At 41.6% G+C, this 144,179-nt stretch overlaps 1 protein-coding gene across 5 annotated transcripts; it reads left to right on the top strand.

Annotated features, from left to right (window-relative positions):
• Positions 1 to 7,360: 7,360 nt before the first annotated feature.
• Positions 7,361 to 108,696, top strand: DTNA (dystrobrevin alpha). Of its 5 annotated transcripts, none has more exons than XM_075706328.1 (23): positions 7,361 to 7,445; positions 13,044 to 13,124; positions 40,611 to 40,824; positions 48,683 to 48,768; positions 50,321 to 50,475; positions 54,924 to 55,029; positions 55,606 to 55,772; positions 58,252 to 58,376; positions 61,517 to 61,525; positions 63,646 to 63,726; positions 65,471 to 65,560; positions 71,168 to 71,245; positions 71,867 to 71,959; positions 78,915 to 79,002; positions 82,083 to 82,183; positions 83,545 to 83,658; positions 86,958 to 87,054; positions 88,556 to 88,576; positions 92,635 to 92,794; positions 95,979 to 96,068; positions 96,601 to 96,769; positions 97,508 to 97,640; positions 108,541 to 108,696. In XM_075706328.1, the coding sequence occupies exons 1-23, from the start codon at positions 7,361 to 7,363 to the stop codon at positions 108,694 to 108,696; spliced, it is 2,499 nt and encodes an 832-aa protein (XP_075562443.1). The 5 variants fall into 5 exon arrangements, with proteins under 5 accessions (XP_075562443.1, XP_075562444.1, XP_075562446.1 ...); XM_075706329.1 differs by having other exon boundaries at positions 82,086 to 82,183; positions 88,556 to 88,573; XM_075706332.1 differs by lacking the exon at positions 61,517 to 61,525 and having other exon boundaries at positions 7,379 to 7,445; positions 82,086 to 82,183; positions 88,556 to 88,573.
• The last annotated feature ends 35,483 nt before the right edge of the window (positions 108,697 to 144,179 follow it).

A 144,179-nucleotide genomic window follows, 5' to 3' on the forward strand; every position in this document is an offset into this window, starting at 1 on the left:
TTTACAAAAACTGACAACTTGTATTATTAAAATTGGCAGAAGCCAGGAAATGCTTCCCAACACAATTGTATCACTGACAGCTGACTCAAATGAATTTGGGTTTAATTATGGCAGCACAAGAAGAACTGAAAGGTCCCTTTGACTAAGTAGGAGTTTAATTATATGTGAAATCCTGCAACCTCCTTTGTGTCTCTACAATGGCAAATAAGACGACCTGAGAGAAGACCAGAGTACCAAAGTATCAGTATCAATTACATGCTTCCTGTGATAAAGTCCTTATAACTTTCTATCCCTTGAGTTTCATTACAGTTTTCCCTATGAATTATTCTTTGCCTAACAAGCCAGAAGAAGTAGAATTGCAGATTTGAGTGTTTAAAGGTGATCAATACTTTATTGATCATGTTTTTTAGAAAAATAGTAAAAAAAAACCCATATGTTGAAGGAAAAACTATAGTTTGGGTGAAATCCAGGTCCCTGATGAGGGCATGGTAAAAATCCATTAACAGATTAACACATCAGAGAAGCAGATTTGGCATTGTATATCGTCAACTTTTGTGTCTGAGTTTTGGGGTTTTCTTCTTTTTCTGGAATGTGTTTTGAGTGTAGCAAAAAAGAAATGACTGTTAACGGAGGTTATTTCTAACTACCCCTCAGCTGAACTAAGGCTCTGAAACATTGTGCATGTGTATAAAGGAAATCAATATCTGCTTTATTTGTTTTGAAATATTTAATAAAACTTAGACAAAATATAATTTTAAAATAGCATTTGAATAGAACTTTGAGAAGCTGTATTTAAATCTGTACCAGATACCTAAAATCAATCCTCCCCATTTATCAGAACTGTTTATCAGAAATGATGGCAGTGAAGCACTGGAGAAAAGTTTTTTGGAGCTGACCAAAATGAGTTTATTGGATCATTTTATACTCTCAAAGGGTGAAAACATATTTGAAGCACCGAATGTTAGTTTTCTTTCCATGTTTCATCCAACAGAGTAGTTTCTTGTAGTGCCAGGAAGGCTGCCTCTCAAAGAGCATGGTTGGAAAAATGTATCTAGGCAACTCTTGTAAGACAGTTTTGTAAAGTTTCACATATATCTAAGTCTCAAGTATTGGTTTTCTTAAATGTCTTTCATGTCTGGAGTAGTAAGATTCTCTGTTATACGAGAGAAGTCCTCCTTTGTGTTGCAGAGAAAAGCTGAAAATTATACTCTACAAGCACCCATAAAAAGCAGAAAAACAATGGTTTTGGGATATATTTGGCCTAGTTAATAACAGTTTGAATTCCTGAACTTGATAATGCTTAACGCACATGGAGAATGACTGGTGGTTCCTTTGTTCCCTGAAGCCAAACAGTCACGGCATCCCCTGTTAAAGTGCTGATTCTGTGCAGTATTAAATATGAAATTAGTCTGTTTTCACTCTCATGTTTTCTATCTTCAAATTGCCCTTTCTTTAGTGCTGAACCTCTTCACAATTTGTTTTTTAGACCTCACAGATAAGATTTGCAGAACATTCAGATTCCCTTGAAGACTGTGTGTTATGAAAATGAGTTGTAGTGGGTGCCTTATTAGGCATTTTTGACAGTTTTCTACTAAGGATACGAAGCTCCCAAAAGGGGAACAGATGAAAAATCTGTTGGAAAATTCTGTCTGAAAAACAAGGGATGCATTTTGCTAAAGGAATAAATCAAGAGAGAATTTCAAATGTTTTGTAATATTAAAATTGCAAAATGTGGCAAAAATAAGAAGAGGCAGACTTGCTGAGGCTCATGTTGGAGATGAGCTTAGCAACAGCTTTTATTTTCCTCCTTCACTGTAAATGCTCATCTAGATAAAATACAAACAAGCACTGTAAGTGCAATGCAATTATACCTAGCCTCAGGAAAGAGCACTGAACAATTTTATTATAGTGCCAAAGATTAGTCCTGGAATGTAAAGCTGAGAGAGACCTATTAGGGACCTGCTTCATTAAAAGATGTGGAACAAGACATTCATAAGGCACCAATAAATCCATTAAGGGGAAGAGGGCTCTGAAATGGCCTTTCATGATTCTCGTTATTAACTTCAAGGATTGCTGAGGTTGGTGACTTTGCAAATACAGTTTTAGCTAGCACTCACTGTCCCTTTTAACTCCCTATTCTCCAGTCCAAATTCACTTTGAAATAAGCAGCCATAACTCTGCTCTAGTTAGCTGAGCACCATCCACCTACCAGGGCTGAATTTGGAGAAAATGGGAAAAGAGGAAAAATCTATGGAAAACCTTCTCTCTCATATTGCTATGAATCCTGCATGAACAGCACTCCAAACCTAGCTGCTGACTACAGCTTTTAAGTTCCTCATAAAGTCACTGTAAGCTAGACCCTAGAAGGCTCTTTCATTTCATAAATCAAAATTTCTGATGCTGGTAAATCCTGAGAATGAATAGTGGTTTGTTCTGTATGGAGGGCATTTTGATAAAACTGTCCCAAGCAATGGCAGACAAGAAGCCTGTACAGCTGAAAAATGTTACTGTTGTCTGCTCAAAGCTGGGTTTAAATATTGACCAGCTGCATAGAAAATAGCATCTGATTTGCCAACAGCATGAAAAATAGCCACTGAGAAACCAGCAGATTTCTCTGCATCCTAATGCTTCCAATTCCCAGAGATACCCAAGCGAATATCTAACATCTGACATTTCATGGAAGAAAAAAATTAGCTGTTTATATCTGGAGTTGAAGATTTCCTCGCTAGGGAAATACAGAATGCTCAGAAAAAAGGATGCTTGAGCCTGGTTGATATTTTCTACCGGATGATGGTGCTCTTTCCAAAAGTGATCTCAAGATACTCACTGTTGGTTTTACCAGTCTTCTGGAGCAAAACTTCCAGCTAGAAGTTGCATCCCAGGACGTTCCCAAGCGCTTCAGAGCCACAGCAATCAGGACTGGACAAGGCTCGGGCAGAGACAAGTGTTTCTCTTTTTCCTCTGAGCCTGCTGCGATGGAAAAACGCAGCTTTTATCCATCCTCACAGACCATCAGGAATGTCCCCGGTCAGGATTCAGAGCCTCTTTTGTCAAACACATGGCTGCGTGACAGCCATCACATGGGACTTGATAAATTTTTCATGCCACTATTAATCAATTTCCCCAGGCGATTTTCCTCACTGGCGTGTTTCCCACCTCCCCAGGGCACTTCCTCCGTCACGGACAAACGGGATGGGGATTTGTAGAAGTATTAATGGGGTGGCTTTTCTCAGAGCCATCAAACTGGGCACGCATGTGTGTCAGGTCGGGAATTTTTGACAGTCTCCCGGGAAGTGTATGGAACTCTCCAGAGGGGAGCTCCTTCTCCAGGTATACAGGCAATTACTTCTTTGATGGTTTTTTGGAGCTAATGATTTAATTGCAGCAGGCATTGCCTTTACCATGCATAGACATAGCTCAAGAAGTGGACATATACTAATTACAAGAAGGGTGGTGTAAAATGGGGGTTAATAAAATTTACCCTATAAATACTAAAACAAGAAAAACACTTATGTGTGAGAGAGATTATTACAGTACCCATAAATCAAAGCAGCACAACAGCAAAGGAAAGAAAAACGAGGCATTTAGTTCTCACCTTATGTATATTCCATCCCAGATTTTATAAACAAATAAAGCGTATTAAAAAATAGACCAACGATACTTCTGATACATGATAAGCATGAAGATGAAATTGTAATCAAAAGAGTTCAAATCAAACTAAATTATTTCTTTATTTATTAGTTTCCTTCAAGAGCTACTAACATCATAAAAGTTTTCAGCTTGAAACACTGGTAGAAATGAAACAATCACGGTTCTTTTTCAGAGGCTGGAAAGCTTATGCCTGGAATGATTTCTGTTCTGGAATGTCTGTAATATATTGAAGCCTTAATACCTTGCTAATTGGTACCTTACTAATTAGCCTGTGACAAGAATTTTAATTAGATGCACAGTAGGTGTTCTCCCTACCTGCAGTGGAGGAGCTGTTTCCTGGGGAGAAAAGTGAAGGGAAAAGGATAGTGGAAGGGATCAATAGAAGACAAATATAATCTAATCCCTACTATGGGAAGAGTGTACATTAATTAATATTTTTCAAAATTATGTCTCTGATAATTTATTCTGGTTTTTAAAGTGCATTAAAGTTCACTTTGTGCTTTGCTCTTTTCCCCTGTAGAACAAATTGTACTTTTTTTTCTGTGACTTGACATGTGTTATAAGCAAAATGAGAAATATTGGAACATGACTGTAGTCAATTATGCTCACGGCCAGCCCCAGGGACTGAGCTGAACACATCCCAGGCTCAAAGCATGAGTCTCTCTAATCTGAGTTAAAGAGCTGAGCTGTGTACCTGGGAGCTGGATCAAGGTGAACAAGGCTGAAAAAGGAGATGCCAACCACCCATGACCAGTGGCATTAGTTGAGCCTAGGCTGTAGCACATTCTAGAGTTAAAAATGCCTGCGAAAGGCTTGGAAGACATAGTTGAGTGAATTCCTATCAATGGTGACTGAAAAATAACAGTATTTCTGAGCATCATCTGTCATTTTTCTTCTATCAGGAAAAGATGCGAAGGAGGGATAGAAGATGCCTATCTGAAAATACTGCGACCGCTAGTGTTCTTCATTACCTTAATGGCATATATCCCGTTGCAGAGGATTTTAGGATTGTCATTTGGGATGAACGCTGTTTTAAAATGTGCAAAATGCCTAGTGCAGTGAGAGTCTTAAAAATATAAATACAAAGTTTCTTCCCTCTTCAAGGAAGCCTGAGTTGTGTGTGTATAAATATAAAGTTAGCTGTCAGGCCTAGTAATCCCCATAAGCCCCAGCAGTGAAAACGGTGATTCAGTTTCAGTAGATAATGGGACATTCTGAAAAATGATGATCAGGTCCAGGGAACATTTTATATAAGCAGATACAAACATCAATAAAAGTAAGGGGAGGATGAATTGCACAAAAGGGAAAACCAGTTAATGATTTTTACCCCACTGAAAGGACACTTTAGCAATGGGCTCTCTGAAGGAAGTGGAGAACTTGCTGTACAATTTGCATTATTTGAAAAATACCTTTTTGAACTTAGTTTTGACTGGGAAAATGCTTCTGCATGGTGAATAAGGTCACAGGTGAGCCACGTTCCAGTGGATGCACTGTAGATACTTAAAAGCAATAGCTAAGGAATATTTTTATCCAAGAGGCAATATGAGGGAAGGGAGAATAAAGTTGCACCCCTTTTGTTTTCAATAAAGTTTGCAGCAGTCACAGTGAGACCAGTGATTGTTTCATGAATGTTAGAGAATGAAATGGAATGAAAACAGCAAATTAATGAATGGAGAAAAATCTGTAAGATTTAAGTGTAAATTATATCAGGAAACTGAAAGAAGATGATGTAATCCTTGTGCCAAAATCAAAATAACCCAATCTCAGTCAATTAATACGAACAGTATATAGTCTGAAAACCAGTTGCACATTGTTTGTAGAGTGATTCTGAATACAGGAGAAGTCAGAGAAAATTATGATGGCCTGTGACCTACTCTGCAAATAATAAAAGTTAATCTAAAATTGTATTTGCTCTGAAGTATTCACTCAGCTGCCCTGCCTGGGAAAAGATGCTATCTTTTCAAAGGGTTTTATTAACCCACCTGTCCTACAAGGTCTGGTCATTTAGTGTGGCAAATTTGCCTCCTACTACGAGTTCGATTAGATACAGAAAGGAGTGGGGAACTCAAGCTGGGATTAGTGGGGTTACACCTTTTCTCATCTTTTATGGGCAGAGATTTAGGGCTGATCCAGGTACCAAAGATGTTACCGCTTGCTATCTGATTAGGATGCTGGTTGGCTGTGGTATATCTTGAGGTATATCTCGTTTTGCAGGTAGGTGTGAGTCTTCCCTGACGCCTCTCAGCGAGCAAGACACCGACTACCTCCAGAGCAGAGGCTGTGGGGCCACTTCTGTAAAGCACTGTACTTGAAAGCTGTTATCTCTGCAGAAGGGCAGGATATACTAGCTCAGGCTTAACACCATGCTGCAGACATCTGTATCGCTCCCAGCCATGTTAGAGTATAAGGATGAACTTGAATATCCCTGCAAATAGGCTGCAGCCGTACCCTTTGTCCCCTTCCTAGTGGGACTGCTGCTCACATCACAAAATGTCCACCATAGACGGCACTTCAGCAGAGCCTTTATCAGTACTCTGAGAATTGAATAGGCTATTTGGAAAATGCCTATTTGTAAATGTACCACCACTTCATTTCAGCAGTGCATTTTGGAAGGAAAGTAAAAACCACACAACAAAACACCTCCTATGTGATTGCCTTTCTTTCTCTGAGAAATAAAAGGAAACTTGTTTTCTATATGGAGTCCTTTGGTGGTGGTAGACTTCAGCATCCAGTACTTATATCCTTCCTGTTCTATACATACATGGGTTTGCTGTGGGATACGGTGGAATATTTTGGATTGCAGGCCTCTACAGACCATCTCCTTTATATCCCAGGTGGTCCAATGTTATTTTACACAGTCTAGTTGAGATAAGGATGTAGATTAAAATGCAGGTCAGAAGCCCTAACCAGACTTGGCAGGGAGGAGAGGATATTGGTTTGCTAGAGTAATTACCCATAGGAAGTGGTGATGCTGACACTGGTTTCATTTTTTGAGTGCTGCTAAAGATGTTTATCTGTACTCTGAAGGCTTTAGTCTTTTATGGTTTGAATGCTGGCTGTGAAGGAAGCTGTCTCTTTTCTCTATGCTCTGTCCAGCAGTAGCGCTGTTCGAAACATTCTGAAGATTTTTATATCTGAAAACTGAAGGAAAATATATTCTTACTTCAGAGCCTTTTACTGGAACTCATTTAATCAGAGACGTACTGTCTTGAATTTGAATGAATATTTGGAGTGTATTTGCTGGAGTAAATAGAGGGTATTAGGTTGTGGAGTAGAGATTTCGTTGTTGTTATTTTTTTGTCTCCTCCACCCAGAATTGGCTAGAAAGGCATTTTCTAAACTATAAAATAATATCCAAATCTTTTATGATTTCATCTCTCTTACATAATTTAAACTGAAGATTCCTTATTTAAGAAAATCTAAAATGAATTTCAGAGCTTGTGTTATGTAAGTCAGTTAGTTACATCAAGCAGAAAAACTGAACATTGCCTTTGGGAGAGAGAGAGGGGGAAAACAAATGCTTGAAAGCAGAGTCTAGGGAATGGAGGACAATTTGGGGACCAGCTTCTCCGCAAATTGTGCCACAGAGAGGCTGGGAAAAGGCATTGGGTACACGTGGAGCACCCGTCAACCTCAAAGGTTCTCCGCGATCGATTATGGGTGCTTATGTACGTATGTTCAGTCTGGGAACAATACTCAATATTTTCACATGATTTTGTCTTCCAGAATGATTGAAGATTGTGGGAAAAGAGGAAATACCATGGCAGAAAGAAGGCAGCTGTTTGCAGAAATGCGTAAGTACTTCCTAGAAATGTTTCACTGTGATAGACCAAGCCAGTTGCAATGCAGTGTTGGTAAAATTTATGCAAGCTTTCCACCTCAAGTAACTGATATCTCCATTTCACAAATGGTTTAATGTCATGAGACCAAAATTACAGGAAAATGGGCTGATTTGACCAAATAGCAGGAGAGAGGGATTTTCTACATCAGATTTTGTGATTGTATTATTTTAATCAGTAGCTTCTTGAGACAAAAACACTGCAATACACAGGTAGCAATAAAGAGGGATAAAAGTCTCCAAAAGACTACATATTTAGTGGGGGTGTCTGTAGTAAGTTGACCCCAGCCAGCTGCTAAGCACCCACACAACCACTTGCTTAGTCCCCAACCAGCCCCCAGCGGGATGGGAGAGAATATAGGGAGAGCAAAAGCAAGAAAACTCGAGGCTTGAGATAAAGACAGTTGATTAAGTGACAGGAAAGAGGAAAAAAAAAACCAATAAAAAACAACAACAAGTGATGCAACGGTGGTTGCTCCCCACCTCCCAGAAGCAGACTGATGCCCGGCCAGTCTCTAAGCAATGTCTAACTTGGAAGACAAAACTCCCCACCCCCTTCTTTCCCTACCCCAGTTTTATTGTTGAGCATGACGTTATATGGTATTGACTATTCTTTTGGCCAGGTGGCGTCATCTGTCCTGTCTGTGTCCCCTCCCAACCTCTTGCCCACCCCCAGCCAATTCTGGGAGGAGACAGAGTAGGAAACAAAAAGGCCTGGATGCTGTGCAAGCACTGTTCAGCAATACTGTCGTGCTTTAGCCCCAGCCAGCAACTAAGCACCACGCAGCTGCTCGCTCACTCCCCCTGCCCCGATGGGATGGGGGAGAGAATCGGAGGAGTAAGAGTGAGAAACACTCCTAGGTTGACATAAGAACAGTTTAATAACTGAAATAAAAGTAAAATAGTAATGATAATAATAACAATATAATAATGATAATAATAATGATAATAATATACAAAGCAAGTGATGCACAATGCAATTGCTCACCACCCGCTGACCGATACCCAGACAGTTCCCGAGCAGCGATCGCTGCTCCCCGGCCAACCCCCCCCAGTTTATATACTGAGCATGACGTCATATGGCATGGAATAGCCCTTTGGTCAGTTTGGGTCAACTATTCTGGCTGTGCCCCCTCCCAGTTTCTTGTGCCCCTGGCAGAGCATGGGAAGCTGAAAAGTCCTTGACTAGCGTAAGCAGTACTCAGCAACAACTAAACCATCAGTGTGTTATCAACATTCTTCTCCTACTAAATCCAAAACACAGCACTATGCATGCTACTAGGAAGAAAATTCACTCTATCCCAGCTGAAACCAGGACAAATAGCTAAAACATTGGTGTGTTATCAACACTTTTTTAGCCACAAATCTAAAACACAGCACAATGCAGGCTGTTATAAAGAAACTTAACTCCATCCCAGCCAGACACAGTACAGGGACCCATATACTACATACCCCACTTCAGCATATTTTTTATAGTTTCTATTGAAGCTTTGTGTTCCCTGCAGAGTAGTGTGTCAGAGATGTACTATAGTAAAATGTGCCTGCGGTTCTCTGGACAGTCATCTCTTATTTCTCTTACAAACAATCCAGCATTTCTGAAGGAAATTCTATTACGTATGAAGTTTGAGACTGTCACCCTGTTACTAGATTCACGTAAATTCTGTCTGTAATTACTAAGCTTCCTATTATTTGTCCCCTGCAATATAGTAAAAACATGACAGACCATCTTCCCCCGTCTTCTGAGACTAAGATGAGCATTACTGGGACTTGAGCAGCTGTGCACACTGAAAAGCCAGGTCTGTGCTGGTGAATCAAATGTGCTTGGGACTGTTCTCCAGGGGTGAGCCCAGGAGTGACTGAATGCCCTACATCTGCTCTCCTGAGCTCTCCAAATTAAGGACTTCTCATTCAGATGGCCTACTGAGAACGGTCTTGACCCATTCCACTGTGTCCACTAGGTCTGTTGTCCCCTGTAATTAATTCAATATCACACAAGGCTTGCTGTTGTAACTCAGGTGGAGGTTTCTCTTGTCCCTTGTGTATAACATCTTGGGCCAGAAGAAAAAAAAAAAAAGAAAGAAAAAAAAAAAAGATGATGCACTTGTCCATTATCAGAACATACTGTACTTTTAATTAGAATTATAGAGAGGACTTGAGCTTTTATCAGCTAAAGTCAATAGCACAAATTCCATTAACTTCAGTTTGTTTGAAATATTCCTAAAATGGAAGATAATTGCTTAAGTCTTTGCTGTGATGATTTATGGTTTGTTACCACAGTTTTGAAGGCTGTTTTGCTGTTGGGTTGCTTTGGAGGAGTTAAGGAGGTGTTGGGAAAATTTACAATCAGTAGTTGGAGGCGGAGGAGGGACCATTTTCCCATACTGTACACAAATAGTTGTTGTCTACTATTTTTTCTTTCACATTCTAGTATTTTGACATATTTACTTGAGTCTGGTTTATCTCACGTGTGCTTCCCTTTTCTGTTTGCCTGCCTCCCTTCCTCCTACTACTACACATGCACACAGAGAACTGGGTTCCAACTAGGTAAAAAGAGGGGAAAATATTAAGTCTTTGTGAAAAACTAAATATTTTTTAGGCAAAAAAATGTCCATATTCATAAAAAACTGAATTTTGCATTTTGAGAGTCCCTTGGATTCCTCTGTGTGTAGAGGGTGTGCTTCACTGAAACAGAAGTTCAGCCTGGCGTTGCATTCAGGTGGCCTCAGCTGTGTGCAAGCCCGCATGATCCATGTTTAACAAAAACCATGTGCTCCACACGCCCTACATACTGTGGGCCATATGAAGCTTCTTAACATTATAACAAACGTACGCTTCTGGTAAAAAGTTAAACTCCACAACCTGCTGATGTTAGAGGAAGAAAATTCTAGAGGACTTTGCCAGTCATATCTGCAAGTCTGTGATTAAAACCCGACAATACTTTTAGAAAGTGTGTCATGTTCCAAACTACACAAGACAGCAAAAAAAATTTCCAAATTTTCCTGCCTTTTTAAGTAGGAAATTTGTTCTGAACAAGGAATAGATGGATTTGACTCTCAGTTTAGATTTGGGCCACTATGTGATCTTCCCTGTATTTGAGAAGTTTAGTGTCACTTTTTTGTTTCCTTTCCTTCAGAAGAGGCATCTTTCTAGTTGCAAATTACAAACTTCTGTGAATTAATATCATAATAAATATCATCTTCTGTAGAGTCCTGTGGTTAAAGCTTAAATTGTGTCTTATATCTCAAAAGGCACCATTGGACGTCAAATCACTCGGCTACCCTTAGTCTTACCTGACATGCTCAGGTATATCCAGACTGATGTAGAGAGTTCAAAATGTGCATCACTGTTGTGCTGCCAGCACATATTATCCAGCAAGAAAACAGCAGCCAAAGCTTGCGATGTATCCCTTTATTATTTTTGCAAACTGCAAACAGTGTTACATGAGATGAGCATAGTCAAAGCAAACAGAGTGAAACACTGCCAGCGGGCAAAAGGAAGGAGAGACCACTGGCAATCCTGTAGGCAAGTTACAAATCCACAGTCTCATTTGCCATGCTCAGTCCTGCACATCTTTCCACTTGTTTTTCAGGACTCTCCATGTAACTGAAGTCACTTTTCTACAGAAGTTATTTGACAACTAGATCTCTGACTGCGGCAGAATGTGAATCATGATAAAATTAAATTTCTGTTCCAGGTGTTTATCAGCAAAAACACCTCCTCCCAAAATAATATCAAAATAATACTATCCACTGTGTGTGTAAATAGTAAAGAAAAAAAGCAACATTATTGCCTACAAATTTGTTTATTTAGGATTAATACTGCGACCTAGGAAGCTCAATGAGCCAGAGCCTCATTTTGCTTTGAATCTTTACATCTTGTGAAAGGGCTGAAGTTTTATAGAGCACTGGAAGCTTTTATTAGTAGCTTTCACTAAAGTTAAGAGGGAAGAAGTTAAATTCATTTTACTCATTGGTCCTATTAAAAAAGGAAGGACCTAGTGTTCCAAGCATTGTCCTCCCCTTTATCAGTAAAGTTTTCGAAAAGCTGTCAGTGAGTTACTAATGGAGAAGAGAAAAACCTCTGTAATTTAATAGTAAAGCATATGATGAAAAAAAACCCTAAAAAACCTTTCCAGACCTGATGTTAAGTAGTTAAGGGTAGCTTCTCCCAGGAACAGATGGTGTTAAGAAAGCCAACTGGTGAAAGGGAATAGCTGGGAGCCCTGGGAAGATAACGTGGGAGAACCCGGTCAGGAAAAGAGCAGAGTCTGGGGAGAGGGGAGAGTATAATTCTCATTTTCATCTCGCAAGTCAGAGCACATTTGAAAAATTTGGGTCCAAAGGATGGCAGATTGTTTAAGAAAGTGTGGGTGAACAGTGCTGACATGGCCATATGTACCACAGTGCAGCTGAGCGGCCAATCTAATAATGTCAAGATGAATCTTAAAGAAAGCATTTGGGAGGCATGTGTAAAAGCAGAATAGGGCCGTATTCCACTCCACTTCTCTTACAGCCTGATTGTACCTTGTTTGGATGTGTTTCATGCAGACAGTTCCTTAAGAAACTCTGGTTTTTGTAACTTGGTACCTTGCTCAGCTGAATAGAACAGGTTTTACTCCTGTTACAGGGCCAGCCACAGTGAAAAAGCAAATACGCAAAAATTTAATTGAATGTGTTTCCATGAAATGTGTGATAAAATTAATAAGCAGTCCTGTATTTCATAGGCCATATTGGAGCTATGAGGCAACACTTCTTTATGTAAGATACCAGCCAAGAAGGAGAAAGATTTAAATCACAGTCTCCTCATCTACTTTGTGAGGGTTTTGGGGAGTGTTATGAGTGGTGCACAGCAGCAGAAGGCCTAAAGACACTGTGCCAGGTTCTGCCCCCATCCTGGCCCCTCTCTGCTGCGCTTGTGTGGGAAGTAGCTACCAGTCAGTTTATACTCATCTCCTGGACAGCTGCTTTGGAAATGTTGCCAGATCTTTAAGTTGGAGCAGCCAAGGCCAAGCCATGTGTGAAGCAGAGAGCTGACCCTTTGGGGTCTCTGTTGCAGAGAGCGTGCCTCTGCAAAATGGAGAAGGGCCTCACAGCCCTTGCATTATTTTTGCCCTCTTCTGCAGACTGCTATCAGCCTTTTCATTACGGCATGATACTGTCTCTAATTTGGTTTGCTGGCAATACCTTGTTCTGATCTGGCATGTCAGCCAGAGATATTTGTTATGAGCTCTGTTGTTAAATATTAAAATGAGATGGAGGTTTTCCCTGCTGTTGGAGCCTGGCCAGTGTGTCTTTTAGCCTGCAGCTTGACCAGATTGTTCTTCAAAGTGACAGACAGAGTGGGCTGACTACTCCTTGCTTTCCTTTATAAAAGTCTTTTAACACTGCAGCTCCTGCCATTCCCCTTTTCTCCTCTCCCCTCTCTCCCTGCAAAGGAGAGAGCCTTCAAAATTATTAAACAGAGTCAGCTCATGTGTCTTCTTTGGCTTCCATGCTAGCAAAGATACGTACAGGTTATATTCTGTACAAATGTCTCTGTTATTCTCTTCTACTAGGGGCTCAAGATCTGGATCGCATTCGTTTGTCCACCTACCGAACAGCATGCAAGCTTAGATTTGTTCAGAAGAAATGCAATTGTAAGTATGTCAGTGCTTCTTTCATATCCCATTGTCACTAGCTTTCCACTGCACTCCCCAGTCTATCCTTCAGGTCAGTCACAAATGGGGACTGTTTGATTCGGCATTGCAAAGGACACTAATCAGCGTGCCTGGGCAGATTTTAAATACTAACATGTTTATAGAAGCAATTTGTCTCAAACATGCCAGTGATTCAGTCATAGAAGGGTGGGTCGTGATGCAGGCCACAGCTTTATTTAATAAGTACGTTAACCACATTCTCCAGTTTTCTTGTAAAATAACATTTGGGGGTTCCAGCAAGATCCTGCAAATTAAATGCTTTTATAACAACTCCACAGAGAAGAAATGGTGGTTTCAGTCCTTGTCTGTTTGGGGTGCAGCAAAGTAAGTGCAATGTCAGTCAGCCCCCTTTGTTCCAGAAGGCCAGCTAGAGGCATCTCTTCTAAGAGGGTGAACCTGCTTGTAATCTCTGTATGGCTGTCGTCTTCCATCTAGGCTTCATTCTTGAGATGTTTCCCACTTGATTAGTGACTTTTTCAACGTTTCTTTTGAGATTCAGTCTTTCTTCCTTTAGAGCTGCAGTTTCTGTTAGCACAGTCATGAGAAAAGCTATGAACTTCAAAAGGGAGATACATATAAAATCTGTAATGGATCGTATCCTTTCTTCTCCATCCAAAATACTTAGGTTTGGTTTACGTGTTTTACCAGACCTTTCCACACTAAGTTAAAAAAATCCTAACCAGGGGGACTCTTGCCAGCAGTAGCAGTAGGGGGAGGACTAATGTAGAGAAAACAAGTTTATTAGTTTTAATATCTAAACTAGAATGACAGCATGGCTACGCTTGTGCTACACAGTGGTAAGTACGTTAAGAAATGCTCACTGCAGATAGAGATTAACCGCCCCAGAGAGAGTTACTAGTTTTGGGGCTACAGGTATCTGCGTTACAGAAATGTTTAGCTTTTGCTGTCCAAACATACTGGAGAGGCCAAGTTGTGGTGGAAAAGACTTTGGAGAGTATTTATTGGGTTATTATCTATGGAGCTAGTCTTTCAATCACTCCTGCAGCACATTTCTCATGTTTTTAATATGTGAAGTATGAATTGAAGGATTAGTATCACATTATAAGCAGGCTGCCAGGCACAAAACCCAGGAGGGGTTTAGTACCTGCCCATCAGCTGGCTTCTCCCATTCAGAAGGAAATGTGTTGAAAGACACTATTATGTTGCGTTCAGTTGTTTATCTTAATTTTTTAAATTTTATGTTTAAGAGGCTAAAATGTTCACTTTTTTCATGGTAACTGATTACAGTAGTCTGGAGGTGACAAAAGTATCCAATTAAGTTGATAGTGATAGCAAAGTTGTAACACTAATTGCTTTGATAACTGTATACAAAGCAAATGAAAAAACTTAAGGGCGCAATAGCCTCATTGTTGGGAGTGGCTGGCTGGCTAAAAATATTGGTTGTTAATCTTAATTGTGTTCCTCTTATTTGTCAACTGTGATCTGCTTTTGTGGGACTGTTGCTTCTATTCATAGAGAACCAGTACACGTGCCCTTCAGTTTGCCAGCTTGTGCCAGGTCACTCATGGACAGTGCTTGCCTTCTGGTTGCCGTTGATTACCTAGGAGAAGTGGTTTGCTGATCTTATATCAAGAGCTATACTATATCAACCTCTTCTGAAGAAAAGAAAAGGCGCGGGGCTTAAACAAAAACATCATCCTAAGAATTAGGTTCTGTGCAACTGAAGGAATAATGCTTGTTGCTCTGGAATGGGTTGAATTGCTGGTCTCTTTTCACTGTCAAATACAGTTTTCTTCTGGTAGACTGCTGCTCTCCCAGATGGCTTTCTCTTATTAGTGGAAAAAGAAGTCATTCATTCACCTGATGTGATTTCAAGCAATAGCTGTCCAAGGCAGAGCTTCTAAACATAGAGCCACTGAACTGAGCACTGCCCCAAAATGGTTAATATCAGACCTCTGGCTCATGTCAGCTACTCTTTTTTTTCCACTACAGAAATTGCTATTATGCACCACCCAATAGTAAGTTCAGGAGAAAAAAAAAAAAAGGACATGAGAAAAAAACCTTTGCTGCATCTGAGCTGTTTCATTCAGGGGAGAATATAAAAAGAAAAAGCTCAAAGGCAGTTCTGCTCCACTCCCAGTGCATAGCACCTCCTGTCACTCAAGCCATCCCTGTCTTCTTTCAGCTGTGCTCTCCTGCCCTGCCCTGGCACACCAGCCCAGACTTACTAGGAAAAAATTGCTTGGAAAGAGTGTATTTAAGGGGTTCTTTTAAAAAGCTAATTTAATAAATTGCAGGGAGCTGCTCTTGGCTACTGGCTGAAGGTGTGTGAGGATGGAGGCAGAGAGCTGCTTTGAGTGCTAGAAGTGGCTGTTCCAAGAAAAGCAGAGCAGAGGTTTTATTAACACCATCTTTTTTCCCCAAAGGTGCCCATTGGCATAGACAGTCATGGGGTATCATTTTAACAGGCAGCTACGTTTATCACAAACAATGCACAGTTTGTTTCCGCTGTCTTTAATGCAGATACAGGCACAAGTTCATCTCCCTTTGTGAATTCTTCTCTTGATACAGAAGGGTGTTTTGCTGAAACCTTCAGCAGCCAGCTGGGTTTTACTGGTGAAGTAGGCAGTGTGCAATGGGCAAAGGTGCCTTCATATTGTAAGAGCCGTTCTGTCTTGCAGTGTTTCTCCTTAACCTAGTTAAACTATCTGGCCAAAGATTATAGGGGAGGTGACAGTTTACCACCATTTACCAGAATACTGCTACATATGTTGCACTTTGAGTACTAACACTGTCAGACAAATTAATTGCTCCATGGAATTATTTCATTTTCAGAAGAGGAAGACTACTTTAAAGATATTTAGCAAACGGTCTTCAAAATTGCAAATATATGTCTTTCTGATAGTTCTATAAAATTGTAGGAAAACTACCATGCATGTGAAAAGTATTTCTTTTATAAAAATCTCTCTGAGCATTTAAACCAACAGGCAGTTTAAATAAAATCAGCAAAGCGAGAAAAAACAATATCAGTCATTGCAATTATTTGTCAAACAGGATAGAACAGAATTTGGTCCAGCCTCATTCTTCACAAAAGCAAGAAATTATTCTTAAGAACTCAGAAAATGATAAGTAGATAAATTTGAGAAAGCTGTAACGTTATCTTTCAAACAAAAATTCCTTCAAATTTAAGCATTCCCCTTTGCCTATGTTAATGTAACAAATAAATAGCAATAATATTTGCAAATGATTGTTGGCACACCTCTGAATCTGCTAAGTGCCCCAACATGAGATGCAATACGTGACAAAAATCCCAAAAGCAAGAGACCCACAAAATTTTACATGCAGGAATCCTAAAGGCTAGGAAGCTTTGTTAGTGCACCATGAATATAAACTCATTTGATGCTTCTCTATTCTGCTGACGATTTCTAAAATTGGAAGTAGTGAAAAGAGAAACTCTGTAGGTAATGTAGGTACCTTTGAGGATGTGGTGGGTTTAGAAAGAGATGATTGCAGGCTACTTGCTTATTACTTTGCAGAACTCCTGTAGACCTGTTACAGACCTGTTACAATAGCAATAGTCTTCTCTTAGTCATAAATACTAACAGAAGACGTAGATACCTTTTCTGTAAAAAAAGAAAAAAATCAAAGATATACTAAAGAAGTCGTGAGAAGATCTTGAGATTTGGGCATGAATAATTCCAAATGAATGCCAAGAGTCTTGGACAGAGAGACTTGGACAGAGAAAACACTGCTAGTCGTTACATCATCTTCAGATCTCAGAATGTAAAGCAGGAGTGTGTGAGCTGACTGTGGCTGCTCTACTGGATCATGGTGTTGGATATAGTCTCAGAAATAGCAGCACCCTAATAATTTGAGGTTAAATTTCATTATTTGGGTTAATAAAAGTAGATAGGAAGCAGGTGCAGAAACCTGATCAAACATGCTACATGTTTATTCTGGTCTGTACTGTACAAAATGGACAAAATGCAAGTAGCTGTCGTCTTCATCATCTGAATTTTCTAAATGTGCTTTAAAGGTGGCCCTGAATAGTTCACACTGCAAGAATCAAGGAGGGAGATGGAAAAACTAAAGGTGAGCACCGTGAGGTCTGCAACAGTCGCAGAACTTGAAAACCCTACGAACCAATGTTGCTCTGACAAAGTCAAACATTAGGGTATTGTCCTTTGCTTCACCTCCAGTGCATCAGAGTGGGCTTTGGAGCACCTGATATACATTCTCACTATACAGACGCCCACTCAGCTCCCTTTACTGCCAGGAAAACGCCATCTTGGCAAGGTTGATTTACAGCTGTTTATCCATAGCATTCAGACACAGAAGTGTAATAGGCTTTCCTAAAACAAGGCGCGAAGGACCAATGACAGCAGTTGCACATATCTCTCAACGTTCACCAGTATTCAGGAACCACCAAAAAGCACAATTTATAGTTAGCCCCAGTGATCACTGTGCAGTTGGTTTATTTTAATATTTGATTTTCAGTGAATTTATTAAAACCCAATTGCTTATACAGAAAAACAAGATGAAATATCGTGTTCACATGCAAATTCCCCCTGGGCTATGGTGGCAGCAGGAGCAGAACATAACAACATATCATAATCAAAACCATTATACAGTTAAACATCACTCACTAATACAGAATTGTACAGCTGGAAAACTACTGCTGTCCTTGATGAACTTTCCTGAATGTGTTGTGAGATTATTCTATGACTCTGGCTGCAAAAAGCAGATTGTGCTGATTTCCCTAGATCAGGATAAATCATTGGCAGTTGAAAGCTTGAATCTAAATCCATTCTGGTGATAGGAATATGGGGCTTAATTAATACAGACAGAAAGGGAACTTGCTTCTCTGGCAGTTGAATCCCAGCACCTTAGGGTTTCAGTGTCTTTGTTTCTCCCTTCAGTATTCTTCTGTATGAGTGATTTGTTTGGGGATTTTTTTTGCATTGTTTTGTCTTATCCAAGTTGTAGTACAGCTGTTTCCACATAGGGAGTGCAGCTGCCATGACTGTGATGGAGACTGTCCTGGTTTCGGCTGGGATAGAGTTCATTTTCTTCCTAGTAGCAGGCATAGTGCTGTGTTTTGGATTTAGTATGAGAAGAATGTTGATAACATTACTGATGTTTTTAGTTGTTGCTAAGTACTGCTTATGCTAGTCAAGGACTTTTCAGCTTCCCATGCTCTGCCAGGTGCACAAGAAACTGGGAGGGGGCACAGCCAGAATAGTTGATCCAAACTGCCCAAAGGGCTATTCCATACCATATGACGTCATGCTCAGTATATAAACTGGGGGTGGGGGAGGTTGGCCGGGGAGCCGTGATCGCTGCTCGAGAACTGTCTGGGTATCGGTCGGCGGGTGGTGAGCAATTGCATTGTGCATCACTTGCTTTGTATATCATTATTATTATTATCGTTATTATACCATTATATATCATTATTATACTGTTACTATTAGCATTACTATTTTACTTTATTTCAATTATTAAACTGTTCTTATCTCAGCCCAGGAGTGTTTCTCACTCTTAACTCCTCCGATTCTCTCCCCCATCCCAGCGGGGTAGGGGGAGTGAGCGAGCAGCTGCGTGGTGCTGAGTTGCTGGCTGGGGCTAAACCACAACAGAGACCTTGTGAATGTCCAAGGCAGTCTCCTCCACATCCACCCTGCTCTTCCTCCTACCTTCTCTGGGCTTAAGTAGTCACAGCTGAGGCATGTAGGCACGTCAGCTTAATTTCCATACATGCTTTTGGGTGCCTCTCTGATCTGATCTGCCTTTTTACATTTGTTTTAAGTTAGAATAATTTCTCACCCTCTTGAAATATAATAATTTCCCACTGAAAATGAATGACAGTTATTGTAAACACACTATTTTTAGATGCTTTTCTTAAAGCTTTTTTTCCGTCTGTACGTTTATACCTCCTGTAATGCTACAGCAAGCTGCTGAAACTGGTTTTGCCCTAGAAACTGACAGTTTGGGTATCAAATGATGAGATCAGCCTGTGTGAGCTACTGGCTCCCATCAGGATGGGGAACATTTTTTTAAAATTATTTGATTAAACCTAAATAAAATTACTGAGGTTTGGGTTCGGTTTGGGTTTGTTTTTTTTTTTTTTTCTGTACTGGGCTGACACTTAAAATGCCATTTTATCCTATCCCAGTCAACATGCCATTCGCCACAAAATGAAAAGTCACGGTATCTGGTACTTGTAGTAAAAGGAAAGGATACGGAAGTCTGGATTCCACACTGGAAATGGTGCTGTGACCTTTGTGTTATCCAGTGGCTGTGGAAGTCAACAAGAGATCCAGGTTCAACTTTCTCTTCTGCATGACAAAATGTACGCGGATCTTACATATCCAAAAACGTTCCCTAAACACAAAGCTAGAGGATATTCTGAAGTGTTCCGCTCTGTCCTGTTCATGCTTAACTACCAAGTCTTCATATGTTAAATGATTTAGGAACTGACAACTTCTTCTCTTTACTTAAATGAGACCTCTTGCCACTGTAGTTGGTGGCAATTACGTAATCTTGCCATTCTGTCTTTGACTTGGCGAGTATTTGTTTTCTCTAAAATGAAATGGAGTACACAAGAAATGCTCCATGGTGGTATCCTCGTTGTGCAAGAATCTCATGAAGATCCCTGCCGTGGCAGGAGGCATTCGTTCTCAATATCCTGCCTTTTACTTCTCAAGGACTGTATAGCTATTTTGTGCTTGCCCTCTCATCCCTTTTTCCTCAGGATGACCATCAGAAACAGAGCCACCAAATTATCATGATTACAGAATTGTTTAGATTAAATAACTTAATCCTTCGTCACTGTAGGTTTCTGTGGTTAGTGCTCTGTTCTCATTGTTGGTTTTTATCATGTTTTGCATTCCATCTTGGAAGCAATAAAACACCAGATAGATTCAGGCTGGGTCACAGAGCAATCAAACTGAACGACAAGCAATGTTGCCTTCTTGAGAAGTGCCAAAGGTCTGCTTGGCTGCAATTTGAAACATTATTTCCTGGGAAAACAATCTGCCTCTGGAATTTGTGATCACGGCATTCTTATGTCCCTCTAAACCCTCAGTGATTGGTCTTCTAATGAGATTTGCTTAAAAATCCTATAATTTGGGGGAAAAACCCCACATTTTTAGTTCTTAGTTTTATTCTTCTCTGTTGACCATCTTGGATATTCTATGATATTAATATCATTATTATTGTTGTTGTTGTTGTTATTTAAATATAAGGGCTGAAAATATTAGTTGTGTTCTTTGTTTTCTATTTTAACAGAAGCTGAGAGTTATAGTCATTCACATGACTCCAAGTGACATAGCTTTAAAAAAAGAAAAAGAAAAAGCACCCTATATTACAAGAGTCATGATACCATTGTGTAAGTTACTAATTTGGGTATCCTGCAGTACTTGAATAATGGAAGGAAAGATGAGTTAATGATTTTAAAAACTTTTTTGTTCCTTTGTCTTTACCAGCGACTTAGAGACTAAACGCTCCTGGAACTGCTAGTACCGTTCCATATGGGTTTCTAGGCAACTATGGGGAAAGGACGCATATATTATACATTCTGCATTATGCATCAATTATTTAATCAAAAGTTCAAAAGGGCTTGATTTAGCATATTCCCTGCAGACAAATCCTTCATAAGGATTTTAGTCTGTAGTGTTCACTCACAGTACAATATCCTGAAAATGAGTTCAGATTTTCTTTTCCTTTTAACTGTAAGAGTTTATTAATATGACAGATCATAATAGCTGTTAGAGAGCTGACATATAACCTGTATATTTGGCATGTTCACTGGGGGACTACTATTCAGCCTTTTTTTCAATGTTAGCACGAAGTGGACTGTTATTACGTGAACGGGTTGTGGTATCTCAGATGTCCCTGAGCATTTGCTCTTAAAGGCTACCACTGCAAGTCTGCCTTGTACAAGATTGATACAAGAACTATCAGTGGACATTTGGAATTCATTTTAATGTCAAAAAGAGTGAACCAAACAAGGATTTGTATCTTAAGCTCTCACGTTTTCATTTGCTAAGAAATTGATTTTTCAAACGTACCCATGATTCCAAGTGACTCCTGTTAAAAACTGAGTTGCAGAAGTTTGTCAGCTGATATTATTTTGCCCTTTACCGAGGAAAATGACTGAACTGGCTTCCTTTGAGTCAGAAGTTGACAGGCACACAGACGAGGCCACGTCCCAAGTATACCTACATGCTGCCCTCTGCTACACAGGTGGCTCAGCCCTGCCTTGATGCAGACAGCTTTTGTAATTGGATCATAGCTGAAAATCTCTTCTTACTGACTTCCTGAACTCTGCTATAACTGCCATTCACTGTGCTATTTCTGATGGCTTTTCTGATGCAGGTTTAAGGTTGGACAGGCTGTTCAGTTCCCCCTGATGTCTCTGAACATCTGCTGCTGGTAACAGGCGTCAGTCACCTTTGGTCTGGCAGGCTTTCGATTAGTTACCCAAAACCAGAAAGTTTGTGCATCTTATTTCACATCAGTCCTCGTAATGAACACTTCAAACAAAATGAAACAAATTATTATTAGCTTAGTACTCTTCTAGACAGTCTAAAAATTGCAAAATATATGCAGACATACAGTCTCATGCAAACAAACGGATACCTTGGTGATAACAGGGTCACCGTATCTTCTGAGGGATGCTGCTTCTTCACGTGAGAGCTTTTTCGTCTTTCACCCTCTTGGTTTTTCCCCTCAAACAGTAACTGTGTTTTTAAGTCTCCTTCATCATTTCCCTGTCCCTTCTTCAGCTTCGTGTCATTATCTGTGGCATTTACTGTATCTCTGACTTCTCTGCAGCCCTTACTCTCTTGGCTGCTCTCTCCTTTCCTGTTATCCTCTTGGCTCCAAGCACCTTTCTTCAGGCAAACCTTCTCTTACACTTGAGCCTTTGTTCCCTTTCCATGGGCTGTTCTGGTCTGTCCCGTTTGGGTATTTTGCTGGGCCTGTCCTGATGTCATGTGAGCACCACCATAATGTGTCAGAGTGCATTAGGCAGTGTGACTTAATGCCTGTCACATGTTGGTCATTCTCTTAGTTTTTCACTGTATAACAACGTATTTATGTGAAAAAGGGGAGAAAAAAAGGAAGAAGTCTTCCTTGGAGCAGATATCAGTGAGTTTGGTGATCATGGTCCTTTGTTCCTAGGGAGCTTCAGTCATAGAATCATAGAATCATAGAATCATAGAATCATCTAGGTTGGAAAAGACCTTTAAGATCATCCAGTCCAACCATTAACCTACACTACCAAGCCCACTCTAGACTAATCAAGGGTAGACCAGACTAAACCATATCCCGAAGTGCCACATCTACCCGTTTTTTAAACGCCTCCAGGGATGGTGACTCCACCACCTCTCTGGGCAGCCTGTTCCAATGCCTGACCACCCTTTCCGTAAAGAAATTTTTCCTAATTTCCAGTCTAAACCTCCCCTGGCGCAGCTTAAGCCCATTTCCTCTTGTCCTATCGCTAGCTACTTGGGAGAAGAGACCAACACCCACCTCACTACAACCTCCTTTCAGGTAGTTGTAGAGAGCGATAAGGTCTCCCCTCAGCCTCCTCTTCTCCAGGCTAAACAACCCCAGTTCCCTCAGCCGCTCCTCATAAGACTTGTTCTCCAGACCCTTCACCAGCTTCGTTGCCCGCCTCTGGACACGCTCCAGCACCTCAATGTCTTTCTTGTAGTGAGGGGCCCAAAACTGGACACAGTATTCCAGGTGCGGCCTCACCAGCGCCGAGTACAGGGGGACAATCACCTCCCTGCTCCTGCTGGCCACAGCATTCCTGATACAAGCCAGGATGCTGTTGGCCTTCTTGGCCACCTGGGCACACTGCTGGCTCATGTTCAGCCGGCTATCTACTAACACCCCCAGGTCCTTTTCGGCCAGGCAGCTTTCCAGCCACTCCTCCCCAAGCCTGTAGCGTTGCATGGGGTTGTTGTGACCCAAGTGCAGGACCCGGCACTTGGCCTTGTTGAACCTCATACAGTTGGCCACGGCCCATCGATCCAGTCTGTCCAGGTCCCTCTGCAGGGCCATCCTACCCTCCAGCAGATCGACACTCCCACCCAATTTGGTGTCGTCTGCAAACTTACTGAGGGTGCACTCGATCCCCTCATCCAGATCATTGATAAAGATATTGAACAAGACTGGCCCTAAAACAGAGCCCTGGGGAACACCGCTCGTGACCGGCCGCCAACTGGACTTAACACCATTTATCACTACTCTCTGGGCTCGGCCACCCAACCAGTTCTTTACCCAGCGAAGAGTATGCCTGTCTAAGCCGTGAGCTGCCAGCTTCCCGAGGAGGATATTATGCGAGACGGTGTCAAAAGCTTTGCTAAAATCCAGGTAGATGACATCCACAGCCTTTCCATCATCTACCAGGCGGGTCACCAGGTCATAGAAGGAGATCAGGTTGGTCAAGCAGGACCTGCCTTTTGTGAACCCATGCTGGCTGGGTCTGATCCCCTGGTTGACCTGTACTTGCCTGTGGAGTTCGCTCAAGATGAACCTCTCCATAATCTTCCCCGGCACCGAGGTCAGGCTGACAGGCCTGTAGTTCCCCGGGTCCTCCTTCCGGCCCTTCTTGTAGATGGGCGTCACATTGGCAAGCCTCCAGTCATCAGGGACCTCCCCTGTTAACCAGGACTGTTGATAGATGATGGAAAGTGGCTTGGCAAGCTCCTCCGCCAGCTCCCTCAGTACTCTCGGGTGGATCCCATCCGGCCCCATAGACTTGTGAGCGTCCAGGTGGCATAGCAGGTCATTAACTGCTTCCTCCTGGACTATGAGGGCTCCATTCTGGTCCCTATCCCTATCCTCTTGCTCAAGGGCCTGAGTACCCTGGGGATGACCGGTCTGGCTGTTGAACACAGAGGCAAAGAAGGCGTTAAGTACCTCAGCCTTTTCCTTGTCCTCGGTGACAATGTTCCCCCCCACATCCAGCAAAGAATGGAGATCCTCCTTGGCTCTCCTTTTATTGCTGATGTACTTATAAAAGCATTTTTTATTGTCTTTTACAGCACTGGCCAGATTGAGTTCTAGCTGGGCTTTTGCCTTTCTAATTTCCTCCCTGCAGGACCTAACAAGATCCCTGTACTCCTCCTGAGCTGCCCGCCCCTTCTGCCAAAGGCGGTAGACTCTCCTTTTTTCCCTGAGTCCCCGCAAAAGCTCCCTATTCAGCCAGGCCGGTCGATTTCCCCGCCGGTTGGTCTTACGACACACGGGGACAGCCCGCTCCTGCACCCTTAAGACTTCCTTCTTGAAGAGGGCCCAGCCTTCCTGGACCCCTTTGCCCTTCAGGACCGCCTCCCAAGGGACTTTCCCAACCAGGGTCCTGAAGAGGGCAAAGTCTGCCCTCCGGAAGTCCATGGTAATAGTTTTGGTGCCCCTCCGCTTAGCATCACCCAAAATTGAGAACTTTATCATGTCGTGGTCGCTAAGCCTGAGACGGCCTCCGACCTCGACATTTCCCACAAGCCCTTCTCTGTTGGTAAACAGCAGGTCAAGCGGGGCACCTCCCCTGGTAGGCTCGCTTACCAGCTGCATTAGAAAGAATGTCCATCATCTTGAACCAGCCTTGCCTCCATTCTGGACTCAAAGCAATAAGTCTTGAGGAGTCATACATGAGCTCAGTCCATATGTGCTTTCTGTAGAGAGTAAAAGGACTGTTTTGATGTCCTTGCAAAAATTTTTTTCTTAAGAAGATAAGGTGTGACGTTTTGCCCTATCTGTGTCCTGTAGCATTGCATTCAAAGTGTCCTTCTCCATTGCGTCTGCTGAGTTGGGATTTTTGCTGAGGATCTTTTGCCTTTTCCTGGTTTTGATGCTGTCACTCAGCTCTGGAGAATGAGTAGGCACTATGCAGCTTTCCTCCACCTTAACCGCACAGACTGCACCATCTTCCTGCCTAAACAGTGATCTCTGCTGCAGCCTCTCATAGATGGTCTGAACTGTCTTCAGCCTTTCTGTGTTCCCTTTCAGTATCTGTCTCAGTAAGTTTTACAAATAAAACTGCTGTGGAGTCAGCAAGGGTGCTGGCTGTCTGTGTTCTCAGCAATTATGGGCTCCTTCAGGGTGAAGACAGCAAATAGTCCACAGAAGGACAGTCAGAGTGTGGGGCCTGACATAATTTTTGGTATAATTCTCTCTTTCTGTAATTCCCAAAGAGTGGTTTTTTCCATGTTCATTTGTTTTCAGAGTTACATCAAAAGTCAGTCTATGTACCTCTAACAATATAGATCAACTTCATAACACCCAGAATATTCAAAGAGAAGCTTTAGCTTAACTGTTACCTCATATTTTTATCCCCCAGCTGCACCTAGGATTATTTTCCCTAAGTCTTGGTTGAAGGTTTCATACAGCATATATCTGGTACACTAGGACAAATTGTGAGAACATGAGATGTTGGCCATAAAAATAATTTCCTGCTTTTATAAGCGTGAAGAGACCGCACAATATAGTGTCCTCAGTGCGCGTTGTTATTAATACAGTTCTGAGACTCTACACAATGAACATTCAGCTTCCTGGCGTTAATGTTTGTGATATACAATGGCTTTACAGAGGCAGTTTTCCTTGTGCTGAATAAAGGCATTTCTAGGCTGAATTCAGACTGAATTATATCTATGACGTTGTTGGCCACAATGGATTTCTAGCAACGTATTTGCAAGCAGCCTTTGGCCCTTTACTGTGCAAAGCATGGGCTAATTCGAGGAGAAGTTCTGTGTATGCTCAGCCTTTTCTTCGGTCCATGTGGATGGATAGATGGATGTGTCCTTTCCTGACAGAAAGTAAATTGAAAGTAACTCTGTTGAACTCACTGACATTGCTATGGCACGAAAAGAAGGAATGAATCAGTTTCTCAGTGTATATTGTTTGAGGAGGTTGAACTCAATTTCTGATAAATGAAGCTAACACTAGTATCATACTGAATCTCTTGTAAAGTTGGTGATCTTCCCCAAGTTTAATTTTACACATTTCATTCATCTATGTTTTGCCTGAAATTCTTATTTTGTCTTGGATTTGCAGGATATCTTTAAGGATTGCATGTGTAAAATAAAGGATGACAAATAAGTGGCCATGTACATCAAGACTCTTACTCCATCTAGGGGCCCTGTCAACATCATTAAAGAGCTTCTGTCACACAGAGGAGGAAGGATAGATGTGTGGGACTGCACCTAAATCCCATTTATGTGTCATTTCACATTCTGCAGTCTTGTTTCCTTTCTCATTGTTGCTGATTGTCAAGCTATGTTTGTGTCAACTGGAGCTTTTCTCCTTTTCTTGGCCTGTTCCTCATACCTGTTTCCTTAAGAGGTGTGAAGTTTTAGTGCATGATACTGCAAATTTCTGCAATGGGAGCCACTGCAGTTGCCTCCTGCTGCTGGTGTTCTGGTTACTGAGCAAATCAGCCGGGGAACTGGAGTCCAGTGCGGCTCTTGCAGAAGACGTTGCTTTAAATATGAGTAATGGCAGGAGGGCAGATGTGGAAAGATTGTGTGAACACAAAGCCAGAGTTTAGTCAAATATTCTCTACAGTTTGTCTGAATGAGATATTGTCTGCTCAAATGAATTTGATACCAAGAAAATGGATCTTCTGGATACCAGGATCCATCTCTCCCTATCTCAAACCTGATTATAGCTCAGATCCCAAAAGATTTGGGGGCAAATAAATTCTGTTGGTTTTCAATGTAATAGGTCTTTAAATACCTGTGAAAGCTTGAACCTATGGCAGTAATTATCACTTCCATTACCAATCTCAGCAAAAGGTTAAATAAGATTAGAGTCTGAACTGTCCTTATGACTTCAGGCATAAGATGCTTTTTTCACCCATCTGGTGTGTCACATGAATGTCCTACTTCATAGCAATGTTCTCACTCTCAACAGCTGAGGTTGATAGTGGGATTTTGTCCCAGAAACCCTCTGGATTGACCCAAACTCTTCAGAAGAGAGAAGCATATTCCATCACTCTTTAGTGTGTCTCTTCTGTTCTGGTGGTGAAAAATGCAATTCTGGTGTCAAGCAGCTTACCCAGGCATTAAGTTCAGCTTAAGTATTTCTTTAACTATTTTTAAAAGATTAAAACATTATGGGCCAAATTCAGTCCATATTACATAAGAAATAATTTAAGTTAATAGAATAAGGATCAGCTTAAGAATATGCATATGTGTAAAACATTACATCTTTTATATCCAAGGAAATAAACAATTCATGTTTCATTAGTATTCTCTACCTTGTGTTACAGTCTTGCCAACCCTAATTGATTAGAAAAAAAAAAAATACAGAAGACAAAATAACCGTGGGTCAAACTCTGAAAAGCAGGAGATGGGCCAAGGAGGGCTTTTGTCTTCAAGCAGTTCTAAATGTATAATATGTGCTTATTCTTTTTCATTGACCTTTGTGATATGACTGAAACTTAAAGGTTGAGAATGTAATCTCAACTTGTTTTCTATAGCCATGAGGGAAGAAATTGTTATAAAGAACTGTTAAATCATGTATTCTTTTGTCGTCATGAGCTATTTTTTAACAAATACAACAGTTAATATGAGATTGGGGATAGTACCATATATGCTTGAGCTGGTAACACATACTACTTCAAAATTAATGAAAAATAGAAATAACCCAATTTGTTAATATTTGCGTTCACTTTACACTTGCTTTTTGCTGGTAACAGTGCCAAAGCAAGCTGTAGTCCTCTTGTGGCATGGGGAGGTTTTTAGGGGGGATAGAGGGAGCTGGCAGAGGTTGTATCATATGAAAAAAACTGAACTTATGTAAGAGAGAAAGATGTAGTATTAGTCAGGCTTGGCATTTGAAGAAACATACTTCTGGAGGAGATTTTATCACTGTAATACGGACTTTCAACATGAAGACATTCTGCCCTTTCCACCTCACAGCTTTGTTATCGTTTGCCTATCACATGGGATGGCCTGTATAGGACATCCACACCTACAGATCTCCAAGCACATAGTCTTTATTCAACCAAATACACAGACGAGGCCGGTTTTTGGAGAGAGCGGTGGGGATGCACAGCCTTTGATTTGTATTAGCTTGCTTGACATTGTGCCAGTAGAGAGTTAAAATGTTATAGCAAATGTGTGCTGCATTTACTAAAATATACCTAGTAGTGCCATCCTGTGGTCAGGACTGCGGCTACCAGAAGGCTTGCGCACCGTGTCCCGCCTCTTCTCTAAAACCTGGTTTGTCTTGGGTTGTTGCACACAATCTGAGTTGTGCCAGGGTCTTAAAATTACGTTTTTCTTCTCGTATGTTCAGTCATTTGTGAACTTCTAGTTTAATCTCCTAAATAGGAGGGCTGGGACACGGCTTTTTCTTTTCACTGGAAACATTTTTTGAAAGTCTCCATAATTCAGTTTCTGTCACCAGATCTATAACAGAGAAAACTTTGAAAATCAACTCCAGATACAGTATCACGCAGCCTTGGAGATATTTTTTGCCGCCTTTTGGGAGTGCAGAAGCTTTTTCCTAATATATGCTTTGCTGTAATATAGTACAGAATAGTTATATTTCATTAAAAATTTGAAATGCTATAATCTTACTAATTGAAATATGAACTCAGATGTAAGGCAAATTGATATTATTTTAAGAGAAATGAGAAAGCTGTTGTGTGTCATACATATTTACCAACCAAGTTTTGTTACCCCATGTCCCCATGAATTCTTCGGCTAATTTAAAGCTGACACTTGCAAAACCCATTTGAAGGAACTATTTAGTCAGATTGAGGCCTGATCGCACAATGCCTCAGATAAAGCCTTTCTCATTAAAATAGTATTATGGTGGGACAGCAAGAATAAGAGAGATGCATAATCTAGGAGTACCATTGTTTGTTTGGAGCAGGGATTTCTGGCTATGGAATACAAGTAGCAATAGGTCTGCTATTTACACATTGATCTTTAATTCATAAATATGCCTAAATCTTAAAACAGGAAAATTATGTATAATCAATGGATTTAAGCTATGCTACTTACTAGCAACAGTGCAGAGTTTTAATTGAGTGGTTTTTCATGGTTGTCATCAAAATATTAAGAAGCTTAGAGTTAGATTTTTTTTATTATTTTATCTTATACGTCATACTTCATTCAGCATTTTGAATAAATTATTTCAAAGTCTGTTTAAAAAAAGGAAACACTTTCCCAGCATCTGGGTGACAAGTAGATGACAACAGTTTCCCAGCCCAGCACTGCAGGGTGCATCACCCACTGTTCCCTTTTGCAGAATCGACTGTCATTAGTGCTGCTCCTTGGGGAGACTGATGGCCTCTTCTGCCACCCACAGAGCGCCCTTCAGGCTTCAGTTAAATATAGGTGAGACAAAACAGGCAGGAATTGACAGCAGGGGGAGAAGGAACTTTTACTGTAAACTGAATTAATGTGAAAGGGAAGAATTTTACTGGAGATTTTTACATACACTTACACCTTGGTGGGTTTGTCAGGTACCATGTTAAAAGTAAAAAGGTCACATTTCAGTGTATTGTTATCCTAATGGTTATTCCTCATTAGTAGCACTTGGCCAAGATGACAGACACTTCCAACAGGCCACGTTTGTTTAATGTGCTGTAGTGGTCAGAATCTCAGAAGATTTTGGAATAACTAATTTTTCCTTCTGGGCAGAACAGTAGGTGAGGATACAAGGATGCAAGCCCGGGTATGTGGACAGGACAACCTTTAAAACTTTTCCCCCAAAAGTTCGGTGCCTCAGTTCTACACAGCACGTCCTGCAGATTTCCAGGCACCCAGCAGCCAGGTTTGGCAGCCACTCAGAAATGTCTTCTGTGCAGCTCCTGATGGGTAGGACATTGCTTGTGCAGACTGATTCCACACACTGTTTTGCACAAAGTCCAGCATGTCCGGTGTGGTGTGTACATGGACAGGTGATCTACATTAATTCAGTGAGTCCAAACGCAGCTGACTTACTCCACATGCACGGTTGTTCGGAAGAGAGATGTTTGCATTGGCTGGTCTGAATGTTTAGTTCCTTATCCAGGCACTCCTCCTCACTCTGGGTGTCTATCATTGGGGCGGGCAGGTAGAAGTGGATAGCCTTACTCCAGCTTCTTGCTGGGCCAGTGTGTACAACATGCCTGCGCACTCTCACAGGCACAGGCAAAGAGATAACGAGGAAGAGGAATGCATGCAGCTGACAGCGGACTAAATGAAACCTTGACCTCCCTGTGAGACCCCTTCGCATTTGAAGGAAAGCTTGAGGGAGTGTTTGAGTATGGAGAGTGCCATGAAGGCCCTCTGTGCACCTCACGCAAAACCTCTTGAGGATATGGAGGACTCTTTCCCAAGCACTCAAGGAGCCTCAGAGCAAGCTCTGTGGTTTTTTGTTTGTTGCATGTGTTAGAAAAGGGACTTGGAGCGCAGCTTACTCGAGCAATGGCTTTAGAGGAAAATCAGTGGGGCAACACTGATTCCTCTCCAGTGAAAGTTATTATATGTTTTTGCAGTATAAGTTAATGACTAGACAAGGACATCACAGAATCACTGAGGTTGGCAGGGACCTCTGGAGAGAGCAGGGTCAGCTAGAACAGGTTGCTCAGGGCTATGTTCAGTTCACTTTTGAATATCTTCAAGGATGGAGACTCCACAGCCTCTCTCGGCAATCTGCCAAGTGTTTGACAACCCTCACAGGGAAATTTATTTTCTTATGTTTAAATGCTTTCCCATATTTTAATTTGTGCCCATTGCCTTCTGTGCTTTCACTATCCATTCCCTGAGAAGAGTCTGGCTCAATCTTCTTTATTCCCTTGCATCAGATGTCTATACACACTTACAAAGTCCCCCTGAGCTTTCTCTCCTCCAGGCTGAACAGTCCCAGTTCTCTCAGCCTCTGACAGTTGCTCCAGTCCCTTCACCATCTTCATGGCCCGTTGCTGGGCATTTCCAGATGTGTCACCAGTGCTGAGTAGAGGAGAAGGATCACCTCCCTCCACCTGCTGGCAACGCACTGCCCCATGCAGCCCAGGAGGATCTTGGCTGCCTTTGCTGAAAAGGCGTATTGCCTTTTTGGCACCCAGCCTCTACTGGTACATGGGGTTATTCCTTTCCACGTTCAGGACTTTACATTTGCATTTGTTGCACTTCATGAAGTTCTTGTTTGCATATTTGTCCAGCCTGTTGAGGTTCCTCTGAATGGCAGCCCAGCCATTGGTATATCAGTCACTCTTACCAGTTTTGTATCAGCAGCAAACTTGCTGAAGGTGCACTCTGTGCCATCATCCAGGTCATTAAAGAAGGTGTTTGTTGTGGTTTAACCCCAGCTGGCAACTAAGCACCACACAACCACTCGTTCACTCCCCTCCAGTGGGATGGGGGAGAGAATCAGAAGGGTAAAAGTGAGAAAACTCCTGGGTTGGGATAAAGAGAGTAAAAGCCATGCACACAGGCAAAGCAAAATAAGGAATTCATTCACTACTGCCCATCAGCAGGCAGGTGTTCAGCCATCTCCAGGGAAGCAGGGCTCCAGCACGCATAACTGTTACTTGGGAAGACAAACACCATAACTCCAAACTTTCCCCCCCTTCCTTCTTCTTCCCCCAGCTTTATATGCTGAGCATGACGTCATATGGTATGGAATATCCCTTTGGTCAGTTGGGGTCAGCTGTCCCGGCTGTGTCCCCTCCCAGCTTCTCGTGCACCCCCAGCCTGCTCGCTGGTGGGGTGGGGTGAGGAGCAGAAAAGGCCTTGACCCTGTGTAAGCACTGCTCAGCAGTAACTAAAGCATCCCTGTGTTATCAGCACTGTTTCCAGCACAAATCCAAAACACAGCCCCATACTAGCTACCGTGAAGAAAATGAACTCTAGCCCAGCCAAAACCAGCACAGTGTTAAACAGTTTTGTCCCCAGTATCAAGCCTGGGGGTATACCACTAGTGACTGGCCTGCAACTCGATTTGGTGCCACTGATCACAGATTTTCAGCTAATCTGTTCAGCCATTCTTCAGTCCACCTCATTGTCCACTTATGCAGCCCGCACTTACTAGTTTGCCAGTGAGGATATTATGGGACACAGTGTTGAAAGCCTTGCTAAAGTCAGAATAAAGAACATCCACTACTCTCCCTCATCCCATGAGCTAGTTATTTCCTTGTGGAAGGCAAAGAGGTTAGTCAGGCGTGATTTTTCTGTCATAAATCCATGTTGACTGCTTCCAATCACCTTCTTGTCCTTAATATGCTTGGAAATAGCTTTCAGGAGGATTTGCTCCATCCCCTTTCCAGGGACTGAGGTGAGGTTTTAGTTCACTGGGTACTTCTTCTTGCTTTTCTTGGAAATAGGAGCAACAGTGGCTTTCTCACAGCCCTTGGGAACCTTCCCCAGTTGCCACAACCTTTCAAAGACAATCGAGTGGCCTTGCGTTGACATCAGCCAGCTCCCTCAGCACTTGCGGGTGCATTCCCCATCAGGTCCTATGGACTTGATTATGCCGGTCTGTTTAAACATCCCCTAACTGGATTCTCCTCCACCAAGGTCGTCTACCTTGCTCCAGACTGTCCCACTTGTTGCAGGGGCCTTCGTCCTGAAGATGAAGCTTACCAGTAAGCCTTGCCAAATTCAATTCCAGCTGGGCAGTCTTTGACAAGACTTTGATTTTTGTGAAGAAAGAAGAAAATGTTGTCTGTGGTTACTCTTGGTTGTCAACATATCATCCTCTTACAATTTGTCAGAGTATTGCATGGGTCTGATGCACACATCTCTAAAAATTAAAGCATTTAGGGATCAGAATAACATGGCAGTAAATATTCTGAATATTCTGTTAATTTCTTCTTTAAGCTTGCAGCATTTACTCACCAATCGCTGCATCTACAAAACCTAGCCATCAAGTGAAATAGTAAGAAGATGCAATTAAATACGTTTTGACATCAACACATTCAAATACGTGCTGACAAGCCAGAAGTCCACCACTCCCACTTTTGGAAAACAGTGGTGACCGTCCCAAGAGCTGTTGATGGCCTGCAGAGCATTCAGAAGTGGTCCAACACACACCAGGCTTATTGGATCAGCTGCCTCGCGGGTGCCTGGCTATGCTAGAAATCACTGGGCTGTGTGAACGGTGTCTGGCAGCAGAGGTAGGCAAGGGAGGTAGATGAGGAGCCTGAGAGACACGGGAGCAGGAACGTACAGGACATTTCCAGGTACAGTCTGAGCGGAGGTTCAGATACTTGGGCAATGAGTAGCCTGGGTGTGCCAGGCCATGTAGAGTTGCAGATGTCACCGCGTGTACCCAGCAAGAGAGCTGGGTACCTCATTTTAGCCCTGAGCAGAAGCAACATCCTGTTGCATTTTCATGTAATTTGGCACCAGAGAGCGTAAAAGACTGCAAGTCATTGTAGCTGGCACATCGATCTGTGTAGTGGTGGGACGTGCAGATAAAGGTTTTGGTGATTGTGCTACAGCTGACTGATTTGAGGGGCAGCTTGGCCACAAACAGATGTAGTTTAGAGGGAAAAGGTGCCTCGCTCAGTCCTCTGCTACCCTCCTGGCAGCAGGAGAGAGGGAGCCAAACAGAGTGAGTGACTTCCCAGGGCTTCATAGCAATGACAATGACAAATGGCTCCACTACCCTGATTTGTGGTGGGTTCATAGATTCTAATAAAAAAAAAAAAAAGAAGAATCATCTAATGTATTTTATAATATTTTTAGGATTGTTAGACAAGGAAGCATAAATCTTTCCCTTTTAGTGAAATGCACATGAAATACCTGACATACGTTCAAGGGCCGTTGATTTCAAATGACAGTACTAGTATGTTTAAACTCAAGCATGTCTGTAAGACCTTTGCTGGACTAAAATCTTAATGAAGTGTATTCTAAAATTTTGGAAATTAGTTAAATTAATACTTCTTTTAAAGTTTTTCCTGTATTCACCAACAAGTGAAAATCTATGAAGGAGGAATTCTGTCCTGACTATCAATTGGGCATGTTTAACCTAGATTTAGTTAGACCTACTGTATGTTAAGTAAATTTGCATTGATTATTAAAGCCCTAATTTATTCGCTTTCCTTGTTTGATTAAATGTTACCTCCTCTTCCATGTTCATTTAGTAATAAATGGAAACATAACATTGTAGAGTTCATGGTTCAGATGGAATACAAAAAATGCAGTAGAACAGATGAGGATTTTTGCATAAGTAGATCCGTTTAATGCTAAGAAAGCCTAAGCACAAAGCCTGTTTTTAATTTATTTTTTTTACTACTTAGAAGATAAACTTCCACTACAGTTTTCTTTTTTATGCTTGCTTAGGGCAACATCATTTCTTGACAACTGATGTTTGAAGTAATCTGCCTCCTTTGAGATTAGTGATATATCCAACATTATCTATATCTCACAGCCTTTCTATATTTCTAAATACACTGCATGATAGAAAGAAGACTTCATTTTTCACTGCATAAATAAATTTTAATTTCTTTGCTTTGAGTTGAAAAAAAAATGAGTGTAGTCCATCTCTTCTCTCACATTATGGCTATTGAAATACCTTTATCTACCAAACAGAAAATTACTAGTTGCAAGTAAATTAAAGTTACTAGTTACAATAAATTAAAATACATTGGTTTTCTGCTAATGAAGACACTAAAAAACGCTTGAAGAAAAGAAGGAGGATCAAGATCAATAAAATTGACATATGCATTTATAGCAGGCAGTGTAATTTTGTCCTAAATTCTGCTTTCTCCAAATGTATCCAGAGTACACCTCTGACACAAATTAACCTGTTGACAGAGTTGTAGGTGATGGAATTCTGCACTGTAACTACTAATTGCTTTTTCATCATCATAGTAAAAGGCAATAGGAAAAGATGTTCTGAACACAGGTAAAGGCAGAAGGGCAGGATGTAAAACTTCAAGGGTGTCTGAAAACTTTTTAGTTTGAGGAAAATATAAAACTCCTTTCAAACTGAGCCAGCCATCTTTCATTCATCCTTACATCCTGCAGAGGGAGGCTGATCAATTCAGTTAGAATGCACTGGCAACAGGCACTCTCCAATGTTGTTTCAACAGGTGAAGGAGTCCACTGAAGGAAATAAAATTTGTTATTTGGAGTATATTTTCATGCATTAATCTTAATTCTCTGCAGTTCAGCCAGAGTCTCCTCAAAATATGCATTTGTTGGTAATGATTGCTGTGGAATGAATGGCAGCCATCTGTAATGCTGCTCATTTGCGTCATCCCACTTCTGTCTGGATACTGAACTTTATTTACATTGATTAATCACTACCTGTTAGGGAACATGCTCAGATATGAAACCCTCTATGACAGTGTTTAAATATTACTTAATCTCATAAAAGTTAAATTAGCAGATAGTGTTTGCCATAGAAGATCTAATAATGCAGATGTTTAGCTTACCTATGACTTTAGAAATAACAGAAAATCCAAGGGGAAGTGTATAGTTTAGCAATTGCTCGTGGAAATCATTACATTTTTTTCAGACATCAGGCAAGTGAGGGAGATCTACACCTGGATAGCTGTGCTGTTTACACAGTGCGAGGCCTTTGAGGCGTCTGTGAAGATTGGCTGGGCTGCATGATTTTGGATTGCCTTATACCACATAGGTGCTAGATACAAGCAGCCTTACCCACATTTCCCTCTGAAAAGGGAATTATACTTCAACATGAGAAAGATGCCCTTTCTGAAATGGATCTTTAAAGCTATAGAAATCTGCCAGTTGTTTCTTCAGTGTCAGCAGACGATCACTAGGCATTAGGAGTAGAAGCTGCTTTGTAAGCCAACAAAAGCAGCAACAGCAATGAGAAGTTAAAAATGAACTTGTAGAGTTTGACTTTGTTGAGGGATTTTAAGGCAGATTTTAGGAGAGAGAAAGCTCTCCTGTATCTGTAAGCTGTTAGTTACACTGCAAACTCTTCTTGTTAGCATCATAGTAGTAAGTAGAAATCAGATTTGGGTTTTATTGTGCTAGGTGTTGTGCAAAGAAAGTAAAGAGGCATGCCTTCTTTGGTGAGATTATAACAATCTCAGGGATGGATAAATAAATAAATGGGCATAGCAGGTATGACAGAAAATGGGTAGCAGAGAGGATGAAAATTAAAATGAGAGGAATGTAAGCTTATGCAAAGTTTGCAAGGTTGACGTTCTGTTATTGCATTGAAAAGACTACAGATACTGTATTAGTTGTTGGTAGAAATTTCTAATAGTACAAATGAAGAGTGGAGCTTGCAGAGGCCTGTGTTTTTCTCTGCCTTTTCCCAGTGTTGATAGGTTGACTTGGCAGCATGATAGAATATGTAAGAGTGTGCTTGCTATGTGAGTAAACTTAAAAAAAATAGGATTCGAAGCAATCAGTAGGGCACTACACCCAGTTGTAATCTGCGCCAGGTTAAGCGATGCAGTGTAAGAGGCTGTGACTATGACAGCATCTGGCAGCTGTTGATACAGATTAAAGTATTTATTATTTATATTTTATATAAAGCGAATTATTCTAGGCCATGTAGTAGTCAGAACAGAAAAGATACCTTTTCTTAATGTTTCAAGAGCTAGGTGTGGGATTCATCTCAGTTAACTTCACCAGCTCTGAGGTTACATGTCGCATGTAAACTTGTCGCTTTAGGCTTTGCCTGTAGTCAGTGAAGAAATGTGGGCACCTTCAAAGCACTGTTCATCATACCTGTCTCCGGACAGCTGCTTTAAGGTGCCTTTTTCTTCCACTGGCGTTAGAGGGAGCCTTGATCACCAGCTGACAGTGGGCACCTGATTTTTGACATTTAAATTTAGATGGGTGAATTCTTGTCCATAACAACTGACTTGAGTAAAGGCCAGAGACTTCAGTCCTCTGTACAACAGTCTAACAAACTCTCCTTGTGATTTTGAGGCAGATATTTCAACAGACATTTTCAAAATTAGCAGATCTTGTTAACAAGTCTGGCTCTTGACCATCTTTCATTTCCTCCTCCAGGAAGTATTACTTTCCAGCCTCTGTAGAGAGATTTGAAATCCGTGAATAAAATGCAAAATAAAATGGTGCAGTAGGATTGTTGCTTATTTAGCTTCAAGTGGAACCAAAGTGTTTCTGGGGGAAAAAAAAAAAGCCCAAGTAAAATTATTTATAGTACAGATGCACAGCAGTTCCTTGAGACTAATATTTTATGGTGGGTGGGGAACTGTAACTGCTGTGTAATTTCCAGTAAGTCATTTTCTTAGTCTTGTGCCCTACCTTTCTGGCATACCAATGAATATCAGGATAGCTTATGAGGCTTTCAGGTTAGAGTTAACACTAAAACCAATATTCTTCTCTCTGATGTGTTAGTGTACTGATATTATTAGTCCCACATCTGCTAGCCTCTGGATATTTCCCTTCCCAGGACCATCATCAAAACTAACTCTGGATATGACTATGTTATGAAAAATATAATCTCAGTGGGAAAAGAAAAAAAAAGCAAACATGAAAATCTGACAGCCACATAGTATGAGTACTGGATCATGTGAAGAATAAAGACACCAATCCCCATTTCAGCCTCATTCCTTGTGCCAGCTGTTTTCCTCCATGCTCTCTTATTCAAGAGTTTTCCACTACTAGGCTGTAGAAATGAAAGTTAAATTGCTGTGTGAAATTCTCACTGTTAGGGAGTCTGGATGTCTGGTTCATCCTCCCTGGATGTCCTTTTATCAGTGCTAGGGAAACCATCGCAGTTCCCCGCAACTGAAGAAGTAAACTAGATACATGTATGGTCAAAACAACAGTCTTATTGCTGTGTTCGTTCCTCTGCACTGATCAGGTGCAGGGCTGCTTAAGAGGTACCCACAAGCAGCTCTGATGACATGAATTGTTACCCTTTATATTCCCCTTTTCCACCCCCATGCTTTTTCCTCTACCAAGCTTGTGCACTCCCAAATAAACAGCCTGTCCCTGTTTATTCTTCTCCCACTAGCTTCAATGCTGCTAATTTTACATCCTTATTTAGTATTTATCATATTGTTGCCCTAGTAGTTTCTGCCTTGGTCAGCAGTGCTGTTAAGCTAGTACCCCTGTTTGTGCTGTGCCTAGGGTTGCTATCTTGTTCGTGTAGCCTCAAGTCAAGGTTAGCTATCTGCATATGCGTTACTCCCTCTTTGCTCTTTGTTATGCCTGGTAACTTCTCGCGTTGTTACCTTGTTAGTGTAGCTACAGCTCAGATTCAACAGTTTGCACACGTAGCCTCGCAGCCAGAAGCCAGCCTGGTGAATCTGCTGTTGCAAGCACCTTCTCCTTCACCTACTTGGTCTGAATTACCAGAGACAGCCCTCATGGCCGGCAACGGCTAGACCTTGAGGGAAACGCCACGCTTAACCTTCTGCGTCCTGCCTGCCCTCCCCCTTGATAAGGTCATAAAATGCGTGCACGTGGTCCAGCCTGTTGTGGCATCTTCTGGCATATTGCTCTGTGTTTCTTCCTTGGCTGCCTTACGGTGGTGACCCAGAGTGGGAAATGCTCATTAACCCTTCTGTCCTGGATCAGATGATGGCCTGCTTTCTGGTGACTTCTGTTCTCTGCCTAGTCTGGCCTTTGAGCCATGTGGAGAAGCTGCCCAGGAAGGGTCGGTTATTATGGGCAGGCCATCTTCCTGGAGATCGTTCATCTCCCATTTACCCAGATTACATCTGTAGCAACTTGACAGTGAAAGCTGGTTGAATGGGAATAGCAATGGCTGCATTAAAAGGATCTGAGACCTATGCCACATTTTTTACAAGGAAGGTGCTCTTTTCCCAGCTAGAAGACAAAAAGGAAGAGTTCAAGCTGGTTGAATGGGAATAGCAATGGCTGCATTAAAAGGATCTGAGACCTATGCCACATTTTTTACAAGGAAGGTGCTCTTTTCCCAGCTAGAAGACAAAAAGGAAGAGTTCAGGGAGCTTGTATGCTCCACCCACTTGGCTTAATTCAGAACGACACTCTGAAGACAACCTGCCAGCTTACAAGGTCACTTATAGAAGTTACCTTTTAATACAAAGGCCAAATAAATATTTAGGTGTCATGGTGGAACTGCATTGTTGGTTTTATCCCAGTTATTTGCTAGGGAACAGCAAGCAGAAGTGGAAAAGTGCCTCATCTAGTGCCTGAAGTAGTTGCTGCTGCTGTGGCCGGTCACCTGTATGGTGTATCTTCCTCCTTGGGCTTACACATGCAGTAGCAGGGCATAAGAGATTATTTTTTCCCTGAGGTAGAAGAAGAGAAACCCAATCATAGGGAAAAATTCTAGACTAGGTAAAATGACAGTATATCTGGTTTCATTTATCTATCTGTTATCAGCTTACATCTCCCTGCCATCAGACGACCATGTCACATTGCAGTCTGAGACAGCACCGGCAAACCAAGCAAGTAAAAATATAATGGTGAGGGCTAGAATTAAATTTCTCTATCCACAAAAAAAAAAGCATCTCTTTCCACATCATAAGACATATCACCATGCTAAGTAATAAGAACTATACAGTAGTTTCTCTGGTAAAAAAAAGAGAATTTGCACCCTGAACCTCATGATTTGTTTCTTATTGACAGTTTAGTAGGACAGCAGGTGATACGTAAGATAAAAAAGGGATGATTCTTTGAGTTCGGGTTTGAACTAAATCCAAATTTTGAATGAGTGTAGGGGTTTTTTTTATTTTTGGCATGGTCCACTGCTTCTGGAAGTGCCAATCTGCGGCAAGCCGATCATACTGCCACAATAACAGTGCTACGCAAACAAGATTTCTGTTTGGGTACAATATGAAGGGTGAGCAGAGATTGTCCTTTAAGCTGTCCTTGTAGGTAAAAACAGTCCCCGTGAAATTCAGCTTAGACCAGGACTTGATCAAAGAGAGAGATTTAACAAATCGTTTGGCAAATATATTTAGAAGATACGATATATGACTTTGGGATCACTTCATTACGTGTTCTTTGTTTAAATGTAGCTTGTCTACCCTGACTCAACTGCAATTCAGTTTCTGAAAAATATTTTGCTTTCCATACAAATTGCTGAAAAGAATTTTCAAAATGTCAGTACGTGTTAAGCACTTAGTATTCGTAGAATCTTCTGAAAAGCCCATCTGCTATGCAAATTAATATCTAAGAGTAATTTCTGAATGGGTATTCATAGAGGCATGGTTCAGAAAAACAATTAGCGTATGTTTACCTTCCAGTGGTTTCCGTAAAATATAGATTTTTGCTTGAATATTTTATACAATGAGTATTTATTTCCTGAGCTGAAGTTGTACGCATTACAACTAATAATATCGATATATTGTTTGCTTATTAATGGATTTGAATTTTATTTGCTCGTTCCTCCACCAAGTTCACTTCTTGCTGATGGAAAATACATTCATTCATTTTATTATTCATGAAGCGTGTCCTGCGTGATTGTGTTATTCCCCACCCTGGGGGTTCAGGTGACGTTTTTTCTCAGTTGCTTTCAGGAACGCGTGTCCCCGCTGACTCTTTCTGTCCTGTCCCCTAGTGCACCTGGTGGACATCTGGAACGTGATAGAAGCCTTGCGGGAAAACGCGCTGAACAACCTGGATCCCAACATCGAACTGAACGTGGCTCGCCTGGAAGCTGTGATTTCAACTATCTTCTACCAGCTCAACAAACGGATGCCGACGACACACCAGATCAACGTGGAGCAATCCATCAGCTTACTGCTCAACTTCTTGCTAGCAGCCTTTGATCCGTAAGTCTGCCTTTCTTAGCCGCGTGTGCTTCCCTCCTCTCCAGACTGGTGAAAGGATTTTGCTTGCTCCGGAAATATCTTTGGAAAACAATTGAACAAGCTAAGTTGTGGCCCAAATCATGAGCATATGAATAGTGCTAACTAGGGAGAGAAACTAAATTAAGGACCTCTGCTTTCCTTTCTGTCGAGCCAAATTCAGCACAACTGTGTTTTCATCCAGTTACTCAGACTTGTTCCAGTTTATATCAAAGAAGAATTATCTACAGAAACAAATTTACATCCACTTCTAATTTGCCTTGTTATTTATTGACACACCAGTGGCTGACACCACTGCAATGCCTCTGCAGCAGTGCCATGGGTTAATAGCTCATTATTTTGAAAGAGCTCATTTTCCTGCAAGTTCTTGCAGCTGTAAGCAATTTTTTTTTTCTGGCTCATGACAGTGCAGCATGATTTTGAGACCATGACAGAAATAGGATAAAGACCTGGAGGTGATGAAATTCATGTTGTTTATTACTGCATGGGACCCGTATGACAAAAAGGACATGTTTGAGATAGAGTGAGCCACTTACCTTAGCGAGTATACTGTGTATACATATTACAGTTTCTGAATACGTAGTCATCAACCTGTACTGCAACATTTGCAATCCTCAAAAATAAATTTTTGGAGAACAGTAGTCAAGTCTGACAGATGCAGATGACCTATTGCCTCTTTATGGCTTATATTTTGAAAATTCACCAGCTGAAAACACTGTCCATGACACATTAAAATAAGGATGCTGCCCCTCTACCCCTCCCTCTTTCCCATCCTCTCGCTTGAGGGCCCCAGTGCTGGGTGTCATCGAGCACCTTTTGGAGTCAGACCAGCCAGCGGCTCAGTCACCATGGCGACGGGGAGAAAAAGTAGATGTTCCACATGAAAAGGATGCACCCAACCTCCCCTCCAGCCGCTCCAAGGGGAAGAAAAATAAGCCAATCCGTTGTGAAACCATAGCCTTCAGGAATATTTTTCTCCCCTCAAGGGCAATAAAAGAAGGAACAGGCATTTTAATTTCTACCATTGTGGCTGTGACAAGAACACTAAAGGACAATGAAAATGGCCAGATGCATGCATTGCTGCATGCTGCAAGCAAACTGCTTCCCAGCTGGTAAACACATGGAAAGACCCAGGACTGTGGAAGCAAGACCTGCGATAACGTGCTTGTTTTGTAGCTCACTGTAAAGGGGCGAAGATCTCAGCTAGACATCAAGGCTACTTGCTGGAAAATGGAGGAGAGGAATTTACTCCCCTGTAGGGAAACAGAGAATGTGCTTAAAGGGGTGAGGGTTTGCTTTCCCTGAAAACATCCCATGTGCTGTGGGTTGTGACCTTTTTTCTGGGCTCCCATCAGGCCCTCCCAGGGGTGAGGAGGCTGTGACCCTCACTCCGTTCGCCAAGCAGCAACTCAGTCTGTCGTGCTGCCCCCGAGCAGGGTGCATAGGATGCACTTCCCAGAAGGGCAGAGACACCCAAAGGACCCCCAGGAAGAGGCTTCCAGCAATGGAGTCTGAGATAGGGACTGGCTGCCTATCACCCCATTTTAAATGCACCAAACATCTGGGATGAGGTTCAGGTGCAATCTGAGATACCCAAGTTCAGGCTTCACGGAGATGAGTGTCTACTGTAATGGGAGTTTGGACACCTATCGCAGATGTAGACATACAAGTTAAGCATCTGATTCTCAAAATGTGCCCTACCCTTTATTATGGTTCAGGGTACTGAAGTTTTGGGTTGGGTGTTGGTTTAGCAACCACTGGTGGTCCAGATTTCCCTGTTTCTGGGAAACAGAGGGTGGGCGGTGGCTCTACATGCTACAGGGACGATGTGAGAGCTGCTGGGATCTAACCAGAGCTGATGTCTCTGCTTCCCATGTTGCTCCCTTCCCTCCCCTCCCCTGCAGTGCAGCAGAAAAGTCCTTCTCTGCTAAAGGCTACAAGCTGGTAGAGGGAGGAGCAAGGTCTTTTCTTGTGGTCCATGCTGAGGGAAGCAATGCATTGCGTATAGGGGGAACAGGGGTGGAACTGTGAGGTGGGATGAAGTCTTTTTCTCATTCTCCTCCCATTTATAGAAACTGGACAGTTAAACTAAATTGCCTGTAGTCTTCTCTGATGAAAAAAGGGGTTTTACTAGGTGCATGAATCATAGTGAAATCACGAGTGTCACCCCTAAAATAATCCTGTTATCTTTGATCTGGGTTCCCTCCTCTATTTCTTAGCCTTGTGTTTTAAGGACACAGTTGGCATGCAGAAATGCTATCCAAATTTCTAGGTGGCTACTGAGGAATTATTATTCATGTTTATTAATGAATGTTAATATGATCACATTTGATTCTATGAATGCAGACAACAACAAAAAAAAAACCCCAAACCCTAAAAAACCCAGAACAGCTTTCTGAAACCAAAGCAGTAGACCAAGACCAAATAGGTCTTCAGTATAAATGAGAAGGCTGTTTTAAGTGATAATGGATGTTTTTGGTGTTTGTGGCTACACAGAGCGATGGCTGCTCCTGCTGTACTGTCGGCAGGTCCAGAAAAGGTTGTGTGGTTTCTCATGTCCCATTTGAAACGCAAGGAAAGAGAGTGGAGAAATGGAGTCTGTGACTTAACATATATGAAAGGACCACAAGGGACAAGTTAATGTGTGATTTAAAATCTAATAAGCCTACCACTGTCTCATTTATTTAGTTCTAGTTAATATATACTGCCCCACAGGTACTGTGCTGTCTGAAGATCCTCCAAGCTTTAAACAAAGCTTCTTCCTTCATTTATACCCTGCTGAAAACCTGGCAGGTTTCTCTGCCCTCTGGCAGGGAATATTTCCCTAGGCCTGCAGTACAGATGTCTTCTCAGAAGCTAGAACCTGGCTAGCAAAACTTAAGGGGAGCCATGGTGCAATGCCGTGGCATGTGGACCAGCTTGCCCACTGCCTGTGCTGAACTTTCATCCCAGTTTTTTTATGATTTTTTCACAGCCTTGGGGACTCATTAGGCCTACAGGTAATTATATTTCCCTGCCGCTCAACCCTGAAGGGAGGAAAAAGTGAGGAAAAAATATAGTGTATAAGATTTCATGTGACGCTGAGTGTGGTGCTCCTTCATGCTAAGCCAAAACTAAAGTGCAACCTCATAAAAGTGCAAGTCAACAAAATCAAAATTCACAAATAAAAATGCTGCTCCAATTAATTTGCCGTTATTGTGTGAAAGTCAGCATCATGTGGTAGAGGATCCCAACAGACCAAAACCAGTGAGCATAATGAAGCGGTCAGACTTTAAAAAATCTGGACAAAAATATGCCTGATTTGCGTTTTTAACTGCACATTAAAATTGGCCAATAGCTTTTGCTTCAACATCTAAGGTGATTAACTGGCTTTATAAAATAATAGCATGCTTCCTTCACTGGCACACAAGTACTATATAAAAAGATGACAAGTTCAAACTTCTCTGAAAAATTCATCCCAGGACGGTGTCAAAGCCTAGGCGGCTAGGTGGAATGTCAGCCTCATTCAGTCGAGCCATTCCCAAAAAGACTCTTTTTAAACAGAGTGTAAAATATCCTGTGCTAGATCATCTTCAGCACTGACTTAGTATTACAATACAGCTATTCCTGCTGCGAAGTTTAACTGACAAGAAAAGAGCTGATTTTTCTCTGTGCCTTGACATACCTGTCCTACGAATGGAGCTGTGAGCTCTGGGCTATGAAACAAACCCAGTCTGGCTGGAGGGGCTTGGCTTCTACAAAGAAAAGAGGAAATATTCGTGCCCTTGTGTAATCAAATGCACATTTGAATCATATTGAGTTCAATAAATCAAGATGTTCAGTATTTGTTTTGGAAGTATAACTTCTTGCTCATCCATCTATTCAGAGCTGTAAAGTGTTTCATTCCCTCTCTTCTCCACCCTTGCTAATCATTGAAAGCTGTACAGGCCAGCTAGCTTTTAGGAAGTCCAGTAAAAAAATGCATTTCAGAGATTTGGTCATTATGCATTTTGCTCTCCTAAATGAAAGAATTTTGCTTGATTCCAACAACATTTCCTCTCTGAGACCTGTTTGTGAACATAGGAATGTGTAATTACAGCCCCTGACATTTCAGAATTGGCCGCCCTGATTAAGGTGGGCAGGAGGCCCACAGGTAACCAAAGAAATTTCATTACTTTTGGAAAAGATAACTTAAAGCATTGGGGGAGCACCACTTCATGCCTAGTTAATGAGAAAAATTGTATTTTCTCAATGTCCATTTCACAGGACATATTTGCTATTTCTAAAGATGTGATGTCATTTCTTTATAGCTCTCCCCACCATATAGCTGTCTCAGGATGAGTATTGCCAGAGATCCTGACAAATGTCAGTGTTATCCATTTGGTACCTCTCCCCTTGCTGACCCAAAAGGCAAATTCAGGCCCTGGAACTAGACTTAGCCTTGTATAGTGTGCAGATTTTACCAGGCGGCCTGTGGGGCTTCCTTGCTCTGGGGATAGGCTGTCTCTCTCTGCAGCCATGCATTTGAAGAGGAAACCTTCTGCTATGCTCTGGTGTCTAAAAGCATGTGTTATTTTTTGCCCTTTTTTTCTCAGGCGGCAGGAGATAACCTTAAGCCCTGGCCATCATCCCCTTTCCTAAGCACTCCATCCTGTGTTGTTGCTAAGTGCATATCAGCTTGAAGGTTTGCCTTTGCCATCATTTATGGTGCTTTTCTGTAGGGATCTGAAAAGTAACCTTAGTAAGAGAGGTGCTATATAAAATGAAAATATTTTCTGTCCTCTCCTATTTCCACTAGTAAAGTTTATATCGCTTTGCATTAACCAGCCTAAAGCTTCTTTCAGGGTGCACCGACTTCAATAGAGATCTTCATGCGGCTGTGAACCACTGCTTCAGCATTTGCTTCTACGCAGCAAACACTGCGAGGCCCCAGTGCTGCCAGTCAAGGGCATCTGTAGTACTTAGACATAGCTTAGGGCACTTCTGGATCCCAATGATATTGGCAAGTCTTAGACCCCATTATCCTGTCCGTTCATCAGTCATATACATTTACATAAGCATGTGTGTATATGTATGCGCGCACACACATATATATTTGGAGGGCAAATTGAATTTATACTGGCTCTAGTGATGCTTTTATGAATACAAATGACTGATACAAAATACAGTGTCAAAACTAATCAACTCAAACTGAGAGATTGAAGAGATAAATGAAATCTTTTCTTTCTCTTGTTTCTCTGTTCCATAACCGTTTGAGTATGGGAAAAGCCGATGGCTCTGGGGTAGAAAGCTGAAGGCAAGTTGATATGTGTCTGCTGTTCAAGAGTATAATCCTGTTAGTAAATGTAGCTAAACCTACTGGGAAAAATAATCTAAATCTGAAGCACTTCCACATGGGCTTTATTTTTTCCTCTAATTCTTCCATTGCTTTGTAATAATGCTGTTGCTTCCACTTAGCATTTATTTTTCTTAAGTATAACAACTCTTTTAAAGGCAGATGAAAACCTCGTGATGAAACAGTGCAGAAAAAAAATTCCCAAAGGTCTAAAGGGTAACATGCACAAAAAGAATATAAAATGGACAAATTCTCAGCCATAGCTCCAGCAATGCTAGGTCCTGGTTTACACAAATTAGAATCCAGCCAACAAAGGATGGAAATACAGAAGACTGGAAATTCCTATACTGTGATTTTAATCTTATGAAGCTATTCAATGAGAATGCAATGCCATGAAAAAGAAAATGTGCATAAAAGCCAGCATTAAAGAACATAGTAAAGATTTATTTCTTAAATACTGAAGTAGTGATTTTTTTTGTCTACAGCTCTTGTTGATTTTCTGACAAAAAGCAGAATTTTAAATGCATGTAAAGAATATTTAGAATTAATATTTAGAATCATGGGTTACATTGGGCTAGAACTAAATCCAATTCACCGAACTGTATAAGTTATTAGCTAGCCAAGCTTAGGGAATTGGCTCATTTTGTAAAGTCTGAGTAGCTTAATAATGAACACAGCAGTGAAGCATGTAGCATGCTTTAATGTACTGATATGAGTATGCCATTCATGTCTATTATATATGTATATGTTACTGTATAAGTCTGGCTTGGGGTGAGCAGAGAGCGCGACACAGTCACAGGCTCTGTGTCTCTCCAGAATCAGTTTATCTTTTAGTTCTGATCAGACACAATTTTCTTCATTAAAATTGAGTGACAGTCAGCAGAGTAATTTTGTAAATACTGATGGAGAGCTCAATGTCTTTATATTGCTATTGCCAGTGCTGTTAGACTATCTTATGTGAGAGATAATTCTATATATTTTAACAGGAAGTCCCTTATAAGCATAATGTTCCCTGACAGAGTAAAGACTGAAGGTCACAGAATCTCTATTCCCAAAAAATGACAGAAAACTTTATTATCTGGTCCCATCATTAGCCCTATCAGTAGAATTTAGAAAGAGACATGGGTGCCATTTTGCTAAGCTCACAAATATTGGCTGACTGTCTCTTTTCTGAAGCATGTGGACAATGTGTTCTCACTAATGTCATTAAACAGATATATGGAAAGATATATAGTAATGCTAAGGACTTTGGATGACAGATAAAAGTTGGTCCAGTGCAGCTGTGGACTCTGACTGCCTTATAGTAAGACTCAGAGAATTTCAAGAAAAAACACACATTTCAATATTTGGATGCCTCAAAAGTGAACATTAAAAAGGAGATGAACTTAAGAGGTTGTGTTCATTCTTATCTTTGGAAAGGGACTGAACATTACAGCATCTTTGTTCTGCCATTCCCATTAACACTCTCAACGTAGTTTTGCCTAAACTGGGGGGATAGGTCTTTTAGGAGTTAAGAGTGCCTTGCAGTGGGTGAAGTCATGTATTACTCATGCAGCTCCAAAAAACCAAGGTTTCTGTAATGGCAAGTAATCATTGGGGACCATCATGACTGGAGGAAGAATGAGGATAGCAAGAGGAGCAATAAAATTAAGCCATTGCATGCTTCAAGGCAGTTGAAGGAAGAGTTGGCAATGTTCTATAGGTGAACACAGCATCCTGAGAGTGCAGTATATGGTCTGATCCTTCCAGGGATAAAAAAAGAAGTCTTTTATTTTTACCTGAAAGTGACTGGATTTACAGAACAAAAAAATCTCTTTTTGCCCCTATGGCATACACCTTTGTGCATTTGAGATTTAATAGCGTTACTCATTTTAAGTTGAAAAGAGGGAGCGAGACATAGCCTCAACTTGAACAAACCAGGGACGAGACTGTTCTGCATATGACAACAAATGTCCTTTGCTCATTCTGGGTGCAGGTTTGTTCCCCATTTTTCAGTAAAGTCCTTCTTAAAGGTTCCTGGGAGTCAGGTGTATCATTTAAAAGGCAATTGTCAGGACTTACTAACAGGTGCAAAATGCAGCTTGTGCAATCGTGCGGTCCTTTTCTGCTTTTTCACTTTTGTTCCCACTGTTGATTTTTGCACTTATTTGCAATCTTCTAGGGACAGAAGATACACCATGCACTTAGGATAGGGAGGCCATGAGTGTGATAGGTGTCCTGCAGTGCTACTGTAGCACAAATAGCAGTAATAATCATCATCTTAATGTATAATGAGATAAACAGTTTAATACTGAGATTTACATACTTAATAAATCTGTTCTGAGATCTTTACAGAACGATGTACTGATGTGTGTTCCCACAAAGCAAACTTTGATTTTAAAATTCAATTATTTCTTCATATGTGAATCCACATATAGTATGCATTACCGTATGTCTTGTCAGTGATATACATTTTAAATGGAAGGAAGTCCATATTATAAAATATGTCTACTTTCTACTTTTGAACAGGGAAGGGCATGGTAAAATTTCCGTTTTTGCTGTCAAAATGGCCTTGGCAACTCTTTGTGGAGGAAAGATCATGGACAAATTAAGATGTAAGTCTTTTGGGTGACATTTTTAACCTGTTAATCATTGTTGTACTTGTTGTACTTGTTGTACTTGAGATAACAGTACAGGTAGGAAAAGAGGGAATTAGGACAAGTTATAGTTTCATGGCTGGGTTTGGGATTTGCACTGTATACACCTCCAAGTAATTCCCACTAAATGTTTGACTGAACTTCACACCAGACTTCGTATTTTTGAAGCCAAATTGCATATATTGACATTCTCATTGGTGGCTTTTTTTTTCCCTTTGGGATGATTGAATTCAGAGGTAGGTGCCTCAAATCTTCAACGTCATGAAGCATCCTTTAACAATTTCTTCAAACTTTTTTTTAATAACATCTCTCTCATTTCACACTTAGAAGTACAATATATTTATGCACTATTTGTATTTCTTCCCATAGGGCACATACTAATTCCATCTATTTTGGAAAATAGATTCTCATTTCACAGGATTTATTCCCAGTTCCCCAGTAGCCAAGGCATAGTTTACTTGCAGCTGCAATGAAAGATTTGCTATTTAGTGCTCAGATCCAAAACACCATTTTCCAGACTTTTTGACCAAAGGATTAATGTCAATCTTCAGTTTCCTCTGAGCCTTCTACCACAGCCAAAGAAAATTGAGTTTACAAACTGTTGTTGTTTAGATGAGGCAAGTAGAAGTCCCAGGTGCTAATTTAGTCTTCCAGATTTGGTGCCATTTTTTAATATATTATTTTCATGTAGAAACTCAAATGTAGACTGAACTTAAATTATAACTTATAAATTGAACACTGTTTGTTCCTTAGGCAGTTTTAAGAATAAGGAGCAGGGTCCATCCAGTGGAAGGCTAGAGTATGATGCTGATTTTTCACATCAGCAGTGCCAGGGACCTGTTCTCAGAAAATCCCATCCAGGTTCCTGGAAATGAAGCACCTGACATGACAGCCTGAAAAAAGATAAATGTTTCTTAGTCTGTGATCCCCTGCTAAGCTTAGGATACTTCTAAACAAGGGGAAAAGTAAGGGCTGAGAAACATGCATCTCTGGAGAAATAAAACTTTGCAATATTTTTATACATGAACGAAAAAGCAAAAAAGGAGAAGAGTCAAAAGTAATGCATTTGAAAGACCTTCAGTGCTTTGTGTGTCGAAAACAATAATAACCGACTTACTGAACTCATTGTCAAGATTTAGATTTGATATGGTAAGCTGGCAGTTGGCAAAAAGCTGATGTTGCGTATCTTGTCAAATTAGATCACTCTTATCTGATTAAATTACTGCCTCATGCCATGCATCAGACTTCGCTTAAAAAAATGACCACACACAATGAAAAAGAAGCAGGAATATTTTAATGTCAAAATCAGCTACTTTTTTATATGTAAATCTTTCTCTTTGTTTTCTATTGATTGGGATTATAATTAAAGATGCAGTAATAGTGGATGTTTCCATAAGCAGAACATGTTGCTTAGTACTCCTTCGTTCAAGTCAGATACTACTGAATTAGGAGCAAATCTGTAGCTCACACTGAAGTTGCTGTGTCCTTGTCTTGTCTTTTCCCCCCTCAGATATTTTCTCAATGATTTCCGACTCCACCGGAGTGATGGTTTATGGCAGATACGACATGTTTCTGCGGGAGGTTCTCAAGCTGCCCACGGCTGTTTTCGAAGGGCCTTCATTTGGTTATACTGAGCAATCAGCAAAATCCTGTTTCTCGCAACAGGTAAATGAAGAGTGAGCATCCTAGGCACAGGATCTCAATCACCGCTCTGAGCAGGCCAAGACTTTCTTTCTTTCTTACACATATGTGCATATTCACACAAGAAACGCGTGGCTGGGTGGAGGGGAGGTCCACTTTGCTAATTTCTGGCATGCAGGTTAGGTGCCTTCAATAGGAAGCTAGTCTCTATAGGTTCCCCGTATAACCACAGAGGAGAGAGAGGCTTAGTCAAAAAGTGATTCAGAGCAGGATCTTAACTCACATGTTCCTGAATTAGGGAGCCTGAGGAGGCTAACTTCCTAATTTAAGCACCTATGTTAGATACTTACTTTTAGGTGATATAAATACCCCAAGACATGCAATCCTCCACTCCAGTTAGCTGTTGCTGCTATAAGCATATATGAGACTTTAAGTTCCCCATACAAAGCTCAACTCCCACCAAAAAATCAAACTACATGTTTTCCAAGTGATGGCATACAGACACGGGAAGTTTATGAGTGAGTAGAAAATTGCCTTAAACTTTTATTGAAAATGGGAGTCAGTACGCATTAGAAAATCCCTAGTCTCTTACAGGTAACATCAATGAGGTAGGGTCAGGAAAACAATTAATTTATCCTGAAGAAAATACAAGATTTTTCCACAACTCACCCGACTTTGTAGGTACACTGAGTACAGTATGTTGGCTGCAGCTAGTACCTAGCACTTAAAAGATCCCATAGTGGGAGGTGGTTGTCCACTTCTCCAATGGAGAAAGAGAGAATTCTTCTGGCTCTTGCCATACATCATACTGTATAATTCCATGAATATAAAGTAAGGGAAGATCCTGAAACTAAGAAAATGTTAGAAATAAAGTGGTATTTTCCTTCTCTTTATCCTTCCATTCGCTAACTGAAAACTGTTGAACAAATAAGTTGAATGGAGCATGAATAGTGTCATTTTCATGCAAAATAGAGTCTCATTTTTTGTTTTCCCTCAGTTTCATCACTAATCAATAGGCACTCCAGTCAACTGAAAGGCATTATTGAAATTCATTTATTGAATCATCTCCCAAATCATTTTAAATGGTAATGTTTGCATATGTGAAACTAGTCTTGTTTCACAGAGGGAGACTTAAGACAGTGCTCATCTTATGTTGAAGAATTTACATAGTGAAGTGACTTTTGGTAGTTTCGTGTTAAAATATTGAAGGAGTGCTCCTGCATGGCAACAGGGCATTCAAGCTTTGCCTGTTGGACATGGTATTATTAAAGATGAAAAAAGCAATTTCTTTTCTGGAAAAAATGTCATTCAGGCCTCATTTTCTATCTAAGCAGATAGAAATAGCACTTTCATTGATATTGCATCCAAATGAGTGGACCAGATGTACTAAGGTACCTTAAGAAACAAAGACCCCAAACAGGCATTAGATGGTTTAGTTCACAATCTCCACTTAAAGCTAAAAAGGGTTAGGTCTCTGACTGATGTAGGTACGCAGCAGATTTACAAAGCTGCTGTTTTGCATCTGTAGGCAGCCAAGTGCTCTTGTAAATCTGGTCTAATATTTCACTTAAATTCACTTTATGTAATTCTCATTACGTCTTCACTAGGGATGAACCAGGGTTTTGAAATTACACTCAAAACAACATATCCCTATGACACCATGATAAATGATACTCACAGTCTTAGTCACACCACAAGTCGTTCTTTCACTCTCTCGTATTGCACTTTGCATTATCAAAAGCTGGTACCTTGGGATAAGTTTGAGAGTCTCTCTGTTGTTCTCAGTATGGATCACTTTTGCTTACCAGAAGTCAGCCCCCTGATACACAGATTTCTCAGTTTCAGGGAAAGAAATAATTCTGGGGATGATCATCTTCTAACAGTGTCAAATCCATTTCAGTTTGCATCTGAAAGGATTTTTGCTACTGCAGAAATGTTTTATTATTCCCCATTGTACTGGTTTACTTGATCAAACCATGTATTTTCCCCCATCTGTAAACCACTGCTAGATTGAATGGCTATTCAAAATAGAAACAACAGTGTTTCCTCATCAGCAAATTTATGGAACAGAAATGCCAGAGTGAGGGACTTAATGTTTCAGAATACAAATCTGTGGATTAACAAGGAGTTTTGTCATCACCGCTTTCCCCCCTAGGTAGGATTAATGTGATGTTATACTGTATTTGTATTAAAAAGTGTTGTTATTATTATAAAAAACACTTTTTATTTCTCTTTTTTTATCCCAAACTAGAAAGATAGACACTTCTAACTTCATTTTCTTAGCACTTGGCTGAGTGTTATTCCACAAACCTAGACTCCATCTGCATGTAGCATATATTTAGAAAACAGCTTTCAGTTTCAAACTTCCCAGCAGCTGAAAAAAGACTGCAGGAGAAAATATGCCTTTTAAAATGTATGGAAATTGCTCTGCTGGTGTCCTTTTAAGGGACACTGCTCTCTTTAATCCATAAAATCAGTGACCACCAGAGGAGTTTGGCCATAAAGCTGTCAGTGAAGCTAAGTTGCTTTATTTGGTGCAAATCAGGTTTTAAATCATAGCTGCATTCAAAAGCCTATTCCATTGTGGAAGAGCTGTTCTTGTCTCCCCATCTATTCGCTTGTTTACATCGGTTGTGTGTTTGCTGCCAACTTATCTGCCTTCAAGAGCAGAGGGAAGACTTAAGGCTGCTCAACTCTGCAGTATGGGGCACTGGAGGACCCTTCTTTTCCTAGGCTTAGTTCTGCCTTTTCTCCTCCTGTTCTCAGTTTGGCTGCAGGCAGCACAGACATTTGCTGGCGGCATTGGTCAGCAAAGCCATGCCAAACATCCACAGCGGATCTCCAAAAGAAAGATCTTTTTCTGTGAGCTGATGCTTGTATTGTAGGAAGCCGATCTGGAGGGTGGTTATCCCCTCTCCATGGGTGGGAAGATCATTCATACAACAAGCAGGTGGTAGCTGTTTGTTTGGAATTTCATACTGCAGGTATTGTGGGAAAAGGTAGTATTTCAATGAGATTTAAGCTCATATTCTGACTATTTCTGTTCATTAAAGAATCAAGACCATTTTCACAACTAGCCTCAAGTATTTTCTCTTCTTTTAGGGACAAACACCTTTATATATTTCCTAATATCTTTCAGTATTTCAGCCCTGAGACTGTTACAGAGTGAGATGTCTTCCACTGATCACTCACTGTATAAGAAAAATCATTATTTCCTTTACATCTGGTGGCAATTGTATATAAAGGCAGCACAGACTCCATCTGGAAATCTCAGCTCTTAAAAGCCCTCCACAACACACGGCGATGATACATGTCACTGCATAGCTGCTGTTTTGCTTCCTCATGGGGTAACCACAGTTCTTTAGCAAGTTAAAGCAGTAGCTTATGCAATCAGATATGAAAATTTAGCAATCTCTTTGGATACAGGGATGCTACTTAAATATGTATGTCTATAAATTATATCTGCACACATTCTCAACAGGGCTCAGTATTTTTGCATCTTAATTTTATTTTAAAGGAAGGCTCAGTTGCTGCTTTCTTAAGGACTCTCTGTCCTTGACCACCCAGTAGCTGTGTACTTTAGTACACACTTATGTAGCCAGTATACTAGGTAGGAAAATGTAAGTATTTGTGGTGGAGATATCTCAGGCTGAAATATCACCTCTAGGTCTGAAAAAAAAACAAATTAACTAAGATTTGTGCTGACTTTTTCCAGATGCCTAAGAAACTTCAGGCCTTAGATTACATTTTTTAAATCAACAGGGATATTTTAGAGTTTAAATCTCTGAAAGATAAAGTGGGGGTAGGCCTTTAAGTGCTTACAGGTGTGGAGAATTTAGGAACAGTTGCAGTCCCTGAGTGTGTGCAAACACAACATCCCACAATCAGAGTTCACCCATAACTAGTTGCCATCACTCAACAGATAAGCATAGTTTCTTAAATTATAGTAACACAATTGCCTGTGATGGTCTGCCCTTACCCTATATTTGTTTTGAAATTATACTCCCTTGTCATTATTTTCCTTCATTTTCTTTGTTGGAGTACCATCAGTCATTCTCTATAGTGGCTTTTCATGTGAAAATTGGTGATACGTAGTGGTACCCTACATGCACTTGTACTCGTTATGGGGTACTCAAAACACATGAGAACATGAAGAGCTGAATGCCAGCCTTATTCACAAAGCATCTTCAGGCAATGACTTCAGAAGAGAGTCTTGAAGTAAATGGGAGCCAGGTGTCTCCAACCTAGCCTTGTGAAAAGGACCGCTAGTCGTCAGCAGTATACAGTGTAACTACTAAAAATGGTGTGGAAAAAATCTTTGCTAGTATCACTTGTTCTTTTTTGTAAACCAGGGCTACAAGCAAACCGTGTCTGAAACTAGTTCCCAAGTGTTTCTGTAACAACAAGATAAAATAATTTTGACATGTCTAATTACTGATTCTTTGTGCATGTTTGTTTGCTTGTTTGAGCAGAAAAAAGTCACATTAAACACTTTCTTGGATACTCTCATGTCTGATCCCCCGCCACAGTGTCTGGTGTGGTTACCACTTCTGCATCGACTGGCAAATGTTGAAAATGGTAAGTAAGAGCTGCTGCCAAAAAAGAGTTACAAGAGTAAACTTTTGTGTGATGGTTTTCTCACTCTGTGGATGGTTGTACAGATGTGACAGCGGTAATTAAGAGACAACGACATGCCTGAGTACATTTTTGTGCTTCCAGTAATCAGACAGCCGGGTTTGACTTTTCCTCTGAGGTGCATTGCTTTCGCTCCTCACAGCACAGCAGAACATTCCGCTTCCCCCAGTAATGCAGCTGAAGGGTGCAGGGGATTTTCCCACAGATTAATTTCCTCTATCATGTATTCTGTTCGACACTGAACACATTTTTCGTTGCTGCGAGCAGGAGGTGCAGGCATCAGCTCAGAAGCGATGAAGGGTTTGATGCCCAGTGTGGAAAGCATTGCCTGTGGCTCAGCACAGGCTGCTGGGCGGCGACTTGAGTTTTCATGGGTCAGAGCTGCAAGCAGCATCCAACGCTGCAGATCGCTGGAAACAAAGAAGGGATTCGCCCTTCAGGTCGGGGCTTTGTCTGTAAACTTTTGCTGGGGGTTTCTCTGCTTTGGTTTACGGCTCGGCATTTCTCTCCCCTGCGCAGTCTTCCACCCCGTCGAGTGTTCCTACTGCCACAGCGAGAGCATGATGGGGTTTCGCTACCGCTGCCAGCAGTGTCACAATTACCAGCTCTGTCAGGACTGCTTCTGGAGGGGCCATGCCAGCGGTTCCCACAGCAACCAGCACCAAATGAAAGAGTACACGTCATGGGTAAGGGAAGGCTCACGCCTCGCTGCAGACTGCTTTGCCCTCCAGCTGGCGGAGAAGCCCCCGGCCGCAGCTCCGGGCAGCCGTCTGGCACGGGGAGGCCGGGAGCCGGGCTGCCGGTTCGGATCGGTGACCCCGTCAGGGAGGCTCCTGCCTTGGGAGCCATCGGGAGAGCACAGAGGTGGGAATGGTCTTTTCTGGGTGAGGATCTGGGGCGCCTGTGACGGTGCGTGCCGCGGGGAGGGCAGCGCAGGAGGGGCCAGCAGCTGGGCGCCAGGCGCACGGCAGCTTCTCCCCATCCCGCAGGACTCACGGTAAAATCGTCATTGGCTTGCTCTGTTTGGCTGTGTGTAAATGAAATGACGAATACTTAACGCTCATTCATCAATATTTTCAGTCGAGTGGCTGCAGGGTATGCGTAGCATTTGGGATGGTCCTGTCACTGTAGATTTGAGCGTGGTCATGGGCTTAGATCCACAGTCATGTTTACTGTAGAGAAAACCACACTTCTGTCTTTTCGTTGTTAAACAAAAATATTCAATGCTTTTTCTAAGCTGAAGGAGAATTATCAACAGCTACATTAACCTTCTTTGAAAGGCATCAGACCTGGGGGCTAAGCTCTCCACAGACTGGAGCAAAGCCTCAACAGAAGCCCTTTGGTCACAGAGCATCCCAATCCTTCAGGGTTCAAATCCAGAGATCAGCGGAAAAATCCTAACTAATCTCAAATATTACAAAAGTATATTGTCATTAAAAAAAAGAAAATTATGCATATAGCAACAACTCACATTTGTACAGCACTTTGTGTGTATTTTTTAACAAAGTTCTGAAGCTTAATCCTTGTAAAATGTCTGTTTTTCTGTTGATGGAGCAGGCAAGGGTTAAATTGGACGTGGTTTGCTCTGTATGCCAGTCACACGGCCCTGCGCTGCATCCCAGCAGATCTGGGTCTATTAATTGTTTTTGTGGGTCCTAATTGCTGCTTGTTGCATAGACACAAATGGCTTGAGTTTAGTCTCTGAATAGGAGAGTGCCCGCTACATAGCTCTGACTCCATTCCTAACAGCAATTTGTGCTATAAAATCATTTTTTGCTGTAGCTAGGGAGCTGTAATTATAGGTAGCAAGTAATTGGAAAACTTAAGATTCCTGCTCAGCAGAAGACAAAAACGTGACTACGTGCCTAGGGGTTTCAAATGTTTCCTTGTCAGAAACAAATGTTTTGCTTCAAGTTTGAAATTGCCTTTCTGTAGCATTCATTAGCATTTGTTCAAACCTGGTTAGCATTCTCCATAATGCATCTGTATTGAGCTCCACATGCAGATTAAAGGTGTTCATGGGTGCAGTGGAGCTCAACTGTTCTCAGTTCAGAGTGAAATCGCATTTATAATGAAAGAGAAAAAGCCTGAACTTTACATATTCTGGTTGGATTTCTGTAGTAGAAATATTTCATTATTATTTTGATTACAGTCGTAAGTCGATGCAGGATGTGTGTGCACAAATACAATACCACTCCTGTGAAATTCAAAAAAGATTTTTAAATGTCAGCGTGTAGAGCTGTGTTTTGGGGGGAGGAGACAGTGTAAGGATCATTACCCCTGTTTTACTGCCAGAGAAGCTGAATCACAGAGAGGTGGGCTGGATTCTCTGAGAATCTCTCACACAGCCTAGAAGACACCCTAGATCTCCAAGCCCTTCCTTAGAAAAGTATTCAACTGCAAAGAGTGTCCAAACAAAACTAGAAAGCAGAAAATGCTGATCTTTTTCTTAGACTTGCTGATGGGATTTCAGGGTGAAAAGCATGCTTCTTGCACAGAGCCTCCCCATCTTTTGGTGACAGTACATCAGCCTCTTCTGGCACGCTGCGGCCATGGTGGGGCAATTCCTGCCATGCACATGTCTCAAATTTCCCATTCCCCAGTGTGGCAGGGCTTGCAGCGGCCACAGGAGGTGGAAGAGGAGCTTTATAACAGCAGCTAAACAGTACAGGGTGCTGGAGCTGAGGAAGGAAATACTAGCGAGGAGAAAGAAAATAGCAGCCTTGTGCCTGGCCCACAACTAGGAAGGAAACGGTGTCCCATACAGTGTATCTATATGGACAAGCATACAGAGATCTGTTCTGCTTGCACTCCCAAGATGGTGAGGTACAAGCCAGCTCCAGTCCAGGCGACACTAACTTTGTGCTGTCCTTCATTCAATACTACCTGAGTGCAGCATTGCACAGAAGCCATGGCAACAGCATCATTGTCCATATAGATATACCCCCCAAGCCTACTCTAAAGGCCCCTGAAGGTAAGAGCAATCTTTCCTCCAAACTGAGCAGTCTTTGCCTTAGCAGACTCTCGGGGTGGGAGCGGGGCAAGGGGGATGTCAGTCGACAGGTGTGTAAGCTGTAGAGCTTCCTGTTGTTTTGTGCTTCCTATAGCAGAAACAGTATGCACCTTACTTGTCCAGATTACCTCTACCTTCCTTGTTCCTCCCAGAAATCACCTGCTAAGAAGCTAACTAATGCACTTAGCAAGTCTTTAAGCTGTGCTTCCAGCCGTGAACCTTTGCACCCAATGTTCCCTGACCAGCCTGAAAAACCTCTAAACCTGGCTCATATTGTGTAAGTATCTGTGTGCTGTAGAGAACGTAAGCTTTGCTGTAGGAGTTCCTTACACCGACTGTAGATACTATAGCTCTGAACAAAACAGGAGGCAGCTGTGGCATATCAAGCTCAATGCATCACAAGTGCAAATTTGCTGATAGGGACATTTAATAGAATAATGTTCTTCTGGTGTGACTTCACTTAAAAAGTCAGTGGGATAGGTACATATAGCCAAATAGTGGGACACGATGTTTGTATATCCCCATTCTCCTCAAGAGATATCCATGCAATTTCATAGTTTCAGCGCTTTGGGATGTATTCATGCTGAGAACGTTAGTTTTGTCATCTAGAGACTCTCAACTTCAGTGTATCAGAGGCATGTCTTGACACGAGGCACCAGAGAAAAGTGAAGCCTGACCAATTTTGTTGAAATCAGTGTCAGAGTCCTCGCTGACTTTAGTGGAGCTGTGCCTTTGCCCAGCCCTGAAGAGTTATATGAGTCTGCATAAAAAGTGTGTCTTGAATGGCCAAGTCACTTGAAGAGTCTATTGTCTTTAAATTTCGATATTTTGGGAAAGCAAAATTATTTTTTTGGTATAGTAGTTCGTGTCACTGCTTTTTCTCTGCAGGAGTCAAGAAAATCAAAGCAGAGAGAAAATGTATTTGTGCAGCATGCAGAAATTACCACTTTGGATTTTTTTTTTTTTAAAGCATGTCCACTGTCCGTAGTGGCAGTTGCTTAGATTTTCTTGTTTATCAGTTTGTTTTACCTTTGCTTCCTGGGTCCTTAAAAAGAAACCAGTTAAATTTTCCATAGAATTCAGGAAAAATCGAGACATTGGCTAGAAGAAAGTTACAAAGGAACTAACTTTGAAAAATTATTCCAAAATTTCTGTCTTTAAAGGATTTCTCTTATTCTGATATATTTCTTAAATATCTTTCTTAACCATCTTCCCAGGGGCCCTGACTGAAACATTTCAGGCAGCAGCCATTGAAATTGTATTTGCGTGCTGCATATCTGTGTTACTGGCTGCTGGAACTATTCCGGTCTGTAGTTATCGTATGCATTTACTTTTGTCAGTACTGAATGTTTGTATGTAGCATGTTTAAGGGCAAGTGCAGACCGGGTGTTGTGGGGTGTGTGACACCTGGAAAGTTCACCTAACCTACCTGACATTTTAAGGATAAAGCATGCTGGTGGTCCTCCTCGTGTGGTTATAGCAGAACTTTCAAGGCATAAAAGAGTGCTCTGCTCTTCAGATGCAAGGTGCCTTTGACAGATACATAGTGCCAAGTCCCTGTTACGCTCAACTGTCAATTAAAGCCCCCGCACCTCTTTATGGAGGTGTAATGGGAGGATGTTGTTTTTTGGAAGAAATCATCCGGAGTTGGATCTACTGAGCTACCCCACTGCTGTGCATGGTATAAAAGCCTGGCTCTGCTGGCAAGTCAGTGATAATTTCACAGGGCAGATTTTGGCCATCCTTTAGCGAAATGGAAAGAGACAGGGAGGGTGAAACTGAAAAAGAAGCCTCTGTTCCCTCTTGGCTGGAGGCCCTCAAAGGCCTGGGGGTATGTCAGAAGATAACAGGTAGTGAAAACTGGGCTACTGTGCATTTAGGCAAGGCAAGGGGAAGGTACCATAATTGAGTAGGATCTGTTCCAAATCTTCGCTGTGAAATTAACACCTTGCCTTCTTCCTAACTATACAGACATAATTTAGAGTGATTGGATGTGAGAACAAACCACCATCTATTTTGTTTTATGATAGAGTTTCTCTTTATTCATAGATTGAAGGCAATATAACTTGGCAATATATATTGGCTATAATGATACATGAGTGCAAAACCTGTAAGTTGTGGAGGTAGCGTGATCTACAGCATAATTCACATAAATTAACTGAAGGGACAGATATGCTACAGTACCTCATTGAGAATATCTTCTCGCTGATGTGATTTTTATTTTTAAACATAATGGAAGTTGAGAGAAACAGCTCTGGGCAGGAATCCAGCCAAAACGGGTTTTATATGTGCATTAAATGGAAGAATTTTGGCAACAAAACAGTATCCTTTTCTTAGCTGCTAGCTTAAATGGGGACAAGTACTCTCTGCATTGCTATACAGCCTTTCCTTTTCATCATTATTCCACCTTTGAGTGGTACCAGACAGAAAGACTGCATGGGGTTTTTGTTTTACTGGTGCCACACAAGATTTTCAGTTAAGCAAGGAACACATCTAAGGCTCATCTAGAGAAGTAATTATCAAGGTATCATTAACCTGGTGGTTGAACTCCCCCCCACCGATGGAGGGGTCATTTTTCCTTTCTATACGTAAGATTGGCAACAAAAAACCACCAGACTGCAGAGGTGGCAAACGGCGTGGCCAGTGCATGATGGAGGTATTTTTCAAACGTGTTCTGCACTGGCCTGACTTTGTTTCCATCTAAGCCTGTGGGACCATTATTTTTGACATCAGTGTGAAAGAGGTTAGACCAGCATGGAGCACTTTGGAAAATTCCTCTTACTTAATTTGGTTTATTACTGTGGGTATGTGTTATGACATAACATACATTTATTACATAGCATATTTCAATAGCATGAAGTGTTTTCTGCTTCCTTGAGGAAAGCTGTTTGAGTATCATCAGCTCACTTTTATCAGAAAGCTTAATCACTCACTTGCAGAAGTTTAGAAATAACCTCAGAAAGATATACATTTATAGTCAATAACTGAGTTTCCCTTTGCTTTACCATAAAGTCTGCTGTTCTTGTCTAATCACGTCACACAACTGTATATGTATGTTTGAACATCCATTTGATATTCAAGCTGAACCTGAGGAATGTGACAGTGGGCATCAGCCTTCAAGAGACTTGCCTTGGAAAGCTCAGATTAGTTTAATATAGTTTTCTTCGTGTAAGAATTGACAAACAATGCTAATCACAAAACCTTAGCAAAGCCTTGGAGTTTATAGACGTTTGTACACAAGAGTAGCTCTGCATATGTAAACAGATCAATGACATTTTACGCGTAGAGGCTCTCCTGCTTTTTGCAGAATCAGGGTCGTAAGAATGGCGTTTGTCCAATGCACTACTTAGACCACATACATATTAAACTGACAATTTAATTAATGATCTCTTTTCCATTTCATTTTGGCTGCAAAAGAGATACTTGGTGAGTATTTTTCTTCTTTAGTACACTTATTAGAGAAAGAAGCTCGGAAAAAATACGATAATCTCATTATTACCAATCCTTAACTTTTTATCAGAGTCTAGAGCCAAATAAATAATTGTCACAGAGACAGTGAAAGGGAAGAGCTGTTTGGGGCATTAGAAACTTTTTCTTCCACCCCTATTTTGAGATAAAGCTTAGAGAAGACATTAACCTGAAGCGTGTGTGTGGTGATCTGCTGAAGTCAGCAGAGATGGACTGGGTGCAAGGCAAAGCAGAGCCCAAGCTCTGCCACGGGAGCACTCCTCCTGCCTCCTTCTCTGGGACAGTGTTGAGAACCAGCCACTCCTCCTTTCTCCTCTGCTGTTTAGCACTCCACAGCCCAGGGTTGGACCCATCTTTCGGAAACCCCTGCCTATGCGCAATTAGTTTTTTAATGTGTTCACTGGCCAATGACTGCATTGAGAAAAGGAAAAATGCAGTAGTCCCATGTAGTTGATGTGAACTACTTCTCCTACATCAATTCCCAGTTTACAGTTCCCAGGCAACAAAATACTGGTTGCTTACCCATTAAATAAAATTAGTTTCTAAGTATTCTCTCGAAGTTTATTTCCAAATCTCTGTATTTCAAGACTCATACCACAATGACCTTTCCAGTGGATTGGCTCTGATCATGGCCTCACCCAAGCTCTTCCTAGCTCTGATGAAGGAGTCCATGAAAAATAGTATTAAACTCTTCTCCATAAGTACATAGAGCACAAAGTGCTGCTTCTCAAATTTGTGACTGACCAGAACTGGAGCTTTTCATGTGGGTCTCCAGATGCAGGGTTAGGCTAAAACTGTATTTTCATATAAATAAATAACATGCCAAATCCTACATCTTTCTATTCCCAGTTTTAAACTTAAAATCGGTGTGGTATTGTCATGCTGAGAAATCTGTTTGGACTTGTCAAAGACCACATTTATGCTTGTTTTCTAACAGTTAAAAAATAAGAAAGAAAACATATGCTAATAGTTCACTCTGTGCAGAACTGGCTTTCTTCATTTCTTATGGTCATCCAGATGGTTTGGATGACTGGTTGTCTTGCACAATTGGAGCCCAGTGAATATTTTGCAGATGGCTACTATATTTTGATTTGCACATCTGCAGAATTCAGAAAGCAAGACAGATCTTTCACAGAGCTTAAAGGGGATATTGACCAACTTGAAATTTAGGCCATTTGAAGCCTGAATTATATATGCCTTCAGGTTCTGCTCATATCTGATTGAAACCCCTGTGATTTTAATAACATATTTTTTAGTTTTTCCAGAGTGTCTATATCTTTTGCCCAATGTTGCATAAGAAGTCCATTAAGAAGGGGAAATTTGTCCTTAATGCATACAGAAGGAAAAATTATGCACAAAATACTTCTTAAGAGTAGACAATAAAAGAAAGCAGAGGAAATATTCCTTCTCATTTCATTTTTAGTAAGAGCAGGAAATAAAGAATATAATAATAAAACCATCATTATTAATGGGTCCTCTTAAACTAGGTACTTATTTTAAATTTTGATTTGGGGTTTTGATGTACCAGTTGAAAAGCTTTGCAGTTAAACCAGTTTATTTCTACATGTATTTTATGGGATACTGAGGGCTATGGGTACGCTGTGGTCACTATGTGGATATGGTAGCATGGAGCTTCGCGCCACGGATAACCTCATGAAAAGATGTGTAATTTATTGGCAGTTACCCCCTGCAGACCTCCATGCTGCCACAGCGAACCTGCTACCAGTGCTCAGCCTAGCTGGTTGAAGGCAGTGACTGCACCCTGGACTACAGGCTCTGGCAAGGAAAAATGGCATAGTGGTTATTTTGCCAAAGCAGGGAAAAAAATGAAGCAAGTTGCCTAAAACTCACCTCAGAACACACAAAAGCGTTATTTCCTTCCAGGCCTAAGTAACAGCATGTTTTATCAACTTCTGCTTAAAACCACAGCATTTTAATTTGGAACTATTGCTACTTAAAGCAGAAGATGCCAGTAGTAAAGTTACCTTAAACAAGAAGCTCATTCATTTCTCTGTAAATACTGTTGCTGATGGAGGGGTTTTTGGTGCAAAATTAATGCAAGTTTTGCCTTCTTCTAGGCCCCCCCGACCTGTAACCAGCATGAATGACACACTCTTCTCCCACTCTGTTCCCTCAGGAAGTCCTTTTGCAAACAGAAGGTGAGTTCGTATCCTTATTTATGTTAAACCGTTACATGATAGTGGTGGAGGTTTCAATTTCCAATTCCCTTCCATAAAAAAAAAAACCAAAAAAAAACCCCCCAAAAAAACCCCAAAACCAAAAAACCACCCACAAAATAAAATTAACAGACATGAGCAGAGAAATGCCTCGGTTAGTTTGGACTGATACCCAGATATCTGGATGGAGAGCTGGAGTTAGGGCACCCCAAGCTCCTCACAGCAGAGCGCAGAACTTCAGTTCTCATTTGAACCATTACATCCTGCTAAAATGTGATCACATGCAACTTAGGCACCTTCCCCCAGGGGCTGAAAATGGGCTGTTGGTGAGAAGCCATTTTGTAGCAGCACTGAGAATAGGAACTGGGACATGCCGTTGCCTACTGGGAATGCCTGCATCGTACTGCAAGTTATGATATGAACAAAGAGAAAATGTGTTCATACTTGCAAGATATAGCAAGACATCCTTACTCCTGTTAAGCCATTCAGCTTTTCATTAAAGGCTACAAGAGGGAAGGAGTAGTCTTGGAATATGATGACCTTTCAGCAAACAAACCAGAGGAGAGTCGTCAGAAACGTTAATCCCAAAGAGAAGGTGCTTGCAGCTGGCTATGTACACTTTGGCTCAGTATTTTGGCTCGTACAGTCAAAATATGTGTGTAGCATTTGTTAGCTGTCTCACCCAATCTATGTAAGCCTACCAATGCATATAGATGAGAAGGTGGCAGAAAAAAAACTTCCTGCTGTATTGGGGAAGATGAGCGATATGTCTTCCTTGGGTGCATTTTATTGCTTGGCTCCTGCTGTACGTGTCAGTGCTTCAGCGTTCCCAAATAACCAAACACAATCTCTGGGTATGCATGGCTACATCTTTTAACACCAAAACCAAACCCACAGTGTACCACACTGCAATGTCAGAGTAAAGATGGTTTGCTACTATTTTGATTTATGAACTTTGTTACCAGGAGCTATAAACTGTAAACTCCCAATGTTATCTTAGTGCAAGTAGCTGCTGGGTGTGACTGAGATGCTTTTTGAAAGCCAGTCCCAAAGCAGCCCCCAAGACCAGATCTGCTGCCTGTACAGACAATGAGACTTCAAATGCAAATTCATTTCTGCAAGGCAGAATAATCTATTTATGGTCTCTCCAGGACAGGTCATTAAGAGCAGTGCTCTTTAAGAGTGTAGCTGTCGCTTCTATTTATCCCCAAGAAGTCCCTGTGCTCATTCAACAAAAGTATGCTTTGCCATTTAGGCCAGGGACCTGCAGTAATAATCACAGCACATATTCTGAAGGCAGGAGACAATAAACCGCCTCCAACCATAGGTACCCAGAGTTCCTTATAAGTGGATAATATGACATCCTTATACAGCAAAAAGTTTCCATGATGCAGCAGTCAGTTCTGGCTTTTTTAGAGTTAACAGTACCCTGATATGTAAAGCAATTACATTGCTTGTGTATTAAAAGTTTTACAACTTCTGTTTCATTGACCTAGCAGGATTTTAAGTGTTTGACAGCTTATTCTCGTTATTTTTATTTTCATCTCTTATAAATTTAATTTGCTTCTTTTTATTCGAAAGAAAAAGCACCCTACAAACTGTCAAGTCAGTATCCTTTCTAAATGGTTGCAAATTGCATTTATGGTAATGAGCCCACTCTGAACACACTGCTCTCTGTGTATACTTTTTGGGGTATTAACAAAGTTTCGTTGTTTGAATCATTCAGGTTACTTGGGGGTATAAATGCAGCCAGTCCTGTGGCTGATGAGCATTCTCTTATAAAGCTGTATGTAAATCAGCTTCACAACAACTCACGGTCAGTATGAGAGCACTAACCCACTAATCGCCGTAGTTCTGTAGCTCATGCACTAAATCATTAGCTATTCTGCTAAACTACTAAAGATACTCTTTAAGGAAGACTCTGGTGGGCTAGAGGGTTTCTCTGGCTCTAATTAGTCTTTTGAATAGACTTCCTGCTGGCTGTGGGCTTTGCCAACTTCTCTTGCTTCTGCACAGCACAAATCTTGCATTTTACCCTTTCATGTAGGATTAATATTAATGTGTCTAGTAGAAGTTGGAAACGTTGTTTTTGAAAACCGAAAAAATTACACCTTTATGGTTTCATTGTTAGTGTATGACTTTGCTGCTGCGTTCTTGACCGAGGAACGAGGGAGGCTTGCACAAGAGCCTGGAAACGACTCCAGGTCTCACAGCCAGCCTCCTCTTCCTCTTCCACAGTTCTCGCTGCTGGTGGTTACTGTTCTGCAGTTAGTGCCACTTGCCAACAACCTTCCCCAGACCCTTTTGCTTTGCTTTTCAAAATGGCCACAGAAAAGGCAGATCTAAATCCTACTGAAGCTAATGAAGACTTCCATTTACGTAGTGAGTGTTGGATTTGGACCAATGCCTCTGGTTGCTGCACCCTTTTTTCAGTATTCCCTCTCATCTTAGTGACCTAAAGGAAGAGCCTATTTCATTCTGCATAAAAGAAATACGCAGTTGGATAAGAACAGTTTCCCCATTGTTTTTTTACTGTGCGGTGTAATGACCTTTCTTTTTTTCTTTTTTGATTAATCCATGAGCATTAGCTATATTTCAGTAAGAAAGTACTGAGACCAAGGTACTTTTCTGCTAAATGCCAAGTTCTTCAATCTGTATTAGACTAATAACAGTATCTTAATTCATTCTTTTAAGTTTTACTATTATTATTGCCCTGGGAAAATCAGGCCTCATTAGTGGAAGCTCATCCTCTCATACATCAGAGAAACAAACTTTGACAGCTCTGTTTGCAGTTGTGCTGATTTTATATTAAATGCTCCGTGATTCATATTATAATAAAAATTGTACAAACTCAGGGTAAAACTTCTAGCTGAACATAATCAACGCTAAAAGCTCTGCTGGCTGTGTTTGCACTGCAGATAACTTATGGTTACTTTAATTTGTGTTGCAATCTAGTCCAGAGGTTTCAGATAGCTTTAAAGAAAGTTTTACGTAATTAGAATGTTTATTCAAAGAAGAATTGGCACAGACTACCATTTGTAGCGTTCCCATGGTATTTATTTCAGCTAGTTGTGTTCACATAAGAACATAACCATTTGCAACCAGTTTCTCTCTGTAGCAGCAAATGCTGAATTCAGCACACCAACTCATTCTGCTGCTGGAAATGGATATGGTCTCATAAGTTCAGCACAATATCATCTTCATTTCTGGGTTCGTGGGTGAAAAAGGGAAATGAACTGGGAAGAAAAAGAATCTTATTAGAGGAAAGATCTTTCACAACTAGTAAATACAATGACAAATTGTGGGGAACAGCTGAAAGGAGATTGAACATTATATGTTATTGGCAGTTTAATTGCATCTGAAGCACTGATTTGGGGTGGGTATGCAATTATTCCAAAGCTCAAAAGAGGTCGGATTCAGGCTTTCCATGAGATTCTTCTTAGTTTCTTCAAGCCACTTCAGAATCAAAGTCTGCTTAAAATTTCTCTGTTTGCTTTGCTTGGTTTGAGCCACCAAGTCCATAAGAGAGCTTTAATGAGGAGGTTGGCATAACAGTAACAAGCACCTTTCTTCTAAATATATACAGCACAGAAATTGATATCAACAATATGCTCTGTGCAGGTCAAGAACAACTTTAAAGCACTTGCATTAAAAAAGAAGAAACAAAAAATCTGTGATCTTCTCCCAAATACCGAATCACAGTCATTTGCTGCGATGACAACTAATATGTGATTAAAACCACAGGTCCTGTAATTTTTTTACTGTAGCTTTTAATCTCACATTTGGTTTTGTGATCTCTGATTACCTAAGGGCAGCAGAACAAGGGAATATTGCTGCAGAGTAGGTAATGCCCTTGCAAACCCAATGAATTGGGTATGTTATGTCAAAACAGGTAAATTGAGCATTATAGAAATTTCTGTCCAGTCAAGAAGAATACCTCTATACCCTGAATTAATATTTTCTTCCTTATTTGGATTCTTTTGTTTCCCAGCTGCAGTCTATCAGTGCTGCCTTAAAGTACATAGCTACCATAGTAATGGATGCAATCTCTTTCTCTTTCTTAATAAATGTCATCTTTAAGCTAGCGAATTATAAGGCTAAGGTGCGATAAGATGAAACAGAATGTTTTTTCTTGCATATTTCTCAGCCCCCGCCTCACGTTTAGTTCTTCTAAAGGAGTAATAAACTGGAATAAATGGAGTCATGCAGCAGATTCTGCTGAACTTGAAATTACTTGGCAATTCTGTGGTAGATAGAAAGATTGCACTACACTATCAAATGCCCATAGCCAAGGAGAAATTGAGTCTTATTTAATGCTGAGTCAGAGTAGCTGGTGTCTTTTTTGAACTCCACATAAAAGCTAAAAAGAATTGGATATTCTACCTGGGCATAACAAGAGAGTAGGCCAAATTTCTAGGCAACAGCTAACTTTGAAGCAAAACATACTGGTTGCTGCTGTTGTCCATGTTTCTCTTTCTAAGGAGTGTGGTAGACTTGAACTGCATGTTGCTGCTGCATGTTGTTTTCAGAACAAGATGAGAATTCTCCTTATTTCGTCAGCAATATTCTACCTGCTAAAGGAAAGGTTTGTATGTCTGATTGTTTAGTAGCCAGGTAGACACTAAAGAGGATATAACATTTACACCAATATTGTTAGGTCTACATTTTGCAAACATCTGCTCAGAGTTGGAGGTTTTGTCTCTTAATTTGGATGGGGGAGCATTCTTTGGCATCTTACAAAATGTTCAGTTTTAACAGGAATATATCTTTAAAATATATGTTCCAGTTGGTAGGACCCAGAGAAACTCACCATGGCCAAAACAATCTCTGAAGTATTAGCTGTATTTTGGGGAATATGTGGAGGATGTAGGAAGATGTGGAAGAACAAGAAGGACAAATGACAACTCTTCCAAATGAAGGAAGGTTGAAGGCAGAAACAGGGACAAAGATCAAAGGGATTATACAAAAGACAGCCTAACCTTGGTATCCAAAGATACTGAAATTATGAAAGAATTAGTAAGCACCTGGAGGATAATAAAACAATGAGAAATAACCACCATGGATTTGTCAAGAATAAATTATGTCAAACCAAACTAATTTATTTCATTGACAGGTTAACTGGTCCAGCAGCAGATATGATACAGGTTGACCTTAAAAAGACTTTTGATATAGTCCCAGATGACACAGAAGTGCCCAAAGGAAATATGGACTAGGGGAAATTAGTATAAGAGCAACACTGAAAATCAGTAATTACATTTTCAGAAGTTTACTGTCTTTCTAGGAGGAGGACGTATCAGCTGGGATTCTTGAAGGCTATCCTAAATCAGACACCATGCACTATTTCTTGTAATGACCTAGTGGGAGCAATAGAGTGAGTGTATGCAATTTGTAGATGGTACAAAGGTTGAAATAGTTACGGGAAGCAGTGCTTGGAGAGCAGTTTCTAAATTAAAAAATGAGCTCAGTTGCAATGGTAGTAATTGATGTCCAAATGATCTGAAATCAGTTAGAGGAAACTCAGTAATTATAAGTTAAAAGTGCTGTAGCAAGGAAGCAAATAATCAAATAGAAGATGGAGCATAACTGGATGGACAGAAATATTTTAACAGAGGACCTAACAGTTGCAGTGAACCACAAACTAATTGAAGTCAGCAGTATAATTGTTAGATTGCATCTGACCCTGGGACATCATGTGGAAAGCCATTAAAACTCATTCCGTGGAGGAGGAGACATCTGCCTGGAGGTTTGCACCCAGTGTAGGGCAGCAGCATGGGGACAAGTATGCTAACCACCATGACAGAGCCCAGAGGAGACACCCAAACATCAGAAAAGCTTAGAAAACATGACTTGTAAGAAGAGGTTGGAAGATACAAGTTTGCTTAATCAACTAAGAAGGAAATGGACATTGATAGACATGATATCAATTGCTCAATGAGTAACGTTTGCTTGCCTGTCCCTCCACCCTAACTATGTTGCTTTTGGAGCATAGGAGAGGAGAACTTATGGTTGGTAGAGGGGGCATCACACTGCACTGTTAGAAAGCAAAGTACAAAATCTGCCCTGGGGTCTTTGGTCTCCCATTGTGGCAACATATTTAATTAAGAACCGAAAGCTGCATTTTTGGCTGAAATGGCACACCCTGTACCCCTTGAATGCATTTTCCTTCTGTAACTGGGAAGAAAACATGGGTGGAATACGTGTCCTTCTAGATGGCAGGGAGCATGTTTATCTGCGTGGATATCACTTCAGTGGAAGTGCAGCAAACATAAGTAGCGTGCTGATGGGCATAGAAATGTGAAGCAAGCATTTTTTCTTGCTGTGCAGTACAGCATTTCATTCAGCTATCTTCCAGATTTATTATAAATCAATAGGGCTTGGGTTCTTAGGACACCCTTTGGTACCATCCTTTTCAGAACCCTGCTGCCACCCTTGACCTCCCAAAAGGAAGGGAATAGCACACAGCTCATCTTACTAAATCCCTTCTTTGCCCTAATATTAAAGGTTTTGATCTTATCATAGAATCATAGAATGCTTTGGGTTGGAAGGGACCTTGAGAGCTTCTGTCCATCAGAGCTACATCTGCTCAGATTTATCATGCATCACATTTGTGGAACATCATCTGCCTATATACACACAGATGCCTGGATGCACAGGTGCATGCATGCTCATACACCCATCTTTTGACCAAAGACATTTACAGTATCAGTAGCCAAACCAAGAAATTAAGGTGAATAATTTTTAAAAAGAAGAAACTGAAATATATTTTTGTTTTGCTTTGTTGTTTTTTTAAACCAAAAATGTTGCAGCATGAAAGAAAAACTAACATTTCAATCTCTCCATTTTTAGCCAGTGTTATCTTATTAACATGGGTATTTTAGCATTGGGAAAGATGCAGTTACTGCAATCCATTAAATACTGTAATTAGGGGAAAAAAAGTGGGTTTGGTGAACTCCCTTTTTTTAAAATCAACAGAAGAACAGTACTTCAGAAAATTAAACTGGTGTATTCCATCACTGGATCTAAATAAGCACATTTCCATAGATTATTGAAACTATCTTAGGAAAATTGTGGAGAAAAGCCATTTAGCTGTTATGGTGAGGATTTCCCAAGCTGCGTTTAAGATGATGTTTATCTCGGACTCCACCTGGAAACTACGCAAGCCTTCAGCTCTCTGTCTGTGAGAGAAGCACATTTTGTTTGTCTTTTGTGTAGTGAAGGCTTTATAGTTTGCTTTTGGAGAACAGGAGGGAAAACTAATTCCTGACTTTGCATTTCCTGAAGTTTTCTAAAATTTCTGTAAAGCTTCTGTTGTTATTTTTATTCAGTCCAGGGCGCTTGAATGAGTTTCTCCAAACTCTCTTTTGTAATGAATTTCAGGCATCGCTGTTTACCCTCTTCTTAGTTTTCCTGTCTTATTAACTAGCTCTCCTTCCAAGAATACTGAAGTAGAGCAGAGCAAACTGCTGGCTAGGGCTGCTCCAGCTTTCTTGAAAGGCAAAGGGTAAGTTAAAGAGAGAGTATGTTTGTAGCTTGCACTAACAAAACTAAACCAAAACCTTTTCCTCTATTCCTCCCGCTTTTAATATATTCTATAAACATCTTTCCTGAGAAAATTGTGATAACCAATTAACCCAGTAAGCTAAGTAGGGCACGTTTAAGAATATTTATGTACACCTGGATGCGTGAGGTCTTGATCAGATACTTCCAAGCAAATCCAACTTGTGATTTCAGCATGTTAATCATGTGTGTGACATATGTATATTTAATATATATGCAAGACATAGTGTATTAAAGTAAATAGTGCCGACCTCACAATCTGCTGTATTTTGAAATAAATGGTGCTGTACAGCTCCAGTCCCTGGCCCGATCTGGCATCTCACTGATTTCTGAGGCTGGCTCTGTAATCGAGAGGGATTCTGCCATCCAAAGCCATTAAATACTTAACATATAAATTTCAATAATAACAAAATAATTTCTGTGCTTGTTTTCCCCCCTCCCCCCCAAGAACACTTAAGTATTCCTTCCTAAATTCCCATTTCACTATCTCACTTGCACCTGCTTTCTCTGTTTATTTCCCTCTGTCTGTCCGGACCGCACCCTCTCTCCCCCGACCCCGTTTCAGGTTACAGTACAGCCTCGATGTTGCAGACAGGCTGGCCGATGAACATGTACTCATCGGGTTGTATGTCAACATGCTGCAGAGCAACCCCGCACGGTTAGTGCAGGTTTGGCACCTTTGGGGAACCCAGGAAAGGGACGTTGGTCGGCCAAATGCTCGCACTGTTTCCTCCTGGCTACAAGCTGAAGCAGCTCTTCATGAGCACTAACCTAAAGGGAATGCGTATGACTATGGGGTATGTCCTCCCAAAGTTGGCCGATTGTGGCAATTGCTGTTACTCTCTCTAGTGATGTTAAATAGCAAGGTATGGCAAATAATTTCTTAGTTAAAAATGGCTATACAAACTGATTTGGGATACCATGCTCTAGTCAATGCAGGACTTGGTGATGGTACAGAAATCTTCATACAACGATGACTAACAAGTCTATTTTCAAGGTATTAATTTTTGAGGTGATATATAATTTGCAGCTTCACCTTACCTTGAAAGTAAGAAGTGGTAATAGTATGTAAACAATGATAATAATAATAATAGGAATTTGCTTATTAGCCTAGTGAAGGAAGGAGTTAATTTGAAGTTTTCCATAAACCAGGCATTGTTTTTAAATCTGCCTGATTTCCGCATTGTTTCAATCTTGTATATAAATTTGCCCTTATCTTTCATTCAGACTCAAGTATGACAGGTTTTCAAACACGTCTAGTTTATTATTTCTGCTGGAGTGAATATGGAGCTTTGTCCTAAACCCACCTGCTGTCCCAGCACTTGCGGATGGTGGCATCGCAGCAGGGCACCCCAGGGAGGGGAACCGCTGGCTCGCCTCTCCAAGTGCAACAAAACTCTAGGCTTTGCAGCCCTGTACCAGCAAGGTGGTGAGCAATGTAGTATACAGCCCTAAAAAATGTGGCGCTGAACAGAAAACTGTACAGTGTTTCTAGCAAAACTATGCTCATGAGGTTTCTTTTGCTCGTAACGAACCCTTTGATTTCCCATACTGCTTTGCAGAATATTTCCCAGGTTAGGAGAAACTCTCCATTTACTCTCATATGTAGATAAGGCAACAAGCAACTTCTTTTGGGAGGGTGAATGCAACAGTTCTCTGCAGTCTTAGAAAATTCACTTCTGTGTGTAGCTCCAGTTGAAAATGGGAGTAATTTGCCATGTAGCTGTGCCCAGTGGAGAAAAGAGTCTGCCTTCATCGGTCTCCATCTGCTTCTCTACTCTCTACCCCACTGGAATGTCCCAGTGGGGAAAAAAAAGGCAAACTGGTTTTTAGTGAGGGAAATGAAAACCCTTTCTTCAAAACAAAAACACTTTGAAGGGGAATTTCATTCCTGCAGCAAAACTTCCAGAAAGCAGGCTTATTGAGTAATATTTACACCGTGGCTGTGAAAACAAGCTGTTAGGGGCATGTGTTTAGACCAGTCGTTGCCCACCCATAATTGAAGAGGACAGGAGTACGCTGCCACTCGGTCTAGTTTGACAGGGAGGAGGAAATGTCGCCCTGCCTACCACGAGTGACTTGATACAGTTGTTCAAGAAGCCAGCAAAGACTGGACCTGGTTTAGAGTCATTTTTGGTACTAGGCTACTGATGCTATGTCTGTAATTCATTTAGCTTCAGTGAGGACCACCCGTTAGATCCCCTTGTGAGTGCTTAGCCTCATCTTTACCACCTTCATCCTCTAAATTTTATCCAGTGTATTCCAACCTGTTCCTTCAAGCTTTTGATCCGGCCTCACTAAGGCATCGTACATTTGTATCCAAATACGCAGATACAAATTATGTGCCATAACATCCTTCAAATTGTATGGTTTTGAGGGATGAATGGGGGGTGACTGATAATGGCCTTAATTGTTTAAATAACCAATGCAAATAAACATCTGACTACTGACATGAAATCAATGTGGTCACAGCATCCTCAATGAAAAACAAACTCAGTTACTTATTAGATTAGATTTTGACAGATGTAACCAAGAGGGACAGTCATCTTAGTCATGCATCAAACCGCGCTGCATTGCCATTTTCTGCTTTGCTGCAATGAGACTGGTAGTAGAGAAAGTGAATGGTTATGTCTTGGTAAAGGCAAGAAGAACAAAGTGTTGCCATCCTGAAACTCCTGTGTGAAGCCAGTTTCCTGAGGCCTCTGCAGGAGGCTTGGCTGCTGCATCTCACATAGCCTGGGGAGGCATCTTCAGGTAAAGGTGAACTCCTTCTGCCTATGCCCCAAAGCAGCCAGATGCAGTTTGCTCAAAACCCACACAGCTGTGTTAGGATGGTGCTGAGTTCAAGTTATTTCACCCTGCAGCTCAACAAGATGTGGTAACTTGACTAAAGCATGTACTTAACCATAATCAGGTGGCTTCAGATTTAGGCAGGGCTGCAGCTAGCCAGCTCAGCTGTTGTATGTGCCTGCAAAATACCACGTGTACATACCCATATGTGCCATCATGTATTTTCAAGTGCTACTGCCAGCCAAAGATGAAAAGAGGAATGACTGTAGCTGGACCTTCATCTGAAAGAAAAAACTACAGAAGTACTTTGTGAGCATAATACATAACATTATCTTGAGAGCATAGTAGCATTTCAAAACAAAATGCGGGGGGGTTTTGTTAGATATTGAGTCAGGCTAATTTATAGTCCAATATAGCCCAGTATACCTTTTTTTCCTTTTTTAAGTGTAGCTAGTATTTATATTTGGGGGGTTTAAAATTAATTTAATTAATTTTTGCTGCTTATCTTTATTTTTCATCTGCAGTTATTTGATACCACAACTAGAAGTACAAGTTTTCCTTTCCATCCCTCACAGGCTAATAAGCTGCTGGAGGGGTTTTTTAGACTCCAGTACTCCAGGGCAAATTAAGAAACAAGAGAAAGACTTAATTTCTTATTTGTAGTAACTGTATGGGTAGAAAAAGTATCCCTTAGCCAGATATTTTGGTTAGTTTAATTGTCAAGTGTGTTTTAGCATGTAAAACCAATACGTGATATTTAATTTAGTTCATCTTTAGTGTCTGATTCTGAAAAAGAACACTTAACTGCAAATAGTTTTCCTTTTTGTTCGTGTAAGTTAGAGACATTACCTAGTTTTGAATATTAATTCCACCTATTTCAGTCTTTTTCTTTTCAGGTGCAGAAGAAAATAAGATAAAATGTATTTTAAGTAGGAGGTTATTTTTGTTCCACAGAAAGTTACTTTCGGATTTTTTTATGTTATACTGTGTAGTACTGTGGTGAGTCATATTTCTGTACTATAACAGTGCCATGCTATTCTATGGTATTTTTAAAAATGTTTATTAAGGGGGTGTGCACAACAACTAACTGTAGCTAGGAAGGTTGGTCAAATCTTCCCTAGAAAGAGGAAAAACATTCAGAGACCCACTGATTACAGAGGAAATGTCTAGACACTTGACTCCCTTGAACGGAGTTATTTTTTATGATTATATGCACATACCGTAGTGGTGTTAACATTTTGGTGGTAAAATCTTGGTGATTCTAAAGTCAATGGCAAATTAACAATAGCAGAGGGCTCAGATGATATGTCTCAGTTTCAAGTGCCTTAAAAGGACAATTTTGAAAGTGTCACATATAAACAATCCTCGGAATACATTTGGTGGGTTGCTCTTAGGTCATTGTTCTTATAGCCCCGAGGTTTAGAAATATACCCTTTAATTTGTCAGTATTTTCTATAGTAAATTATTAAGTGAAAGTCTGTAGAATAAGAACATGTAATGAAGACCACACTGATACCTCTATTGCAAAAATTTCACGAGAGACTGGCATTTCTGAGACTTTTCTAACCAGTGGCAACATAATTTTAAGACCATCAGGGAACATCCATATCGCCTGTTTCAGGGTGCCTACTGCAGAACAGGCTGATTTGACACATCTAAAGCCCGAGAAATAGCAAAGATCCTCCAATGTCACTCCTGTGTTCACAGGCTGTCATATTTTTCATCCTTTGACTGGAGTTTTGAGATCCTTTTCTTTATGGGTCTCCTTTAGGCTGTGGAATATCACAGAGAACAACTAAAGCCTAAAAAAGAAGTCCTGTTGTACAGGCAGTAAGATTAGATATTCACTCTACATCTGAATGATAATAATTCTGCCAGAGCAATTATTGCTAATAATTATAAAGTCTTTAAAGAAAGGGTCACTAATGGAGGAGTATTAAAAATATTGTTTAATTTTTTTTTAGAAAAGAAGGATCAGCAGCAGGATATTTGTATGCAAGATGTTCGTTTTCTTCCAAAAGGATGCCTGAATCATTCTCTTGAGGGTCCCAAATTCTGCACACTTATTCATAATATTTTAGAGCTTGTGTGTATTTCACTGCATCATTGTTTCACTGCATCATTGTCCGTGAAGTTGCTGAAGCAAAACAGAAGTGAATTATGGCAAATCAGAACTCTGAGACATAAAAGTCTTGGCAGTTGAGGTTAATGCTGCTGTGCGTACCTCTGTGCTTAATGATCACACAGAATAGGTACATTCCAGAATTAAATTTATCTCAGACATTGAAATTTAATTTACAAAGCTTTGGGGCCAGTGATTTGTGGCATTCATAGACCAAATTTCACATGCTGCTACATCTATTTTATGACATCCACCTACACATAAATGTATATCAAAGACATTAAATAGCAAGTAAGAATCAAAAAGCTGCAGTGGCTTGGTTCATTCAGTAAAGTCATTGTCTCAGGGGTTAACTCACATCTCAGAACTGTGTTGCAGATTGTGTTATGCCAACAAGTGGAACCATAATCCATTATTTTTCCAGGGTGGATAATATGATTGCACATTGCTGTAAAAAGAAGAATTGATGCTGAATGCTTGCTGTTTTCATAGCCATCTGTTAGGATGTGATGTTTTAGTCATTATGGAAAAATTAAAAATGAATTATGCTGTCATGAAAGTCACCCTTATTACCTGGTTTGCATAATTTTATGTGTCTGCAAGAGTTGCTTCCCTGTTTCTTTCTCTGGATGAATATCAGGACAGTAAGCACAAGGATGTAAGAAGCAGAACTGTATAAATTTAGAAAAATACCTGTAGCTTGAGTCTTTTCAGAAAGTAAATCAGTTATCCCACAAGAATCTGAGTAAGCATAGAATTAAGCTATATGTGTAACGACATAAATTAAACATAACCAAAACAAAAAAATCAGTTTTCATCTACCACCAGAAGTCTTACATGTGGTCTGCCGCACAAGCTTAGCTTACACAGATCCCCTCTGGGTCTGACTTTTCATAGCTTTACTGTTTTTCTAAACTTCATGTTTGTGGGCTCACAGGTTACTGTCAAAATGAGAGAAAAATGGTGTTTGTCTCTTTTCCCTTACCTCAGCAAGCCATAACAAATCCACAGGACTCCCAGCTTTAGTTTAATGATCAATGGATATCAACCACTACTCATCTTTCAAACATAACTTCTAAATCCCAGTGGACTTAATCAAGCCAACCAAAAGATGCACATTGCAGTTCCCTGAGGTACCTGGGGATATGAACTCACTGAGAAACTTTGGAGAAATATTTCCTTTTCCTTTTAAAGATGCCAATTCTTCAAAAGCAGAACTTTTTGCACAGGTGCCATTTTCATTCGGAAGGCTTTTCAAGTTCAAGATAGGATTTCTGGCAAAAATCAGAATAAGACTCCCATGCCAAAATCACCCTTGTTTTGCATACTCTTTTGAAATGTGAAGCTCATTCGCCAGCAACCAGTTGCATGCCCTGAAGAGCCCATGGGTAAGGAGGTGTGTGCCTGTCTCCCTTCAGCCAAAACATCAGACAGTTCCCAAGGGGTAAGAAAAGAGGTCAGACTTACCTCTGTCTGGGATAGTCTGCAGGCTGTCTTGTATTCCACACAGCAAAGCATTCTTCTCACCTGTTCTTAGGGGCTTCATTTTTTTTTTCTCTTGTATATACTAAAAGTAATGCAATATAGGATCCTAAATCTCGGGATTATCCAAGGTCAACTAAGCCCTCTTCAGATTTCATTTTTTGTCTGTTTATTAGTTTTGATGGTTCTCAGCAAACTTCTAAATGTTTAGAAATAGTAAAGGTTCTCACTATATTACCTTTTTCCTGCTCATCTGACTAAATAATAGCCTTCATTTAAAATAAGGACAGCTGGCAAGGGATTAACCTGAGGGAAATATTTGCCTTTGATATTCTTAGGGAAAAAAAAAAGTAATAAGATGCAATATTTTAAAGGAATTCAGCATATTTACTGTTTAGTTCTTACACTTTCTGAGTAATTTTTATGGAGATTCTGCGCATATGACCAAAGCTCTTCAAAGTTGGTGCTAGTAGACTCCTGCATCCTGGCAGCAGGAGCTGGCCCAAGTTAAAGTGAGTCCAAGTCTGGGATCAGTGATGATACCTGAGTAATAAGTTGCAATATTTTAAAGGAATTCAGCATATTTGCTGTTTAGTTCTTACGCTTTCTGATCACCATTATGTGATTCGCTGAAATCTTACTCCCAAATATCAGGAAACCAAGAATAGAAGAGAAAGTCTGATTATAAATTCCTAGATCAGTGGTTCCAAACTGTAGTCTATGAGGCCTTGGTAAGTGCCCTGCAAAACTGTGTGAAATACTGTTTTCTGTTGCAAATCTGACAAAGCTTCTAAAGTTTTTCTCAACAAACATTGACATTCCCACTAATCCACTGTCCAAAAAGTAATGACTCTTCTAGGTGATACAACAAAACTGAGAAGTAAAAACAAATGCTGACTGGTGGCCCCAACCACCTCCAACCCCTCTTTGGACAGAGTAGTCTGCGAGTTGTATCTTGCACAGCCTTGGCCAGGGGTTGCAGACAGCTGCTGTTTCCCCCTAAGGGAAGGAGCTGCCTGGCCCCAAGAGCTGTTCCTTCCAGGGAAGTTACCCTCCCAGTTCTCCCCTTTGCTCAATTAACATCTGCTGTTGTTAATTTGGTGACAGTTTGCTTCTAAATTCTGTAATGAGGGTGTGTGAGTGGTCAGTGTGACACAGCAATGGTCTTTTTTACCGTGTATTAACATGTCTTCCCTCCTTCCCCTCCAACCCTGAGCAGTGTGCTCGACAGCGCAAGTCGCCTGGATGAAGAGCATAAGCTGATCGCCAGGTATGCAGCAAGGCTGGCAGCAGAAACTTCTTCATCAGTAAGTGTTTTAATTAAAGGAAGGTACTTTCCTTCTGTCGTGTTCCAGGGGCTTGGCAAGATCAAGGAAATTACATCTGACAGTCTTAATGATTAATGGATTGTTTTTTCCTATCCTTTTCATCAGATGCTGTTATGCTTTAGTAATAACACTTTTATGCAGTCCATTTAAACCGAAGGATCCACACACTAATGCATATAATCTATATACTAATGCAGTGGTATTTAAACAATTACAGCAAAGGGAGTCTGACATCTTGAACTCAGGAAAGACTAGAAAATAGTGTCTGGACTAGCTTTGGTTAAAGGTTAATGATTTCCTGCAGTGGAAGAATGGGGTGGTGAATCCGTTTTACTCTTTAGTTCAAATATCATGGCCACTAGGGCCCTAAGTGCTGAGGATTTTAAAGAATGATCTTCAGCAGGATGACTGTAATGACCCCCTGCATTAGCCTCAGCTCCCATTTCCATTTCGGAGCCATGATTATTCTGCTCTATGTATCCCAAGATAGAAGGTGGTGACAGGCTAAAATCTCACTAACTATATTCAGGAATAAGAGAGAATGAAGCAGGAACCTAATCGAAGTATATAAAATCTTAAATGGCACAAATAAGGTTGACCTAGTTACTTTTTTCTCATCTCAGCACATTTGATAGAACAAGGGACCATAAATGATGGTTAAGTGGAAAGCAGCCGGTCCGGAGTGTCAGGAAGCATATTTTCACACTGAGATTTACACAGCAGGATCAGTTGAAAGGGCGAAATCAGGCACCACTCTTCGTGTAAAAACACTGAGTCACGTTCATCCCAAGCGAAGGCAGTAAAGATGAATCTGCTGCCCCATGCAGCCATCTGTTATGGAAGATTTCACAATACCTGGAGCTGCAGGGGAAGAGGGGTGCACGAGTTCTCCTGCTCTGCCAGCCCAGCCCAAATCAGTCCTTTCCAGAGGTGGTGTCGTGCTTTAGCCCCAGCCAGCAACTAAGCACCACGCAGCCACTCGCTCACTCCCCCTGCCCCGATGGGATGGGGGAGAGAATCAGAAGAGTGAGAAACACTCCTGGGTTGACATAAGAACAGTTTAATAACTGAAACAAAATAAATTAAAATAGTAGTAGTAATAATAGCAAGAATAATAATAATAATATACAAAGCAAGTGATGCACAATGCAATTGCCCACCACCCGCTGACCGATACCCAGCCGGTTCCCGAGCAGCGATCGCTGCTCCCCAGCCAGGTCCCCCCAGTTTCTATACTGAGCCTGATGCCATATGGTATGGAATAGCCCTTTGGCCAGTTTGGATCAACTATTCTGGCTGTGCCCCCTCCCAGTTTCTTGTGCACCTGGCAGAGCACAGTAAGCTGAAAAGTCCTTGACTAGCATGAGCAGTACTTAGCAACAACTAAAACATCAGTGTGTTATCAGCATTATTCTCATACTAAATCCAAAATACAGCACTATGCCTACTACTAGGAAGAAAATTAACTCTATCCCAGCCGAAACCAGGACAGATGTGACACAGTGTTTCAAATTTAAGGCAACCTGTAGGTGGTGGTCCTGTTTCTGAAGGACGGTAATTCTTTATGGGAACAAGATTTTCCATTAATAATGTCTCTGGGTAGAAACTGGTAGAAATCAGTTGTATATGACATGTGTCGGTGATATGGAAGAAAACTTAGGAAACAGATAATATTTAAGTAGCTTTTAAATAGAGCTGTTTTGAAGGAAAACACTGAATTTCTCATTGCCATGCATCTGTTCTCTTTGAACAAAAGAGACAGAAGGAAAAGAGAAGGTTTCTGTATACAGAAATCTCTCCGAGGACAAGAGTGGCACCACATTAGGAACACAGTGGAGATTTTTAAAGCTTTCCTGATGGTCATTCTGTTTTTTAAGGAACAAAATGTATGAATAACACTGGGAATTCAGGATAAAGATCCTGGTTCCCCCTGTATCAGTCATGACATCCACCAGCATGTGTCAGTTCTTCTTCTTCATGCACTGCTCTGCTTCCCTATGGTTGGAGTGTTAATGGGAAAATGTACATGTAGCAGAAAAAACAGTAAATGCTTACAGACATAGTGTACTGTCCTTTCCCCACAGACAGTGCTAACAAAGGATAGCACTGAGATGTATCTTCATCATTTTTGAGGGCCCACCTCCTGGAGGAAGAGGTGCCTGGCATCACATAAAATTGGGCTCCAGAGTTACACTTCACAGGGCTTTTATGGTGAGAAACACTCAGATCACAGCAGTAACTAAGCAGAGTATTTTTTAATGTCTGATTCTTTCAGGTTAGAGTTAGGAATAAATGGATATCTTTGGTAGCTGTGAAACTTTAAATGTCTTGCTCTGCGTTTTCATTGATACAATACTGAAATACAGGAGTGTGAACAAGGAAAACAGTGTTTGGTTATTGCTGATGAACATGAAAAAAGAGCATAGTCCAATGAAGATGTAGTGAGCACTGTCTAGCTTGGTGAGAAATAGTTTAATTGCCACTTCATTTTATTGGGGAAAAAAGGTTCTACTGTACCTGAAGGACTGGGGAAAGAGGTTTTCTGAAGTATCATCAGAGTGTATGGGAAAACTTGGCCAAATGGGTCACACAGCCAGACTGAAGACTGAGTACAGCTTTCAAACCAATTGTAGAACGGTACTTTCAAGAGAACGAAGCATCACTGCACTGGAAACACATCCACTTCTTTTTGGAGACAGACACTGGTTTTTGCTTCAGTGTATTCCTCTTGTCTGTAGTATCAAAATTAAGAGCCGTGTTAGAGCAACTGCCTGTGGCAGTGCCATTGCCTTTTACAATTGGTTCAGAGGAAGCCCAGTGAAGAAGCAATGAATGACAGGGTGGTAAACACTGAGTCTTATTTACTCTAGCACTTATCCTGCTTTTACTAGCAATGGAGCCATACTGGTATGAGCACAACATGGATGCTCTTTTTTTAGCGTAGGCAAGCCTGGTACTGCATTTTCTGTAAGCAGATTTCACAGAACAGATCTGTGTTGAACTCATGGGTGCATGCTGGCTATTCTTCCTTCAGTGCAGCCTTCTCTTTTTTACAGCAGCAGCAGCAGGGTCAGCAGAGGGGGGCATCAGATATCTCCTTCACCATTGATGCAAACAAGCAACAAAGGCAGCTGATTGCAGAACTTGAAAATAAAAACCGGTAAGCATCTACAAAGTACTTGGTATTGTTCAGTCCCATATATTGTGTATGTTTGTTTGCTTCTTAATATTTTTTACCACCTACTTCTGTCCAATATGCTTATACATGCACATACACGTCCCCCTACAAAAAGCACAAAGGCACAAAAAGGTCCACAGAATATGACAAAGGCTTTGAAGTCCATAGCCACCCTGTGTTTTAATGAGCGTACTGTTCAATGACGTGATATAATCATTGATACTTTACTGTTTGCGGCTGCTGTTTGTTAAGAGTTAAAAAAAAAGCCCGTCCTGTTTCAAAACCAGATTAACTTTGAGTTGGATCCTCTGTAGCACTACAACATGAAATGATAAAAGGATCAGTCACACTGGTAATGTTATGCTCCCCTGCTTTTATTTGTGAAAAAGATGATTAAAGCTCTCCAGAACACAGTCTGCCTGGGAAAGGTTTGCAGAAAGGTTAGCAGCAAGTTAGGCTGCTGATTAAATGAGACACTAGGTACAAATGTGACCAAGTCTGAGAGAGCGTGTCCAGGATCCGGCCCCAAAAAGCCCGTGATGCCCGTTTGTTAGCAGCAGAGGATCTGGCCCTGGGTATCAGGCTGCCTGATGCCATGAAATGTATGGCAAAAGAGCTCTGCTTTTACTGCCGGACTGTAAAATAGAGGCCAGCCCAGACCAGATGGCTTCCTATTCCAAACTCTGCACTGCCTTCTGTCACCGTGTAATGAGCCACCAGCTCCACTCTCGATTTGTCTTTCATAGTTCGAGGCTGCCTCCTGACCGTCTGCTATCCAGCACGTTGTGAAGAAGACACAAAATTCACAAAGGTTTCAACCTCCTGCTGCAAAGCTTTGTATTAGCCTTTTGACAGCGCTCCAGGGCTGGCAAGCCAGTCTTAACAAGTCCTATTAAAGAGCTTCTCCATGAATTGTTGACCACTCTCACATCTCTACTTAGACTAAAAGTATTTTTTTAAGTGCTAAATATTTTCTCTGATACTTAAGAAGGGCCAGATAAGTTATTTTAATTTTTAAGTTCGTGTGGTGCTTGAAATGTTCATGGGGAAGAATTAGAAGGGAGCAATTTAATTAAGCAAAGAGCTATTTTATGTCTACCTCTGATTTTTGGGTGTCTTGAAGAAATATCTCCCTTTATGGCGAAATCCTAAAAGTTTATTTAAAAAATATCCAGAGCCCTCTCCCATCGCTGAGGGCTTCTTTTGTTGGGTGGAGCCCAGTCATTATGTCTATGCTGATGAAGAGCTACATACAATCACACTTTTTCTCCTCTTGTGATGTCCAGTGAGCTGGTTTTGTGGAAAATTACTGACTTAGTCTTCTGCTTATTCTCCTCCCCAAGAGAAATCCTACAGGAGATCCAGAGGCTGCGACTTGAACATGAGCAAGCGTCTCAGCCCACACCCGAGAAGGCACAACAAAATCCCACTCTCCTTGCAGAGCTCCGGCTCCTGAGGTAAGTCCACAGCAGTGAAACCTCTGGCCATGACTGGGGCCAGCCAGTCATTCTCAATAAGAGCAGAAATAAGAGATAAGCCTGGCTTATGATTTTGGGGGCTTTTTTAAGTAAATAACAAAATGTGTATTTTTTTCTCCATTTTCAGTGCAGGCTGTAGTCCTAGAAGTAATTAAGCTTATGCTTTAAACAGCATGCATGAGGAATCTCACATATTACTCATCTACATTAAATTAAGCATGTGCATTAGTGTTTGCAGAGCTAGGCCCTTAGGTCATTTGGAATAGGTCCCCACAGCGCTGTCCAAATGCCATTAATTATATGGGGAAAAATGGTGTTCTGTCAGAACAAATGCTTCTACAAAGACTTCTCGTTTATGCTAAAGTAAATACAGACCCACATGAAAATACAGCCAGAATTAGATGTTAATTTTTGGAAATTTCCCCCATGTGTTGAACTCTAAGGAGAGGTCAGTTGTCTTCACGGTGCAAAACCAGGCTGCAGAATGGTCCTCCTTGTCACATGGGAAGTGAGGAGGTATGTCATCTGCAGCAGCTGAAAATTAGAAGATCATTTCTCCAATTATCCCACCAAGCTAAAAACATTGATGTGGATGTGTCTGCATGTTAATTAGGATACTCTACATGGATTTACTAATTGCCATGTATATCACATTGAAAAAGAACAATTGTCATTGGCCGAGATCCGTAGGCTCCCTGCAAGTCCTGAAGTTCATGTTGCGAGAGCTAGACAGAGAATCCAGTAAGAACTATTCAAAAAACTTCACGTAAATAGAGGATAGATTGTAAATACTTTCTTTCTAGTGAAACAATGCTGGAATAAATTTTATCACCTCCCATAGAGCAGTTCTCTCATGAGGATACTAAAGAACTTTTTTGGCCACTTAGCTACTCCTCACACAAGTAATATTTTAGTGGTCTGATTCATAACCAAAGGAAATTACTGTAAGAAGTTGTGCTAAATTTTTTCTTTGCAAATACTGTATAGTTTTATTATTGAGTTTTCCACACTAAAATATTTTTCTGTTTCACAAATAATTACATTTGTTTTCCAATCTGCAGACAAATTAGCTGCTTCATTTCTATGAGTGATTTTAGTATGTAATTACTTCTAGGTATCTACAGGCAAGCAACATTCTGTGAGACATATAAAACTGACTATGATGAATATGTGTACACTGCATAAAACATACCAATAATGTAGCTCCTGTGCATCAAGCCTAAAGTCTATTTTAAGCAGGTTTAGGAGATTAGCTTTCTATGCAGTTGACAAATAAAATTCATTACCCTTAAAAAAAAAATCAAATGATTGTGCAGTGTTAGCAGACTGACTACTTATTTTTTCCCTCTTTTTGATTTTGCTACACATATTAAAGCATACATAATATCCTTATTTGAATTTCCTGACATGGGATGTCCCTAGGGCAGTGATGCTGAGTTCCTCAATTATGATCTCTTTTCTGATTTAATATGCAGTGTCAGAATCAGAAAATAGCTTTTAACTGTGGGTCTGTACTGCTTTGCACACCTTCTAAAATGTTCGTCATTTGAAAGGCAAAAGATTGGCTTTTGATTTACTGTGGAATTTTGACACCACCTTGAATTCCTAGACACTTAAGAAGTCACGAGGCTGTTCTTATCCTGTGTAAAACAGCAGGACTCAGAACAGCAGCGCTGATTTACATCTGTTACCCCACAGATTTTTGGGGCTTGTAGCAATTAGGGCAGTAGGGCAATTTAGCTCATATAATATTAAGAAATGCTGGAATCTGTACATTATGTTGTGAGTACCTGTCCCAGCATCTGTCACTAGCTGCTGTAGTGTTGCAGACTCGCTGAAATGAGGTTCTGAACACAGCATTCCTTCACATTACCAGTGCTGTCTTGGAGACAGGTTGGAAAGCCCGTTACTTCAAAGAACTTGCTGTGGAGTACAGCGGGAGAAAAAAGTCAGAGGAGCAGTCTATACATTGCACGCTGCTTAGATCCTCTCTCCCCATAGAATGAATCTGAAACCCAGCAGAGGTCTGTGCTAGGACCTGCCACTTTGAATTACATGGAGAGGGTATCTTATTTTTATTAGCAGTTTCTTAAACTCAGTTGCCTTTGTACAGTTCATAGCATTTCCAACCATTACATGCCCAGAAAAGAAAAGCCAGCACGGGCAATTTGTAGCAGAAAATATATTAATCCTCCAGAGGAGTAAATACAACCTGGCAGTGTTACTATATGATCCTGTTATATAAGTGAGAGATAGCACACGCTACAATCCTGTAGAAATCAGTGTTGCTTATATCAGTAACTGCTCACTTACAGAAAAGGCTCAAAATCAGGGTTTCATATTTCCCTAAATATAGGAAATGTACTTAGTCTTGTTGGCTCTGGTGCTTTTCCACTTAGGATTCAATTGTCATATTTTGTCGACAGTACAAGGCTATCAACATAGTGTTTTTATGTTATTTGCAACACAGTAGTGTATAAAATATACCTAATATGTATATTTTTCAACAGTAATGTTTTTAATTGCGTCGTAGCTTCGTGTTTATGTGGGGACCTCTCACACAATTTAGTGATTGAACATGTGAGAGTGCTGAACCCGTGTCCTGTGCAGTGGAGCCGTGCAGAACCAAAACTGTTCGAGTTTATGTGGGCACAAACTGGCCATTACACTTGGAGTGGCTCAGTATTCACACTGTCACACGACCAGCACTGGACTCCGAGTCCAAAGAGCTATTTTCAAGCAGTTATATCTCCACTATGTGATAGTCTTACTCTTGCTTTCAGAAAAAAAAATAGAAACAAAAGCAGGTCTCTGTGGGTTTTCTGGCTGAATTTCTGAACTCTCCTAGCTTCTCTCATATCTCGCTCTGTTGGTGCCCCTGCTGTAATTTCCTGTCCTTCAGGGCATGGCTTTAATTTCTTCTGACAGCTAGCGAGGTTGTTGACTAGAGAGATCCAAAGACAAAAACTGCCAGGCATTCCCACAAGGGAATATAACACAAATTTGTTTGAACCTCATTTGTTCTTTGGAGAAGGGTCTGTGTCAGTGTCTGTCTTTTTCCTAATCACTATATTCAGTCCCATGAATATTCTCAGTGTGAGGGAACTCCCCGGCTTTCTTGTAGCCCCGTTTCCAAGCACTGTGCTAAATTCATACAGTGTGTTTGCTTTCCTGTGGTCTATAGGCATATACCTTATAGTCGGGCTGGGGAAACGATGCAGTTAAAAGCTGTTGACGCTGTGAGGGGTAAACTCTGATCAGATCTGCTTGTTTCTCAGACAGCGGAAGGATGAGCTGGAACAGAGGATGTCTGCTCTCCAGGAAAGCCGCAGGGAGCTTATGGTTCAGTTAGAAAGCCTCATGAAACTGCTGAAGGTAAGGAGCTCCACCTGATACTACCAAGGAGAACAGGCAGAGTGACGCAAGAGAGGAGAGGAAAGAGATATGACCAGAGAATTCTGCAGAACTTGACTATTTCCACCCATAAAATTTGGCTTTGTTTCCTTCCCTTTCTATTTTTTGCCTTGGTCTTCCAATTCAGGGCTTTCAAATGATGCTCAGATGATGTTGGTCCTGTAGTAATACTGCATCATCATTGTCACCTACTGCTAAGTGGATGGAACATCAGAGACAGGCTCTGAACTATTGAAGATTTAATACAACGCTTTAAATAAAACTGCAGCATGATGCAATACAGCGCTGGTTTTGCTCTTTTGTAGAAGGATTTGGCCACATCTCTGGATTTCAGGCTAGCAATCTCTGGATTGGCCATTCAACAATGTCCAAACACAAATATTTTGTGGTCCAGTTTCAGGTGGTTTTAGAGTTGTCTCTGTTGAGGACGTCAAATTAAAAAAAAAAAAAGAGTAAGAAACAAACCAACACGTAAAACAAGTTAACTAATAAATGTGAGAAAAACAACTCGTCGCTGTACACTATTACCTGCTCCAACTGACAATACAGAACTGCTTTTGCTAGTTCCTTTAACTTTGCAAATTCAGTTGCTAGTTCTGTCAGACATGCCATTTGACAACCACATCTAACTCTCTGATCTTAGAGATGCTTTCCCAACAACACTTGTTCATTTTCAAAAATACAGAAACAAGCCCTTGTTAAACAGATGAAACATGCCTCAATAAAGGATCTCAGTTAAAAATGGAGATATCAAAAAGCGTGTGCATTTTTAAGACATACTAGGGTAAGATGGAAAACGTGTCTTTACTTGCAGAGTCCAGCCCTATCTTACCTGATGTGCCTCAGGACAGATGATGCCAGAAATTCATGGTGGAAGAAAGTGCTCTGAATAGCATAAGGCTCTTGTTTTGTTGTTGGCCATGCTAGGTAAAATCAGTGCATGGAAATTCAGTGCAACTTGGGTCAAATATGGCTCTGATAAAAGCAGACAGAATTTCACTGAAATCCATTTAGCAACATGTGTTTGCATCAAAGGATGAGTTTGATGCTTTATGTCATTTGCATCTCCTCAGGCACAGGCTCCTGCAGCCACGATGCAGGAATTGGTGGCACCTGAGCAGCAGAGCCCACCTAGTAGCCAGCAGATTTCTGGGAGCTGGGAGTAAACAGGATACTTTTCGCTCTACCTGTGAAATGCTGCAGTGCTACAACTAGCAGTCTGGGCTGCCTGCTGTCATTGCACTGCCTGGACAAAGACAAATTTGGGGTAGGAAATGATAGTAGCTTTCTGCACGCTTTGTGCTGTTCTGGTGTTTCAAAGTGTGCAGAGGTGGGACCATAACCTGGTCACGTACCAACTATCTTGACTGTACTTTTAACACTGTACTCCCGATTTGGTTTTGTTTTCTGTTCTTCACTTACATCCTGGCTAATCTTATGTGCTGATCCTCTTTTTCTTTAGGAAGAAGAATTGAAACAGGTAGTAAGTTACCTCCTTGTTGGAGGCCTCACTAACTCCTAAATGTGATTGTGTTCCTGTGATTTATTTCACTTCTTTGCTTGAAATGTGTGTGTGTTCTTTTGACCAAAATTAATATTTTGCAGTTCTTTCGCACATTTTGTTCAAGTATCTTGGAGCAATTTTCACAAGTAAACATCTTAGCGCTCTAGAAAATGAGTTGTGGGTACAAGGAGTCTTGATCTTTTTCTCAATCCTCTAAATAAGAACACATAAGACATGGAAACCACTAACCATAGATACGTGAATTAAAGAACACTTCTACCATAGATAACATTTTGAAAATGTAATGAGAATTTTGGAGCTTTAGGAAAAATATAACTGAGTTTAAATTAGGCCAGGACAATGAGTTTGAAATCCCACTTTATCCAGAAAAAGTCAGGGCATTGTGTGCACATCTTTTAAAGTTGGCACTGATACTAACAGCCCCATGAATCTTCAGGAAAATAATGTTGTTTCTAAATGGCTTCTGCAACGTAGATCAAAAAGGGCAAGTATTTATACTACTAATGGTAAATTTTAGAAGTTAATTGTTTTGGAGCTTTTTAGTATTGAAATGGATCTTGGAAAGATATTAGGCTAAAAAAAGCACTTTTCAGACAGCAGTCTGATTTATGAGACCAATAAAAATGTTTCATTTTAACAAAATGCGCTGCTTCTTGCTTTCCTCAGCAGAAGTACAGTCACAAGTCTGATGTGTTCTGTCTATGGTAGAGCATGCAGAGTTTGTAGGTAATGCTCACTTTCATAAAGCTAACATTTTGCCTTATTTTTGTAGAGCGTCAGTCTGTTGCACCAAAAAAAAAAAATCTGACCAAAGATCGCCTCCCTGTAAGGACTGTCTTTTTGATTCTGCTTAACAGTATTAAAAGACCTTCCATTCACAAAAGAGAAGTTTCCAATGTGACAAGAGTTTCCCTACCGTATAAAATGTTCAATGGACAGTGTAAGTGAAAGTACATTTTCAGGATATTATGAGATAGGATTTTTTTTCTTCCGAGTAATAGCCTCGCTGAATACCAGGTGATGACACTAAGGAATTACTCTCACAATTTCCATTCAATGATCCCCATTACACTATGCCATTTCATGATCTGTTGAGAGAAACAGGGTTAAATTAGTTTCTGGAGGAATTCAATTAGAATGAGCAGCCTGGCAATTCGTCTAATGCTTGTGAACTTTCTATTTCCCTCCTGCCTTTCCTTGAGGAAAGGTAATGAGTTCTTCACATCCATGTGGTCGGATGAGGCTGTGAGATGGGCTTTCCCCATATGTCATCCCAGTTCAGTTCCGGCAGAGGGAGCAATGGGCTAAAGCTCCTGTAAAGCCAGTTTTCATTTCAAGCATTTTATCCTAAGCATGCGTGACAGTTGATAGTGGGAAATCTGTTCCTGTCTAGCAAGGGTTAACTTAAAATCCATAGCAGGCTGACTAGGGATGGTGAATTAAATAAAATACATGGAAATCTTCCTAAAAGGCAGGAGAACATTGATAGTTGCAACCAAGTACAACAGAAAAGCTGAAGCCATCCACATGTCCGTGGTGGCTGTGGCAGCTCCCCTTTCGGCATGCCTTAGTCCTCAGCTGGTGGGGCTGCCAAGGTTTGGGAGCAATTCGGTGCTCGATTTCTCTGCTGAGATTACCAAGAAGTCGCTACTGATTATCATTGCAGGTTTCAGGCTGTTAGATCTGTTAGAAACCACATTTCTCCTGAGAACCACGAAGCAGGAATCCAGTCCTAATAGCTCTCTGTTCCCACAAACTTGGGCTGAGGTGGATCTAGATGAGTAAAATATAATTAAAGTGTTCACCTCTCTGAAATCAGGTATTCCCTGATAGCCTCCTATTTCAACTTGCTGTTCATCAGTTCTGTCTGATGCTGCCCAAATAGTATAAAAAGAGAGGATTTTTTACTGGACAGGGGACTCCCAATGCTTCATCTCCCCATGCTTCCCAAACAATTTGTTCCAACGCTGAAAGCTACAGATAAGAGAGCACTGTTTATCATAAACACAAGATCTCAGTCATAGCTGCAAAGCAGACACAGGGTAAGCACTGGTGTGCAGCAACTTTTACATTTCTCTTGTGGGAAAATTCCAGCAAAGAAGTACTGGCAGGCATCTGTTATTTTTAGTAAATAAAATGCCTATTCTGAAATTCATTCCTTAAATGTGACTTGACTATAGGAAGCAAATTTTGTCCATTTTTTTCTCATCTTCGCTGAAAGTTCCCACTGTTGTTGGTGTTCCTCAGAACCAAGATCAAAGGCAAAGGAGAGCTGAGGAAAAAGGGCAAGCAAAAGAGGGAGCTGGGAACCAGAAATTCTTTTGCAAACTTGTTTCACAGAGGATGAAGCATGCCCTGTTGGGGCATGAAAGGAGATAGCCGTAGATCCCAGATCCCCTGCCTGGTGTGCAGGGGCTGCGATCTCCAGGGACCTTGGAGCACCTCCAGCTTGCTCTGTGCCCTGCCTCTGAAGGACTAGAGATCTGCATTTCTGCTGGAGTGGGTACAGACAATTCCAGAAACAGGAGAGCATCTGGCCTTTATATATTCGACTTCCCTTTCATCCATCATTTAAATGTTCTAAAACCCATCATTAAAGAAATTATAAGTGTTAAATCCTCCGTTGTCCCATCAGTAATGTGCTTATTCCTCATAAACCTAATTTGCCCTTGATGTCTCTCTGGTGATAATGTCTCTTAGAAAGGGGTGATAGGAGAAAAGAACAAATAGCTTAGTATTCTGATACATTATTTATGGTCCAGGGCAGGAATTTATAAAAATCTCAAGGGCAATGCTGCACTCCTGCAATGGGCTGCTGTTCTCTTTTTCAGAACATGTTTGCCAAACCATATCAGGGCTGCAGTGGCAGACAGTACAGGAGTCAAAATAAATGCCATTGGAAGAGTTAAGAAATCCTCCTGAATTCTCAAAATAAAGCCAGGGTGAGGGAAACACCAGCCCTCAGGTTACTTTTCACTGAACAACCAGGGGCATGTGTTGCAGTTCCCCTTTAACAGCACTCAAACCACCTCCATCTTTGGCATCTGCCAAACACAGGTTTTCAGTCAAAAGCTGTGTGAAGTTTGGTGTGGGTTCCAGCATTTGTTTTTCCTTACGTCGATGCACATTCCCAGGGGGTCCGAAACAGTCGAGGGAAGGTGCACTGTGTCTCTCGGTATCACTCACCCAGCTGCATTTGTAAAAATGACTATTTTGTAAAGTCTGCTTGAAATTTCAGCTAAGTGATACTAACTGTGAGGTGCTAACAGCATGACATTTTATATGACTGGTGTTAAAACATTTTCACTTCCAGCAGCTGAACCCATGGCAGGAATTTATATTGCCCTATTCCCACAGTGTTTTAGGAGTGCCTGAGTATATCCTGTAGAGCGAACAATTTAATAGTGTATGATTTACTAGTGGCTTAAAATAGTTCTCTAGCTCTGAATAAAAAGCATAAAGCTATATTATTTATTGCGAGTGTCAGCCTTTATGTGACTGAGAGGTTGCATGTACCATGAACTTCTCCTGCAGGGAGGCGGAGGGCAGGGCTGTGGTCAGCTCTCATGGCAGCGCTCTGATGAAAGGGGCCATTTCAGTCCCTTGCCCAGGCTGAAAGCCACGTCGGTGCCAGCATCTTTCCCCTTCTCACAGCCTGAATGGGTTGTGTTTTATCAAACATGCATGCGAACTGAGGGGGTGAGAGAGGAAAGAGGGCAGAGAGAAGGTCTGTACTTTGGTGCTTATTATCTTGGATTTTTTTTAATTTAGCTGCCTGACATTTTCCCATGCTTAAAGGAAGTCAGATCTTGACTCATATTTTCCTACTTAATATTTTTCTACATGGAAGCCTTGCTGTCCGCTAACAACTGACTTCAGTATATTTCTTTTAGCAACATTAACATTACCCAGCTGATGTACAAACAGCATGATGCCTTTAAGCTGAAGGATGGGTGACGAGCAGCAGGTGAGGGCTCTTGCAAAGACCTGTTTAACCCCTTGTGACTGTTTTGCAGACCCAAGGGGCAGGCTCCCCACGTTCCTCACCCAGCCACACTATCAGTCGACCGATTCCAATGCCCATCAGGTCTGCCTCTGCCTGCTCCACCCCAACCCACGCACCTCAGGACTCTCTGACCGGGGTGGGAGGAGATGTGCAGGAAGCCTTCGCACAAAGTAAGTCTTATTACTAGCTTGTCTGAGGTACTCGGAGACTATTTGAAGAATCGTTATTTCTTGTGGTTAATGACTAAACGAACTCGAGCTTCTGAGTTGCATGCAATGAAACAAAACAAAAAAAACCCCTGCAACAACTGTGTTTTGCCATTGAAAATCAACTTTGCCAGCCATCAGACTTGATGTCAAAGCAAGCAGGTAAGCAGAAACTGGTCAAGGATGCCAATTAATGGATTTTGTGGTAAGAGGGAATTTTGATGCAAGATGGTCAGACCAGTTATCAGTGCTCTGTTAACCAGAAGAAGAATTGCTATTGGCCTCTGCAAGGCGTTGTCAATGTGTTTGGTTTTAAGTGAAGACTTTGCTAGGAATAGATTATACAATCATAGAATTAGTTCAGGTGGAAAGGGCTCTTGTAAGTCACAATGTCCTCCTGCTCCAAGAAAGAGGGCTTCAAAGTGAGATTAGACCGTTCAGGACCTTAACCAGTTAAGTTCTGGAGGGCTCCTGGTATGCATTTTCCACGGCATCTGTTCTAGTGTGTGACCATGCTTACTGTGTAAATTTTTTGTACTTGTATCTGATTGGAACATCCCTTGCTGCAACTTGTGACTGTTGTCCTTTGTCCTTTTGCTTTGGGCTTCTGAGAAGGGTCCAGCTAGACTAGACAGGAATCGAGTCTGGAAATCTAGGTGAACCATTCCTTTGTGTTTCCAGAAAACTGTTGTAGGCTCCACCGTGTTTCTCACTCCTGTTTCCACTCTTTTGTCAAGTAACAATAAATTTTAAACTGTTTTGAATTTCTAAGGCCACAGATTAAAAGATTATGTTGAATACTAAAGAAAGTAAATAGTCTATAGAATCATAGAATCATAGAATCATTTAGGTTGGAAAAGACCTTTAAGATCATCCAGTCCAACCATTAACCCACACTACCAAGTCTACTCTAAGCCAATCAAGGGTAGACTAGACTAAACCATGTCCCGAAGTGCCACATCTACCCGTTTTTTAAACAATTCCAGGGATGGGGACTCCACCACCTCTCTGGGCAGCCTTTTCCAATTCTTGACCACCCTTTCTGTAAAGAAATTTTTCCTAATTTCCAACCTAAACCTCCCCTGGCGCAGCTTAAGCCCATTTCCTCTCGTCCTATCGCTAACTACGTGGGAGAAGAGCCCAACACCCACCTCACTACAACCTCCGTTCAGGGAGTTGTAGAGAGCTATAAGGTCTCCCCTCAGCCTCCTGTGATCTAAATAAAGAAATATTCCTTCTTTTTCTAATCTGCTCTCTCCTAAAACAGTTACGTCACTGCAATTCTTTTATTTGAATGATTTTTTTCCCTGTGTGCCTAGTACAAATCGAATGTAAGTAGAGCTCTAGAGTTCCTCTGCTACAGTGGAAGCATGTTTGTTCCCAGGAGCCCAGTTCAACCCTCTCATGCACCCTTCCCCTTGATTTTCGTGGGAATTGTGTCTCTGTGTGTGTCTTAAGACAAGGTTGAATCTGTAATGCAATCAAGAACTTTCTACTAAAGTGCTAGTCAATTCATGTATTGAACATAACAGCTTGCTGGATATCTCATTTTCCATGGCAAACGAAACAGGCAAGATACATATTTCTTCTTTTTGCTGTGAAAAAAAATGAGACAGGCAAAAATATGGACCACTAACCCCTATGCTATTATAGGACAGTTTCTTCAGAGCCAAGAGTAAGAGAAATAATGTAGTGGCCACAACAAAATATCCATAAATAATACTAAGGCTGCCCCAGGCAAATGCTTTTTAAGTATATAAATGTGTTCTGTTCAAGATAAAAAGCAATATAAAAAGGTAGGCGATCACATTTAAAAACTGCTGCATTTGATAAATATCTAGCTTTATGTCATTATTTACCATATTGTCTAGATGGGAAGGTCAAACCCAAAGAACTTAAAGCCAGCCATTCTGTCACATCTTAACACATGACTTTGGGCCCAGGAGGGGCTGAGATTTTATGGCTCCATTCTGTGTTGCACCAACAGAGATCTACCTATATATATATAATGCAGACAAGCCATTGTTAAAGCACGGTTTCTCTTGGGTTGGTTTTTTTTTTTTTCTTTCATAGTGTTTGTAATAGTTCAGAGATACAAAATTGAGAAGACTTTAGAGAGGGAGTGGCTGGCTGAGTATTTTTGTGTGTGTAAGAAAGAGAGAGTTTAACTACTTTAATTTACAATCCAGTAACCATTTGCTAATGGTTAAAAAAAAGACTCTTTAGGCTTTGGGGAACTTCTTAAAATGTATTGTTTTACATTCAGCCAGTTTTAAAGAATCTACAGCAGTCAAATCCTGCCAATTCCTGTGAATAATCCAGTCTGGAAGATTAGAGATTCTTTGGGATATTTCAGCTGATTATTCAGCTACAATAGGAGCTACGTTTGGGATTTGGGGGAGTTAAGCACACGTGACCCACAGCCTGTTCCTAGGGAAGGAGTATTTCATGCAGCTCACAAGAATCTTTCATGATTGATGGCTAAGGGAATATTGCCAGGTTCAGCAGGGAAGCACTTCTAGATCCATTATTAGAAAGAGTTTAAAAGCAGCCTGGGGCTCTTTAGAGAGGCAATAGTGCTTCCTTTATTTTTTTAAAAAAGAGAGAGAGAGAAAGTAAATTATGGAATATACAAGAAAGTCCTTGAGAGGCTGAGAGGGAGCAGAGAAGAAAAATCCCTATCAGTCTTGATGAGGTCAAGTATGTTTCTTCAACATTTGCTGTAATTATCTGGCAAATACCTGGCAATAATGGTGTCGTTAAACAGAGCTGTGGGAACTTAGAGAAAACACTTCATTTCTTCCGTCCTCCCCCACAGACATTGTAAATGAGTTCATGCTGGATTTAATCTTCCAGGCCTGGTCTGCTGGTGTCACCACACAAATGCAAGCTTGATGGCAATGAATAATCTCCACATATCTGGCATTGTGATTAAATGAAGCATGAGGACAGGCTTCTGCTCTTGCATACAGCATAAGTAAATGAGGCCATTCTGCAGAGAACTCTTCTGCACGCGTCCCTCGTAAGGACTTTGATACCCTGAGTTATCACAATGGCAGCTTTCAACAGGGTTAAAACTGTTTTCAACAGGAAAACATATGTCTTGTGAAGAATAGTAACACGGTGCTTTGTCTGTCTCTTGCTCCAGGTGCAAGACGAAACTTAAGAAATGATTTGCTGGTGGCAGCAGATTCAATCACCAACACCATGTCTTCTTTGGTAAAAGAACTAAATTCTGGTGAGTGAGGCTAACGAGAATGGATAGTCACGACATTGACATTTCACATAGATTTGAAAAAATGGGAGGTAGGAAAATACAAACTTAGAAAAAAGCAGCGTAATGTGTCTTCAAAGCTTCTTATGCTTTTAGAAAAAAAATCCCTAAATAACAGATTCAGGAATACAGCAGTTCTGAAAGTCAAGGACATAGTGGTGCAGCTGGATACAGTGAAAACTTTGAGCAGTTTGTGATTCCATGTGGAGTGGGATTTCGCTCTTCAGAAGTTTCATTCAGTATAGAACATATAGGACCTGTTGTAAAATGCAGTCTAGTATTCTCATGAAAATATCCTACAGAGATAAGCAAAAGCTTTGCTATTCCGTGAAGAAAACTATTAGCTCTGCAGATGTATGTAGAATAATATACTGTCATTTGCTATGAGGAGGTGGCATTCTAAGTTGAAAAGGCAGAGAAAGGCTTAGAGAAATAGGCAAGTATACTTACTCTTATGAAAGTTAAATGGAACCATGTGTCACTTTTTCCTTCACAGAAGTGGGCAGCGAGACAGAAAGCAATGTGGATTCTGAATTTGGTCGGACTCATTTTGATGACCTTGTTCCGTCCCCAACGTCTGAGAAGGCTTTCCTCGCGCAGATCCATGCCCGGAAGCCAGGGTACATCCACAGCGCTGCTGCCACCGGCTCCATCCGCAGTGACATGTGGGTACCTGCTTGATTCGCCGCCTTAATCTCATTCTTGTTCTGTTGAAAACAATATGCAGCAGGAATATTTTCTCCCCCTCTCAACTATTTGATTACAAAAAAACCCCCGCCTAAATCCAGGTGAGGACAGGTTAATGGTTAGATAGTAGTGAGCTCTATAAACCATAAAGGGCAGAACTTAGGACACCCTCAGGAGTGAGCCGTCTCACATCCAGTCTGGTGCACTCGGACAGCATGGAGGCTGTGGGGCAGCTGTGCTCCCTAATATGCCCTGCAGTCCCATTCCCTGCCTATCCAGACTGAGGGGCTTGTTGCAGCCCAGTGGAAAAAGAGAAGTTTCAAAACGGAAAAGGCAGAATGCTTTTTATGGATCAACAAACTGATTTATTTTTAGAACCTGGGTCTTCCTATCAAAGACAATAGGCATCTTTCCAGCTATTTCTAGTTCAACCTCGTTGTATCAAGTTATTGAGAACTTCCGTTACTCATTTCTGTAGGGCTGTACCCCCAAAAAGCCTTCAGCAGAATATGCCCTTTGCTCTACTTCATCAATGCCAGACCACTGGAGAGGGGAAACAGCAGAATTGTTTTCCACTACCAGGAAAATACTAACCGGTGGAGCATGTGGTTGGACTAAGAGTATCCCACTCTCTTTATAGCTTACAAGAAAGGGAAGTTTTATTGACTCTGAATGTCATTCATCTCAGGAGGCTATTTATTAATAATTGTCTTTAGGGTTACAGAAGATGGAGACCCCTATGTCAGAGCAGATGATGAAAATTATGAGAATGACTCTGTCCGCCAGCTGGAGAACGAACTGAAAATGGAGGAGTACCTGAAGCAGAAGCTGCAGGATGAGGCATACCAGGTGGGAGAAGGACACCAGCTGCCCTTACATCTCCATAAGTGAGAAACAACAATGCGCCATAGCTGTCCAGTGCCTTTCTTAACCTGTCCTGGGCCCTGGGGCGTGATCTCTTCTCAGTTACTAGAGCAGCCACATTCCAAAAACTGCTGCTGTTCTCTTCCACAGACACGCATGCATCTAGCCTTTGTGCATACCCAGGAAGACCACGCTGAGGCACACAACGGTAATCCTTAAACTTACCAGGGCATCAGGTGGGACAGAATTGCCTCTAAGCTTGTTCTCTGCCAGTGCCTAGCAAGTCACTTAGACCTCATTCCCTGTACCGCAGAGGCTGGTTGGTGGTGTCAAGCTTAGTTCTTGCTATATTTAGAGGGGTTTTTTTTCTCCAGTAGTGAAAAACATTCCTAATGGTTTCTCCAGTGTGAACTGAAGCTCAAGTGCAGTCTGTGTGTTATTGTCACAATCCAGAAGGAGAGGAAAGGGTCTGAAATGAATTGTATCCCAGATGACCAAGTATTCAACAAGCATCTAGTATAGAGAAGCCTGGGGATTTGTCATTAAACACCTCCTGAGGAAGTTTTCAAAGGGCATTTGTTTAAGAGTCTGAGTAAAGCAAATTTGCTGGGGGGAGCTGGAATTCTGTAGATATCCTGTCCTGTCTGCATAATGGTCTCTACTTCTGTCTGGTGTAATAGACTACCACCAGTTTTTAAGTTATTCTGACTTGGATCATCCTAAATAAAATTCAGTACTTCTTATAATGTTGGTAGTAATGTCAGCAGGAGGGCACACCCAGTTCAGTTATTTGGGAGCAGAGCTGAAGCAAGCAAAAATAACTGTTTTCCCACACGGTGATCAATAAAAATTTGGAACTCACCACTGCAGAATGTAACAGAGACCAAAAGTATAAATGGGCTAAAAAAGGATTAAGCAGGTGCTGAGAGATCAGGTGTATGGAAATGAGGTTCAAAAGCACCTTCTGGGCAGGAATTCTTTAAACTACTGATTGCTGGGAGCTAACAAAATCTAGCCTTTTTTTCTGGTAGTTTTTCTCTAGTGTCCACTGCAAGTCACTTTGGAGACAAGGATCTGGGACTGACAGGCTTGTGATCTAATGAAGAATGGCTGCTCTTTTGGTCTTCTTTCTGTAAAGCTGCTAGGATAAGTTAGTCTTGTAAAAGTTCATTGATTCATATCAAAATTTCAGGTAGTTTTGAGTTTGACGTGAGCATCTTTTTTTTCTTTTGTTGTTTACCTAGGTCTGCTACATACCCATGGTAGCCTGCCAAAAGTCATTTCATTGCAAAGGTCTTTAAGGACATGACGACAGGAGCAGAATTGTTATAGACTATCTACTAAGGCAACAGTGGGTGACATGGGGGTTTTTGTCACAATTTTTTATCCAAGATAGGAAATGGCAAAAATGACAGCCTTTAAACTTCTGAACAGGTTGAGCAGCTACTGCTGATGTAATGGAAAGTAATTGGCAGTTATAAAGAAGGAATACCTCAATGGTGACAGCTGTCAAGCATCAAATAATAAATGTTATTATTGCTGGTAAAAATTCCATTTTCTCCAGAAAGGATAGGCCAATTTAACTATACTTGGATTACAGTATGGAAGTGCAGTATATGGCAACAGTGTTACATGAGTTTCACAAGTTACAATGGGATTTTGTACTCGCACAAAATGGAGTATGCATGTGCACTGCAAAATAAGAGCATTCGTTGTGCAGTAGAAGTTACTCAATAGACATGGGTGTTACTCTTGCTTCAGTCAAAATAGAGCTTTTCTGCTGTCTTCCAACAACATTCCCAGAAGAAGGGGAGGAAATCTTCTCCCTATCAATGTCAGAATAAAACTTTTTGAATTTAGGTCAGCCAAGACTACACCCAGGTGAACTTTGTTCCCCATTGTTTTACATGATTTGTTTCCACTGGGGGAAAAAAAAATCAGAAAAAGAAAAAGACTTTTTTCTTTCAAAAATGTATTCACTGAGGGAACAGAAAATCCTTATTCTACACAAGTTCTGTTTAACAGCATTTTTCCAAAAGAAATTTCATTATGTACTTTACTGTCTGTGAGATTGTCAGCTCCTATCAGGCAATGATTTGACAGTAGTGACTTGTAAGTAGAAACTATTTTTAGTTGATAACCATAGACCCAAAGCATGCAACGTGTGATAAGTCCTTCCCATTATGGCTGTTGCCCTTTTGATTAGGGAATGGGTTTAAAGCAAGCAAGAATAGGTATTAAGTTAGCAGGGACCACTAGGATGATAAGGAGATGGTTGGATAGTGTCATGTATCGATCCTGAGACATGTGCTTTGGCTTTGGCTCATTCTCTGCACTTTGCAGTTAATTTGTGGTATTTTGCTATTCTATTCCTTTTTCTACTAGTATCACTGAGTAGTCTCTAAAGATAAAGACACAACTTTCTTTCTACTTGCCAAAACAAAGGAAAATTGGGAAATTTTCCTGCTTAGGGCATCCTATTGAACAGTAGCCAGGTCAACTATTCTCATTTTGCATCCAACCATTGGAATTTATTACAGGCTATTTTACTATTTGTACTCACATGTACACTGCATTCATCTGGATAGCCAAAAAAAGCTGGTGGCTGTAGCTATCGTAATGCAATTGTCAGCTGAAAAAATCTGCAAGGAGGAACTCCTACTAAGGTTATGGAATGATAACCTCAGTAATAATATGGTAACCATTTTTATGTTATTAAATGTCTCACTTTGTGTAAAAGCAGCACATTTAGAAAAACGTGTAGATGTTGTGTAGCATGGAAGATGGTTGGTCAAAACCCACTCTTGTTATTTCGTGTCACCTTGTCTCCAAGCAAGATTTTCAAGCTAAACTCTAAATTAGTGTTAAAGTGTGAGCAGAAAACCCGAGATACACAAGGAAATATGAGACAGGGAACCTCAAAGGAGACTTCTTTCTCTCTCTTTTTTTTTTTTGAAGCATGTTGCAAATAACAAGTATCTGTACCAGAAAAAACCACATTTAGTGCACAAGTGTAAATGCAAACAGTGCTTATCCTCCCACATCTGCTACCAGTTGTGTTCTTGTTAGTGTTGTGTAAGACACTTTTCATTGGGTTTATTTTCTGGGTCCATAATTGCTCCCTTTATTTCTAGGCTTGTGCATGGCTTTCTTCAGAATAATACACTGCCTGGCTGCTCACTGGCTTAATTTGTCATCTTCTTGTTTTCTACCCTTTGTTATCTACAGGTCAGTTTGCAAAGTTGAGTGCAATATCCTTCTCTCTCTCCTCTCAAGTAAGTATCATTATAATTTAGAAGAATGTTTGGAATGATTCCTCATGTGGTATTTCAGTTGCAGTGCACCTTGTGCTGCCTGAGTGTATGTGAAGATGCTGTTTCTTTCTTCTTTTAACCTGTGTTAGGATGCCTAGGAATGTCTCTAAATCATTTCTAATAATCTGTTTGAAATACGGTCCTAGTCCTGAGGATTCCTGTTGAGCCACCACCCTTTTTATCTTCTTCCTTTGTTGACCATAAGAGTAAGAATGTGAGCTTTTCATCCCTGGGGATGATGACAAGTATATTAGCCAGTACAGAGAAACATTATCCAGAAGATAAGGAATAGATAACATTTCAGGAGACCCGAGTTCAATTCCTTACAATACTTTAGTCTTCCTAGGATAACTGAAATAAATAATTTCTGGTGAGACTGGAACATCTACTCTAGTATGTGAAACAGGAGTTAGGCAAACATTAAAGAAAGCAATCCACCAGCTGCTTAACCATAGAGGTGTCCTCAGATGTTTTGTGGAAGTTTAAAATGCCCCAATCCAAAGTGCAAGCTACTCGGCTACTAGCTAGAGTCTGGCAATTCAGAGATAAGGCAAGAAGGTCTATAAATTCCCTGCTGGCCCATATTCAGGTCATGTTCCTTACATGTGCCAACCTCACAGTTGCAGCACTGAGTTTAATGCCAAGTTCAACAGTTGTGTTTTTCTTCAGGAACACAGACAATGGCTATTTTTATGAAGTAGCCTGTTATTCTGAACATTTGCCAAGGAAATGGGAGACCACAATTTCCTTTACCAGCAACGAAGCTGGTGAAGGGTCTAGAGAGCAAGTCTTATGAGGAGCGGCTGAGGGAACTGGGGTTGTTTAGCCTAGAGAAGAGGAGGCTGAGGGGAGACCTTATCGCTCTACAACTGCCTGAAAGGAGGTTGTAGTGAGGTGGGTGTTGAGCTCTTCTCCCAAGTAGTTAGCGATACGACGAGAGGAATTGGGCTCAAGCTGCATCAGGGGAGGTTTAGATTGGATATTAGGAAAAATTTTTTCACTGAAAGAATAGTCAAGCATTGGAACAGGCTGCCCAGAGAGGTGGTGGAGTCACCATCCCTGGAGGTGTTCAAATAGTGGGTAGACGTGGCACTTTGGGATGTGGCTTAGTGGGCATGGTGGTGTTGGGTTGATGGTTGGACTGGTGATCTTAGAGATCCTTTGCAACCTTAATGATTCCTAGTTTTTACTTTCATTAAACAATAATGCAGCCACCAAGCCAGGAACCATGAAATTATTCCTCTCCCCTTAATTGGTTTAGTGGTGGACTTGGTAGTGTTAGGTTAATGGTTGGACTGGATGATCTTAAAGGTCTTTTCTGACCTAAACGATTCTATGATTCTATAATTCTTGCCTTATCTGAAGCTGTGGACTCTGCATTTCTGACTTTCTAGGAGAGTGCAGTGCCCTGCTGTGAAGATGGCAGTGAGATGATGCTGTCCATCCTACTGTGACACTGAACCGTGGGGTAACAAGGCCAGAAAGGGAGGAGAAATCAAAATAAGGGTCTGACTCTGGTCTGTAAACTGAGTCTCTTCCTCAAAGCCAGAACTAAAGGCAACCAAAGGTCAACTACCAAATGACACTTCAAGTTAGGAGCAGGGTCATGTTCAGATAAGCAAAACCAGTGAACTAGCCTGTGCCAACTTTAGCAGGAATACATGTTGCTAGATTTTGTATGCCACGTTTTGTGCTAGACCTCCTATTTATATGGCAATTTTGATGGCAAAATTTGACCCCAATTCAAGGGGTTTGCAACTTCTGATGACAGTAGAATTTGGATGTTAACGCATGGACCTTGTGAAAGCAGCTGCCAGTCTTCAGAATTAAAAGGTGTTAGGTATTTCTGAAGCATCTGTCTCAGTGTCTCTGGCAGCTAAAGCAGAATAAGTGGATGTGAAAAGCAAATAAACGGCAATACCCGGAGTACTATAAACACCAAATAACTGCTCATAAAAATTCTCCTAACATTGCCCCTCAGGTTACATTCATTTTCTCAGTAGCCTTGTTAAAAACATGAGCCGTGTAGGGTTTCCTAAACATTGACAGCCAGAAAAATAAGTTTTCTTCTTCTATTTTGTTGCAGTTGTCAGTTATAGATCAGGTCACTTGAAAAGGAAAATAGATCTTTCAACAACAATGTATATGTGTGTGTAACTATGTATATAGTGGGAATGTTATATATAACTGAATTTAATTACAGTTATGAATAACTATGACTTTAAAGGGTAGTAGCATTCAGACCAACCATTTGCAATATTAAGTCAAAAAAAAATCCTTTTCATTAGAATTATAAAGCTCAGGCAATCCCATTTAAGGTTTCTGCTTTTGTTAGAAAGCAGTGTTAACATAGTGATGTGGGGAAATGCCGGACTGGATATATATGCCGGACAGCATAGTCCGGCATACTGCCGGATAGCCTAGCTTTCTTGAAAATATGTATTCTGTCTCAAATTAGCAGAGATCTGAGACTGAGCTACTATCTCATCTCCTGGACACTTTTGAAACCTTTTGAAACCCTGTCAAAAAGAAATTTTTTAAAGCACGGTGCTCCAGTTAATTCCATAGTAAAACCCTTTTTAGCTCCCAGGGAAGCACTTCAGCTGGTACCAAAGACTGAAACATTCCCACCAGTTGTAAAAGGCTGTCCCTATAGAAATTAGGAACAACAATCAGTGAACTTGGCACTTCACCTATATCCACAAAAACAAACTCTGTATTATGGTACATTGTGATAAATACATCTGCACATGATAAGTGTGGTTTAGTCTTCTCAATATTCACTCTTTCATGAGTATGGAAGATCAAAGTATCTTGTGTGTTTTATTTGGTACTAATATTTCGTAGCCTTGGAAAATTAAATCCAAAATTGTTCATACCGGTTGCAATGTCTAAAGTGCTTTTGCTGTTTACATTGGATTTTTGCTTGGAGCTTAGCAATTGCATCAAGACTTCTGCTTCTAAGATAATACTATTCAATCAGTGATGATACAAATACAGTCGGTATTATATTGTCTAGGTGGCCATATGAGGTAGAAAACCAACAGACTTTCTTATCTCAAAACAGTATTACATTTGTGCTTATTTTAAAAAAGGTGGGGAAAAAAGAATCAGTTTATTATAGCTTCTTATGAGTGATGTTGCCACAGATAGCCAGCCACTGAGTTTTGTTCATTTCCTCATTCATGGACAAGTGGTGTTGATGTCATTTGATTAAGGCTTTTTGCATTCTATTTGCATTTGCATTTTTAAAATTGCTATTCTCTAGAATTGATTTTGAAATAACATCTAGTATAACAAATTCCCAGGAGACCAAGTGGTTCCAGTAATACATAAGACGTAATTTAATCACGTTCAGTTTACTTTTTTTATTAAATGTACTTTAATACCACTTGTTTTATTTTTAATAGAGAAACACGGTGAATTTTAGCTTGTTTTCAGCAGGCTCTTTTTCAGCAGATCTTAAAATTAGGTGAACGTGCAACTTGGACGTTATTTTGCCTTTATCCCCCTGATAGCAGTTGCTTTTTTGCCAAGAATGGCCAATGGGAGCAGAAAGCCTCTATCTCCAAAAGTGGTTAAAAAGTTGTCATTTTCAATGAAGAGCTGTCAACTGGTGCAGTGGGCATGTTCCTACGAGACCTACAATTTCCTGGATTTTCTAAAGCAGTGCTTTCTTAGTGCTGGCATAGCAACACTAGTTGCTCATGTCTAATTCATTTATATGCATTATTATAACAGAAAAGGAGGTGTGAAAAGCTAATAAAGATCAGATCTAAAGCATCCTCTTGAGAGGGAGTACAGGGAGGAGTCTTTATTAGAGGTTTCGTTCTTGATTTTTTAACTGTGATCACATTTTCTCTATGTTGACAAAAACATGTGACAATTTTAAGTTGAAGACTCAGTTCCATTCCGACTCCAAACCCTTTCACCTGCTCTAAACCTTATCACGCAAATTGTGGGGTCTGGGGCTTTGGGTGGCCAAGGGTGACATTTTCCATTGCAAACGTGACTGAATGGTTTGTATTGAAACAGGTGGAAATTTTTCAAACACAAAAACCCCAAATCCCTTCAACTTTTTTATAAGAATGCATTGCTAAATTATTATTTATTCAACTTGGCTGTTTTTCCAGGACAGAAGTCTTATTGAGTAACACTTTAGTGGTTTTTCTCGTCTTTTCCCTTTTTCTCCAAACTCTGTTTTCATGTTTACCAGCAGAGATTAGGAATATTGCCAAATGTCAGGTGACAAAACCCACGGGCCAAGGGAGATGGTGTCATCAGCCTAGCCTGCCCGGTGTGCCGCTGTGAGAAGGGCTGTTGGTTAAGCCGAAGGGCACAGACGATTAATTTAAGTGCTGTGAAGACACAACTGCCCTGCATCTCTGTTTTTTTCTGGGAAGGAAATAAGATTTTAAAGCTGACATACATTTCACTGGCCATTGACATTTTCAGCCCTTTGCGATGTGGACCTGGCCATTTACTGTTGGGAAAGATGGGACGCAGGGTCTGTGGCCTGGGGCCCAAGTCAGGTTACTAGCCCACAGTTAATGGATGTGTGGGTTTCAGATTTGCTGTGCCCACTGCCTGAGGTCACATTTCCCATCAGTGTCCTGGCCTCTGTTTGGTTGTAGGGCCCCAAGCACTGCTAGTCAGAGTTGACTGGCTGCATTTAAAGCTCATGCACTGTGGTTCATTCCTCGCGTGGGCTTCATGCCAGGAGCTCAGGAGATCACAGAGGTGTAGGTGCATTGGTTGGTTGGACCCTCAGGAGGTCAGCTGGTCCAGTCTCCCATGTGATGCAGGTCTAGCTCCAACATGAGACCATGTCAGCCTTGGCTTTGTCTAGCAAAGACTTTAAAACCTCCATAGATGGAAGGTTCACAACCTCTCTGGGCATCTCCCTTCCAGTGCAGTGCTACCCTCCTTGCAGGTTTTTTTCCCTAATCACAGAATCATGGAATGCTTTGGGTTGGAAGGGACCTTTAGAGGTCATCTAGCCCAACCCCCCTGCAGTGAGCAGGGACAGCTTTAACCAGATCAGGTTGCTCAGAGCCCCGTCCAACCTGACCTTGAGTGTTGCCAGGGATGGGGCCTCTACCACCTCTCTGGGCAACCTGTTCCAGTGCTTGACCACCCTCATTGTAAGAAATTTCTCATGTCCAACCTGAACCTCCCAAAATGCAATTTGTCCTTTTTTGTGTGCTTCAGGACTGCCAAGAAGATTTTGGCTTTACTACCCTTGTAACTACCCCTCAAATAGCTGCTAACTGATCCTCCCTTGCCACCTCTGCCCCAGCCTCAGCAAGCCCAGTTCCTTCGCCCTCTTCCTCCTAAGTCAGCGATGCAGTGGTAAAGAAGGAGGATACAGGCATTAGATGAACTTCTCACATCCATAAGTTGTAGTCTACTACCAAATGATTCAGCGTCTCTTTTTGGTTTTCTCTGAACAAATACATAAAAATACATAAAAACCAGCATTATGTGGACCATTCCATTTGAAAATAACAGCAGGCTGACAGCACAGTAATTTTCAAAAATGTCTGCTACATTCACTCAGCTATATTTTGCATTTCCTCTTTATTTTTCTCCTTAAGTCCTCCTCCTCTTAGCATGTAGGCGTAAGAAAGCTGTAAAAGAACTGTGACCGACTTAACTGGGAAGAAGCAGCTTTAGTTTTATGAATTTAATTCTAAAATTACACAAGTTTTTTGGTTTTGAAAATCGCTGAATGATAAGTAACAGAAAAGAACCTGTGGATTAAGTTATAAAAAAGGTCACAAAACAGTTTTATAACATGACAAATCTTAACTTGGAATTAAATCTGACATTTCCAAAATGCTGCAATGAATTTAGAGCTCTGAGGTTCATTAGTAGTCATTATTTCTTCTATGAAAATCTCTCTATCCCAATGCTGGCTGTGGAACAGAAAGAAGCCTTGCACTCCACCAAAGAGAAGTAATTTATCCAGAAAATCCAAAGCAAACCCAAATACTTTGCAGTACCGTCAATGCATCTTAATGCATCCAGTGTTTCACAAGCCACTCTTATTTTGCTCTCGTGGTTTATAATACCATCAAGAAATACGAGATGTACCTATATTTACATAACCCTGAAATTGGTTCAATAAAAATCAGTCTCAGGCAGCTGAGAACTGACCTCTTCCATGCCTTTCATTTGCATTTTTTGGCTGAATTGTGAAGAGCAAAATTTTGCTTTACTGTGATTTCGAAATCGGTTTGCAGACTTAGGCAGTGCAGATGCATGCCTGATTTTTTAAAAATCCTCGTTTAAAATGTACCTCAGAAATTTTTTGTGAACCTCTCGTTAGACTTGCAGTGCAGGTTTCCTTTCCATTTATCAACAAAATGTTAATGCTAGGTCTTTTGTAACTGCCTGACACAAGGAGATACTAAATTAAGATCATCATACCGTTTGGCATGCTTAGATATTAAGGAATCAGATGGAAGAGTTTGTGCTTGAATAATTAATACAATCAAATGGTGTCAGGAAGGAGAAGCAGCAAGGTAAACTACCTGACCTTTCTTCATTCATCAGCTTTAATTTAACTCTTTTTTGCTGAAGTAATTTGCATTTCATCTCTCATCTTGTAGACCAGCCTTATGCCTGAAATGAGTAGCAAAGAATTCATGTCAGTAGGGTTTGGTCTTTTATGCCGTTATTATCAGATCTCATGTAATGCAAATTGGTTTTCTGTCCGAGGTAGTTCAAGAGAAAAAGGCTGAGCTCCTTAACTTTGAATGAGTCAAGTATGTAAAGAGTGCCTTTACAATAAATACGCCAGAGTAAGTTGTTTGCGGTATTACCTGACTGTAGATCCTGACATAGTTCTGAGAAAGAGCAGCAGTCATCTATCATGCATTTTCCATTACGAATTAAAACTTTGATGCCTCCGATACAGGAGTTTAAGATACTTATTGATACCTCAGGATACAGAGAGGCACCAAGGCAAAATTGGTGCACCAGCAGATTAGGCTGTTTATGAGCTATAGCACCCAGAATCATCCTTTTAAGTAACTGCATGTCTTTTTAGACATAGGGAAATATACTTGAGCACATAAATTAAGGGTGAGACGTTTACACATGAGGGAGGGGTCCTGCCGCTGAATGACTCTTAACTGGGCAACTGAGCACTGTGTACAAGGGGAATGATTCGTGGTTTTGCTACCAATAATCTATTTATAGAGCAACCTGGAAGGGTAAAATGGAAGGGAAAATGGGAATATCTAAATCTGTGTCACTGCAGACCCAGTTACCCCAGAGTCCCACAGCAGAGCAGGCAACAGTCTTCTCACCCATGGTAAGAAGAGTTTCCAGCTTCCCAAGTGCCCTGTAAGTTTCTGTTTACAGCTCAAATACTTGTGGCTCCCCAAGGTAGAATGGCTTTTTCACTTTTTTAACTTTTTCAGGGATAACCACAGGAATTGGCCAGCTCCTCCTTGTTTCTCTCAATAAAGCAGCAGGCAGAGGCTTTACTTGCTCTGCCTGTGTGGGTGCAGCATCCTAAGCCAGCACTCTTTTTAAAACCTTCCCTAAACATTTCTCAACAGGCGAGCTGCAGTCAGACAGACAACGAAAGCTACGTAAGAACTGATGATGAGGAGAGCTGCTTTCGGACAGACGATGAAGAAAACTCAGCTGCGAACTTCACAGAAGAGTGGAACCAAGAGGTGCAGCGTCTCTTGACAAAAAAGTCACATAACTAAGTTCTGAGGACTGTAGCACAGTACTTTTGTTCTAAGAGTTGTAGTTTGTAGATGTGTGTTTTTGACAACAAGACTTTTGTTTAAAGCTAACTTATATTAGCTACATCTTCTGTAACATGGCTCATTACCAGTAAAGACGACAGACTGACGTACGTACTGCTGTTACAAAGGATGGCGGTATTAATAACTCACGTAAACCCTTTGCACATGATATTGAACCTGTTCAGTTTACAATGACAATACTGTTTATAGATAGAAATTTGATTTCTGAATACTTTGAGATTTTAGTAGATTGGTTTACTATACACTGTACATTTTTTCCACGGAAGAAATAAAAAGCTACAATTATGCATTTAACACTGAATGATTATACTCCTGAGTGTATATATCTAGTAGCCCAAAAAACAAAGTACCAGACTATATTTGCAATTTGTTTGTGAGTCTTTAAATAAAGACTTCTACAAAATGTACGAAAATAATAATAATAATAATATAATTAATAATAACAATAAAAAACCTCTCTAATTTAGGGCTAATGTGTAACTTAGGAATGTTTCTTTCAAAATAATCTAACAAATCAGCCATAGAAGTTAGTGTAAATATTTTTTTTCCAAATAGATATCATATACAAAAGGTGACATTCAAATGATATAGAATCTAGTTTTTAAATCAGCACAGATCTTCTTAAAACTGTGAACTATGTTTTGAAATACTCGTTGCTAAAGCTGTTTATAAACCACAGGTGCCATAAGATCCCTGAACTGACTGATGTTATGTATAATCCTCCATGGTATTGTTTCACTGATGTTTTAGCTTTAGTAAGCATGTGTTCAACAAACCGGCTCTTTCCATCTCTCTGCCCCTCTTCCCGCCCCCCCGATGTTATTTTCGAGGCCTTCAGCTTTAAATGTACAGGCTTAAAGTGCGCTTGCAACTGTTTTCTTTTTATTTCCGAATGTGTATTGCCTTAGCCAGCCACCAGATGTTCTGCATGCACTCTTGGAAATGTGTAGTGAGACTCTTTCGGAGCTGGAAGGAGAAATAGCTGTCAGTGAAAAGCACAAGAGAAGCGGTGGATTTTTTCGGAAGGACAGACATACAGTTACAGAATTGGAGTTTTGTCCAATTTAGTATTTCTCGAGTATAAAGGCATTTCAGGAGAAAGGGGACTTACCTGGCCATGTTGGATTAGGCAGTGAGACTGCTAGCTAAAAAGCGTTTGCTCTGCTGTGACTACAAGCCTACAGATACTCCTGAGCAGGGATTGACACAAACTAGCTGGAATGTCCTCCCCGCAGCGTATTGCTTGGAAAGAAGGGTGACACCTGCATGGCACATAGCACTGCCATGCAGAGGAACCGGAGCCAGGCCAGGAACAGCTAGACCAGGCGGCGGGCAGTAACATGGTGCGGTGTTACGTGCTGGCCGCACAGCCCTCCCGACAAGCGCAGCGTGTTAGCTCAGGACGACCTCTGCGCTAATGTAATTCTACTGCCCTAATGCAATATTACAGCTTCCAGTATCTGGCTGACCTGAAGTGACACTATCCAACAGCCCTGCAAACGGTAGCGTTTCATACAGATATTTCACACCAGCACAGTTTGCCTACAGCAAGTGATGGGAGAACCATCTGAAGTAGGTTAACATGGTTTGTCTGTCCTCGCTTTCATGGTGATGTGGATGTGCGCTGCCGTATTTACGTGAGATTGCTATGTAGCTCGACCCAGTAAGTCCACTTGTTTGCATGCACTCTCGAGGCTCGTGGCTGTTTCCCTGGGCACTATGTGTTGGGGAACGAGTATCTGTATGAAAGAGCTGCTGCCATTTTTCGCTTTCGTATTGTATTATTGCGTATGCAGATCTGTTGTCCGCATCTCCTTAAATATCTGGGCTTGGTCTCAGACATCCAAATGCATACTAAGGCATCCAGATATCTTCATGTGAGCTTTTCATTTCTGCAATCACTGGTCTTTGCTCCTGGGGTATGTGCCGTCCTGGCAAGGCAGGCACCATATCCTCCGATGCCCCCCCTCCTCCAACCTCCTCTCAGGAATGGGTGAGCCTCCACTAGTGCCTAGCACTCCACATTTAAAGCTACTCCAGTGAAGCTGTAGATGTTGCTGTCAGCTCAGGATTCCAGACAAGCATTTCCTGAACAGAGATAAAACAAGCTAGAACCCAGCTATGTGCAATGGCTGACTAATTCAACCCATGTCGTGTTTAACTGTACCCAGAGTAATAGATCCCTCCCATCATCTTAATGTCTGCGTGTTCATTATCACTATGCTTAAAATAGATGCAATAGAATAAATCCATTGCAAGGGCTTCCGGACTAGGAGTAAGGAAAAAAGTTGACGGATCAAGCGCCTTTCTCTCAGGCTGGTGTCAACAAGGTGATCCCCAGCAGAGCTCTGGGTCCTGTATGCCCTAGAGCTCTGAGACGAAGCACCTCTTACTTGGTTCTCCAAATATCTATTTTAAGCAGTTTCCAACTGTTAAGCTGGCTGCGTTTTCGCCCAGCTGGTCTTTGTCTGCTTGTTGAATATTATTTTGGTTGTGGTTTGTGGTCATTAAAACAGAGTCACAGAAGAGGTCCCTGGCATGGGCCTTTTCTTAACTACCAATGGCCCACCACAGCAGTCAAAACTCCGGGTGGTTTTACTGTCACTGGAGGGAAACCAGTGGTTTGGAATCAGGAGACAGGGATGTGAAGATGTATAGGGTCCTTGAATGTCCAAAGCGAAGGTGGAGAATGGGTTGTCTGTAAGTAGTAATGTTAACTAAACTGCATAAAAAGGTGTGTGGCCTTTGTTGTGATATAATATGTATTTTCTTATATGCATGAGCCAAATTGTTGCATCATAATTTATCATAAGTGTGTCCACCTTTACTTTCAGTCATCTTCTCCCATTCTTATTGGTTCTTGGCAATTACTGTAGATAGACCTTGTAAATATTGCAACCTCGCGTTGCTGTAATCACGTTGGTTCAATTCAGCAGACGGAGCTGTGAACAACAAGCACTCCACCGTGTCCTGAAGACAAAAGGGCATTTTTACCTTTGAACCAAAAAAAAAAGAACCCCTGTATGAAGAGTTACATCTTGAGGCTACTAACTGTAAGACATTTTTAAAACTACTGTACTTGACACCACTTGAGACAGATACAGAGACACTAAAGATGTCACGATATTCATTGGTATTGTAACAGAACTGCTATTGTATGGGTTTTTTGTATTGCTGTTAAGTATTGTTTTGTGTGTGTGTGTTGGAACCTACTGGGGACATGTTATATTTTGAAGTGATTAAACTATTTAATTGTGTGTCTATATTTTGGAATGGAATTATTTCTTCATTAAAAAGATTTTTAAAAGTAATCTATGGAGCATCACGTTTGTGGCTTATTTTGGTTTCGGAAGTCCTGTTCCATGGAGCAGAAGCACAGCGTTTTTTTCACTAGGAAAGGAAAATGTTTCCCTGTGGCACAGCAAGCAGTCTTTGCTTCACCCACGCTGTCTCCTCCACCTCTGTGCAAGAGATCTCCTCCCACTACTTTCCCCAGAGCTTTGAGCATGGCACCGAGCAGCGCCCACGTTCCGGTGGCCCAAGCAGTTTCTTTTTTCTTCCTGGTCCTCAGGAACCTAAACCAAAGCCCCATCTGCAATACTGTAATTTTTCTTACCCACTGTGTTTCTCTCTCTCTCTGTCCTTAGAAGGAGCAAAACCTTGGAGGAGGTGTATTTTAATGGCTTTGCCATACACAGTCATGTTATCTTTTATTGCAGAAGGACATGATGTCTTTATTTTTCCAATTATACTTTAAGGTGTCTTTGCATGTCAGGCGTTGGTAATTACAACCAGTTGCTAACCTGAAAGAGCATGGAGGTGCAAAGCAAGAGCTCTTACTTAAAGCAACAAGTTTGTGTCCTGGTGAAGTACCTCCAGGCATGGCAAAGACAGCTGGGAGGCAATGCCCGGCTCTGCTTTTTGTGTCCATGGTGCTGGTGGTCCTCCAAGGGCAGCTTGTCGAGGGCTTGCTGCTGCCCCGTGGAGACAGCCCTTTCCAGCGGATGGACTGCAGCCGGCTGTCGCAGAGCGTGCCCCTGGCAGCTCAGCGCAGGCAAAACGTCCCCAGCTGTACACATGACGTTGCTAACTGGCCAATTAATTACACGGGATGGAGTCACTTAGAAGGAAAGCAGTAGCAGCACACCAAAACCATCCTCTAATACTTACCACATAGTTAAATATTCCAGTATCTTGGGTTGCAGATAAAACCCAGTCTGCTGCCTCCTCCTTCAACATTGACTGCTGTGGTAACCTATAAATCAGCAGGGTTTGTTTGCCCTAATTCCCCTGTCTACATGGTGATGTTCTTTTATTAAAGACAATCATTTTACACTGTAAATTATTTGCCAGATCTGCTGAACTTTGCCTCCACAATCCCAGTCCAAATTCATATCTGCGAGATTGTGATATATGACATATCATCAGCTCATGAGGATAACTCCGTTTTATCCATGCGTAATCCCAAACTGCTGTATTTCTTCCTAACTCACAGTCAGCCTATGACCTTTGGGGAGCAAAGGAGCCAGTGAAAACTAATTTATAGGCAAAGGCTGTTTTCCTCTTTGCCTCTTGATTACTCTAGCTACTTTCTGCTCCCCACAAGGAAAATAGACTCATACGGGAAGAAATAAATGAGTTTAATTTGCAAAAAGAAATAGAAATAAGTAAAATAAAATAAAAGTTGTCTTTAGATCTGGGAAGTTGGCACCTTGGCTGCATCAGTGCTGAACTAGGTGACTGAAAGCACTTGGAACTTTCTAAAAGCGCCTGGGAGTTTCATGCAGCAGCACACGGACCTATGGCCACTCTTCCAAAGTCGGCCGGGGAGGCCTATTGCTCAGCAGTTGCATATTCCCTTGCAAGCAGCCCTTAGTTCCGGGTGAAACCTTTTAAGAGAATATCACAGGAATACAAGGCTAAGTCTATCGCAGGAATAGGTTAAGTGGGGTGGGAAGAGAAATCTCCTCTATTGTTCCATGACGAAAAAATGCATTGAAGAATTTCATATGCTTCAGGCTCATCTTGTCTAAAACCCCAGATAATCCACAGATTAAGGATTCCCCTTTGCTTTCTTCTGAGTGATTGCCACCGGATGAGTTGTTTGTGGATTAGAACAGCTATCCCACTGCCAGCACACCCCATGCAACACTACAGGCTTGGGGAAGAGTGGCTGGAAAGCTGCCTGGCCGAAAAGGACCTGGGGGTGTTGGTTGACAGCCGTCTGAACATGAGCCAGCAGTGTGCCCAGGTGGCCAAGAAGGCCAACAGCATCCTGGCTTGTATCAGGAATAGTGTGGCCAGCAGGAGCAGGGAGGTGATTGTCCCCCTGTACTCGGCGCTGGTGAGGCCGCACCTGGAATACTGTGTCCAGTTTTGGGCCCCTCAATACAAGAAGGACATTGAGGTGCTGGAGCGTGTTCAGAGAAGGGCAACGAATCTGGTGAAGGGTCTGGAGCACAGGCCTTATGAGGAGCGGCTGAGGGAACTGGGGTTGTTTAGCCTAGAGAAAAGGAGGCTGAGGGGAGACCTTATCGCTCTACAACTGCCTGAAAGGAGGTTGTAGTGAGGTGGGTGTTGGTCTCTTCTCCCAAGTAGTTAGCAATAGGACAAGAGGAAATGGGCTCAAGCTGCGCCAGGGGAGGTTTAGATTGGATATTAGGAAAAATTTCTTCACAGAAGGAGTGGTCAAGCATTGGAAGTGGCTGCCCAGAGAGGTGGTGGAGTCACCATCCCTGGAAGTGTTCAAAAAATGGGTAGATGTGGCACTTTGGGACATGGCTTAGTGGGCATGGTGATGTTGGGTTGATGATTGGAATGATGATCTTAGAGATCCTTTGCAACCTTAATGATTCCTAGTTTTTACTTTTGTTAAAAAATAATGCAGCCACCGAGCCAGGAAACATGAAATTACTACACTCCCCTTAATTGATTTAGTGGTAGACTTGGTAGTGTTAGGTTAATGGTTGGAGTTGATGATCTTAAGGGTCTTTTCCAACCTAAACAATTCTATGAGTCTATTCTACGATTCTATGATTCCTACGGTTTTTTCTGTTTGTGGTTTAGGTTTTTTCTTTCTGAACCACAGCACCAACATGCCTTTGGCTGCAAAAGGCAAAGTGGCAGAATTAGGCTGCACCTCTCACCAGCTTCCCATTCCCCCGAGAGAGGTACAAGCCAATAATGAACAGGTCCCAGACTGGAATAAGCCTTTCTGCAGGTCCACAAGTCTGGAGCTTGCTAGAAAAAGCTGTTTTGGGGAAGTGACCTCCCAGGATGTGGGACGTGCACAGAGGAGCAGGTGAATAGTACAGATGCATCATGCAAACTTTGAGATAGGATGGTTAATGCAGCTTGGAGATAATAAAGACTAAAAAGGTAGGCAATGTGAAAGAGTGGTTGCTTTTCTGTGTCTTGGAAGGAAATGGAGGAGGCCACAGTGCATTTTATCATTGATATTCAACGGCGCAGAATGTAGTTTGCTATTTAATACAATATAATTTACCCTTAGAAAATTAATTTCCTCGTGACTTACGTTTTTTACATAACACTCAGCGGTGGCCAGATGGCAGATGTGCTAGGCCTGCTGTTTGTTATGCTAATTGGCAGCCGTAAAGGCCTGGCGGCTAATGTTTCTTCTCCTCTGCTTGTTGCAGCCCAGCATTGCGTGCAGTCTGCGTGTTCCTTCAGAAAAGAGGCACCCTGCAAGTATGTGTTTTGAAGGGTTTTCTTATTACTGCTGGGTTTGGCCCCTCTTGGTACATTCCCGTCTAAAAGAATATGGGGCAAAGGGTTTCCAATCCAGGGATGTGAGCGTGTGCACCTACGTTTCTCAGCCTTTGGTCTTTGCATCCCCCAGATCTCTGAAAGCCTCCCCTAGCCCCAGCCCGGGGTGCAAAGACTCCCTGCTCCTCCTCCCTCCACCACGTGCACCTCAGTGTGACTGCAGGACCTCACTTGCATGAACGCTTCTCCTTATACTTCCGCTGTTGTTCCAGTCTCACACTGGGTGTAAAGGCATTTGCCTGAAACCTCCCCAAAAGCAGGCACCACCTCGCAGAGCAGGTCCCTGGGAAGCACATTTCTCACCCTCGGTGAGCATGCATCTCTCTCTGTCCTCCTGTCCCACTTCCCACAGGAGCTGACATGAGGGCCAAGCTGGAGCTTCTCCTGCATGCAGTCCCTCACTCAGGTCAAAAAGTTTCTTTTGGACATCCAAAGCTCTTCCCTGGTTTCACCAAAAACATTTGTATAACCCTGCGCCGCGGGCTTACCTCTCCTCCTGCACCCCTGACTGTTGCCTAATCCAATTACACTCTTTTTTTTTTCTTTTTTAGCTTTGTTTTTTAAGGCCACCAACAGTAGCCTTAAATCCCCAGCAATGTTATGCACATAACACTGCCGCTATCACCAGGAATCAGGTGCTTAGCAAGCCTTGAAGTTCTATGCTTTTGTCTCCACACTTCTTTGAGGGCTGCCTTCATGTGAAAAAACAAGAGCTTACAGGCACTGTAAGAAGCAGCTTTCATCACCATATATATTAAGTAGGTGCAACTAAAATCAGAACCCCCCCGACAGACCTCAGCTCTGAAAAGACACCCTTTTGCCCTCTCTACAAAGTAACAAAGCAGTACTTTAGTATTTTTAAATGGCATTGCGTGCTCTCCAGAGCTGGTTTTACATTTGCTCCCTATAAATGCACCCAGAGCCCCTCACAGTCCCGCGTCTCCCGGCAGACCGAAGGGTTCGAGCCCTGTTTGTTTCGGCTGAAAGGCTGATATTGGAGCTATTGCAGATGGTAATCAGTACTCGAGGGAGCGCTGCTTCCAGGGAATCCTCTCATCACTTGCTCTGAGTCATGCGCATGTTGGAGGACACTTCACCAGAAACACATTTTCTGCTGCGTTTTGGATGTAAGCTCTCACAAATTAATTGAGTTCATCTATAAATGCAAGAAGGAGGAATGCAGAGCACTCTCCTAAGGTTGCGATTGTGAGAAATGTATGCAGAAAGACACCTGTTCGCCAATTAAAAACTGGTTTTATAGAGGTTATACAGAGTCTGCACAGCTCTACCACTAGTTGTTTGTCTAGCAAAGTGATAATCAACAGAAAAATAAACTGGGTTTGGCTGCAAGCTGGCATTACCAAGGCTGGTGGTGCCTGGAAGCAGAAAAATTAAACCATCTTATGTTTAGTTGGGGATCCATCGCTTAACCTAAAGGGAGCAAACCTGGAGCACTACAACCAAATGAAAACCAGATCACTGGTTAGGTAGCTATTCAGTGGCCAGCTACTGCTTTCCTTGGGAAGTGATTCATTATTCCCCTTACGTGTTGCGTTGCTGGCAGCGATACAGCTCATCTGCTCGGCTAACGCTGCCGAGCGGCAGGTGGTTTTCCTGCTGCAAGGACACAGCGGGCTTGCTCCTGCCATGGCTGGGCCATTAGGTACAGCTGAGGTACAGCAGGCTGAAGTTTGCCCTAATAGCTCTCTCGAGTTGATAGCAGGACTGCATCTGGTCACCCCTTTAACAAAACGTGATGAATAACCATGGGGTGTTTTCTGTGGCAGCTGAAACCTTTTCCAAGATGGAAATAATGTTCATGTCTTCAGCCACGTAACAGATGAGACAGAAACGCTAGTGGCCTTGTCCAGAAAGCATGAGCCTGCCTAATTCTGGGGTGGGGTTTCACACTGGGCTGTGTGATAATTCAAAGTGCCAGAACCCTTGTGTCAGGTTCCCCTATCCTTTGCTATAGACTGTACAGTAATAGTATTTATTCTCTCACTTCTGAATATAGAACTTGGCCAACACAACTTAAGCCAACACATTATAAAAAAGCTGGGAAAGGCGAGGCTTGAGTTTTGTTGAGTATCTGCGTCATGCCTTGTTGCCTAGGTGTCTACATTCAAAATTCAGGGGCTTGTTTCTAGTTGTCATGAGTTAGAGAAATAAACAAGCTCTTTTAAGGATGCAGAAGAGAAGAGGAGGCAAATTTGCTTTGCTATATTTACTTTGTTGTGCTCATTTGGACATTCATTGTCTAATGATGGCCTAGAAACATAGATACCCTGCAGAAGCATTTCCCTTACTCGCTTCAGCCAGCTTTATATGCCTAGCCCTGTATATGTCCATATGGCACGGACAGCCATATGCACATGTACACCGATGAGTTTGTTCTTGTTACGATAAATAAGAAGCGTCATTCCAGAATGCACAGGGTGAGTCAGATGGGGTAAGAGGTTATCCTATCCAGTTTGCATGGATCAGGTTGTTCTCATTTTCACTGTACAAGAGGATGAACCTCACCAGGGTAAGGCAAGAGCTGTGCTTCACATGTCCTGATGCCAGTCCCCTAAGGCAATGCTGGCCATACCCCACCAGAGGCAGCACCCATCCACGCCCCAGGAATTGCCTTTCCTTGGCTCACAGCTCAGGCACCAGCTCTGCTTTTGTGAGATCCCCTTGATGTGAGGGCTCGGATTTTACTGCACAGCAGCCACCAAACACTCTGGCCTTGGGTTTGTATCTTCAGAGTGTGCAGATGCTGCGGTGGAAGTCGGGGCCCCACCATACCAAACGCGGGCGGGTGTCTGTCCTCCTCCAGAGATGGGGTGCTCCAGACAAAGAGGAAAAACATATGAAGAAAGTGTAAAAAGGCGAGGTGACGGGGATGTTCACCTGCTAACGTGAAGTATCAGTAGACATAACTGGTGGGCCTCAGGCCAGTTTACCTCTAAGATGCGAATAGACAGTAGCTATTTGGAGTGTCGGCAAGACGTGCTTGCCTGTTAGCCTCATCTGATTGAAGCAGCACTAGTGCAGCTCCCCTTATCAAGACAGAACATTTCTTGAAGTAGTAATGAAAATCTTTATTCTTTATGGCCTATGAATGCATTACATTACCATTTAGCGATACCATAGCTGCTCTCCAGAAAAACCTATTTTTAATATACTGTATGTCTACAGAGATTGTCAAGCTTGCTCCAGAATTTCTGGGCTGAATTCTGACAAGTTTAGCCCAACCCAGCACTTCCCTTCATCTAATTTCCCACAGAAGCATGTGGACGTGTCTTTAGCTGCATAAACCTAATTATATTCCCGCAGCCCCAAAACTGACAACTAAATTACTGTTCCAGAATACTTGCAGAACAAAGCTTAACCAGAAGTGTTGCAGCTTCATTTGTTGGACCAGCAGTCTGAAAAGAAAGATTGTTATGTAAATTTAATTTGGAAATTATTAGCAAGAGCGATGCCGTAGATCAGAATCCTTTTATTTTTTTAAAGGGATTCCAACTTACTATCACCACATTTTGTTTCTGGTTACATTAGCATAAATAAATTGCAGGTATATAAAGTATTTTTGGTAGAGGAGACAGGGTTTTGAAGAGGAATTCTTTCTCATACAATGCAGTCCTAAAGGAGGTCTTCAGTATTCTTAAAAATCCAGCATTGATTGAAAGTGTGATTTCTTTCCCCTGTAAAGCAGCAAAATTGTTGTTCTGGAAGCACTTGTTTTCAGCAGAAAGTTGGCAGCATTCATAAATGAAGTCACACTGTGAAAATTAAAAGATACCCACCCTGGCCAGTTCTAGTCCACACCTTGCTGCCTCCAGTGCCTTTCCTTCTATATTTGCTGCCTGAAGTCAAAGTCAGACAAGGTCTGAATTTTTGTAAAACCTACAATCCATGAAGATCTGTTGCTAAATAGGGGTGATACAACATAATCATGCCAGAAGTAATCTCTGTCACAGCTGAGACTTCATTTGTACGCCTATCTTTCACAGTTAGAAGAACTGATATACCTTCAAACTACAGAAGGATAGATAAGTGTCTTGCAAACCAGGGCAAGGACCTATTGGAGATGTAAGTCTTCTTTACATTAGTTGTTGTATCTATCAATAGGGGTTAAAGTTTCTATCTTTGTTGAAATTAACACAATTTATACGCTACTGACATTATTTATACTTGTTTACACATGACATAGTAAGGCTTGGTAAAATAAATCAATCCAAGTCCAGAGCTCATAGAAGAATATTGGCCTGATCCATTATCCACTGATCTAAAAGATAAAGCTCTTATTTTTGGAAGTATGGGATCAAGGCCAATATGATAGTCTGTTGGGTCACAGAATATGGAGAAATTTTCAGCTTTTTCTTACATTTCTAAAGAATCTAAAAAGTAACATCCAACAGATGTGAAACAGGAAAAAAAATAGTTGACTTTTAACAAATACAAACCTGAGACTGTGGAAGTCAGAGAGAGCAAATGCAAAACCCATTCAAATAACTACAGAAAATGCAGAAAGACAGGAACGTGTACGTATTTCTCTATAGTAGTCATCGGCACATCTGTCTTCTAAAAAACTCTGCTGCATTTCCACTAACAGCTGTATCCTGACTTTTTCTTGTAGTGAAGCAGAAATTAAGTAGCAAAGTTTTAAAACTAGAAGAATTCAAGAAAAATAAATAAGCAGTGAAGTAAACTCAAAAGGATGGGGTTTATTTATTGCAGATAAGGACTTTCCCGTAGAAAATAATTGTAAGAATGGAAGAGTTGTGTCACATTTTTCATGACAAACAAAAAAAACAACAAGCACAGATTTTTGGCATGACAATTAGGCTTGAGATTTTGAACAGCCCTTTTCACTGCGTGTAGAGACAATAATCCTGGTGCGATGTGAGCCAAGTGCTGGCGTGCAGCACGATTTTCAGCCATCCTCTCCTTCCACGCTGCAGCCCCAGCTACTGTACGGCTTGGTGTGAAATCTTGATCCCGCGATTTGCTCTGCGTCCCTTCAGGTCTTCGGTGGAAACAGGGCAACTAGTGAGCAGTGGTGAATGAGAGCAGGAAAGAATAAAAATCACTTTGGAATGATTTTGAAGCATTTCCCTGAGTTTTTGTAGGCAAACAGTAAATTAAGACATGAGGGATATTTAAAACATTGCCCTTAAGCATACCTAAACCCCACTGTTGGCTTTTCAATCTATGGCCAAAAGCTATCATTCTTGCTGCCATTGCTGCATTTCCTCTCCTCCTTCATTCTCCTAACCTAATGAGTTTTTTCTTCTTCAACGTCTCCAAGCACTGGCTCATCCCTGCTCCAGAGCGTCCTCCTCCAGGCCTCAGTCAATCCACACGACCTGCATGTTGGCCTGGCTTGTCTCACCAGTGGGACATGGTAGAGTCAGAGCTGCCTCCTCACACCCAGGGGACACCATCCCAGTCCTGTGTGGCCGGTCCTGCTTCCTCCCAGCAACCGGGAGGCTTGATGTGCTCATGTCCATGTGCTGTCTTCGGCTTGAGGCTAAATACGTGCCTGAAGTGCACCCCAATGAGCTCTCCAGGAGGACATCCTCCACCCTGGCTCTAGGAAGCCTGATCCTGAGTCACACCTTTCCTCCCCACAGCAGAGTCTACTGCCTTCTCCGTCCCGCAGATTAACTTAATGTTGAAGGTCAGCGAGATTCACAAGACGTGGACTGTGACCTCCGAAAGAGAAAAGACAAATTGTTTTTTCCCATGCCTTTTGCTCTTTCTATGGTTCAGCAAAGGCCTTGACTTCCATGGCTTTGAAGTTTTTCTTCTTCAAGGGTGTCTTTGTTTTCTGTATGAGACATTTACATCTTGTCTAGCCTCGAAAATTCAGGTGTCTGGAAAGTTGGAGAAATTACAACTTCAGAGGAGCCTCAAGACTAAGCAATGAAGAAGGAGAGGAGCTTCCAGGCAGCCTGTAAATTCCTAGGGCTGAGAACGTAAACTTGTCCAAGCTTACAGTCCCTTCCAGCACAAAACTGGTGTAAAAGAGCATAGGTACAAATATGAAAAAGCGCTTTGTTCATTTTCTCAAATATCTGCTTTAATGCAGTGATAAATTAACATTTTATGGTGCCTCTGTGTAAGTTTATAGAGCACAGCACTTACTATCACCTGTGAGAGCTGAGGTTCCCAGCTGATCAGCACCTGCGAAAGCAGAGAACAGAGCTGGCTTCACCACTGTTTCGAGGTCACATGGAAAAAAATTTTGAGACAGTTTTTTCTTTTTCAAAAAATTACATTTGAGCTTTTAAAATGCACCAGAAGAAACAGTTACAAAGAGCCACAACACGACTTTAAAGTATTTTTCATGGGCGGTCACCATTAAAATCTTTTTGAATGACAAATAGACTAACTCTGTCCAATTTTGTACACAGTTTTAGTAAGAAAAAAACACGGCTTTTTTAAAAATTATTTTAAATTATTTGTTTAATTTGATATTTTGTAGATTAAACATGGATTCAGATGAAAAACAGTTGTAAGAGAAAATTTCCTTTTCCGAGAGACATTGACATAGCTAAAAGGGAAAAAAGAACACACACACACACACACAGAGACACACACAGACACACAATGTTGAAGGAAGTAGCATTAACTAGTTCTAAAGTGAGAGCTTTACGATTACATTATATATTACATTTTTTAAATAAACCACATTTGAATACATGCAATCAGTCCAAAACTCCACAGACATCAGACTCGGGCAGGGAAGGGGGCGAGGGTGCACATGCATGTGCGCACATGGCTGGGGGGGCAACGGGGGGACACTCATGTGCCTTCTGCATTCCAGATTTATTTCGGCTTTAAAGAGAAAACCTTAATTAACAAAATCGAGTTGCTGTCAAATGTGTTCTTTTCTGTCGGTTTCTATTTATAATTACCACAGGACAGAAATTAAGCTGAAACACAAATTGCAGAATATAACAGTTGGAATACATGCATTCTAGCAGCTCTGGCTGCTCCACTGAAGAACCCGTGTGAGAAGGCAGGACAGGTGCCTCCTCACTTCCATCCATCCTTCTCCTGGCTTTCGATCGCTTGGAAAGCAGGGTGTGGAGCTGTACATATGCTGTGCACCAAGACCTGGAGCAATGTTGTTGCAAAGATTTTCTACTTCCTTTGGGGATTGTCCAAGGCAAGCAAATGCCAAACTGCTCAGTGTTGTTCTACGAATACATTGCTGCTGGAGAGGGGGATTTCAGGAGACTGAGCAGTGCTGGAGGATGTTAACACACACGAGGTAAAGTGCTGACAGCTTTATTCCAGTCTGCTAATAGCCCTGGTGAAGCTGTGGCAGGACACTTGCTAAACCTGCTTATTTTGTTTGGGCATCCATCAGGACTTTCAAAGTTACTTTATCCACTGTTTTGGAATAACATACCAACTGGTGAGTAAGTGAGTAAAACTTTAAGTTATGCATAAGTAAATGGTTTCATTTCTGCCGCAGATCCTCTGCGCAGGAGGTAATGTGCTGCCGTCACGCTTTGCAAAGCTCAGCCAAAGATCACAGTGCAACTCCCTGGCCAGCTATGCCATCCTCTTACTTACGCGGCAAAACTGCTTTTATGCATCTGCTCTGGTCACATTTCTCCTCACTTAGCTCATGAAGAAACCCCAATAAATCTCCCTTGAATCCAAATTCACAGTTTCCAGAAATTGGTTCAGTCTGCAACGTCTGTACTCTTCTCTGCTGAGGAGAACATGCCCAAATTATCCACGTGCCTCCTGGCTCTGCCTGTACAGTCAGAAGCCAGGATACTTCATAGCCCCAGGAGCTAAATCCCATTGCACTCTTCACTTAGTCCTTTGCCACAGGCATTCCTCATCCCTTCCCCTGTGCAACGTCCTTGCACGATGCTTCCTAGCAGAAAATTGCCATAAAATGTGTTGATGAATTAAGGACTGTGGCCCCAATACCTCCAGGAAGAATAAAGAAGCTTTTTAGTAGCAATTAATAACAAGCAAAACTGGTTTAATGGCATGGGGAGGCTGTATTAAGGAAATTGCTTGTTCATTAGTTAAGAGCTCCAGGAACCATAGATCATACTGCTCTAACTGAGGCTCAGCCAAAGAATGAGACAAAGATGGTGACATCTCTACTACAAAAAATTGAGTTCAGTAGTACTTAGATCATGCTTTGCACTAATGATGGAAAATATTAAAATTGCTTAGTAATAGGTGTAAATGCATGGCGTGTCCAGTGATACCAAAATTAATAAGTATTACCACCATACCAGGAAACCAGACTTGTGCCCCACTTTGCATGGCCCTTTCCTGGTGGTGTCATGGTAGTCTTTCATAATACACAAAATAAAGTAAGTTCATCCTTACACTTTATCACAAAGATTAAGAGTTTTTTCATTCATCCATGGGGTCGAACATCGCTGCCATAGGGTACCCATAGCCAGGCATGCACCAGCCCTGTTGCGAGACCTCTCCTTTGCCCCCACAGACCGGGGGTTCCCGGTGGATAAGGCAAGCAGAAAAGCCTTCAGGTCTCACATCAAATTGAATTTAGCCAAACAGCCCCAAATCCTGATGTTTCTGTCTTTTCTACAGTCTCTTGAGACGTGCTCTGAGTGTATTCTTAGCAAGGGTAATGTGGTTGCCCCACACCTACTAATAATTTGTCTCCACCTCAGATCCTGTTTCCCCAGAATAATGAGCAACAAGCAAAGGCATTGCAGCAAAGGGCGGCCGCTTGCTTTTGACTATTTTAAGGGTTAGACATTTTCTCAGTCAGGCTACAATTATAACTATTCAAAGCAACGATTTCTGTGTTTCTTGTAGAATTGCCATAGAAATGCTTTAGCCACTTGTATGCTTTGAACAGTGATTTTTATTGAATGAGAGCACTGTGCCTCACCTTGCTGTATCAGCTGCCGTTAGGACTCTTTTAAGGCTTCATTCCCCCAAGTGGTCACAAGGGACCCTAGTTACCACCTGCACCCCATCATTACGGGTCCTAGGAGATGGCCTCAGCCCAAATCCCAGGCTTGGTGTGTACTCCAGCTTTGCTCTCTTGATGCAGCTCCATTTATTTCACCCTTTGCACTCAGTCGTCTCTCTGCTGTGGCGATTTGGAGGGGTCAGTTTTGTACAACCAAAAACGAATTAATTAGATCAATCTCTTGAGGCCTATTTGTAAGGGGGAAATACCTCCCAGCATTAATTTGCTTCGGTAATGTAAACGATGCATTTCTGGCTTGTGTTCTCAGACACTCTCCACTATTTTCACACTTCTAAAAAGAGAGCGTAGAGTGCGGCAAACAGTCCATGTTTAGCCTGGGAGCTCCTGCTGCGTCATTGACCTCGGGGCTACAGCTCAGATCCTTTCCTATGTGCACTAAATACTACTTTAATTTTTATATAAAAGTGCAGTTATATAAAATTCCACATCATGGAGACGTTCAGGCTAACATATCATGAAAATCCTGCCATAGCCACATGTCTTTTTAGATCCTCCTTCTCTGTGGATCTTCTTTCTATGGCTCCTTGCACCGCACTGGGATAATCAAGGCAGCAGCCGCCGCCCTTTTTCACATCCTCCACCAGGACAATTCTTCCGCCTTCAAAGCTGTTGCATAGCTCCTGGCCCTGCCCCATGCCAGCGTCCCAGAAAGCAAGGGAGCTCCACTGTGCCCCCAGCAGCGGGAAGGACCTCCCAGACGGAGGCAGCATTGCAGGGGAGCTTTGTGGAAGCTCTGGGTCAAGGCACTTTTGGAGGCATCACCCAGACACTCAGCTGCTGCCCCTTGCACCCTGCTGCAGCAAACACCAGCCTGGGCACCTCTCGGAGGAGGGACTGACTGGCACGGCTCCCTGTGACAGCACGTTACCACGGCTCCGCTACCTACCAGGCAAACTAAGTTCAAGACCACAGGTATCTCCTTGTGCAAGCTTAGTTCAGTAAGTCACAGTAAAACTGAACTGGCAAGGAGGGAAAAAGGGAAAGTATGATTTCTGTAGAGTACAGGTGGCTTTTCAACATCTGCTGGTTTCTGACATGAAGGAAAAGGAGCTTTTACATTCCAGTCATTCCCATTCTTCCGCTTTCTCTCTTTTGGTCAGCAAATATACTCAGTTTGGAACAGTCAGTTCACAAACTAAACATGGTGTGGAATAGGGCAAGAGCCAAGAGCTACTTTTTCTAGCTACTGACTTGTACCTAGTACACACTCTATGTTGTTTTTAATAACTTCAATACATAAAGACTAATGTAGTTCATAACTATAGGGAATAATTTCACTTAAGGGGAACATTTGGATTCTGGGAAAATATTGGCTTTTTATTGCTTTTTAGCTGCTCTGATCTATCGCAACTCAATGTCCGCAGAGAGTATGGAATGGTAAATGCTTACCTATGATTTGCAGTTCATTAAGTTCAAAGTCCTACAGAAGGTGTGACATACAATACTACATGGGACTTGTGCCATGCAGAGCTTTGGTGTCTACCAATCACCAGTGTGCCAAAAAAATTCAAATGCAGTTTTATATCTATAAGGCAATTGTCAAACAGCTTCACTGCCTCATACACCCTGGTCTCTGGCTGACTGAGCCCCACAGAAAGTCTGTCTCCTGCATCAGCGAGATGATGAGCGAGGTCGATATCGGTACAGTACCTCAAACAACTGTCAATTTATAGTAGGCGACATCCATCAGATAAAATGATTAAGAGATCAGCTTTCCAAACCATGACCCCGATTGGCCAACAAAGATGCAGGGTGCGAGCGCTAGTATGACTGCATCTGTCAGGACGTATTAGCTCTGAGAAATCATTATGCACCCCAGGGAGGAAAATTAGCAAAGAAAACCACTCGCCCCCTCCCCCAGCATTAGGCTGAACTGTGTGTAAATGGGACTTTCAACAAACAGGAGAAGGAAACAGCAGAGCTTTTCCTTGCTGCTGGACTGTCCAGATCTATGCCTGGAGAAACAAAAGGCAGATCAGTTTGGGAACAGTGACTTTTTTAAAGAGAGCTCCTCCTGGCCTCCCTAGCCTGCCTTTTGTGAGAATTGGGTTTGGCAAGACCTGGGAGTTATTTCTTCCTTTTGGTTTTGAGGTCATGTTCCCTAAGCACTGACAGCTTTAGCTTCCAAGGATACAATAAAACACTATTAATTCATAAACTAAGAAGGGTTTTTCCCTTTTTTGAGGTGTTTTTCGTTGTTGTTGCTGTTTTCACTACTAGTTTAGAATCCTAGTAAAAGCACTTCTCCTACCAGAGGCTGCCTCTGGGAAGGCTAGCAAGTCTTTAAATGAATGCATAGCTTAGTCTTTAGGAATTGTTATAGCTGAGCTAATCCTTGGCACTTACAATTGCATGGTGTGCTCTACAGAGGTGAACCAGCAGCATTAGCTCTGTTTCACAGATAAAGAAGTAGGAGCACAAAACTTTCACTAGTTCTAGATATTCAATTCAAGGAAATTATGGCCTTGATTTTCAGAGAAGTTATTATCTCACTGAGCCTCAACTTCTCATTTTTACCCATTTCAGCTTAAATTACTCTCTGTTCAGCTTGCAACACCAGTCTTTAATATACAGTCCTAACTTTTGCATATGATGCACAGAATGAAGTCGTCTATGGTGGGGAAGATGGTTTCATTGTGCATTTCTAGGCCTGGTAACATTCTGAGCTCGTAGGAGGTGTAAAGTTTTTGGTAAAAAAGATAGAATTTCTGGCACATGAAGTTGACAGACAAATATATATCTTCTTTTGAAAGATCATGTTAATGTCATTTTCTTTTTCTGTATTTTTTTAAAAAACAGTGTGCTGGTTTTGGAGTGCTTCTTTTTTTTTTTCCAAGTACTACATTAGAATATAATCAGTAAGGAAAAATCTATCCAGGTCATACAGTACAAAGGAATATTCCTCTTACTTGGTGACAGACAGTCACTGGTGATGGAAATAGGTAAGAAAAGTCTTTGAAGTTAAAACTTTACTTTTCTATCCCAGTTGTGTACCAGACTGAAGGCAGAAGAAACATGTACCTGTGAAAGCAAAGCACTCAAGAAAAACCTTGAGAAAACATCCTGGGAAAAATCTTAGCTCTGCTGAATGAATTTTGCTGTTGACTTTTGTACAAGAAGAGGCATTTGCCAGCTTGCCCCAAGCTGCGCTACTGGTCCTGTTGCTGGTTACAGGGTACCTTGGGACCTAACTGGTCAGGAGGGATGGCCAGGACATCGGGGGCTGCTTACCTATTTCTCTCTGCCTTGTCCAATGTCTGCAAGCACATCTAGGCTTAAACACTTAACACAAGTATTAGCATAGCCAGTTCTCTTTGCTTATTCTCCCTTCCACTACAAACTTTGCCAAGATACTCAAAGATATTTACACTTTTTAATAGTTTTCAGAATCTTGGCCATACTGATGGACTCTACAGCCCTGGCAGGGCTGATCCTGACCCACAGTCATACTCCCAGAGGACTGCAAAGATGCATTAAGCAAGTTAAAAGCATTTGAACAGTAAAGGTACTTATAGGCAAGGGTTATTCCCACATTTGTGGCAGGTTTCCTGGGTGGCTGTGGGTATGTCACCAAATCTCCATGTGCACCAACAACTCATCACCGGGAAGGAGCATTTCACTTTGTTTTCTCTTTTTACAATGTAATTCAAGTATTATTAATGCAATGTAGTATCTAAAGAGCCTCTGCCATCTTTCTTTTCCTCCTTTCCTCTTTTAATCTTGTTCCCTGTCCTTTTGTCAGCTGTCCTACACTTCAGTCTTAATGTGATGATGCTCAAACTAGGTTTTAAAAACAAACTCAAAACCTACATGGTTTTGCACGTTACCACTGTGACCTCTGTTTGCACACTTTTGGAAGTGGTTCTGGGTTCTGCAACAGGAGTCAGCCAAATAAGTCCAGCAGGGATTATCAGGAAAGACACTCAGATCAAAAATGGTGGGTAAATCAGAAGATCCCCACATGCCTACTTGCAAGGTACCTGCTATAATGGGAATCCAAGCCTGAATGAAAACTGGGGTTAAGTTACAATGTGAATTTGAGGGGATTTTGATGAGAAAGCCAGACTGTGCCCAGTTGCCCTCCACACCCCTTTGGTGGCAAACGAGAGCATATCACCGCACTTTGAATTTGGCCATGTACTAGGATCTAGCCTAGAGCATCTTTCCTTCAGAAACCAGGGGTGCTTCTGTTGCTTTTATTTTTAGTTCATGCAAAATTCCCAGGCAATAGTAGTTCTATAAGTGGAAGAGAATCAATGGAAGTGTTTTGAATAAAAGCAAATCAGAAAATAGGCCTGGCATCGTTTCCTTTGGCCTCTGAGTGCTCTTCTAGTCATTCTTCTGCAAATGAGTAATGCTGGGCGTGGAAGCTCCCATTTGTCAGTGAGGCTGCATGGACTGTGAAAAATCAGAACTGTAGGTTAATGAGGCACACAGCGAACCGAATAAACACAGCAGTGGTGGTAGATATCGTGAGAACATATAGCAAAATTTCAAAGCAAGAGAGAAAAGTTCAGATTGAGGTGACTCAGTTGTTGAGTGTTTACCTTGGCCCAGCGTGCAAGTCTGTAAATAATACAGTGTATTAATACACTGGCATACTTTCAGCCATCGTTGTTTCAGCAAGAAGCAATTATAACCTGCCAGACATCCACGTGTTTCCAAAGGCAAGATGCTGTGAGGTAATCTCAGCCCCAGTGTCTCTCCAGACCTAGTTCATGGATGACTGAAGACACTGGAGGGTCCTCCAGGACCTACGGCATATGAGACACGAAACAAGGATCTGTCACTTCACAAGCATGGGGATGACAGAAGCGTCAACCAGATTTCATTAGCTGTGTACAGGCAGGTGTTGGATTAATGCAAGTCTGTGCTTTGGTTTAAAAAATATTCCCTTGGATGCGCCTGCAGCGTCATAGGACTGAAAATGCTCACAATTTTACACCTGTTTTTCAGTGGATCTCTTCCATTGCAACATTTTTAGCTCTTTACTGTCTCCCACCAGACTGCTTATCAGGAGGAACTGTCATCTCACTGGCAACAAATGTAAATCACGGGGTGTCTGGTCTTGTAGCTGCAGAGTGGCTGCGGGATCACACACGGGGCCATCCCAGCACAGGCATGGCTATGGACAAGCCCACATGCTGTGTGGTGTTGGCAGGCGTTCGTGTTCTTTAGAGAGAGAAGAGGGACAACACAACACAAAAACGAAGAGACCGAGGCTGCCTTTTAATCCTGTGGCTGCTAGCTGATTTTTGTTGGATGGGAACATGAAAACAAAGGAAAGCATCAGCCCAAGGCTGAGATCTTTGGACAAAATTCACCCTGGCATGAAGCGGGAGCAGCTCCCTTCAGGAGCTATACCTGCCCACTCCTTGTCTGGAGCCTTCCCATCCTGGAGGGTTTGTTCAAACATTCTGCTGTGTGCTGCTTTTCTGCTCTTTTGGCATCACTTTTGGGACTGGGGAACAAGAAATCTGCTGATCTTCGGTACAAAGGAGCAAAATGAACAAATGCATGCCTGTAAATCACAGAAAGGGTGATGGTATCGCTTTCCCCATTGCTGCGTGCCCTCTGGCCAGTGTGTCTCATGCTCAGCAGCCTCCAGTGCCGAGGCTGGTGGGGCTGTGCCATGGGCAGTGCCACAGAGGAGCAGCCACGGTGGCCCGTGCTGTGCGGCTCCTGGGTGCAGCGGTGAAGATGTGCTGCTGAGCCGGCTGCGGCAGAGACACTGCCGGCTGCTTCTCTGCAGCCTCCACTTCTGATTTATGATGGTGCAGGGCACAGTCATGGCGCAGGGACAGCACAAAAATAGGCTGTGCAGACAGACTGACTTTCTGCAGCAGCGACAGTGGATCTATGGAGATAGGGCTTCCTATGATTTATCATGCTGCTTTCAATTAGCAGTCTGTCAGAAAAATACAGTCATAGAAACCAATCATAGCGAAAATCTGTAAGCACATGTAGGCGCTGAAATAGGGGGTAGCATGGAAAATGGAAATCCCTGGAGATGGCTTAGCAGACCCAAAGGGAACAACAAATATTTTCCTTGCAAAATAATGCATGCCAATACCTTGAGCTATTTGCAATGAAAAATTTATTATAAACCTTTAACCCCTTTTCTCTCCATGATTTCTCTACAACTAGACTCAATTGTTTATGATTACCCTTCTTAAAGTAGTCCATAAATGTTTTATATGAACATATTTCAGTCTATTCATGCTCTTGAATACTATATGGCTTTAGCCTTGAGTGTTTGCTTATCCTGATTTGCTCCATGTTCTCCCGTTGCTCATCTAAACAACAGAAGTTATTTTTCTTCCGTACTATATGAGTGAGCCTGCACAGATGGGAAGATCATTTGTTATTACTTTGCTGAGAACATACAAGTGACCACGTAAGAGATCCACGTTTCAGATAAGAGGGAATGCATTTATTTCCCCAACATATGTTTATGCTGTTATAAACCTGTTACCCAAGGAAATCAAGGCACTCCTTGTATTAAATTAATTCTCACAGAATTCTAGTGTATTACTACCCACATTTTACAAATAAAAAACATGGAAGAAAGAGGACATCACTGATGTGTCTTGGCTTACACAGACAGAAGTTTAAGGAAAAACAAAGAACTGAAGACATATTTTGCTGCAACAAGGTCTTCTTTAACAGTGAAGCCGCTCCATTTTTCCAAAATGCCATCATCTGATAGTGAAATAACACAATCATAAATTGGGGAGTTTCATTTTTGCTTTTCTATTTCTGTAGTTGAATCTCCATTGAGACATTTAGAGGTAGGTGAAGCAATGAACTCTTTGCTTGCTGAAACGATCCAGTACTCACCCCATCTGCTTTTCTGGAGGAAAAAATGATGCCCGTCTGTCTGTCTATCTGTCTGCTTGTGTTGGTATATGCTCTTAATTTTCACTTTCTTCAGAAGTAATTGCTTCGCTCATATTTCGCTAATCAAATATGATCTATAGATCAATTTTCATTACATTGCATTTCTGCCTCACTGGTTATGAGGAATGAGCCATGCACTGTAGACCATATCTCATCCTGGCCAGGGGAGATAATCAAAGAGATGGTTAAATCTGCTTCCTCTACAGTCTGATAATTTTGAGCAATAATAACTTTTTTTTCCCTGTCTCCCTTCTGACCCCTTTGAACATGACTTATTAATCAGAGCTTCAAATGGAAGAGGAGGGGAAAAAGTAAAGCTACATACAGTATCATACTGTGGCTCAAATTAACAACTTCATTCAGTGATTCTCTCTTGAATTCAGAACTGCAGTAGAACAAATCACATTCTTAATCTTTTAATTAGAATTTTTTAATTTGAGTCATGAGAAGTTACACTTCATAATATAAAACCACAGATGTGACACTTAGCAGAGGGAGATCCTGAACAATTTGTAGAAAACTGCCAAGGAGCTTCAGTTGATTCTTGGTATTTTTGAAGAAAAATATGTGTGGAGAAAGAACTACTGTTTTATAATGTTGCCAGAGTCTTATCTGAAAATCAGGCATTGCACCAAAACAATGGTGCAATCTATTGTATTTGAAGATTATCAGAAAACAGCTGTGAATATGTTTATTATCTATGCTCTATTTTGGACTCTTTTGGCATATCAAAGTTCTGTTTTACTATGCAATATAGCCCAGGTATTCAGGAATCCCAAATCACTCAAAAATCATTATATTGATTTGATATCCATAAGATTCAAGTTCTTTTTACTCAACTCTGGAAACTGAACATAGAGGCTTCAAAGTTTAAAAGTCCTGAGTACTAAGATCCACCCCCCTTTTTTCTCTATCTGAAAGTTAATATACGATCACAAGAACAGATACATTGGATCAGATTCAAGGTCCAGCTAGCCCAGGATCCTGTCTCTGGCAGTAATAAATATCACCAACTTCGGGAATATAAAAATAGGCAGTAATGTAGTGACATTCTCTTAATATAGTTCCCAGCCTTCTGTGACTGCAGGTCAGGGAATGCCTGCACCAGAGATGGCATCTTTGTGCTCCACAGTCCCTGAGGACTTTTCTTCCATTGATGTATTCAATTAATTTTAACCCTTCTAAGCCCTTTAGATCCATAACATCCTGTGGCAATGAGATCCACAACTTAGATACCTGTTGTGAGAAGAACACATTTGTTCTTGTGTCTGTTCTCAGTCTGCCACCTAGAACCTGGATGTTTTACCCCAAATTCCTTTGTTCTGGGAAAGAGCAAACAACCACTTGCAAACAACCTTTTTAGTGCTGCTCAGGACTTAATAGAGGTCTCTGTCATATCCTCTCATTGCCCTTTCTCCTTGCTGTAGAGCACTGGTCTATTTGTCACTCCTTGAACAGAAGCAGCACCACATCTTTGGTCTGCCTGGTTGCCTTTCTGTGTAGCTCTTCCTCTGCTATTATATTCTTTCAGCAGTGAGTGAGGGAGAGAAACCAGATCCAGATGCACCATGGACTTATAGAATCATAGAATCATTTAGGTTGGAAAAGACCTTTAAGATCATTGAGTCCAACCATTTACCTAACACTGCCAAGTCCACCACTAAACCAGGTCCATGAGCACCACATCTACACGTCTTTTAAATACATCTAGGGGTGGTGACTCAACCACTTCCCTGGGCAGCCTGTTCCAATCCTTGATAACCCTTTCAGTGAAGACATTTTTCCTAATAGCCAATCTAAACCTCCCCTGGCACAGCTTGAGCCCATTTCCTCTCGTCCTATCGCTAGCTACTTGGGAGAAGAGACCAACACCCACCTCACTACAACCTCCTTTCAGGTAGTCCTAGAGAGCGATAAGGTCTCCCCTCAGCCTCCTCTTCTCCAGGCTAAACAACCCCAGCTCCCTCAGCCGCTCCTCATAAGGCCTGTGCTCCAGACCCTTCACCAGATTCGTTGCCCTTCTCTGGACACACTCCAGCACCTCAATGTCCTTTTTGTATTGAGGGGCCCAAAACTGGACACAGTATTCCAGGTGCAGCCTCACCAGCGCCAAGTACAGGGGGACAATCACTTCCCTGTTCCTTCTGGCCACACTATTCCTGATACAAGCCAGGATGCTGTTGGCCTTCTTGGCCACCTGGGCACACTGCTGGCTCATGTTCAGCCGGCTGTTGACCAACACCCCCAGGTCCTTTTCCACCAGGCAGATTTCCAGCCACTTTTCCCCAAGCCTGTAGCGTTGCATGGGGTTGTCGTGACCCAAGTGCAGGCCCCAGCACTTGGCCTTGTTGAACCTCATACAGTTGGCCTCGGCCCGTCAATCCAGCCTGTGCAGATCCCTCTGTAGAGCCTTCCTACTCTCAAGCAGATCAACACTCTTGCCCAACTTGTTGTCTGCAAACTTACTGAGAGTGCACTTGATACCCTCGTCCAGACCGTTGATAAAGATATTAAACAGAACTGGCCCTGATACTGAGCCCTGGGAAACACCATTTGTGACCGGCCACCAACTGGATTTAACTCCATTCACCACAACTCTTTGGGCCCAGCCATCCAGCCATTTTTTTACCCAGCGAAGAGTACACCTGTCCAAGCCATGAGCAGGTAGTTTCTCCAAGAGAATGCTGTGGCAAACAGTGTCAAAGGCTTTACTAAAGTCTAGGTAGACAACATCCACAGCCTTTCCCTCATTCACTAAGCAGGTCACTTTGTCATAGAAGGAGATCAGGTTAGTCAAGCAGGACCTGTCTTTCATAAACCCATGCTGACTGGGCCCGATCCCCTGGTTGTCCTGTATGTGCCATGTGATGGCACTCAGGATGATCTGCTCCATGACCTTCCCCAGCACCGAGGTCAGACTGACAGGCCTGTAGTTCCCTGGATCCTCCTTCCAGCCCTTCTTGTAGATGGGCGTCACATTTGCTAAGCTCCAGTCAACTGGGACCTCTCTGGTTAGCCAGGGCTGCTGATAAAGGATGGAAAGTGGCTTGGTGAGCACTTCCACCAGCTCCCCCAGTACCCTTGGGTGGATCCCATCTGGCCCCGTAGACTTATGAGTGTCCAAATGGTGTAGCAGGTCGCTAACCATTTCCCCTTGGATTATGGGTGCTTCATTCTGCTCCCTGTCCCTGTCTTTCAGCTCAGGGAGCTGGGTACCCCTGGTTATATATATTATGGCATAATGATAAATAGCATAATAATGTGAAATACAATAAAATAGCAAGAGTTAGCAACACTGACACTAAAAGCACTGACGCATTAGCAATAGAGGAGAACAAACAAAATCTAGTTTAGATGGTGGTATACGAGCATTATAATCACATTTGCAACTTCACTTCCATGAATTAAAAAAGCTGCACTTATTATTGAATCATTACACCTGTTTTAGAAATTTCAGGTCTTACGGAAATAATGAAAATACTATAAACTCCAGTCTGACATGTCAATTTTAGGTCAGCCTGTACTCATAGCCCAACTAGGTTTTCAGGCCCAATGTTTACTTTCAACTCCTCAAACTTTGGTAATATTTTCAAGTTTCTAAATGAAATATTTCTGGTTCTACCTTGGTGTAGATTATTTCAATTCAAATGTAAAAACAAGGAAAACTGGAAAAATACAGAATTTTTTTTCTGTTTTTAATAACTTTGCAGCAGATCTGTACAGCTGAAGTTCTTCCATGCCAAAAGCTGAAATTTATCATGGAACAGCTCCAGTTACTGAAAAGGGCTTTGAGTGTTTTGGTAGAACTGATTGTGTGACTGATTTAAATCAACCTAGAGACCTATCACTGCACAGGAGTGCTCATTCTATACAGGCGGTGGCAAAGTCAGGGCTAATTTAACACCACAGAGAGGAGTGCATTGAAGCTACACAGAAGAGACCTTTGCAGAAATCTTCAATAGGGTGTCCACAGGTCAGATGCATGCAGGTGTTATCCAGAGCTGCTACCTTCTTTGTAACTCATGGCTGATGTGGGACACATGCTCCATGAGTTATGCTTCACGTATCCAGGAGTAGTGATCAGTCCTCAAGTCACTACGCCAGAGGTGCTCCCCATGGAAAGCAAGCCACAAACCCCTGAAATTGCACACAATATTTCCTCCTTCTTCCTCATCACCTCATGTTGGCATAGGTGCCAACTTCCCTATGGCTGGTTTCCAGTTCTCCTGGACATTTGTGGGATGGGTGGAGAACGGCATTGCATGCACCGAAAGAGAGAGACCCAGGGCTCGGAGTTGCAGAGTGTGATGTCCTGCAAACTCATGTTGCTGCCTTACGTCCCCTTTGGACCATGGAGGCAGTAAGCCAGGGTGCTGGCAGGGCTGGCAAGTGACTGTCCTTGGGACATGGGGCCATCTGAGCTACAGAGGAGAGGACCCCAGTCCCACAATGCATTCCCAGCCCACTTTCGCCTTCAGGGTCTTGCTGCTGTGACAGCGACACTTCTTAATCATGAGGTGCATTGAGCAGCCTGGTGATGATGGACATATATGTGACCTATACGTCTGTCTTGGGTTGTTGTCTGTTTGAAACACATAGAGAGCTGGAGGGCAAAGGGAACACGACTGTGTGTGTGCAAAGGACAGATAGCCTGCTCCAGCCCAAATGCAGAGACCAGGACAAATCTTATCTTCCTTACAATATTTACTCTGCAACTCATGAAGCTGAAACAAGCTTACTTTTGTGGACAGCTAATTTTTAAAACATAACAGTGTTGGATAGGGAGGAGTATTTGAGAGGTTTTATTTTATTTTTTTGATATTTACTTCCCCAAAGCACAAGGAGCAGCAAAAAGCAATAGCTATCCTTATTGGGTATCTTTCCATGAAGCCTCATTAGTATCAGAGCATCTGCAGGGCAAAGAATTGTGACTGATATTTGTTTAACTAAATGATTACAAGCAGCCACTTTCTGGACAATTTGTAACAAAAATATCTGTGTAGTTCTCTTCTTTCTTCCTCCTACCACTGCTTCTCCTGGCTTTGCTCCCAGACAACTCTCCTCTCCAATGCAGAAAATGTCCTTTATTATACAACAAAAGCGACACATCCCAATAGTTAAAAAATGTTTGCTATTGGTTTTTTGTTGTTGTTGTTCCTGACTAGTTTGAGTCTACGATGTATACTCTGTGTCTACTACAGCAATGCTTGCTTTCAAACTTCCAGCCTAACAAGCAATACCACGAAATAGTTATATTTCTTTGCCTGCAAATAAATAATTAAAACCAGAATGATGGTTGTAAGAGACAAAACTAATCTGACTTTCCTTATTATCATCATCAGAAATTGGAGGCTGCATGAGAATACGGGCCAATATATTTATGTGTGCCAAATACTAACAAAATTCTGGAGTTATTTAGGTGTCTCCTCTGATTTCAGGATGTTAGACAACTAATTATTTTTGAAGTAAGCTTAAGCAAGACTTTGGGAATTAAGTTCTTAGCTCTGGGAGCTTAGTTCTTGTTGAAACTCTGCAGGGGTGGGGCACGGTGATTCGCCTTGGCTCATTTGAAAAGCTCTGCTCACCTTTTCCTGTCAATAGAAGTTGGGAACTCCAGCCCCAGTCAGTAAAAGATGTGTTGACATGAAGGTTTTAGTTCACGTCAGAAGTGGTTTTTTACAGGAACTCACCTGATTGTCCCCACTGGGCTTTGTTTCACACTGTGCAGCAGGTGCGGAAGCCACAAAATGGATTTATTCTGGAAGAAACCAAACCAGATGATGCAATGCATTTACAAGTGCAAATGCATTTAACGATCGTCAGGTGCTAAAGGCCTTCAGTCCACAGGACCAGCCCAGAGCTCATCCAGGTAACCCCTCCCCGGCACACACGTAATGTGGCCCTCAGGTTCACCAGCACTTCCCTCTGCAAAGCCACTGCTTGCTCCTGTAAGCAGAGCCAAACCCGTGCCAAGGATAATGCCCTTTGCTAAGCTGCTGCCAAAATATTCAGCTCATCTCAAAATACAGACCATGACAATATAAATATGTTGTTGCTGGAGTTACTGAAGTGCTGTGCTACCCACAGCACTTATAGGAAGTGCAGAAGAGAAAGGAGGCAACTGGGCAGGGCACGGATATGGGATATATTTTCTTATCCTGACTGATGGGGGAAGCAGCTCTTTCAGCATCAGTGGGGCACTGCAAGGCCAGAGCTGCTGGACTGTGCCCTTTGTAACTCTCCAAATTTGTGACAGCATTTCAAAAGAAATCCCGTGCATCCCATACGAGCTGAAATTCATTTACCATCTCATACTAATCCACCCTTCCGAGATCTCTACTACCTGTTTAAAAATGATCATTTCCTCACTGAAATCACTTTAACTGCACTGGTATGTGTGGTGTCAGTACTTCTACACAAGTTTCCATCCTCTATAAACAGCGTGCCTGGGTTTTCAATCAAACTCTGAAGCTGTAACTCCGATCAGCAGTCATGATATAGACCTCTATTTCACTTCCTTCTTGTGCTATTAGGATGGTATGAATATTTCTATTTTTATGTAAATGAGAACTGGGGAGCTTTTTAAGTTCGACAACGACTGTATTTGCTCAGGAGTCTGGTATTTCTTCCTTATTTTCTTTTATGAGTGTTCCTCACATATGACATTTAAGTTAAAAATTTACTGTCTTTATGGGAGAGAAAGTGGCTTGTGGAGGTAGGCATCGCTTATGCAAATTGTTCAGTCCTCTGGGAAAAGGTTTAGTCACTTGTCATTAGTTTCCCTATTACCCACTGTAATGGATGAACAGTTACTGGTTTGAATACACATTTTCAAACGTAATATTTAATAAAAACTCACCTTTCATACAGCAGAATCATTTGTGAACCACTCATAGAAAATCTACAGCCTGACAGGAAAAATGTGTTAATTTTTGTTCTCTTAGTGTTAGTCACTATTATGAGACAAAGCCAAATGTGCGTACATGGATAGCGCACAGAATTAATTTCATCGAGAACAAAGAAACACATGGTGGCAGGGTGAACAATGTTAGGGATTTTCAGTGCTCTGCTGACTGGGATATTCAGTCCCCTGGACTCTTCCACCATTGTTCATTTTATTCCTATGGATTCAATAAGACTTGATCCGGCTCTGTACACACAGTTCATTTACTTCTTACATGGCTTGTTTCTATGGTAATACTAAAACAGGAGATTTCTAATTACTCATGCTTCCTTATTTAGAATAACAATGTTAGATGCCATAAACAGAACCGTTTTAACCCATGATACTAGGTAAGTGCATTACTTTGCATCTGGGTATGGCAATGCTTCTTGCTGCTATGATTACCCAAAGTGACCTCAGCTTTACAGGAATTAAAAAAAAAAAAGCTTTTTCAGATGAGATGGTTCCTCACTTTACCTTATTTCATTGCTTCCGTTCCTGACAGTCACAGGAGGAACGGCATGGCTCTCTCCAGCATCTGTTACAGTGAGATGTGCACAATGTTTTCAAAGCAGAATTACCCTCCAAGTTCCAAAGGAAAACCACTGTAAAGGGAAAGTGTGTTCAATGTGAGTTTCAGCTCAGCTTCCTAATTATTCCCTCAGGGAGCAGAATTTCTTCCAGTGGTAATCAGGATAAGTCTGGCGCTTCAAAGCAGAAGATTTCCTGAATTTTACATGGTTTGGGGGCCACCTGTAGAGGGTGAGGAGACCTTGTATAATGGCACATTGCCATCAGCAACCATTTTGTCAGACCTTTGCTGCTTTCCCTGAGGCTACTCAGGAATGGCGCTTCCCACGGTGCCGTAGGGATACGGGGACAAGCTTCACACTTGGTTAGGTACTATCCGTCCACTCTGCTAGGTGCCACAGCCGGTGTCTGCTCAGCCATCTGCTCCTGTCCTGCAGACATCACTACGATCCCGCCTCCACGTAGGTGAAGTTTCCAAGGAAAGGAGATCTTCAGCCTCACTGCTCCTCACTTTGTCAGTGTATTCCCCCTGATTATCATCCGGCAGGTCCCAGCAGCTGGGGACTGTCCCCATCCTCAGTGGGGCTATAGTCTCTTTTCACTCAAAAAGGAGACCTACCTGCTCTAACTACCTTCAAAACAACAGTGTTGCCAGCTCGTTTGGACTGCTAACTAATATTTCTCTGCTGTTGATGGCAAAGATTAAATTAATCTTGAGGGGTTTGTTTCTTTCCCAACTTGCACAATCCAGAAATTCCCCTGGGGCATATTGGGAAAGCAGCCACCAGCCTCGCAAAGAGCTTTCACACTTCGCGGACCCTAAAAGATTCAACATCACAATTTCAGCAGAAAGCAACTTAATTAGCCAGGCTCTCATTGATGAAAACTTCTTCCATCTAATGAAAGAGAATACTCCCAAATCCTGAAGTTTGAAGGTCAAAGGTGAATCAGAAGATGAACTTGGGCATCCCTTTGGAAATTAGAGATTTAGCATACATTCAAGAAATCATCCTAGTCAGGAAAACAGTTAGATGTGGGCCTGTTACGAGGTGCATACTTAGGAGCTTTCTTGAAAAGGACCTCGGTTAACAGGTACCATTGCATAACCCCTGGTAAAGAACTTGGGTGCAGCATCTATTTTTTTCAAGTGTTGCTGATTCCCTTTAAATGAATACATTTCTCACCGCTATCTGACTATTTCAGAGTTAGAAAAACTCCTCCCAGGAGACAAACATTTTAAAAGGCCATACTTGGGTCTAACCTCATGATAATACCCGTTAAATTAAATGCACTCTTAAAACTCATTCATTCATTCCAGTGATAGGGTGTATCAGGGCCACAGCGAGGTTAGATAAGAGGGATTGCTCTCCAGGGATGCTGGTAGAGTGGGCAAATATGTAAATACAGCTAAGAACCTAATTTTTAATGCCAGGACTGGGCTGAGGCAATTACCAATTAACGCTGTCCTTCCCTGAGGCAAGCGAGTTAGGTTAAATGAGCGAGGGGAGGACTGTGCCAAAAAGTCTTGCTTTGGTCCAACTAGAAATAATATATTAGGACAGCAACAGAAGCAAATGATCATGAGCCAGGAATTGCTCTATTCAAGCCTGCCTTTGAGCAACAGAACACAGAAGGTGATGCCCTTGAGTAAGACTTTTCAGACTTACCCCTCTGAAAATTTATATACTTCATTATAAAATATGAAGAACGACAGCTGATATATTACATCACTTCTGTTCCGCACACCATGTAAAATAGGCTGCATGTATCCAACCGAACAATTTAATAACCCACTATAAATTTGGGGTTTGTTTTCTCAAGGTTTCGGCGGGGAAAAGACCTTCTGTTAAAAATACCATACAAGGTATCTATCAGATTACCCTGTCGACACAACACAAAGTACAGCTTTCTCAAACCTCCTTCCATCCCCATGCTCTGCTCTGCTCACCGCAGCTACTGTAAGAAAGAGGTAGCAGAGGCACCGTGTACAAAAGTAAGACCCCACGGTCTTCAACGCACTGTGCCCTGTGGGACACAGCAGTGTGTAAGGCTGCACACCTGTAGTATGATGGGGGACTGTATGTTAAGCTGGAGTTGATACTTTACCTTATTATTGGGTTCCAGAGTAATTTTTGTGGGTGCTGGGCATAGTCACCTGCTGTTGACTGCATGGTGCCTCCTGGGTGGGAAGGGGTCTGAGGTTGGAGCTCCAGGCACATTGGAAGCACTCAGGTTACAAGGTAAAAAATAAATAAAAGTATCAACAAAGCAAGTAGAGAAATGAATAATAGTAAAAGATTATGTTTTTCTGAGGATTTCCTCAGATGTTTCTGGATATCAAATTGTAAGGTTTGACCAAATGCAATACTTTGTGGGAAACTTGTGGTTTGGGAGGACAGTTGGTCAGAGAAGAAAAAAAAAAGAAAAGACTGAAAAGCTTTATTTCAGCTAAGATGGAAATTTTGAACAAGGGAAAAAAACCACGTTCTTCCAACATGTTCTACAAAACAATTTAACCTGTCTAATTGTGACATTTAGGAAGTGCTACTACTTACCCTGAGACAAATTTGGGTTTTCTATGTTCTGTAAACACAGGCTGCTGCTATATATTGTAATAGGGTCTGTTAATTTGAACTCGTTCCATTTGTTTTAACGGGAAATATATTGCACATTTTTGGCTACTGTAAAAAGTCACTAGTCAGGAATCCCTCAAGTTAATGAAGTAGTAAATGAAGAAACAGAGAAGCATCTGCAAGCAGGAATGCTAAGTTTTCTCTTCAGATAGATGTATTTACATGGATGCTTTAGTGTCTGTCATTGCTGGAAGAATCAGCCCACACGTTTGCTTTTCCTGTGGGATTGTGTGATGGGCAAGATCCAAACGCTGACAGAGGAGCATCTAAATAAGTTATGCATTAAAGAGATTGATGTCCCTTTTGTTCTTCCTTTCTTTAACGGCACTCACTGATGAAGATGATGCAGATAATTAATTACAGCTATGAAGAATGAAAGTGAAAGGGCCATATTCCCTCCTCAGCCATGACCCTCCACTGGATTAACATCAAGGAGGTTGCAGGGTCAAAGGAGTTCAGGGAAAAGCCTTTGGTAATAAATTATACTGAGATTATATCCTGTAACCTAACTGCAACTCTTCCATCAGCGATTAAAGATCAAGCGTAAAGAGCTCTTAAAATACTGAAAGTCATCGTTTCTCCCTGCAAGGAAAGCATGGCTGAAGATGGATGTGCTTTCCTAAGGCTCTGCAGGGCAGATTATTTGGCAGCCTTTTCTGAACCAGGGCAGCCCTGACCGGGTCACAGCTGTGTCTGTAGGTGCTTCTCTCACTGTGTTTGAGGGAAAGCTAGGACCCAAGTGTGTTGCTTTGCCCTTTCCTTTGCCAACTTGGAGTCATCTTCTGGTTTTTCACTTGCTAATCAGGAATCCATGCGTGAGCTGCAGAGTAAGTTTTGTTAAGAAATAACCAGCAAGCATCCAGTTTTAGAGATGAGACAAATGTTCATTTTGAAGCAGTTTTGGTAGGTAAAGCCAGTTTGCCAGCCCATCCCGCTGCCAGCTGCTACCTCCAGCATCATTGGTGGAACATGGCAAATGAGTTACACAAAACCAAACAGTTTCTTTTAACTAACCATAAACAGATCGTTAGCCTAATCCAAGCACCCCATGATGCTAGGGAACGTGTGTGACCCAAACTCCTCTCCACTGGAGGAAACAAAATCCACTGCAGAGGGACTATAACAGAAAGTGGCTGTTTCTGCAGCAATGGTGCTTATGCTGGTTGCTGGCATTAGAGTAGAATGGAAACATGGGAAATGTCTGAGGGAAGGAAACACATGTCAGGATATTTATAGAGAGGACAGCTTTCACAGTACTGTAGATGACCAACAAATCCCCAGCCCAGACCTTCCATGGACCTCAGCATGTGCACCTCTAGTTTTAAAAGACCTCATTTCTGGGCATTCAGTACCTGAAGGCTCTGGGAGATGATATCCATCAGATTGGGCTGCTTCGGCTTAGGAAATCACAGCCATGGTGTGCTGTGGTGTGCAGGGCACAGAGTGAGCCACGCTGCCCACCATGACCAGTGGCGATGGATGTGGAACACCTGGCCATAGTTGAGACCCAACACACCTCTCACCTATAAAGCAGGAGAGATAGACCAGCCAGCGGTGACCTGCAGCTAAATATCCAGAGCACAGGTGTCCTGAGACAGCAGGTCTCCTCATGGGCATTTAGACGGGACATGCTCAAAAATGAGGGGATGTTTTTAGCTTGACTCTGTCCCTCTGCTCTGCAGCCTCCCTTCTGCACAATGAAGATAACAATTCCTGCACCGCTCAGGCACACACTGATGACAAAATCATCCACCAGCACCTCAAACACTGCTCTGCGGAGTTCCAGAGAAGGCCGTACAAAAATAGCATATCTTTTGATCTTCAGACTGTAAATGCAGCCTGCAGACGCAGTAAAATCCTTGAATTGTTCTGTGGGCACAAAATAGGTTTCTTGTCACTACGACATGAAGCGACAGGATTAGGACAAATTGCAGGAGTTTTCAGACACTGCCAAAAAAGCCAGAAAGTTCCTTTGGCTCTGAGTGGCAGGTTTTTGAGGGGTTGGTCACTCTGCATTACCTGAGAATGCTCATATTTGAGATTTTTTGACCTTCAAGAGATGTCTGTGACCTGTGGAAGGCAGCAGGGCTCACAAGCGTACTTGACCTCAGGCCCAGTTTCACGGCTTCACAGTCTTAGCACTGCCTCATCAATGGTGCAGAGCGGTGCCAGTGGCATGGCACTGTCATCGCTCTTCTGCCACGAAACATCCAACTGCTATGAGCCCCACTCCACACCCAGTCAGAGCAGATGGTCTCAACCCACTTGGTGGTGGTGAGCCCTCTCCGCCTCATCCTCAGCCCTAATGCATTCCCAAGGCAGGTGGTGGTCTTTTCCTAGCAATGGGAAGGGTTGGAGACCCCATGGGTTTCCCCCATCTCTATTTCCAGGCTGCCCCTTCCATCAGTTAATTGGGACAGCAGAGCTGCTTGCCAGGTCTATATGGGGTCCATGCATCCCTAGGGACATGGAATCCCTTAACCTACGTGACAGGAGAGGTCCCATAAACACTGGCTGGGTCTCAGCCCTGCTTTTTCACACAGAGCTGCTCAGAAGGGAATGGCACTATTCCCTCTAACGTGCATAATGCTTTTCCATGTCTAAAATAACGGGGTTACAGCAA

Source organism: Pelecanus crispus, chromosome 2 (genome assembly GCF_030463565.1).
Source record: "Pelecanus crispus isolate bPelCri1 chromosome 2, bPelCri1.pri, whole genome shotgun sequence".
NCBI classification, from domain to species: Eukaryota; Metazoa; Chordata; class Aves; order Pelecaniformes; family Pelecanidae; genus Pelecanus; species Pelecanus crispus.

Bases quoted from the DNA above. Each gene is read 5' to 3' on its own strand.
- DTNA (XM_075706328.1), top strand. From the start codon at position 7,361: ATGATTTTGTCTTCCAGAATGATTGAAGATTGTGGGAAAAGAGGAAAT. The intron at 55,773-58,251 runs GTAAGGGAAGGC...TGTTCCTCCCAG, and splicing joins TGAAAGAGTACACGTCATGG to AAATCACCTGCTAAGAAGCT. The intron at 63,727-65,470 runs GTGAGTTCGTAT...TGAATCATTCAG, and splicing joins AGTCCTTTTGCAAACAGAAG to GTTACTTGGGGGTATAAATG.